This window comes from Erinaceus europaeus, chromosome 12, assembly GCF_950295315.1.
Source record: "Erinaceus europaeus chromosome 12, mEriEur2.1, whole genome shotgun sequence".
NCBI lineage: Eukaryota > Metazoa > Chordata > Mammalia > Eulipotyphla > Erinaceidae > Erinaceus > Erinaceus europaeus.
Genome location: NC_080173.1, coordinates 42629059 through 42773237, shown reverse-complemented (window position 1 = coordinate 42773237; position 144179 = coordinate 42629059). Strand labels below are relative to the sequence as shown.

General features: G+C 43.6%; 2 protein-coding genes and 1 pseudogene across 3 annotated transcripts in view; 1 reads left to right on the top strand and 2 right to left on the bottom strand.

Moving 5' to 3' along the window:
* Nucleotides 1–27627: 27627 nt before the first annotated feature.
* Nucleotides 27628–89762, top strand: WNT3 (Wnt family member 3). The gene is made up of 5 exons (XM_007529654.3): nt 27628–28249; nt 76491–76732; nt 80392–80657; nt 82099–82585; nt 87768–89762. The coding sequence occupies exons 1-4, from the start codon at nt 27813–27815 to the stop codon at nt 82576–82578; spliced, it is 1425 nt and encodes a 474-aa protein (XP_007529716.2). The 5' UTR covers nt 27628–27812; the 3' UTR covers nt 82579–82585; nt 87768–89762.
* On the bottom strand, nt 82838–83477 carry LOC103119407 (NADH dehydrogenase [ubiquinone] flavoprotein 3, mitochondrial-like; annotated as a pseudogene).
* Nucleotides 89763–95501: 5739 nt separating the features above from the next.
* NSF (N-ethylmaleimide sensitive factor, vesicle fusing ATPase) overlaps nt 95502–144179 on the bottom strand; it is a 210663-nt gene continuing 161985 nt past the window's right edge. Inside the window, exons 16-21 of one of the 2 annotated variants that reach the window (XM_007529655.3) lie at nt 137978–138044; nt 135189–135268; nt 104516–104650; nt 101657–101770; nt 97413–97468; nt 95502–96931 (exon numbers count right to left, since the gene is read on the bottom strand). In XM_007529655.3, the coding sequence (XP_007529717.2) occupies nt 96898–96931; nt 97413–97468; nt 101657–101770; nt 104516–104650; nt 135189–135268; nt 137978–138044 (486 nt within the window). In that variant the 3' untranslated portion in view covers nt 95502–96897. The remainder of the gene's footprint in view (nt 96932–97412; nt 97469–101656; nt 101771–104515; nt 104651–135188; nt 135269–137977; nt 138045–144179) is intronic. The other variant, XM_060203295.1, reaches the window with a different exon arrangement.

Genomic DNA, 144179 nt, shown 5'->3' with positions numbered 1-144179 from the left:
GGGATGCAGAAGGTGGAAGGTCTGGCTTCTGTAATTGCTTCCCCGCTGAACATGGGCGTTGACAGTTCAATCCATACTCCCAGCCTGCCTCTCTCTTTCCCTAGTAGGGCAGGGCTCTGGGGAAGCAGAGATCCAGGACACATTGGTGGGGTTGTCTGTCCAGGGAATTCTGGTTGGCATCATGCTATCATCTGGAACCTGGTGGTTGAAAAGAGAATTAATATACAAAGCCAAACAAACTGTTGACCAATCATGGACCTAAAGGCTGGAATAGTGCAGATAAAGAGTTGAGAGGTCTTCCATTTTGTAGATAGCTAGTAGGCATGTTTTAGTTAAATTCCAAAGGGCCTGTGGCTATACAAGTGGTTTGTTTGTTTGTTTGTTTGTTTGTTTTTGCCTGAGCCTGAAATCTGATATGCAGGTGGGTCCTAATTATTGTCTGGGGAGGTGATGGCCTGGCTGGCAGAAGGACCAGAAAGCTGGATCAGAAAAGAGAGTAGCTCCCAAATATGGGAAAGGTGTATAAATACTGTTGACTGTAAACCCCATCGATTTGATGTGATCTGGGACTCATATTCAGCTTAGGAGCCTATGTGACCTCTGCATCCCTGTAGATCTGAGCTCACATTCTGTGGTCATGAGTAGGAACGTTCCAAGCTGCCCCAATATCAGGACCCATCTTCCTCATGTGTAGCATAGAGTATATTGTCCATCCTCCCTTAGGAGGATGGAACATTCTCTACATTGTTGATCCAAGTTGAGGGCAAGGTCCTATGGGGGCCCACAAAGGGGTCTATTGTGTTATTCCTGATAGGAATGACTGGTAACAATGGAGAGAGGGATTTATTCAAGGTCTAGCCCCATCATGTCTGTTTGGGAATCTCAGAACTCCCTGAATAGGGCCCCAGTTGATGGGGTGGCCTGATAGTGATTAAAGAGTCATCATTAAAGTATGCAAGTCTCTTGCCCTTATTCAGCTTTTGCAGTCCTTGCTTTGATGAGGTTAGCTTTGACGTGAGTGAGAGAACTGTAATAGGAAGTAGGTGAGGAGGGTATCTAATTCTAAGTAGACACTATTTCATTATGAACTTTATACTGACTCACTACAGACTATTGTGTATTTTTTATTTCAGGTATATATTTTGCCCTAATTTATGGATGCATGTGAACATATGCTCTATTTTACAGGACCTGGTCTATATCTAAGTTTTGGGTTTTTGTTAGGAAGTGAACCTCCTGGAATGGAATTTGAGAATACTATGAAAGGAAAAGTCTCAGAGAAGGGCAATTCTAAAGAGTGAGCCTATAGCATATTTCTTTTCAACCTGTGCAGATTGACACCTAAGGACAACTTAATTTAGTTCTTTCTTCAGGCAGTCTTTGGATGTCTCCTTTAACCTAACTGTATTACCATATGTCTCCAATAGGGGTCACTGGCTACTCTAAGATAGGATGTCTGTTATTGAGTAGAGAGAATCTTGGGTCCTTGGTTTAACTTTGTCCTTGACTCTGCCTATTACCAATGTTTCTTTCTTTTTTTTTTTAATATAATATAATATAATATAATATAATATAATATAATATAATATAATATAATATAATATAATATAATATAATATAATATAATATAATAATAATATAATATTATATTATATTATATAAAAAATTTTAATGAGAGAGACAGACAGAAAGACTAGAGTACTTCTCAGCTGTGGCTTATGGTGGGTGCTGGGGATTGAACCTGGGACCTTGGAGCCGCCACAGGCATAAAAGTCTTTTTGCATAACTGTTATATGTCTCCTAAGTCTACCAGTCTTTCATGATCCATAAAGTGGGTATAATACATTTCCTGCATGTCTTCCTCACAGAAAGAGTGATTAGTAATGAGAGGATGAATATGGACAACTTCCAGCATAATTTCTTGTTTTTCCTTGCAGCTTCTGTTCAGATTATTTCAATAAAACCAATAAGCAATTCCACAGCTGCCTCTTAGAGTGTCTCTGACTATGGCAGGTACCACATAGATTTCAGAAAGTATTAATATTTCTACCTTTGTGTAAAAGCACTTTGAATAAAATTTTAAAGTCAGTGGGTAAGGGTGGGGGGCAGTTCTGGTAGGCATTGAAAGCAGCTTCGCCTCTCCTGGAAAAGATACTGGGGCAGAAGGTTGTGTAGTGAGTAAAGTCTTTGGCTTTCTTCCTTTCACCAGAGCACTGTTCAGCTCTAGTTTATAGTGGTATTGAAGATTAAGCCTTTGACTTTCAAGCAAGTTTTAATCTTTAGCATCAAATGTGCCAGAGTGGTGCTTTAATTCTCTCTCGGCCTCTAAGTAAGTAAATAAAATAAATAAATAAATCTTTAAAATAAAAAAGTAAAGGAAAGATCCTGGTGTGGGACATGAACTTCGGTTTCATCTGGAAGTCTACAATTCAATAACTCATCTCTGCTTTACACCTCCCAGTTTGCGCCTGAGGAAACCCAGCACAGTGGAGTCAAGTCATCTGCCCTCAAACCTGGATTCTAGGGTCCTCCAGGCAGCAACTCCCAGAACATGGGGTGGGAAGGGGAAGTTTGAGAAAGCAAGTCACCAGAATGGGATGAGAGGGACCGAGAAGGGAGAACCTTTAGAGAATTTTATATATACATAAAATGGAAACATTGACAAGACCATAGGATAAGAGGGGTACATTTCCATTGCCCACCCCCAAACTCCATATCCAATCTCCTCCTTTGATAGATACTCCTGACAGCCTAGTCTGGCAGATGAAGCCAAGGACGGCTGCTTAGGCCTGTCTTCTACAGGAGCGCCCCCTGCTGGTCACAAGTGCCTGTGTCTGCGGTGGCCGCAGGTGGAAGCGTATGCTCAGCGGTTGAGAGGTCCTGAGGGCTTCCCGCCCTCACTACCTTCACTACCACTCCCAGAGCGGGAACAGCCCAGTGGGGCTGCCCTAGCCCTTTTACTTTGCACAGAGTAGGCGGGAATCTCAGAGAAGGAAGTGACTTGCTCAAGGGCTCTCAGCAAACTTCCATCTTGGCTCTCCTCCAACCTTCCCCACCCCATTCCAGAGAGAAGGGCCTTCTTCACCGCCCCATCCCCCCCTCCATCTGTCCAACCTCTATTCCTCCCCTCTCCTCTCCTCTCCTCTCCTCTCCTCTCCTCTCCTCTCCTCTCCTCTCCTCTCCTCTCCCCTCCCCTCCCCTCCCCTCCCCTCCTCTCCTCTCCTCTCCTCTCCTCTCTCTCTTCTTTTCTCCTCTCCCCTCCCCTCTCCTCTCCTCTCCTCTCCTCTCTCTCTTCTTTTCTCCTCTCCCCTCCCCCCTCCCCTCCCCTTCCCTCTCCTCCCCCTCCCATCCCCTTCCCTTTCCCCTCCCCCTCCCATCCCCTTCCCTTTCCCCTCCCCTTCCTTCCCCTTCCCTTCCCCCTCCCCTCCCTTCCCCTTCCCTTCCCTCTCCCTTCCCCTCCCTTTCCCTCCCCTCCCCTCTCCTCCCCTCTCCTCTCCTCTCCTCTCTTCTCCTCTCCTCTCCCCTCCCCTCCCTCCTCTCCTCTCCTCTCCTCTCCTTCCCTCCCCTCTCCTTCCCTCCCCTCTCCTCCCCTCCCCTCTCCTCTCCTCTTTCTTCTCTTCTCCTCTCCCCTCCCCTCCCCTTCCCTCTCCTCCCCCTCCCATCCCCTTCCCTCTCCTTTCCCCTCCTCTCCCCTCCCTTTCCCTCCCCTTTCCCCTCTCCTCTCCTCTCCTCTCCTCTCCCCTCCCCTCCCCTCCCTTCTCTCCTGTCCTCTCCTCTCTCTTCTCTTCTCCCCTCCCCTCCCCCCTCCCCTCCCCTGCTTTTCTCTCCTCTCCTCTCCAGCTCTTAACCACCCCCCACACCTATCTCCTCCAGAGCTGCAGAGTTCTTCCTTCTCAGTCTTTCTGCTTCTAGAGACCTCCAGCTCAAATGGCTTTTAGTGTCAGGACACAACTTTGTCAGGCTTTTGGAACAATCTCTCTTTTGCCTTTCATTTACTCAGCTACTTCTCACCCAAAAGTGTTAGAGGACTGAACTCTCCCTTAGTGACAATTAATATTGAATGAAGTTTTCCCCACTACAAAGTGCATGCCTGTACTGGCTTTGGGGCTTGCTTTCCTATCAGGTAGCCTTGAGCAAGACACTTAAAAACCTCTCAGAAACCTCATCTCCTGGACTGCAGAATTGGATTAAAGCTACAATGTAGGCTGGTTGTAAGGAAATGAGACTATGTGTAAAAAGATATGCCTGGAAAGTAGTAGATACTAATAGGAAGAATCTTAGACTGAGCACTTCAAATGAAGAGTTATTCTACAAGTTTAAATTTTTATTTAAAAGATATTTATTATTAACATGAGGTGGGAGAGAAAGCATCACTCTGGCACATAGACACCAGAACTGAACTGAAGACTTCATGATTAAAAGCTCAACAACAATGTATCTACTGTACCACCTCACAGGATGCCTGAATTTACATACTTACTTACTTACTTACTTACTGCCACCAGAGTTATCACTGGGGCTCCATGACTGTATGATGAATTCACCACTCCTGGCAGACTTGTTTTCCTTTTATTTTAGGGCTGAGAGAAATTGAAAGGGAAGGGAAGATTGGGGAGAAAGAGAGACACCTGTAGCATTACATCACTTCTAGTGAAGCTTCCCCTCCTGCAAATGGGGACCGGGGGCTTGAACCAATATCCTTATGCATGGTAGCTTGTGAGCTCAACTGCCTGGCCCCTGTTTAGTTATTTATTAACATGAAAGAGCAAGAGAGGAAACAGAGAAAGGGAGAGAGAGAGAGAGGAATCAATCTGGTGATGCTATGTCAGGGACTTACACTTGAGAGTTTAATGCCTGATGCTGAGGAATTATTCTGATGCAGTCTCCGCCCCCAGGTTTTACCACGCCCCGCAGTGCCCCCTTCAACCAATCCTGCCCCCACACGTCACCCCTGGTTATTGCCCAATAAAAACCCCCTCACTCCCCCCCCCCTCTCTGGGCCCTCGGCTCTCTTGCTCTCTCACTGGGCTCCTTCGGGTCACACACTCTCTCTCTCAGCGTGGTGAGGTAGTGGGAACAGCCATTGTCAGCTGACTCCACGTGGCCTGAGCCACCCCCCATCCTATAATAAAGATTTGCGTACCCCACTTGTTCTGGACCTCCTCTCTCTCTCTTCTCCGCAGTGCAGCCTGACACCTGGCCACACCAACAACATCTGGCGCCCATCATGTTCTGCACCCACGCCCTGCTGGGTGGCCCAGCCTAAGGTCCCTAAAAGCCGCCCAGACACAGGTAAGTGGCATCCGCCCACCTCTGGCCCCACGTTTCCCTCCACCATGGGAATTTTTTCGTTTTATGAGGAGATGTCCCAGACATTATCTCCTTCTCTCCTGGGACAGATTCACGCTCTCAGAGACGCTTTAATTTTCGCTACACCGTGGGTTCTCATAGCTATAATTGTGACTTACAAGATATGTACCACGTGGTCTGCCTTGAGGATAAGCAACCTTGAGCCTGAGATACAAGAGTTAAAGACTTAGACGCCTTAAGTGATCAGCAGCTAGACCCAAAGCTTCCGTTCCCACCGACATGCACACATGTTCAGAGGCTCCTCCTTTGACCCCGCCCCCAGCTGATCCTCCCCGCCCAGTTCCGGTTTCCGGTTCTCTAAACCCGCCTTCTGTTGACCCCGTAGTTCCGGTTTCTGCTTCCAGTCAGGGCAATCCCACCTCCAGTTAGAGCTACCATGCCTCCAGACAGGGCAACCCCGCTTTCAGTTAGGGAGCCAGAAGCCACGTACGGTGTGTCCCAGATGCCGTAAAGGGTTTCACTGGAAGAGAGATTGTTGGGCCAAATTTCATAAAGATGGCACACCCCTGAATGGTACAAATTCGGGGCCTGAGATTTTGTAGACCACTCCTGTTTTAGAACGCGGTCACCCTTCTATGATAGTAAAGATTGGCAATATTCCTTTTAAATTTTTGATTGACACAGGGGCAGAAAAGAAGATTTTAAGGCAAGAAGAGGTTCCCCAAGATTGGGAACTTCTCCCTGGACCCAGTATACATGGAGTAGGAGGGGTGATCCCATCATTTTGCACACGAGATTCGCTCATGTGGGAAGACCCGGAAGGCTCTACCGGACACTTCCGCCCTTTGGTAGCTGATATCAGCACCAACCTACTGGGCAGGGATCTTCTGGAATGTCTTGATGTTAGGATATCCACAGATGCCTCTGCAGAGCGTAACACTCGCTCCTGCGAGACCAGATCTAATCAGCACCCCCAATACTAAATGCCACTGTTCATGGCCAAACACCCCACTTAAGCTAGCTTTCTAATGAGCCTGTCTGGGTGGAACAGTGGCCTTTACCTAGGGATAAGCTAGAAATTTTAAAAGATCTTGTCCGAGAGCAGTTGTCCTTGGGACACATTCGTCATTCTCGAAGCCCATGGAATACTCCTGTCTTTGTGATTAAAAAGCACTCGGGAAAATGGCGCCTCCTTCAAGATCTCCATGCGGTAAATAAAACCATGCAGGTCTGGGGCTCCCCCAAAGGGGTTTGCCTCTTGCTTCTGCAATTCCCACAGGAATTCCAATCATAGCTATTGATATATAAGATTGCTTTTTCTCTATTCCCTTGCATCCGCAAGGTTGTAAACATTTTGCCTTCTCTGTTCCATCTATTAATAACGCCAGCCCTGCTGATAGATTTGAATGGGTGGTGCTACCCCAGGGTATGGCCAATAGTCTTACAATTTATCAGGAGGCTGTTAAATCTGCCCTTGTCCCATATATTCATAAGGGCCTTAAAGTTTTTCATTATACAGATGATATTTTAATATGGGGAAAATCAGATACAGATCTCTATGCCTTATGTGATTTTCTCATTCCTGCATTAAAGAAAAGTGGCCTTAATGTAGCTCCTGAGAAGATACAACTAATTCCTCCAATATCTTTCTTAGGTTCAGAGATTTCTCTAATGCAAATTCGTCCCTTAAAACCTAATGTCACCTTTCCTTCTAACCTTACTCTTGCTTCCTTACAAAGTTTTCTAGGAAATTTAAATTGGCTTAGGCAGTATCTCTATCTGCCTACAAGCTGCCTCCAACCACTGTTTGACCTGTTGAAAGGAAACAAACAGCCCTCCTCAAAACGTAAGTTAACTCCCAAGGCCTCCTTGGCACTGGAAAGGGTTAACCAGGCCCTCCAGGACATGCACCTTGTTTGATTCTCCCCCTCCTCTCCGGTAAACCTTCTAATCTTCAACTCCACCCCCACAGTAGTAGGAGCATTGTGGCAAGACCATGGGGTTCTCGAGTGGCTTCACATGCCAGTAGGAGAAGCTCCAAGACTCCTCACTGAGATAGATGCGTTAGCATTCATTGTTCGCCAAGGGAGAAATAGGTCTGTGCAGGTCTTAGGGAAAGAACCGGATTTAATTATTCTGCCCTTTTCTCTCACAGATACAGAGTGGCTCATACACCATCATTCCCACTTTGCCATAAGCTTCGTGGGGTTTCCAGGACAAATAGATAACCATTTTCCTTCTAGTAAATTGGTAGCTTCTTTACCTCTTCTGCCTCTACTAGCACCTAAACTTTTCTCTCGGGATCCCATTCCCTCTGCTCCTACTATCTTTACTGATGGCAGAAAAAGGGGAGCTGCTGCCCTTATATATTACCCAGACAATCTCCTAAACCTCTCTTTTCTGAGCTTCCTGAGAATTCCCCTCAGTACAAAGAACTTTATGCTGTTTTCCTTGCATTAAAAGCTGTACCAGAATCCTTCAACCTTTTTTCTGATAGTGTGTATACTGTTAACTTACTCCCATGGCTTGCTCGTTCTTATGTGAAAATTGATGACAACCCACTTTCCCCTCTCTTGATTCAAATCGCCTCTATGTTCTGTTCTCGAACCCAACCACTGTATATTCAACACCTTCATTCCCACAGCCCTCTTCCTGGTTCCCTGTCCGAAGGGAACGCTGCAGTTGACCGCCTTGCCTCCACAGGAACTTTCCCAGTCTCGGTCTCTGATCCTGCTAATTTTCATTCTCTAACCCATGTTAATCTTAAAGGCCTTCGAGCTCGATTTCCTGATGTTCCTGTACCACAGTTAAAACATATCCTTGCTACATGCTCTTCTTGTGCAAGTCTCATAAAGACACCTGCTATCCAGACCCTTGGGGTTAACCCCCGAGGTTAAAAGCTAATGCTACTTGGCAAATTGATGTCACCCACATATCAAACTTTGGCAAACAAAAATATGTGTTTGTCTCAATTGATACCTTTTCTAAATTTATGTGGGCTACAGCTCAGACAAGAGAAAGCGCTAAAAAGCTTGTAAGCCATATGCTCTCCTGTTTTGCTGTGATGGGCTTACCTCTTCAACTGAAAACTGACCGTGGACCGGTGTTTACCAGCAAACAATTTAAAGATTTTTGTTCCCTCTGGAACATTACTCATAACATAGACATTCCCTATAATCCACGGGGACAAGGCATTGTCGAGAGGGCCCATCGAACCCTTAAGGCTCAATTAAATAAAGTTAAAGGAGGAACATATCCCCCCAATATCCAGCTAGCAAAAGCCTTAACTACATTAAATCTCTTTAATATTTACAATAATTCAGGGAGTTGGGCGGTAGCGTAGCAGGTTAAGTGCTGGTGGTGCAAAACACAAGGACCGGTGTAAGGATCCCAGCTCAAGCCCCCGGCTCCCCACCTGCAGGGGGAGTCTCTTCACAGGCGGTGAAGCAGGTCTGCAGGTGTCTTTCTCTCCCTCTCTGTCTTCCCCCTTTCTCTCCATTTCTCTCTGTCCTAGCCAACAACGACAACATCAATAACTACAACAATAAAACAACAAGGACAACAAAAGGGGATAAATAAATAAAATAAAATAAAATAATATCAACATTATTTTAAAAATTTACAATAATTCAGACCTATCTCCTATTATTCTTCACTGGCAAACACCATCTACCCTCCCATCCATTAAGGTCAAATGGAGAGACCCACTCGATAAAATTTGGAAAGGGCCTGACCCCCTATTGACCATGGGAAGGGGTTTCGCATGCATTTTCCCTCAAAATTTCTCTAAACCTGTCTGGGTTCCTGCCCACCATGTCTGACAATACCCGGAGGATGGCGCTGTTATCCCTGAAGAACAAAAAATACTACAAGAGGACCAGATGCAGGATACATCCCAGGACCCATAATACGACATGGCTGAACCTACAAAATCTGGCTCACAGAGACCTCTCTCCTACCCTTTCCCTGAATGTCTTATGTTATAACTGGCCAGTTGTGTTTTGTGAGTGAGTGTGTTGAATGACAAAAATTTTTTTTTGCATAACCCATCTGCTCGGAGTACTCTAAAAGGTAATTGGCTTTATATAAAAATGCTGGACGCAGCCAAAGTTTCTGGAGACATCCAGAAACATTCCAAAATTTTTGTTTTTCTCCCTCTTTTGATTTTTATATATATAGTTTTGGTATACATATAAGTGTTTAGTCTCAAACTGTGTGACTAATGACAGATATAAAATTGTTTTGGTTTTTTTTTGCTTCTTTCATTATCACTTTGGGGGTTTTTATCATTATTATTTGGGGGGCAGAAATAAAGGACTGCAGTCTTATAAAAGACTCCAGTTTCTTTTTTTTTTTTTTTGGTTTGTAAATATTTTCCTACTAATTTCTCTTTTTTTTAATTTAAGAAAGGATTAATTAACAAAACCATAGGGCAGGAGGGGTACAACTCCACACAATTCCCACCACCCAATAAAATTGTTTTAAAATGATATGTTTTTATAACAAAGGTGCTTTTTCCTCCAGTGTGTTATAAATAAATGTTTATGGGTATGTCTCAAGTTTGGTAACAGTAACTTAACGGTCAAAAGTGTAACCCTACAGCTACATTATTACCAGACAAGGTAAAATTTAATTTGCTAAGGTAACTAACTATTTAAGGTAAAAGTCTAAATGTTTAACGTGACTATACACTCCCAAAACTAAAATATATAAATTTTATATACAGGACACCTTTGGAGGGCCCCCAAAAGTGCCCTGTAAACTATCTTGTGGAAATTAATCCACAACAGATCTGGCATCAAGCTGGCACTGTAAACGTTAAAATCATTGTCATGAAAATGCGTTAACTCTCTAAGCAATTTGAGTCTGTTTAAAATACATATTTTAACTAAAATTGGTCTCAAAATCCTGCTGTAGAGACTGCTACAGGAGGTCACATTAGATGACCTTTAAATAAAATCATAAAGATATTTAAAACAATTATAATCATCAAGGTATAAACTATAATAAACCTCTAACTTGTTACAAGTTCAAATTAACCATGAGAAGCAGATTGTTTGTGTTTCTTTCACAGGAATCCCGGAAAAACCATCTGAACCCCTGCACACCCTGATGTCACCCACTAGATGGCACGACTACAGTGGCACACCTCCCGAAACCCTAGATGTCACTTAACGTGATCTGAAGAACCTGATACACAGACTCCAAGGACAGAACTTTCTCAATGCCTGCTTGCCGTTCCTGCTTCTGACTTGCCTGTCACGTGTTGACGGTTCCAGCTGGCTATCTACAGAAAAGCAGAATTCCAGCAGCTGACTTCCCTCATGCAGCGTCTCATCCCCTGCCAATTCATCCCCTAGCCACCTACTATGGACTGAGACTTGTATCGGACTTGCTGGCATACCCTATAGACATTTTACACAAGTTTGAAGCAGCTTATTTCCCTTCCCTTTTTTTATAGACTGATCCTGAGTAATTCATAGACTTTACAGACTATTGCCTTGAGGACTATACAATGCCAAATAGCCCCTCTGTTTGGTGAGTCATGCCCTCCCACCTCCCCCTCATTATGTACCCTTGCCCCTTCCCCCCCCAAGCAGGGAACGTTCCTTTACACACCAACCCTCCCCTTCACACCACACTAGATTTTACTACTCCCCTACTTGTCTCTATATCATTTAGGTTTATGCCCAAAAGGTTTCTGCTCCATGATAGTCTTTTACAGACTTTGAACCATCTTATGCTATGACTAGATATAAAGATAGAAAAAGATGTAGAGATGTTGTGAAGAGATGGTTGAGCAGGCTGCGCTTAAACCTATGAGATGAGTCCCTCCAGGTAAGTCTCTCTCTCTAAAGAGGGGTTGAGCACAGGGGGACACATAAATCTCACAAGGTTGGCAGCCATTTAAGCCTTCCCTCCTCCACAGAAGTCCTACATCTTCCCACCTGAGCACGGCACCCTTTAATAACATTTAAGCCTGCTCCATTCCATTTTTCTTTACTGTGTCCATTATAAGGGGAAAGGAGGAGATGATGCTGAGGAATTATTCTGATGCAGTCTCCGCCCCCAGGTTTTACCATGCCCCACAGTGCCTCCTTCAACCAATCCTGCCCCCACATGTCACCCCTGGTTATTGCCCAATAAAAGCCCCCTCACTCCCCCCCCCCCCGGGCCCTCGGCTCTCTCGCGCTCTCTCTCTCGCTAGGCTCCTTCGGGTTGCGCGCTCTCTCTCTCTCTGTGGTGAGGTAGTGGGGACGGCCATTGTCAGCTGACTCCACATGGCCTGAGCCCCCCCCATCCTATAATAAAGATTTGTGTACCCCACTTGTTCCAGACCTCCTCTCTCTCTCTTCTCCGCAGTGCAGCCCGACACCTGGCCACAACAACAACAAATGCCTTATCCACCACACCACCTCTCAGGTCACTACAAACTGAAATTCTTACCTCTCTATTTCTTTATTCATATGTCTGACATTTCATTTACTATGGGGGGGGCAGTCACAGAGCAATACATCTGTGTATTAGGAAGACATCTGAGGTAATGCCTCCTAAGAAGGCATTACTCACATGGTTCTGAGCAGCTCTGCTCACCTCCAGCCTGGCCTTACTGAGGCTAATGGCTTTCTCTCCTGTGAGCTTCATTTTATCAATGAATTGCCCCAGTAGATTAAGCTTTAATCAAATGTCAGACTCTGTGCAAACTCACTTCATTGTTTTACTCACTCTCTCACATTTCTTTAGAATCTTTTATCATGCCCAGCCACCCGAACTGTTTTTAGTCACTGACATTTGCAGTACCACACACTTTTATTCTTCTCATCAATGCAACAAAAGCACAGATATCCAGAAGGTGCAATTATTCTTTGCTCTTAAAAGTCACACAGAGGGAGTCAGGCGGTAGCACAGCAGGTTAAGTGCAGGTGGTGCAAAGCACAAGGACTAGTGTAAGGATCCAGGGTTCGAGCCCCCGGCTCCCCAACTGCAGGGGGGTCACTTCACAGGCAGTAAAGCAGGTCTACAGGTGTCTATCTTTCTCTTCCCCTCTCTGTCTTCCCCTCCTCCATTTCTCTCTGTCCTATCCAACAATGATGACAACAATAACAACAATAATAACTACAACAACAAAACAACAAGGGCAACTAAAGGAAATAAATAAATAAATATTTTTTTAAAAAAAGATTTGTATTTTTAAAAAAAAGTCACACAGAAAGGCATCAAATTTCCTCAACTTTCCTTTCAGTATGCTTCTGTAAGCCAGACTCAGAATGAAATGCTAATAGACCAGTGTATATACTTCTAAGAACCTCAAGTGTCCCATTCCTCTCTGGGCCCCCTATAAGGACTTAATATCTGGTGAATTTATTTATTTTTGTATATTTTACTAGTAATTTAATAGTGATTTACAAAACTTTAAGACAATAGGGATATAGCTCCACACCACTCCTACCACCACAGTTTTGTGCTCCCACACCCCAAGGATAATCATAATAGTCCTCCAGAGATATTAGATATGAGTTGACTGTTTTTTTTTTCTTCTAGGTTCCTGTGTTTCAATTCTCTCTCTCTCTCTCTCTTTCTTTTTTTTTTTTTCCTCCAGGGTCAATGTTGGGGCGTGGTGCCACTGCTCCTGGAGGCCAATTTTTTTTCATTTTATTAGATAGGACAGAGAGAAATTGAGAGGGTTGGGGAAGTTATAGGGGGAAAGAAAAAGATAGACACCTGCAGACCAGTTTCACTGCTCCTGAAGTGACCCTACTGCAGGTGGGAAACTGGGAGCGCAAACCAGGATCCTTGGGCTGGTCTTTGTGTTTCATACTATGCACACTTAACCCGGTGCCCCAATTCCCAGCCACCTGTTTCAATTCTTTTTATTCCACATATGAGTGAGACCATCCAGTAGTTGTCTGTCATACTTTCACTTACTTCGCTAAGCATAGTAACCTCCAGTTCTATCTAGTTGATCTCAAAGGACAGAATATTATCAGTTCTAGTTATACAGAGTAGTATTACATTGAATATATGTACCATAACTTCTTTATCCAGTAATCTCAAGGGGCATTTAGGTTGCTTAAATATTTTGGATATTAGGAATCATGTATCTATGATCAAAGAAGTGCATAAGTCCCATAAAATTAATTTTTTTCAAGTCTTTGGGATAAATGTATAAGAATGGTATTGATTGATCATAAATGTATTTTCTTTTTTCTTTTTTTTAAGATTTTTTAAAAATTTCTTTATTGGAAAATTAATGTTTTACATTCAACAGTAAATACAATAGTTTGTACATGCATAACATTGCCCAGTTTTCCATATAACAATACAACCCCCATTAGGTCTTCTGTCATACTTCCAGGATCTGTATTCTCCCCACCCACCCACCCCAGAGTCTTTTACTTTGGTGCAATATGCCAATTCCAGTTCAGGATCTATTTGTGTTTTCTCTTCTGATCTTCTTTTTCAACTTCTGCCTGAGAATGATATCATCCCATATTCATCCTTCTGTTTCTGACTTATTTCACTTAACATGAATTTTTCAAGGTCCATCCAAGGTTGGCTGAAAAGAGTGAAGTCACCATTTTTTTATAGCTGAGTAATATATATATATATATATTATTATATATAATATATAATATATTATATATAATAATATGTTATTATATAATATTATATGTATAATATTATATATTATATATTATATTATATATGTATATATCACAACTGGCTCAGCCACTCATCTGTTTTTGCACACCTTGGTTGCTTCCAGGTTTTGGCTATTACAAATTGTGCTGCGAAGAACATATGTGTACACAGATCTTTTTGGATGGGTGTGTTGGGTTCCTTAGGATATATTCCCAGGAGAGGAATTGCAGGATCATAGGGTAGGTCCATTTCTAGCCTTCTGAGAGTTTTCCAGACTATTCTCCACAGAGGCTGGACCAACTGACATTCCCACCAGCAGTGTAGGAGGGTTCCCTTGACCCGACAACCTCTCCAGCATTTGCTGCTGTTACCTTTTCTGATGTATGACATTCTCACAGGAGTGAACTGGTATCTCAGTGTTGTCTTGATTTGCATTTCTCTAACAATCAGAGACTTGGAGCATTTTTGCATGTGTTTCTCAGCCTTTTGGATGTCTTCTGTGGTGAATATTCTGTCCATGTCCTCCCCCCATTTTTTCGATGAGGTTATTTGTTGTGTTGTTGTTGAGATTTGCAAGTTCTTTATATGTTCTGGTTATTGCCTCTTGTCTGATGTATGGCATGTAAAGATCTTCTCCCATTCTGTGATGGGTCTCTTGGTCTGGGTAGTAGTTTCTTTTGCCATGCAGAAACTTTTTAATTTGATGTAGTTCCATAGGTTTATGCTTGCCTTAGTCTTCTTTGTAACTGAATTCGTTTCATTGAAGATGTCTTTAAAATTTATGCGCAAAAGAGTTCTGCCAATATTTTCCTCTAAGTATCTGATGGTTTGTGGTCTAACATCCAAGTCCTTGATCCACTTGGAATTTACTTTTGTATTTGGTGAAATATAGTGGTTCAGTTTCATTCTTCTGTATGTTTCAACCCATTTTTTCCAACACCATTTGTTGAAGAGACTCTGCTTTCCCCATTTAATAGTCTGGGCACCTTGGTCAAAGATTAGATGTCCATAGGTGTGGGGCTTACTTCTGGGCTCTCAATTCTATTCCACTGGTCAGTGTGTCTATTCATGTTCCAGTACCAAGAAGTTTTGATGACAATGGCCCTATAAAACAGTTTGAAATCTGGGAGTGTGATGCCTCCAGTTCTGTTCTTTTTTCTCAAGACTGTTTTGGCAATTCTAGGTCTTTTCTGGTTCCAGATAAACATTTGTAGCATTTGTTCTATTCCCCTAAAAAATGTGCTTGGGATCTTGATGGGGATAGCATTAAATTTGTAGATGGCTCTGGGTAGTATACTCATTTTGATGATGTTAATTCTTCCAACCCATGGACATGGAATATCTTTCTACTTCTTTGTGTCTTTTTCAATTTCTTTGAGTAGTGACTCATAATTTTCAGTATACAAGTCTTTCACTTCTTTGGCTAGGTGTACTCCTAGATATTTTATTGTTTTTGTTGCTACAGTAAAAGGAATTGATTTCTGGATTTCTATTTCTTCTAACTTAGTGTTTACATAGAGGAATGCCACTGACTTTTTAATGTTATTTTATAGCCTGACACCTTACTGTATTGCCTGATGATCCAAAAGCTTATTTCTGGGTTCCTTAGATTTTTCTATGTATACTAACATGTCATTAGCAAATAGGGAGAGTTTGACTTCTTCTCTTCCAATCTGTATGCCTTTAATTCTTTGCTCCTGCCTGATTGCTATGGCAAGAACTTCCAACACTATGTTGAATAGTAATGGTGATAGTGGGCAGCCCTGTCTAGTACCTGATCTGAGGGGAAATTCTTCCAGTTTTTCACCATTGAGTATGATGTTGGCTGTAGGTTTGCTATATATAGACTCCACTATCTTCAGGAATTTTACATCTATTCCCATTTTTTAAAGTGTTTTGATCATAAAGGGATGTTGTATTTTGTCAAAGGCTTTCTCTGCGTCTATTGATATGATCATGTGATTTTTGGTCTTGCTTTTGTTGTTGTGGTGGATCACGTTGATTGATTTACGTATATTAAGAAAACCTTGCATGCCTAGGATAAACCTCACTTGTTCATGATGAACAATCTTATTAATATACCGCTGTATCCGGTTGGCTAGAATTTTGTTCAATATGTTCGCATCTATGTTCCTCAGAGATATTGGTCAGTAATTTTCTTTTTTGGTTGTGTCACTGTCTGCTTTTGGTATCAGAGTGATGTTGGCTTCATAGAAGCTGGAAGGGAGTATTCCAGTATCTTCAATCTTCTGGAAGACTTTAAAAGTAGAGGTATTAGTTCTTCTTTGAAGGTTTTGTAGAATTTATTTGTAAAACCATCTGGTCCAGGTCTTTTATTTTTGGGAAGATTTGGTAACTGTTTCAATTTCATTAGCTGTGATAGGCCTGTTCATGTTATCTACTTCCTCTTTACTTAGTTTTAGAAGTAGGTAGGTATCTAGGAAATCGTCCATTTCTTCCAGGTTCTCTAGCTTGGTGGCATATAGTTGTTCATAGTGTTTTTTTTTTTTTTTTTTTTTTTACCAGAGCACTGCTCAGCTCTGGTTTATGATGGTGCAGGGGATTGAACCTGGGACTTGGGAGCTTCAGGCATGAGAGTGTCTTTGTATAACCATTATGCTATTTACCCCTGACCGATCATAATGTAGTTTGCATTCCCACTAATATCTGGTGAATTTAAAGATCTGTGGTAAGTTGTTATTAACTGTCCCCATTCACTACCACCTCCAAACCACATATTATCAACAGGTCTCCTGCTGCTGTTCCTAGAAACCCCAGCAGGTGTCACTGTGACCCTGACCATGCTAACAGACCCTGGCTACAGGTGCAGCACCTTTAAAGCCTGGGGGGGGGGGGGGGGGTAAGCGGGCTGTGCTCCCAAAGGTGGGACCTCACTTCTAAGGCATTCCAAAGGAAGAATTCTCTCAGAGAGAAAATTTGTCTCCACTTCAATCTTTCCTGGGACTGCTCTAGGTATGAACTGTGGTTCCGTGAAGGCTCAAGCTCTTGGTCAAGGAGTGAGGCAGAGCATACAGAGAAGTAACGTGACCCTCCTCTCTTCCCTCTAGTCCAGAAGAGTTTCTTCAAATGTACCTGGAGAGATACAATTGCTCCCCAACACCCACACACTCTTTTCCTCAATCTATCTAACCAGCTGTCCTGAGCTCTGGGGATAAATTTTGGTAATCACTAAGGGTAACTCTGGGTCCAGAATTGCTACACTGATGAGCAGCCAGAAGGCACAAGGGGAGCTGTAAACTGGAGGAGGTGAGCATGGCCCCCAAGAGATGCCCCTGCCTCACACGAACAGAGAAGACTAGGAATCAAGCTTACCGGGTTCAGTGCTTTCTCTGGGAGAGGAACATTAGCAGGGAATTCATCAATGACTATTTTTGGAGGATGTTTCTGAGGTCAGAGGGGGCTACTAGGGATTCACACCAGTCAAGTCAGAAAATCAGGAAACAGACTAAGAAAGGGTATGAGTGTGTGGCTAGTGGGGCGTTTATTTGGGGCTGTGAGGAAATAACTGAAGCTGAATTGTAAGTGAGAAGAGAGATCTTCTTCAAGGGTTAAAATTGGGTCTTCTGGTTAGGGGAGTAGTGTAGGCAGACAACAATACTAATTTTGTGCACATGGCCTTAAGAACTGGGATGGGGGAGTCAGGTGGTAGCAGTGTGTTAAACGCAAGGACTGAGTAAGGATCCCAGTTCGAGCCCCCAGCTCCCCACCTGCAGGGGAGTCGCTTCACAAACAGTGAAGCAGGTCTGCAGGTGTCTATCTTTTTTTTTTTTAATTTCTTTATTGGGGAATCAATGTTTTACATTCAACAGGAAACACAATAGTTTGTACATGCATGACATTTCTCAGTTTTCCATATAACAATACAACCCCACTAGGTCCTCTGTCATCCTTCCTGGACCTGTATTCTCCCCCCACCCACCGACCCACCCCAGAGTCTTTTACTTTGGTGCAATATGCCAATTCCAGTTCAGGTTCTATTTGTGTTTTCTCTTCTGATCTTCTTTTTCAACTTCTGCCTGAGAGTGAGATCATCCCATACTGATCCCTCTGTTTCTGACTTATTTCACTTAACATGAATTTTTCAAGGTCCATCCAAGATTGGCTAAAAACGGTGAAGTCACCATTTTTTATAGCTGAGTAGTATTCCATTGTATATATAGACCACAACTTGCTCAGCCACTCATCTGTTGTTGGACACCTGGGTTGCTTCCAGGTTTTGGCTATTACAAATTGTGCTGCTAAGAACATATGTGTACACAGATCTTTTTGGATGGGTCTGTTGGGTTCCTTAGGATATATCCCCAGGAGAGGAATTGCAGGATCATAGGGTAGGTCCATTTCTAGCCTTCTGAGAGTTCTCCAAACTATTCTCCACAGAGGCTGGACCAACTGACATTCCCACCAGCAGTGTAGGAGGGTTCCTTTGACCCCACGACCTCTCCAGCATTTGCTGCTGTTACCTTTTCTGATGTATGACATTCTCACAGGAGTGAAGTGATATCTCAGTGTTGTCTTGATTTGCATTTCTCTGACAATCAAAGACTTGGAGCATTTTTTCATGTGTTTCTCGGCCTTTTGGATGTCTTCTGTGGTGAATATTCTGTCCATGTCCTCTCCCCATTTTTGGATGGGGTTATTTGTTGTGTTGTTGTTGAGATTTGCAAGTTCTTTATATGTTCTGGTTATTAGCCTCTTGTCTGATGTATGGCATGTAAAGATCTTCTCCCATTCTGTGAGGGGTCTCTTGGTTTGGATAGTAGTTTCTTTTGCCATGCAGAAACTTTTTAATTTGATGTAGTTCCATAGGTTTATTCTTGCCTTAGTCTTCTTTCAGCCTCATTTATTCTATTCTCTCTCCCCTCTACTGTTTTCTAGAGTTCGTCTATTTTGTTACCCTGTTCTGATACTGTTTTAGCTTGTTCAGTTGGTTGTGTTCTTAGCTCAGCTATTTCAGCTTTCAGCTCTCTAATAATTTGTTGTTTCTGCATTTCTGATGATAATTCTTTCAAAATTTTTACTCACTCCTCTGATTATTTCCTTAGCTAGTTTTTGGATGTTGACCTCATTATTTTGTGCTTTAACCTTTGGGGGGCTTTTAGCTGGACTCTTGTCCTGGTTCATATCTCCAATATTTCTTCTTGTTGGTTTAATCATTTTATATAGTATGTTATGACATCCCTGTCTCAGTACTTTTCAAGTTACTGATGACTCTTGCCTGGATTGACTTGTGTCTATGTAAGGTAATTAAAGGGTTCACAGTTGTGGAAATTGACAGTTGTTTCCATATTATTTTAATCCCTGAGTTGGAGCTCAGTGACTTAAAAGCCTCTTCTGTTCTTTTTCTTCCCTATAGGCATGGGAGCCTGAGGGCTTTTAAACTATTAAGTAGGTTTCTTATTTTAAAAAAATATTTGTTTATTTATTTATTCCCTTTTGTTCCCCTTGTTGTATAAATAGGTTTCTTAGCTTAATCACTGATTCTGGACCAAGAGGTAAAGCAGGGTGGGGCAGAGATAATCCAGTGGTTATGCAAAGAGACTCTCACAGCCCCACCACTAGGCCACCACCAAGGTATACATCTCCTGAGTTTCCTGGTTAGTTCTCTGTCCCCTGGTATCAGCACAGGGCCTCCCTGCCACTGCTCCAGATTCTGAGGGCAGTAGCAGTGGAGACTCATAGTTGCATTGGGTGAGTCTCAGGGGAGTCCTCTCCTCCCTTCAGCCATCTTTTTGTTGATGGAAAAGACTGGAGGTGGTGTCTCAACTGGTAAACTGCTGGATTGTTACCAGTCACTTAATCTCTTCCTAGGCTCCTGTCTGTCCAGGAGCCACAAGTGTTTGCCCTCCCTGGTGATTTGGTGGGCTCCTGAAGTTGTTTTAGTCCTGTGTTGTTTCGGTCCCAGGTGGTCTCCTTTGGTATTCCTAGTTGACCTGGGAGAAGAGAGGAGAGGAGAGAAACAGATCTGCTGCTGCTCCATAGCCCCGCCTCCAGAAGTCCTAGACTAAAAAAAACATCTGCAGGTGTCTATCTTTCTCTCCCCTTCTCTGTCTTCCTCTCCTCTCTCCATTTCTCTCTGTCCTATCTAACAATGACAACATCAATAACAACAACAATAATAACTATAAAAAACAACAAGGGCAACAAAAGGGAAAATTAATTAATTAATTAATTAAAATAAAAAGAACTGGGCTGAGGCCAGGCGGTAGCATACCTAGTTAAGTGCACTATAGTGTACTAGAACCTGGGTTCAAGCCTCTGAGTGGTTAAATGCACTATAGTGTGCAAGAACCTTGTTTCAAGCCTCTTGTTGCCACCTGCAGGGAGAAAGCTTCACATGTGTTGAGGTAGGGCTGCAGGTGTCTTTCTCTTTCCCGCTCTCCCTCTCTTTTCAACTTCTCTCTCCCTCTAGCCAATAAATAAATAAAGGAGTCAGGTGGTAGTGCAGTGGGTTAAGCGCACATGGCGCAAAGCACAAGGATTGGCATAAGGATCCGGTTCGAGCCCCCAGCTCCCTACCTTCAGGGGTGTCGCTTCACAGGCGGTGAAGCAGGTCTGCAGGTGTCTCTCTTTCTCTCCCCTTCTCTGTCTTCCCCTCCTCTCTTCATTTCTCTCTGTCCTATCCAACAACAATGACATCAATAATAACAACAAGGGCAACAAAAGGGAATAAATAAATAAATAAATAAATACTGGGCTGAGGAAGCCCAGGACGTATCAAAGTGGATAAAATATTGGCCTCTTAAGCAGGAGGGCCAGAGTTCAATCCTCAATATTGCATGTGCTAGAATGATGCTCTGGCTCTCTCTCTTCCTCCTCATTTTTCTTTTATAAATAAATCATATTTACTTACCAATAAGATTAATAATTAAAGACTGCCACTGTTTGCTTATACAGTGGTGCAGGGAACTGAACCTGAGACTTTGAAGACTCTGGCATGAGAATCTCTTTGCATAACCATTAAGCTATCTCCCTTACCCCTGCTTCCTTGGCTTTTCTTAGGCCAAATTTCAATGAGAAGTCAGAGAGGTGCCCCCCCACACACACACAAAAAGGATCCAACATCTATTGAGGAACCCAACCAAAACTATGGGCTAGGTAAAATTCCAACCCCATGCCAGTCCCTCCCTACTCAGTAAGACTCATCATCCACCCTTACTCTGCCACCATACTTGAGCAGTCAGCACCTACCTACCCACCTCCTGCCACTGTCCAGGATTCCTCTATCCTTTTGGTCATCACCTACTGGAGGCTTGGCCCTTCTGGAAGCAAGTCTTGACACCTGGGGACTGGCCTAGAATGGAGACCAGAAAGATCTGAATTTTTTACATAGTCTTTATGTTACATAGCCCTGGCTTCTTGTGGAAATATGCAACCACCAAGCAGGTATCAAGGATACTGTCCCTAAGTGCCACAGTATAATCAAGGGGTCTGCTTCTACCATAGGGCTTGTGAAAAGGACCTGGGCAGGGTACAGGTTGGGGGGGCTTGCCAGCTCCCCATCTTCACCTCCTGGGACACCCCCATCTGCCAGCACTCCCCCTTTCCACAGCCAATGGCATATTTTTAGTGGGCAAGCATGTTGGATCAGCCCATTCTCCCATGCCCACAGGCTCCTGTCAGCTTTTTGGATCCCAGGCTGAAAAGGCTAGGTATTTTGGTAGCCTGGGCCACCACAATCCCCCAGGTCTTTTCCACTGTTTGGTGGCCAGACCTCCTTCATCCATAACCTCCAAAAGCTGAGCGGGGGTAGGGCTGGGGGCAAAAGGGGCTCTCTCAGGGCAGCGGCAGGGGGTGGGGGCCAGGGGCTCCCCTAACTGCAGAGGCTAGCCTTACACACCCAACAACACATGTCCCCCTTTATGGCCGGGGCTTTCTCTGGTGCTTAAAGGCAACTGTGAAAAGAGCAGGGCTGATTCTGGCTGCCTAGCGGTCTCCTGGCAACAGGCCTGGCAGGAGGTCTTTCTTTCTCCCCCCCACCACACACACACCCACACCTCCCTTCTCTCCTCCACTGTACCCCTCCTCCTTCACCCTCTGGGTCTTGTGTTGTGTATCACTAAAACTCCCCTCCCAGCCACTTCAGCAGCCAGCAAGCAGACCCTTCAGAGGCCAGTTCCCTCAGGGCAGCTCAGACAGTGGGCCCGGGGGTGGGGGCTTTACGGGGTCAAGCCCCCAGAGAGAGACCTTTGTGTTGGGGAACCAAGGTTTAAACTCAGTTTGGAAACCTTCCACATATGCACAAGGGGAGTCACTAGCCTGCCTCTTCACAGGCCAGGCAGCCTCTGTCCTCAGTCCCCTCCCTCCCAGGTCTCATTCTCTCTCCTATTAGAGACAATAATGCCACTGGGAATGGTCACTAGAGCCCCTTGTCTTGACTTAGAAGCTGACCTCCAGCCAGGAGTCAGCTCTGTAGGTGTAGGGGTCTCCCCTAAAAAGGACAGGCATAGAGGGTGTGGGTCACAGAGACCACTGGCTGGACATCAAGTGTCTGTCTATAAGCATTAGACCAGGATGCTTAATTAGACCACTTGGATCTAGAGGGACACTGATACCCAGAGAGGATATGTCCAAAGTCAAGCTGGATCCCTAGTTCTCTATGTCTGTGACTATACCCCCACCTGGGGTAAGCAGGTTAAGCGCATGTGACTCAAAGTACAGGGACCAACGTAAGGATCCCGGTTGGAGCCCCTGGCTCCCCACCTGCAGGGGAGTCGCTTCACAGGTGGTGAAGCAGGTCTGCAGGTGTCTATCTTTCTCTCCCCCTCTCTGTCCTCCCCATCTCTCTCGATTTCTTTCTGTCCTATCCAACAACAACAACAGCAATAATAACAACAATGATAATAAACAACAAGGGCAACAAAAGGGAAAAATAAAAATAAATAAATAAGAAAACATTTATTTTAATAATCTGATGAATAATGGTCTCACTAGAAATGGGTGAAGCCACAATGAGGAGTGTGTGTGTATATATGCATCAACATTCAAACTCAGGGTGTCATATGTGCAAAGCATGTGCTATACCACTGAGCCATATCCCCAACTCCCCCAAACCTGGATCATTGTTGATGATCAGTGCTCAGTCCAGTGCAGATGTTGGATGAATGAATCACACCCCCTTATGCATAGAACAACTATAGTATTTGGAATCAAGGTGGGGTGGAGGTGGAGTTAAGAGAGCAATGTAACAGACACATTCAATATGTAATATATGAGATAGAAGATTGAGGTTTATGCAAAAAAAAACAAACAAAAAAGGAGCAAAAGGCCTATAGTGATAGGCACAGGGAGGCCAAGCGGTGGCACACATGGCTAAGTGCACACACATTACAATGTTCAAAGCCCCTGATTCCTACCTGCAGGGTGAAAGCTTCATAAGTGGTGAGGTAGGGTTGCAGGTGTCTAGCTCTCTCCCTCTCTATCTCCTCCTCCTCTCTCAGTCTCTATCCAATAATAAATAAATTCTTAAATATGTGATAAGCCAACACAACAATTGCCACCTCAACATGCTTCACTTCAGACTGTGTCCAAAGACTTCACGTGTGGAATGACAACCCTTCAGCTTAATTACTTGGGTGAGACCTTTCCTTTCATAGTATACTCTAATTCCATCCTCAACAAAGTCTTATGGAGGAAGCTGCTGGGAAGAGGAATGGCTTGGATGAGGGTGATTGGGGCAGAAGTCACCCAGGAGAACAGCTTCTTCCTCCACCCCTAAGAGGAGAAGAAAGAAACTCAATAGTTATGATCCCTCTCTGTGGTCTTGTTTGTTGTCAGCACCCTTCTCATTTAACGCTGACAATTCCCCCTTTAAAGTGGAGGCCCAGCAGAAGGGGGGATAGCAGGGGACAGCTGCCTGGTACTTCTGAGCCTCCTCTATTGTGTCAGAAGATGGAGATAACACTTTATCTTCTGCTGGACCTCCACTTTAAAGGACTTTGACCCCACCCCCATCCCGCGCCCATCACATTCCAAAATGTCGGACCGGGTGGGGGCGGCGGTGGCACTTGAAAGTGACTAGGACAGGAGGAATCGCTGCGACAGGGAAAACACTTTGCGTTCCCACAGGTGGCTCTTGTGATCTTGGGGTGTGGGTAGGTCAGGTCAGTTGGGACTCAGAGTGACATCACCCTGCTCTTTGCAGCCTCTCACATTTTCACACAAGACTGAGGAGGTCAAGGCCTTGCAGACCTCGCAGCCTCAGATCCTCGCCTGAGGGCTGCTCAGTAACTCGAGCCCAGCACCTCACATCACCTTGGCCGGCGGCGACCAGCATGAGACCCGCCCTTTCCCCTCAGGGAGCCACTTGGGTGGGGAGGAGTGGGGAACGCACCTTATCCTCAGTTTAGCTAGAGGATTGCGAAATAGATTAAAGAGCATTCAGTCACCGGAGTGCCTACTTAACCCGGATCCCTACAGATCCGGCTGCTCACCCACTGGGGGTCGGGGTCAGAGCTACTGGTGCGAGGCAGGGCCGCCCTCCTCGCCTGCGGAGTTCCTGCATTATTATCAGCACCGCCGCCAGGTGGCGCGCCGGGGTCGGGCTGACACCAGCATGAATGCCTTTGTGTGCTCCATGCGCACCTGAATGCTCACCGCACAAAGGCTTCTGGCTCTCCAGGTCGCTACCTCTAATAATCTCTGCCTCCACTGTCTTCTCCAGTCAACCTGTTTCCCGGTTGCCTTCTGGTTGTTGAACCTTCCAACGGCCTATAAAGATCACGGTTAGAATCATTCTGGGGCTTCTCTAGGGCTTGGTAGAAAGTTGAAAGCCCTGTCTCGGGTCAGAGACGGTGGAATCCCTTGCTTGCTGGTCTCTGGAACTATAGCAGTCAGCACCCTCCCGATCCCGCCCGAGCTCTCGGCGCTCGCAGGTTTGGAGCAGGAAAGAAAGGGTGGCGCAGCCTCCACCGGAGATTCCCCATTTCTCCTCGCGACAGACAGGCAGCCCCCTGCGGACCGGCGGGCGGGGCCTGGCGCGGTATTCTTTGTCTTGGCAGGGCCTCGGCAGGGCCTCGGCAGGGGGCGCGGTCTAGCGGCGCTGAATACCCCGGCGCCCCCAGGGGAGCGCACATCCAAAAGCGGCGCGGGGCAGCTAGAGAAGTGGGGATGGGTGGGCCTGGAGCGAGCGGGTCGGAGGTCCCTGACACACACACGCAACACTGAGTGCTCCCCACGTGCCGCCCCCCCCCAAGTCCCCAGGCCCTTGATGTCTGCCTCGCTCTCCTACCAGGGACTCCACCCCCCCCACTCAGGGCGCAGGCCTGTGGGGTCCACCCGCTGGGAGGCCTCATCACCTGCCCACGCGGACCTTAGCATGATTTTAACCCTTTCTCCACCGACTGTAACCAGCCCAAAGTCGAGATGCCGGTTAAAGAGAAGGTGTTTGCCTTTGTGACATGTGGCTCGGCGCCCTCCTCTCCGCCCCCTCCCCCGCCAAAGCCGGGACCAGGCCTGTGTACCCACCGGCAGCACTGGGCGGGCTGGAGGAAGGAAATTAAGCCTGTGTTGAAGGAAGGACACCTGGCAGGGGAGGGGAAAGGGCCCAGGAATCCCCTCCTCTGGGGAGCTTTCAAGCGGAGGGAAATCCCCAATGCCAGCTTCCATCCTCCGGGGGGCCAGGCCTTGCCACTAGCAAGTTCCCACACTGCCTCTCCCACCGAGTCCTTCTTTATGTCTTCCTGCTAGCATGGCCGGCAAAATCCTCCCACCCACTAATTCCCTGGCCTCTCTTCATTTCCATCCCAAGAACAGTCCCCGAATTTCTTGGCATTTCCAGGCTTGCCTTCACTACCCAATCCATTGCTTAGGGTCATCTCAGTCAACTCCTACCCCACCACAAGCTAGGGGAGTCATGTACCACCTTCCCAGAGCTAGCACCTTCACAAGTAACCCCAAGAAGCCATCTAGCCCAGACACTATCTCCCAGCCATACTGAATCCACAGTTGTGTCTTGGTGGCCAGGAAGGTGATTATTAGAGCTTTGGAGCCTCTGCATCCTCCCAACTGTCATGAAAATTCGAGCTCCAGCTGGCCACTCTGATCAGAAAAGTAGCAGGGCATCCGTTGGGTAAGAGAGACTGCAAGTAGTATCTAGTAGGTATGTGTATTATTGGAGTCCGGCTCCTGAGACTGTGAGTCAGGGACAACAGGATAGTTCACTGCAACCCCTATCCAGGTGAATTAGAAACAAGGCACCTCAGCATAAAGCCCACCAAGAGGGTAGCTTTAAGGATTCCCCACATCTGCAGCCTCTACCTCATTTGTGTTTCCTGGGCAGGTTCATTCTTTTTCATTTCTTTGCTCCTTTCCCCCCTTTCAGCCTTTCCCCTCCCCATTCTCCTCTGTCACTCTTCCGTTCCTCTTCTCTCTAGATCTCCCCTTCCCTTCCTTTTCTACTTTAAATCTCTCAGTTTTCTTCCCTTCCCTCCTCCTTTTCATCTCTACCCCCTACCCTCCAACACCCCTCCAGTTGAGCAGCAGGCTAAGAACATGGCAGGAGCAGCGACAAGCCCAGGCGGATCCCCCGACCCTTGGTGCCCCTGGGGCTGGTTCCCCTAGCTCCCTATGCATGCCCGCAGCAGCTGTGTGCTGAGAAGGCTCTCATAATGGGTGGGCATCAGGTTTGAGCCTTGGGCACTGACATCCGGCATCAAAAGCTGTGCCCCTCCCCTTTATGGAAGGTCAACCATTCCAGGCCTCCACAGGACTGGGGGCTGATGCCCCCACCCCAGCCTCCCACCCCCCACAACACATACACACTCTTGGGCCCACCCCACTGCTCAGCCTGGCTTTGCTTTCTTTGCCCCTGGCCCAGGGCTGCCCCAGGACCCAGAAGGGGGTTTGGGAGGGGAAGCCAAGTCACCCAAGTGATTGGCAGCAACACCCCCCCCCCCAACACGCACAGACACACACACAATATGGCCTCAATCTCAGTACCACCAGGGCTGAGCCTTAATTCCATGACTCTGGAGAGGGAAAGAAAAGAGAGTGCTTGAGGCCCTGGAAGGACTTTTTCTATCATGTAGAGCAGAGTATGGGGTGCGGGGGGGGGGGGGGCGCACACATTTTTGCATCTACACAGGGAAAGGACGTGTTTTCACTCAACCTCAAGTTGGAGACCAGGGCCTCAGGCAGGAGAGTTGGGCAGAAAGGGGGCCCTGAGGACAGAGAGTACTCAGAGAACCCCACTGTTCCCTGCTGGGACTGCTGCTTTTCACTGGCCCCAGACATTCGAGATCCGCCTGTGACCACTGGTCAAGCTTCTAACCCCAACTCCAGGCCCCACCTGAACTCCTCCCTGAGGAGAAAGTGACCGGCTTCCGCGGAGGAAATGCAACTGGCCGCTGGTGTCAGTAGCGGGAAATGCAAAGGCAGCAGGAGGTCCCGATACCGATCTGATCCCTGACAAAAGACTCAAATGACACTCGGCTCGGGACCACGGGCGCCGCCCGCGGCCAGCCCCTCGAGCCTCCACGGGCCCCTAGGCGCGCCTCTTGGAAACTGGGGAAGCCAGCTGGGGAGACAAGGTCCAACCGCAGGCCGGTTCGGGGAGCTTGGGGGCTAGGGGCTGGAAGGAGCTGTATTCCCCCAACGCTCCCTCGAAACCATCGGATCCTGTTCTGCCCGAGGGAGACTTCTGGAGACGCGACTGTGCTTCTCACTCTCCATCTCTCACGGTTCCTGTCTCAGGGGGGTCACCGAGCCGGGAGAGAAAGGAAGTTACCCATCCACGGCCAAGCCAAGTGGCCTCCACTTGAACGCCCGGCTAAACCCCAGCTCCCTGAACCTGGCTGGCTGGAGCCGCGGCGGTCCCAGACCAGCAGGGGGTTTTGTATGTCATGCCCCCACCCCCAAGTTCCCAGTGTGTCCGGAACGCGGGCTTTGCCCAAGTTTGCTGGGTTATGCCCTTCCCGGAGCCCGACCCGTGGGCCCGGCGGGAGGGGTACATGATTGACAGGCTGAACTACAGACTCATCTCTTACCTTAGGCCGCGGGCGCTGATTGGCTGCTCGCTGACATCCTCAAACCCGGCTGCTCTGCGCTGGGCTCGGAAGGGGGGCGACTGCGGGTGGAGGTGCGCTTCTGACAAGCCCGAAAGTCATTTCCAATCTCAAGTGGACTTTGTTCCAACTATTGGGGCCATCGCTCCCCCTCTTCATGATCACGGGCAAACTTCCTCCTCCGCACTGCTTCTAATGGAGCCCCACCTGCTCGGTCTGCTCCTCGGCCTCCTGGTCGCTGGCACCCGGGTCCTCGCCGGCTACCCAATTTGGTGGTAAGATTCGCCTCTTGTCTTCGCGGCCCGATTTCTCCGACGAGTCGGGGGGAAGTGGGGGTGGAGGGCGCCGGCTAGAGTATGTGTGTGTGTGTGGGGGGGGTGCGAGCTGCAGCAGAGCTGGGGGTCCTTTCTCCCTGCCTCCCCCCAAATCCCATCCTTCCACCCTCCTGGATTTTCTGCTGGTGTCGCCTTCAGAATCCAACTCCTGGCTTCTCTGATAATCACCATTTTCCCTGCTACTCGCTGCAGCGCTGGAGCACTTTCCCGTCTCAGAAGGTCTCTCATTCTTAGCTCTTAAGCCTCCTCCCGTCCCAATTTGCACCCCCCTCTAGGCCCTCCATTTGCTTGCATTTGGGTTTTCTGGAAATCCAGCTGTCCCTAGGGCCCACCCGGCCACTCCTCTTCTCCATTTTGGGGTCTTCATGGGCAAAATCATCTTGCGCCTTCACTGCCACCCCCATCTCCACTGGGTGCCTCCATCAAGAGATTTCTCTTGCCATAACCCCCACCCTCCTTTTGCCTTCACATTTCAGACCCCAGTGGCTTCAGGGATCTTCACGGTAGGGGAGTGTGTGGATGGGGGATTTCATCAGATTTCCCCCACTCTGCTCTAGATTAACACTGATGCTGAGAAGTGAATATGGTATTTGCTGATCCAAGATGCCATTGAATTCAGGTTTTATTCATTTCTTATGTGTCCATCCTGGCAAAAGGGGGGCTGCTTGAAAAGGTAGTTGTTTAGGAGGGGGTGGGTTTGTTCTTTGACCAAAATCCCAATTTTCTGTGTCAAATTCGTTCCTTTTGGAAAACCGAAAAACGAGGAGAAAGAGAGAGGGAAAGGAGAATTCTGTTCCTGAGAAAAGCGGATACAAAAGACATTTTTAGTAAATAAGGCTGGGGAGCCAGGCACTGCTTTGGGGGGGGGTGTAGGTAGATGTGGAGGAGACTAACCAAGGCATAAACATTCCTTTGGGAGCCCCAGTTCTGAGAAGTCCCTTGTTTTCTAAGCGGCCCCATCGGCCTTCCCCCCCAACCCCCACAGGTCTCCAGGCCAGAGGGGAAAGACACACTGAAACCAGTTCTCTAAATTACACCCCGCCTCTCCTCAGTCTTCAGCCCTTACATTCCGGAAAACTTTAATTAAAGAATCTTCCCCTCCTGGATATTGGGGAACCTCAGCCTGGGGGGTGGGTGGGTGAGTGGGAGGTGAGGAGGAAAAATTTGGAACCTGAGAGTGAGAAAAGGGGGCTATGTCCCGTGTGTGGTGGGGAGAGGAATGCCACCACCACCACCATGGTAAAGGTGCCACCTGCATGTTCCCTGGCCTTGCCACCCCCTCCTGGGCTGTGTATATGGGAAGCAGAGCCAGCGAAATTCAGGGGCCACACCCCAAGTCTGCTTCCAGTTGTTTGGGGGTAGTTGTGTTTGTGTACAGACATGAGGGCCTGTGAAAGAGGGTCTGGCGAAAGGTCTCTTCAGATGGTGCTAAAAGCTGGTCCCAGGACAGACATCCAAGGGGGAGGTTTTCTTCTCCCCAGCACATCCTCTTCATGCTTTCAGGCTGGCCTGGGGCCTCCAGTACATAAAGAAGTGATAGTGGGAATTCTGGGCTGCTAGCTCTGTGGGTTGGGAGGAGGGTGAGCCCCCCCCCCCCCCCCCCCCGGCCTTTCCTTCCCCTCATCCCATCCCTGTGTCTTGTGCCAAGACTATGCTGTTTTCTGCTTTCCTGGGGATCCTGTAGGGGAGTATAGGAAGAAAAGGAGTGAAGCCCCATAGGCTTTGGGGTGCCAGGAAGAGACCAGTTTCTCCTGCCCCAGGAAAGGAGGTGAAGTGACTCCTCGACTTCAGGAGAAGGAGGTGGTGGTGGCCTCTGGTGTGGATTGGGGAACATCTAGCTAGGGACCACCCATGATAAAAAGATGAAAAAACCTGGAAAGCCAGGATATTAGCCTGAACTTATTACTGAATGCGTGGCTTGTCTAGGGGCTTGGGGTGACTTGGATGTTGCTTTGTCTGAGCAAAGAAGTGTGTGTGGGTATACACAGTCTCTAGGTCTTGAACTGGGTAACTGAGTATGAGCTACTGTAAGATATTCTCACTCTGGGGGGAGGATCAGCCTTTGACAGGATGTACAGGGCCTCCATATGCAAGTGGCTAGTTCCATGAGGTGTGGGTTTGTGTGCCTGAGTGTGTGCAAGGCAGAGAAAGTCTAGAACACCTATGCTTATTAAAGGTCGGCACCTGTGTCACTGTGCACAGCTGCATTTGTGACCAGGCATGCAAAGGCTGCATGTGTGTGTGCACGTGCATATGCCTGCGTGCCTATATGGCAGTGCAAGAGGGAAGCACTACAGATGTCTTTGTGCATGGAGAACAGAGCTTATGACTTGACCTGGCTGTGCATGTAAGTGTGCACGTAAGGGCTGTGTCTGGGAACATCTGCAGCCCTGTCCTCAAGTGCAAGTGACCAGGTATGGGTCAATGACTTTGACTAGATTTGCAGATGTAAATATTTATCACTACAAATGGCATCCAGGCCTTGGCAGCTTGGTGGGTCTCCATGGTCATGGAGAAACATTCCAGCAATGGTTTAATCAGGTAGCTGTAAGCTATGACCTGGCAGCCCAGGCTGGGCAGCAGGGGCCACACATGAGCTTTCCTCTTCGCAAACTCAACTTGTCTGCCTAAGGACTCTGGTCAGCTGCCCTCCCTCCTGGGTTGTTTGTCTTTGGTCTTGGAGCTGGGGTGGAGTGTGAATCACCTTCTCTAGAGTGGGGCCAGGGCCAGGTCAGGCTAGGACAGGGACAGTAGTGTGCAAAGGCTATAGATTCTTTTCTGCCCTCTGCCTCTGGGGCAGCCAGATTCTAGTTCTCTCAGCACCTGAGCCCCTCCTCAACCCACTCATGTGTTCACAGTCCCCCTGAAGGGGCTGACAGGGGGCAGCTGCCCACACCTTTTTGAGGAAGACTCTTAGCGCCAATGGCCTACAGTACTCAGACCCAAACCATGAGAAAAGCAGATCAGAAGGTAGAGCTCCTAGAGTGAGAGAGATAGAAATAGGGAGGGAGAGAGAGAGAGAGAGAGAGAGAGAGAGAGAGAGAGAGAGAGATGCTGGGGAGGGTGCTCATAGCCAGGTGGTAGCAGAGATGGGAGAGGAAGCAGTGACAGTAGCTCTAATTTCTAGAATTCTTCTTGTCAGACCCAGTTAACTGCCTGGTGGAGGAACTTGTCTTTCTTCTCCTTCTTGCAGAAAAAAAAATCTATCTTGGGGCCAGTCTGGTGCCGACTGCATTCCAGAGACAAAGGCTCTGCTGCAAGAGGCCTATGCTGGGGGTCAGAGATATACCCTGCCCTGTGTCCCCAACCCACGTCTGTGTGAACAGCCATCTAGGCCTGTTTTCTCACCTGCACTCAGGGCTCTACAGCTGGCTCTGCCTTCCAGCCAGACTGCAAGTGTCAGAAATCAAGGGCAGAGAGCACTGAGAATTCCCATGCCTCATCCATTCCTAACAGACTAGGACCCATTCCTCCACTCACATGCCTGTCTGAAGCCCTGCCTCAGTTTCCTCATCTGTCAGATGTCCGACTGCCTCCTCCAGCCCACTCCTGCCTCCACCCACCTTTCAGAGGCTTGTGAACATGTTCAGTCAAACCCTGTGGGGGTCAGTGGGCTGGGCCCAGGGAGGCACCTGGAGACTGCGGAGGAGGAAGGCCCCAGGCCAGGTGTTAACACTTGTAACAGGCAGGAATTACAGCTGGCTGGGGCTGGGGCAGCAAAGAGCTGAGCTGGCTGGAGGCTGTTGATCCCACAGACAGACAGACAGACAGACAGATGGGCAGATACCAGATCGGATGGCCAGGTTTTAACCAGGCTTGAGCCGGGTGGTCTTCCTTCCAAAGTAGAGCTTTCCCTGGAGGGATATGATGAGGAAGTTAACCCAGGTTTCTTGGAAGGGAATTAAGCACCTTCTGGGCCCAACCCACCCCTGCTGTGGGAAGATTCTAGAGTGTAGGGCTTGCTTTGGTCCAAAAGTAGCAGAATTGGTGGCCGATTAGTCTGTACTCTGATGGGACTACATTGTGCTTTAAAAAAATAATCAAGACAAGTTGAATATAGTACTAATTCTAGAAATGGAGAGCTGAATTATGTTCTTAAGAAAGTCTGATTTAATACGTGAAGGCAAGATATGGGGGAGAGACAAGGAAAGTTCTTGCAGAATCTTGGAACAGTTTTTATAATTTATTTTTATTTATTTATTTTGTACTAGTTTTTTAAAAAATTATTCCCTTTTTGTTGCCCTTGTTGTTTTATTGTTGTAGTTATTATTGTTGTTGTTATTGATGTCATCATTGTTGGATAGGACAGAGAGAAATGGAGAGAGGAGGGGAAGACAGAGAGGGGGAGAGAAAGTTATAAGACACCTGCAGACCTGCTTCACCACTTGTGAAGCAACTCCTCTTCAGGTGGGGAGCCGGGGGCTCAAGCCGGGATCCTTGCGCTTTGCGTCATCTGTGCTTAACCCGTTGTGCTATGGCCCGACTTCCCCCATTTTTTTAATTACCTTTATTTATTTATTGGATTGAGACAGCCAGATATTGAGAGGGGAGGGGGAGATTGGGAAAGAGAGAGAGAGACACCTGCAGCCCTGCTTCACCATTCACAAAGCTTTCCCCCTGCAGGTGGGGACCATGTACTAGTTTTTTTAATAGTGGGGATGAGTGGTTTATAGTCAACAATAAAATACAGTAACAAAAAATAAAATACAGTAGTTTGTACATGTATAACATTTCTCAGTTTTCCACATAACAATTCACCCTTTTATTTTTATTCACTATCTGATAGTACAGAGAAAAATTGAGAAGCTAGAAGGAGATAAAAAGAAAGAGACACGGCTACAGCATTGCTTCACCACCTGTGTCCTTGAGCATGGCAACATGAGTGCTCAACCAGGTATGCTACCACCTGGCTCCCTTCAGAACATTTTTCCAATAGCTCATGGACCTGGAACTTACTCCCACCCCAGGGATCCTAAGGTCTGGGACCCCTGTCCAGGAGGAAATGGAAGAGGCAGGGCTGTACTGTGATGCCAAGCCCTTCAGTAGGCATTAGCTCCTCCTCCCTGCAATCTTTCCAGAGGCACACCCATCCAGACCCCACCAGCACCCACACTCTCTGGCATGTGGGTGTGTGCTTAATTATTGTGGAAGGTAGAGAAACTGAGGCAGACAGAGGCTTTCGGTGGAAATCCCCCAAGAGTAGACTCAGCCAAGCAAGCAGCTCCCACCTCGCTTCCTCCAGAACTTGGGCTAATGAGCCCACACAACACATGAGCAGATGGAGTGACTGTGAGCACAGGAGTGGAGTGGGAGCCTGGACGTTGAGGGTTTCTCAAAGTTTTGATTAGCTCTCTCCTTGGTTTGTGTCGTATCCAATAACAACAACATCAATAACAACAACAATAATAACTACAACAATAAAAACAAGGGCAACAAAAAGGAAATAAATAAATAAATAAATATTTTAAAAAAGGTATTTACTTTTGTGTTTCGTGAAATATAGTGGTTTAGTTTCATTCTCAGGGAGAAATGACCTCATTGAACCTTCTGGAAAGCAGGAAAACAGAAAATTTTGGCCTCAGAATGTGGTGAGCTTATATGTTGAGAAAGACCTATCTTCTAGACTTTTCCACTCACCCTGCAATGAGTCACAGAATCATTCGAAAGCCACCAAGCTTTCTCCACCCTTGTCCCTAGCTGGGGGAGGCATGCCTAAACCCCCCCTCTTTTAATGATGAGAACCATGCTGGCATAGTGACTATACATTATTTTGTGGGAAGGAAGCAGAACTGACCAGGTCTGAGTTCTAAGCTCACCTCTTTTTTTTTTTTTTGTTAAGAGGGAAATCTTTTAAAATTTTATTTATTTATTTATCCCCTTTTGTTGCCCTTGTTGTTGTCATTGATGGATAAGACAGAGAAATGGAGAGAGGAGGGGAAGACAGAGAGGGGGAGAGAAAGATAGACACCGCCTGTGAAGTGATTCCCCTGCAGGTGGGGAGCCGGGGGCTCGAATTGGGATCCTTATGCTGGTCCTTGTGCTTTGCATCAGCTGCGCTTAACCCGCTGTGCTACTGCCCGACTCCCTCTAAGTTCACCTCTACCTGGCTACATGATCCCAGTTGAGTCCCTTTCTTTCTCTGTGCCTCAAGACCCTGCCTCACTCCAGGCTTCATTTCTCCATACTGAGGACTACCCCCTCCTCCTCCTCTATCTCTCTCTCTTTTTTAAACAGCCACTGTGATTGATTTTGGATAGAGACTGTCATAAACCAAGAGGGAAGAGAGATAGAAAGGGATCTAGAGACACCAGCGACAGTGCTTCATTGCTTATGAAGCTTCCACCCTGCAGATGGGGACCAGGGGGCTTGAACCTAGATCCTTGTGTATGGTAATGTGTGTGCTCAATCATATGTGCCACCACCCATCCCTGAGGACTCTCATCTGCTGCTAGGAGTCCACAAGGCTGCAATGGGGACCCATCTCTTTGCTGAGAAGCAGACCCTGTGCTACATCCCCAAACCTCACTTCCCCCCAACATTCATATTTCCTTGGCACCAGGCTGTTCCTACCTGCATCTTTGAGCCTCAGTTTCCCCACCTGAAATAATGAAGACAAGTGACTACTTCTCTTCATTATTGTGAAGATGTAATATGTGAATACACATAGAGCTTCTAGACTAATGCTTGACAACCAAGACACGTTATATAAATGTTAGTTGTTTTCATGGCCTGTCTGAAAGCTGTTTTGACTCCTTTAAGTCCTTTAAGTCCCATTTTGCCTCTTCCAAGAAGCCCTCCCAAAATGGTCCTGCTAGGTTCTGTTTCTTCTTTTTCCCCAGAGCCAGCTTAACTTATTATATTGAACACTAGAGCCTACATCTTTATTCTTAACTTGAGAGAGCAAGGGAAGATTAAGCTCACCTTCTCTCTGCCTATTCAGAATGGGGGAGGGCAGGCAGAGAGGGCACTAGTCTTCCCTAACTTCCACCCACCCCATGGTTTACTAACTCTGGCAGCCATTGCCATTTCCAGTGGGACCTAGGAGGGGTGGAGGGAAACTGACTCTTGAGGTGTGGAGGGGGTGGCATTGGGTTGCCTGGAGCAGCCCAAGCAGAAATTGCTCCTCCAGGAGCTGAGAGATGATTCAGAAGGTGATTTATAGACGGAAGCAGAAAGCTTGGCTCCTGGCAGAGGCCTGCTGCTTAATTACATTCTTTTGGGGGGTAGAGGTATTAGTGAGGCTGCAATGGTGGAGAGACCCTTCCCTTTGCCCCTCCTGGTCTATTCATGTAGCTGTCGTGACTCCAAGCACCCCTATAACCCTTTTTCTTCCATTGGATGTAAATTCCCAGTTCTCCATGAGAGACTAAGCCAGGGAAGCAGAAAAAGCTTCTAGGTTGGAGGAGGTGGAGACAAAAGAGGCAAGACTTTCATCTCTTGAGCCTCCTACAGAGGCTGAAAATCATCTGGTGATCTCTGGGCAAATGACTAGCTCACCCTCGGGGGCAAGAATCTTCCTGAGGCTGCCAACCCTACATGTTCCCTCAGGTGCCCCTCTCCTACTATTGCTTCAGGGGTCCTTCCTTCAGGTAGATGCCTGTTCTGTTGATGGCTTCTCATTGGGGTGCTAGCTTCTGAGCGAGGCTATAGCCTAGTTCTTTGGTGTCAGGCAATCTGTGGTCTGTGAACTTAGTGGCTGCTGCACCTGGATGAGCTATTGGGTTGGACCAGCCTTAGATGTATGTGTGTGTGTGTGTGATGGTGTTGGGGGTGAGGTGGGGAGGAAGAGAGAGACACTTTCATCTCTTTCTGTTAGACTCATGACTCAGGGAGTCACAATTTAACTGTGGAGGCTAAAACCACCTCCATGCTGTTGACAAGCAGCCCTGGCTCTGTCCAGTTGGCAACTATGGTGACATCTGAACCTCCTCTGTCAGCCCTGACCCATGTGCCACCAGCCTGACCTCTCTCTACTGCTTCCTAGTCCCCAAAAAGCTTCTATTGCATTGTACTCAATGTCCCAAACTCCACCTCCAATCCCAAAACTCTAACACTTAAGGCCAAAAAAAAGGGGGGGGGGGGGCTTGGTCCACATTGTCTATTTATCTGTTTGCAGCTCCAATGTGTACAGCTGGGAGGAGTTGGCAGGGGTCAGGATGGGGACACTAGACAGTGCTCTGGTTCCCCCTGAGGCAGGCCTTCCCAAAATGGCCTCATTATGTATGTGGAGTGAATTCCAGAAATGTCAGGCACACCCATACATCTCAGGCAAGATGGAGAGGTTGGAGAAGTATGCTCAGAGGCAAGAGGGAGCAGTGTAGGCAGGCACAGGGCTATGTGGGGGAGCTAGGGACATTAGGCCTTACTCTGTCTCCTGTTGCAGCTCAGCACCAACAAGTCTCTCTGCTGTAAGGGGCGGATGGTAGCGCAACTGGTCCTGGACCTGGTCCCCACCTATATGTGGGGAGTGGGGGCTTCACAAGTGGTGGAACTGGCTGCAGAGATCTTTCTGTATCTTTATTTGTTGGATAGAGAAAGAGAGAAATTGAGAGGGAAGGGGGGAAATAGGGTGAGAGAACACAAAGTCTTTCTGCTGTTCTAGGCCTCAGCAAATCAGGGTGTCATATGAGCCACTGGCCTGGGACTTTTCCAGCTCTTAAATCTCACTCCTGAATTTGGAAAACCTGATAATTCTGACTACAAGGTAGAGGAGTTCCTGAGAGCTGGCAATGAGACTGGGGATGAGTCTGTACCCTCTGAGGGACTTCAGTTTTTTGTTTTTGTTTTTAATTTATTTTAAAAAGGAGACATTAGCAAAATCGTAGGATAGGAGGGGTACAACTCCACAGAATTCCCACCACCAGATCTCCATATCCCATCCCCTCCCCCTGATAGCTTTCCCATTCTTATATCCCTCTGGGAGTATGGACCCAAGGTCATTGTGGGTTGCAGAGGTAGAAGGTCTGGCTTTTGTAATTGCTTCCCCGCTGAACATGGGTGTTGACTGGTTGATCCATACCCCCAGCCTGCCTCTCTCTTTTCCTAGTAGGGTAGGGCTTCAGTTTTTTTTTTTTTTTTGTAGGTAAGAACACCTGCAAAATGGGTGATGCTAATAACCCAACACTTGCCCTGCCCACCTGTTAAGATTTTGAGAAGGAATAGCTTTTAGCAAAGCCCTTTGAGAAGCAGTAAGTTCTTTCCAAAGAAGTTAGCCACTATTGCAGCTGGGGAATGAGGGCAATTGGTAGAGAACCAGACTTGCCTGCCTGCGAATTCTGGTTTGATCCCCAGAAATGAATGTATCAGAGTAGTGCTCTGATTTTACTCTCTTCTCCTTCTCCCCCCACCCCCCATGAAATAAACAAATAATTTGAAAATAGTAAGAACCTGTGGATGGGGATAAGTATGGGCCCATTTGGGTCCTCTGAGCCTGTCAATTTGAGGAGCAGTGGAATAAGGAGTGGGCTGGTTTGAGCTCTCAGCTCTTTCCTGTGCATGCCCTGAGGCTCAGTGTGGAGTGCCCAGCTCATAGCTTATATAGTACCTGGCTGAGGCCCTGGCCTAATGCAGAGACATCCTCCTGAACTGGGCTCAGTCAAACACTGACACATGAGGGAGTCAGGTGGTAGCACAGCGGGTTAAGTGCACATGGCACAAGCGCAAGGACCAGCTAAGGATCCCACTTCAAGTCCCCGGCTCCCCACCTGCAGGGGAGTTGCTTCACTGGTGGTGAAGCAGGTCTGCAGGTGTCTGTCTTTCTCTCCCCTTCTGGCTTCCCCTCCTCTCTCCATTTGTCTCTGTCCTATCCAACAACATCAATAATAACTACAACAACAATAAAAAACAAGGGCAACAAAAGGGAAAATAAATAAATATAAAACAAAAAATATATATTAAATAAAATGAGACACACAGAATAGGATTTCTCTTCAGCTGCATGGTGGGAGCTGGTGGGTAGAAGTGAGGAAGGGAAACGGCAGGAGCTGGGAAAAGCTCTCCTTCAAGAAATCCTAACCACCTAGCCGGGGGCCTAGCAAATTGGAAGACAGACAGACCACCCACTCAAGATAGGTTGTGACTCAAGAAAGGGAAGACTGAGTTTGAGTATGTAAGATGGTGGGTAGGGTGGTAAGCTAGGTCTGAAGGAGGGCTGGTTCTATGAAACCTGCCCCTGGGCACAGAGCCCCACTTATCTACCAGAGCCAGCTGGGCCAGTGAGGAAAACCAATCTCTCCCTGCAGGGACCATTATGAATGCAAATAGGCATTACTAGCAGTAAGTAGGAACCCCTGTCCATCCCCCCCACACACACCTTAATTCTCCAGTCTGCATTTCTAAGGGTGTCACCCTCCTGCTATAAAACCTCCTCCTGTGGCTCCCTATTCTGGCACCCTCTTTATTTGTTTTTTTTTTAATTTCTTTATTGGAGGATTAATGTTTTACAGTTGACAGTAAATACAATAGTTTGTACATGCATAACATGTCTCAGTTTTCCACATAACAATACAATCTCTACTAGGTCCTCTCTCATCCTTTTCCAGGACCTGTACTCTCTCTCCCTACACACACCCCAGAGTCTTTTACTTTGGTGCAACACACCAGTTTCAGTCCAGGGTCTGCTTAATGGTTTCTGATTTTGCTTTTCAACTTCTGCCTGAGAGTGAGATCATCCCATATTCATCCGTCTGTTTCTGACTTATTTCACTTAACATGATTTCTTCAAGCTCCATCCAAGATGGGCTGAAAATGGTGAAAACACTATTTCTAATAAGTGAGTAATACTCTGTGGTGTATATAGACCACAACTTGCTCAGCCACTCATCTGTTGTTGGACACCTAGGCTGCTTCCGGGTTTTGGCTATTACAAATTGTGCTGCTATGAATATAGGTATACACAGATCTTTATGGATGGGTGTGTTGGGTTCCTTAGGATATATACCCAGGAGAGGAATTGCAGGGTCATAGGTAAGTCCACTTCTAGCCTTCTGAGAGCTCTCCGGACTGCTCTCCACAGAGGTTGCACCAATTTATATTCCCACCAGAGTGCAGGAGGGTTGCTTTGTCCCTATAATCTCTCCAGCATTTGTTGCTGCTACCTTTTCAGGTGTATGACATTCTCACAGGACTGAAGTGTTATCTCACTGTTGTCTTTATTTGCATTTCTATGACAATCAATGACTAGGAAATTTTTTTCATATGTTTTTCGACCTTTTGGATCTCTTCTGTGGTGAACATTCTGTCCAAGTCCTCTCCCCATTTTTGGATAAGGTCATGTGTTTTCTTGTTGAGTTTGGCAAGCTCTTTATATATTTTAGTTATTAAACTTTTGTCTGATGTATGGCATGTAAAGATTTTCTCCCATTCTGTGAGGGATCCCTTTGTTTGGGTATTGGTTTCTTTTGCTGTGCAGAAGCTTTTTAATTTAATGTGGTCCCATAGGTTTATATTTGCCTTGGTCTTCTTTATAACTGGATTCATTTAATTGAAGATGTCTTTAAAATTTATGCTGAAAAGTGTTCTACCAATATTTTACTCTAAGTACCTGATAGTTTCTGGTCTAACATCCAGGTCTTTGATCCACTAGGAATTTACTTTTGGGGAGTTGGGCAGTAGCGCAGTGGGTTAAGCGCATGTGGCACAAAGCACAAGGACCAGAATTAGGATTCTGATTCGAGCCCCCGGCAGGGTAGTCCCTTCACAGTTGTGGGGATCTTGGGGGGTGTGAGGTAGGTCTGCAGGTGTCTGTCTTCCTCTCCCTGTCTCTCTGTCTTCCCCTCCTCTCTCCATTTCTCTCTGTCGTATCTAACAACGAAAACATCAGTAACAACAACAATAATAACTACAACAATTAAAACAAGGGCAACAAAAAGGAAATAAATAAATATTAAAAAAAGAATTTACCTTTGTGTTTTGTGAAATATAGTGGTTTAGTTTCATTCTTCTGCATATTTCAACCCAATTTTCCAACACCACTTGTTGAAAAGACTCTGCTTTCCCCATTTAATAGTCTGGGCACCTTTGTCGAAGATTATATGTCCATAGGTGTGGGGGCTTACTTCTGGGCTCTCAATTCTATTCCACTGGTCAGTGTGTCTATTTATGTTCCAGTACCAAGCAGTTTTGATGACAATGGCCCTATAATACAGTTTGAAATCTGGGAGTGTGATGCCTCTAGTTCTGTTCTTTCTTCTCAAGATTGTTTGGCAATTCTATATAAACATTTGTAGCATTTGGTTCCAGATAAACATTTGTAGCATTTGTTCTAGTCTCCTAAAAAATGTGGTTGGGATTTTTTTTTTATTTGTTATTGGATAGAGACAGAGATTGAGAGAGAAGGGGGAGATAGAGAGGAAGAGAGACAGACGCCTGCAGACCTGCTTCACTGCCTGTGAAGCAACTCCCCTGCAGGTGGGGAGCCAGGGGCTTGAAGTGGGATCCTAACCCTTTCTTGTGCTTTGCGCCACGTGCACTTAACCCCCTGTGCTACCACCCAACTCCCATGGTTGGGATCTTGATGGGGATAGCATTAAATTTGTAGATGGCTCTGGGTAATATATTCATTTTGATGATGTTAATTCTTCCAACCCATGAACATGGAATATCTTTCTACTTCTTTGTGTCTTTCAATTTCCTTGAGTAGTGACTCATAATTTTCAGTATACAAGCTTTCACTTCTTTGGTTAGGTTTATTCCTAGATATTTTATTGTTTTTGTTGCTATAGTAAAAGGAATTGATTTCTGGATTTCAACTTCTTCTAATGTAGTGTTTACATAGAGGAATACCACTGACTTTTGAATGTTAATTTTGTAGCCTGACACCTTACTGTATTGCCTGATGATATCCAGAAGCTTCTTGCTGGATTCCTTAGGTTTTTCTATGTATACTATCATGTCATCTGCATATAGGAGAGTTTGACTTCTTCTTTTCCAATCTGTATGCCTTTAATTCCTTGCCCCCGTCTGATTGCTATGGCAAGAACTTCCAACACTATGTTGAATAGTAATGGTGATAGTGGGCAGCGCTATCTAGTACCTGATCTGAGTGGAAATGCTTCCGGTTTTTCACCATTGTGTATGATGTTGGCTGTAGGTTTGCTATCTATGGACTCTACTATCTTCAGGAATTTTACATCTATTCCCATTTTATGTAGCATTTTGATCATAAGGGGATGTTGGAGTTTGTCAAAGCGTTTCTCTGCATCTATTGTATGACCATGTGGTTTCTGGTATTGCATTTATTGATGTGGTGGATCACATTGATTGATTTATGTAAATTAAGCCAACCTTGCATGCCTGGGATAAACCCCACTTGGTCATGATGAACAATCCTTTTAATATACTGCTGTATCCAGTTGGCTAGAATTTTGTTCAATATATTAGCATCTATATTCATCAGAGATATTGGTCTGTAATTTTCTTTTTTGGTTGTGTCCCTGTCTGCTTTTGGTATCAGAGTGATGTTGGCTTCATAGAAGCTAGAAAGGAATATTCCTGTGTCTTCAATCTTCTGGAAGACTTTTAAAAGTAGAGGAATTAACTCTTCCTTGAAGGTTCTGTAGAATTCATTTGTAAAACCATGTGGTACAGGACTTCTATTCTTGGGAAGGTTTTTGATAACTGTTTCAATTTCATTAGCTGTGATGGACCTGTTCATATTATTTAGTTCCTATTTCCTTAATTTTGGAAGTTCATAGGTATCTAGGAAATCGTCCATCTCTTCCAGGTTCTTTAGCTTGGTGGCATATAGTTCTTCATAGATGCCTCACATGATATGTTGAATTTCTGTGGTGTGTGTTGTGATATCTCCTCTTTCATTTACTATCTGATATATTTGGGTCTTCTCCCTTTTTTGTTTTGTGAGCCTGGCTAAAGATTTGTCGATTTTGTTCACTCTTTCAAAGAACCAACATTTACTTTCATTGATCTTTTGTGTGGCTTTCATATTTTCTTTTCTCTCTCTCTCTCTCTTTAATCTCTACTCATTTATTGGATAGAAACAGCCATAAATTGAGAGAGAAGGGAGTGATAAGAAGGGAGAGAAACAGAAAGAGACACCTGCAGCCCTGTTCTACCACTTGCAAAGCTTTCCTCTTGCAGTTGTGGACTGGGGGCTTAAACCTGGGTCCTTGTGCACTGTAACATGTACTCTAAACCAGGTGTGCCACTACCCGGCCCCAGTTTTCTTATTTTCAATGGTATTTATTTCTGCCCTAACTTTAGTTATTTCTATCCTTCTGGTTGCTTTGGATTTCCTTTGTTCTTCTTCTAAGTCTTTAAGGTGTGCAATCAAGTTGTTTATTTGAACTTTTTCTTGTTTCCAAATGTGTGCTTGTATGGCTATGAACTTCCCTCTCAGAAATGCCTTAGCTGTGTCCCAAATATTTTGATAGCTTTTGTCTTCATTTTCATTGAACTCCTGAAACATTTTGATTTCTTTCTTTATTTCCTCTTTGACCTATTAGTTTCTTTTTAAATCTTTATTTATTGAACAGAGATTGCCAGAGATAGAGAGAGGTGGGGGATAGAGCAAGGGACAGAGACAGAAAGACATCAGCAGACCTGCTTCACCACTCGTGAAGCTCTCCCCCTGCAGGTGGGGACCAGGAGGGCTCGAACCTGGGTCCTTGAACACTGTAATATGTGCACTTAACCAGGTGCGCCACCACCTGGCCCTCCAGTAGTTGTTAAGTAGTGTACTGTTGAGCTTCCACATTTTGGGACTATTATTAATCTTTTGTTTACTGTTAAGTGTTAGTTTCATTCCACTGTTGTCTGAGAAGATGCTTGGGATGATTTCAATGCTCTTGAATTTGCTGATGTTGTCTTTGTGGCCTAACATATGGTCTATCCTTGAGAATGACCCATGTGGACTTGAGTAGAATGTGTATTCCAGTTTCTTGGGGTGAATGACTCTGAAAATGTCCAATAGTTATAGTTTATCTATCTCCTCATTAAGCTCCCTCACTTCTTTTTTCTTTTCTTGCTTTCTAATATTTTATTTATTTTTTTTTAGTGAAAGAGGGCTACAGAGAGAAAGATACACAGAGAGATACACAGAGAGAGAAAGATACCAGAGCACTGCTCAGCTCTAGCTTATGGTGGTGCGGGGGACTGAACCTGGGACTTTGGAGCCTCAGGCTTAAAAGTCTTTTGCATAACCATTATGGTGTCTCCCCAGCCTGCTCTCTCATTTCTTTATTGATTTTCTGCCTGTATGATCTGTCTTGTTGGGTGAGAGAGTTGGGTGTTGAAGACCCCTACTATTACTGTGTTGCTGTTAATATACTGCTGTATATTTTTCAGTTGATGTTTGATGTACTTAGATGGCCTCTCATTGGGTGCATAGATGTTAATAATTGTTAAGTCCTCTTGATTGACTTATCCTCTGAGCATTAAGTAATCTCCATCCCTATCTTTTTAAATTTATTTATTTTAAGATTTATTGTGTCAGATATGAGAAAAGCTGTTCCTGCCCTTTTTTGTCGGCCATTGGCTTGTATACTTTTCTATCCTTTCATTTTGAGTCTGTGTTTGTCTTGTTGAGTTAGGTGGGTTTCCTGTAGACAACATATTGTTGGGCTGTGTTTCTGACCCATCTTCTTACTCTGTGACTTTTAATAAGTGAATTCAGGCCATTAGCATTTATTAATATCATAGATTGAAAATATTTTAGTGCCATTATTGTAGATTTTTAGAGTGTTCTGATACATGACATGTTTATGGTGATATGACTGTTTATAGAACTTTCAGAACTTCTTTCAGGGCAGGCTTGATGATAGTTGATTCTTTCAACTTTTGCTTTTCTGAGAAGGTTTTTATGCCTCCATCTAGTCTGCATGACAGTCTAGTGGGATACAGTAGTCTTGGTTGAAAGCCTTTCTCATTGGGCACTTGATAGATATCTTGCTGTTCTCTTCTGGCCTGTAGTGTTTGTGTGAAGAAGTATGCTGCTTATCTTATGGGTTTTCCTCTGTAGATGACTCTTTGTTTTTCTCTTGCAGCCTTCATGATCCTTTCTTTATACTTATTCCTTTTCATTCTAAATATGATGTGTCTTTAAGTCTGGGTTAATTCTATTTGGGACCCTCTGGGCTTCTTGAATCTTTATGTCTTTGATGTTGTCTAGACTAGAGAAGTTCTTGGCTATTATATCCTGTAATATATAATACATATATTATTTCTTTTGAAGCCATCCCATAGGTCTCTGTTGTTTTTTTTTTAGTATCTCTTAATCTCTTTTGGAGATCTCTTACCTCTTTTTTAGTTTTCTTTAATTCATCCTTGATCTTACTTATTCTGCTTTCAGCCTCATTTATTCTATTCTCTCTCCCCTCTACTGTTTTCTGGAGTTCATCTATTTTATCACCCTGTTTTAGCTTGTTCAGCTAGCTTTGCTGTTAACTCAGCTATTTTAGCTTTCAGCCCTCTAATAACCTTGAGATAATTAGTGTTTTCTTCCAGAGTCTCAATTGTTGTTTCTGCATTTATGATGACAATTCTTTCAAACTCTTTATTTATTCCTGTGAATAACTAGAGTTTGGATGTTGACCTCATTATTCTGTGCTTCAACCTTTGGGAGCTTTTATCTGGACTTTTGTCCTGGTTAATTTCTCCAATATTTCTTCTATATAGTATATTATGAGGTCCCTCTCTCAGTACTTTTCAAATTACTGAACACTCTTGCCCATATTGACTTAACGTCTAAGTAAGGTACATAAAGAGTTCACATTTGTGTAAATTAAGTTATTTCAATGTTATTTCAATCCCTGGGTTGGATCACAGTTAAAACCTCTTTTATTCTTTTTCTTCCCTGCAGGATATGGGACCCCTGAGGGCTGTTAAAGTATTAGTAGTCTTCTTAGCTTAATCACTGTCTTCTGACCAAGAGATAAATCAGAGTAAGGGAGAAATAATACAGTGGTTATGCAAAGAGACTCTCACACCCCAAGGATCCAATGCACCAGGCTCAATTCAGCTTCTCTGCCAAGCTGGGCAGCATTACTGGCCCTGTGAGTATAACCAAGTCCCATTTATAGTCTGTAGGTTCTGAGGCAATTTTTCACCATGTTCTTAACAGGAGAACAATGTGGAAAGGCTCCTACTACACAGGCCTACCACTAGGGCACTGAGGTGTAGATCTCCTATGTTTCCTGGTCAGTTCTCTGTCCCCCATGTCAGCACATGGCCTCCCCCCTGCTGCTCCAGCCTCTGAGGGCAGTAGCAATGGAGACTCATAGTTGTATTTGCTGATTCTTAGAGGAGTCGTCTCCTCTCTTCAGCAGTCTTTTTATTGGTGCCTCAACTGGTAAACTACCAGACTTTTACTAGCCACTCAGTCTTTCCTTCGGCTCCTCTCTGTCCAGGAGCCACATGTGTTTGCACTCACCAGTGATTTGGTGGGTTCCCGAAGTCCTTCTAGTCCTGTCCCAGATAATCTCCTTTGGTTATTCCTAGTTGACCCTGGGTAGGACAGAAACACCAGCACCGGGATTCGGGCGGTAGTGCAGTGGGTTAAGCGCACGTGGCACAAAGTGCAAGGACAGGCGTTAGGATCCCGGTTCAAGCCCCCAGGTCCCCACCTGCAGGGGAGTCACTTCACAAGTGGTGAAGCAGGTCTGCAGGTGTCTGTCTTCCCCTCCTTTCTCCATTTCTCTCTGTCCTATCCAACAACAATGACATCAATAACAACAACAATAATAACAACAATAAAACAAGGGCAACAAAAATAAATAAATAAATATTTTTAAATATTTAAAAAAAAAGAAACACCAGCACCCTTCTTATGATTTGAACTCTACCTACTTGGTTCTATTCATCACATCCTGTAATTCTCTGAATTCTTCTGGGCCTGTTCACTGGAATATTTAACCTCTTTTCTCCCCTCCCCACATTCAACTGCTGAAATTAAAATTCTAGTTTGGTTCTAGGACTCAAATCCCTCTTCCTTCTACAAGTCCTCTTATATTCCTGGAACGTTGTTCCACAAGTGAGGAATCATTACTTATAAATTCTTCTTGACCAATGGACATGCATGCCCTGATATTTTCCTCTAACTTCTACCATGGCAAGGGAATGAGGGGGTGTCCTTTACTGTACTACAAGTGCCACCTCCAGAGGGAGCCTGCATTTAGTCACCCAATGGCCTCGTCCCCAGGGCAGGGCATGGAATAGGGTCAGAGACACCTATATGTTGTAACTCTCTCTGGAGAAAAGTTGTTTCTAAAGTATCAGTTGCAAGTGTGAATTTTGACATGAGCAGAATGAAGGAGTAGATATTTTTCTATGTGTAACTAATGAGTGTTTATCTGCAAACAAGTAGGTGTTTTCCTACCCTGAGGGTCAGAGCACATTAGTTTTTCTGACCATTATTCTGCCTACTTTCCACACTGCTCTGCTCAGCTCAAGCACTACCTGATTCAGGCCACTTGGCTCACAGCCTTAAGCTGGGGGAAGTGGGTTGGGCTGGGTAGCTCAGGTGGATGGGACTCTGCTCTGAGGAGAAGCTCCCAGTCTTAATTCCCCAGGAACTCCACCCAAGTTCATTTTGCAAATGTTTCCTGTCTGTTTACTGTTCCCTCCCATCTGTTCAGTTAACCCACACACTGACTTGGGTGTTGAGGTTTTCAGTTCCCAAAGCCCATTTGACAGGACCTGCTTTTCCACCAGGAATAGGTCCACAGTGTCACTTAATACATATCAGGATTCAGAAGAGATTTAAAAAAATATTTATTTATTTATTTCCTTTTGTTGCCCTTGTTGTTTTTATTGTTGTAGCTATTATCATTGTTGTTATTGATGTCATTGTTGTTGGATAGGACAGAGAGAAATAGAGGAGGGGAAGACAGAGGCGGGGAAAGACAGACACCTGCAGACCTGCTTCACTACTTGTGAAGTGACTCCCCTATGGGTGGAGACCTGGGGGCTGAACAGGGATCCTTACACTGGTCCTTGCACTTTGCACCACCTGTGCTTAACCGCTGCATTATCACCCGACTCCCCAGAATTTTTGTTTTACAAGTGAGAAGTCAGGTCTCAGCCTCTACTCTGAATTCATGTCCTATTGGGCCCCAAATTTTCTATATCTACTTCCCACTTAGGATTTCTTACTTGGGGCAAGACTTACTTATTTATATATTTTTAAGTTTTAAAAAATATTTATTTATTTATTTATTTATTTTGGATAGCGACACAGAAAAATTGAGAGGGAAGGAGAATATTAAGAGTCAGACACCTGCAGCACTGTTTCACCACTTGTGAAGCTTCCCTCTTGCAGGTGGGCTTGGGGGGGGGTGGCTTGAACCTTGAAAGTTGTAATGAGTGCACTCAACCAGCTATGCCACCACCTCGTCCCACTTATTTATTTTTTACCTTGTTCTCCAAAAAATGGTTTGGAGACAAGATTACAACTTGAAAGCTGTTGTTTTGGGCTGAGTGATAGTATTTCAGAAACTGGGGGTGGGGGAGGGGTTTCCTTGGGGTGTGTATGCTAGCCACTAGCAACTTTTTTTTTTTGCTAAACTAGCAACCTTTATCCTGGAGCTGGGGGTGAGGGACTGGTGACCATGGGAGTGTTTTGTTTCCAGGACCTTCCTTTAGGGCATGGTCTAGACAAGTTATTATTATTATTTTTTTGGCTCCAGTGTTATTGCTAGAGCTCATTGCCAATACTAAAAATCCACTGCTTCTGGTGGCCTTTTTTTTTCTTTCTCATTTTCTTGGATAGGACAGAGAGAAATTGATAAGGGAGGGGGAGATAGAGAGGGAGAAAGATAGACACCTGCAGACCTGCTTTACTGCTTGTAAAGTGTCCCCCCTGTGCGTGGGGAGCCAGGGTCTTGAACCCGGATCCTTGTGTGGGTCCTTACACTCAGTACTATGTCTGCTTAACTGGTTGTGCCACTGCCTAGCCACCCTAAACAAGTTACTTCTCTGGGCTTTCTCACCTGTGAAACAGGAAGTAAGTAGAGAAAGTGACCTTTCCTTTTACTTTCAGCTACCATTATAATCATTTTTTTTTTTTTTGCTGCTTTGCAAGCATTAACACACACAGAAACAATTAGACAAATCTTTCTTGTCAAAGCTAATTCTCATGTTATTATCTCTGATCTAGTTCTCCTCCTCCTCCTTCTCCTTTTTTGCTGATATTTACAACTCAATATTCAGCTTTATTTCTCCCTGAGAACTAGCATGACTTCTCTTTTCAGATACAAATGTTCCTTATAAAGGTGCTAGTTGTTAGGGAACCCAGAGTTAAACCTGAAGCTCCATCCTTGTACATGTATTGATCTTGAGTTAGAGTAGTTGTCTACCCCTTCACCTGAATCCTGCTTTTCTATTTTCACTTTGTTATGGAATCATGTGCTTTAAATATAAGCTCCTCCAGGTCAGGCACTGTCTTCTGCACTGCTATATTCATTTTTTTTAAATTCTTTTTTGTTTGTTATTGGATAGAGACAGAGAGAAATTGAGAGGTGAAGGAGAGGAAGAAAGAGAAAAAGACAGGGTGGCAACTTCTTGTGTGTTCTGTCACCTGTAGGATAGCAACAGTGTGGGCTGGCATCCATGGGAGGAAGGTGGGAGGAACCAGTATACAGTTCCAGGGAAAGCCTAGTCCTTAGAAATGAGAGAGAGTCTGGAGAAGATGAAGCACTCACTTCAGGTCCAGAATGCTGCTGGGGAAAAGAAAAGATAGGAATTTCCCTGAAGCTAAGGCTTTTGCTCATTTGCAAGGAAAAGCTGATGATATGGAAAAAAACCTATTAGGATTATTTTAACCCAGAACTCTTCAGTCAGGGCCAACAAACTCTCTGACATAGCAAGATTTTTTTTTTTAAGTATTTATTTAATTACATACATACAGGCAGGCAGGCAGGTGATATAGAGCTCAGGTGTTATAGAGCTCAGAGGTGATATAGACCTTGGGCCTCAGGTTTGCAAAGCATGTATTCTACCCACTGAGCCACCTCCCTGATTGCAAGACTTATTTCTTCTTCTTTTTCTATACTTAAATTTGTTTATTATTGGATAGAGACAAGGAGAAATTAAGAGGGATGGGAAGGAGAGAGGGAAAGAGACAGAAAGACACCCACAGCCCTGCTTCACCACTCATGAAGTTTCCTTCTACAGGTGAGGAAGTTTCAACCTGGATCCTTGTGCACTATTATGTGTGCACTTAACCAGGTCTGCCACCACCTGCCCCTCCCTTATTTTTGTTTCTAATTCATTTATGTATACCCTGCCTCCCTTCAGGGAGGATTTGAAGTGGCTAGCAGCAAGTGTTACTACAAAGAGAACAAACTGAGCAGCTATTGCATGCCTGATAGGCACAAAAAATAAATACAGGGGGCCAGGTGGTAGGGCACCTATTTAAGCTCACACAGTATAGTGCACAAGGTTTAAACCCCCAGCCCCACCTGCAGGGGGAAAGCTTTACAAGAGGTGAAGTCTCACCAACTGGGTTATCCCCTACCCTAGCAGCTTTTGAGAGGACTTTTATCTTTATGGGACACTAAGTAGGAAAGGAGAGTAAAGGGAGACAGGACCTAAGTAAGGTCACACACGATGAAAACTAGTGTCCCTCACTCATTTCCATCTGTCTCACAGTTTATGATTAACACTTACCTTGTTCCTTTTTTCTTTTGTTTGTTGTGATTTAATTTAAATTTTTTTGTTTCTTTTTTTTTTAATTTGTTATTGGATAGAGACAGAGAGAAATTGAGAGAGAAGGGGGAAATAGAGAGGAAGAGAGACAGAGAGACGCCTGCAGACCTGCTTCACTGCCTGTGAAGCAACTCCACTGCAGGATCTCAAGCCAGGATCCTAACTGGTCCTTGGCTTTGCACCACATGTGCTTAACCCACTGCGCTACCGCCCAACTCCCCTTTATTTTAATTTTTAAATAATTTTATTTACTTAGGATAAATACAGAGAGAAGTTGAGATGAGAGGGGGAGACACACACGCAGAGAGAGATCTGCAGCACTATTTAATATCTCATGAAGATTCCCCATTGAAGTCTGAACCATAATGCGTGTATAATGTGTGCACTCAACCAGATATGCCACTACCTGCCCCCTTATTTGCTGAGATTTTAGATATTTATTTTAGTTACTTGAGGGAGAAGGAGGAAGAAGAGGAGAAGAAGAAGAAAAAAGAAGGAGAAGAATGGGAGGAAGAAGAGGAGGAGGAGGCGGAAGAGCACTGCTCTGCTCTGGTATATGATGGCGCTGGGGATTGAATTAGGGACCTCAGAAAAGCAAATCTGGTGTGCTACCACTACATTATCTCCCCAGCCCACCACTTACTGTTTACACTTTCCCCTTCTTTTCTGATAGAGACAGAGAACTAGAGAGCAAAAGAAAAAGACACTTGCAGCACTGTTCCAACACTTGTGAAGCCCTGCAGGTGGAAACTGGACGCCTGACCCTGGGTATTCATTCACACGTAACAATGTGTGTGCACTTTACTGAGTGCAACACTGCCCAGTCCACTGAACTTTCTCTTAAACTGGGGCCTTGTTTTACCTTTTTTTAAAAAAAACTATTCTTACCTATTTTACCTATTCTTATTTATTATACCTATTCTTACTCTTATTTCCTGAGTCTCAAAGAGTCTTCTTTTATGTTTGGTTGGTTCTTTTCCTTTCCCTTTCTCCTTCCTTCCTTCCTACGTTCTTTCATTCATTCTTTTTTTCCTTCTTCCTTTCTTTTTAAGATTTACTTACATATTTATATGAGGGGGGGAGGAGAGAGAGGCATTACTCCGGCATAAGGTTGAGGAGAACTGAACCTAGAGCCTCACACATACAAGTCCTGTACTCTACTCACTGGACCACTACCCCAGCTATTTTCAGTGCCCCAACCCAAAGTGCATTTAATAGCGTGCCTGCGTGTAGTTGTTGTCCACTCCTTGGCCTTTCCCATAAAGTCTGGCACTACTGAGCCCCTTCCTAACTCCACCTTAACTCAGCTCTCACCCCAGCACTTCCTTTCTCCTGTATACATGAGAATGTGGGCTTTGGGGGACAGTCTGTTTCCTCTGGAAAATGAGGACTACTGTCAAGAGTGAAGGCTACAATACATATGAGACTTAGTAGAGGTCTTGCCACACTTCGCTATCATTGAACTCTGGTTTGTGTTGTCCTTCCACTAGCTCACACCTTCAGGCCTTTGCTTGCCCCTGCCTTCCTTTGGAATGACTATTATGAATAGTTCAATCTTCAAAGCCAGTTCAGATGCCATCTCCTCTGTGCAACCTCCCCTCTATAGCTGGTCTCAGCCCCATCTGGACAAAACTAGGCACCATTGACCAGACTGAGAGACCCTTTCTGGTGGGGCCAAGTCTACATCATCTTTGTACCCACATCATCAAGAGTAACATGGGACACTGTTGAGAACCTGCTAGCCACAGATTCAATCTTTCCAGAGCTTCTCCTGACCTCTATAAGGCCCTTCCCTGGAGGACTTGCCAACACCTGTCACCAGTTATCTCTTTATGTGCCCAACTAGAAGACTGGCCCTTTGAGTACAGGATGGTGCTCTGTGTCTTTGTATCTCTGGAGAGCCTCATCTTAAATGTTGCAGCACAGCAGGAAATTCCATTGGTTGGCCAGTGAGCTAGACTCCTTCCCAAACAAAGTCAAGTCCAGCAGGCTCAGCTTCTACTCTCCCACTCCAGGTTTCTAGCCTCTGTGTTGGCAGGTGGTCTGGTGTCCAGGAAAAGGGCCTAATAATAGCTCTGGAACATTAGGTAGTTTCTGAAAGGTCTCTAAAGCTCAATTTGTATATCTGTAAAACTGTTATAGAAAGTCTAATCTCAAGGCAGTTGTGAGGGTGAAACAACACACAGAAATTGAACTGAAGGTAAATAAAGATACAACTAATTAAAGGGGATCTGAAGGTCATTTCAATGTGTGTGTGTATATGTAGGCAGTAATAACAGATGATAACCTGAGCCTCCAGACCCCTCCATAAAGAACCAGAGCATGATCAAGGTCACTGCATCTGCCTATGGGCCCCTCCCAGTCCTGCATTCCTTCAGACTTGATCACATCCCTGGATTTTGCACATTTGTTCCATTATTTAAAATAACTGTTTTCTCAGGTAAGAGAACCCAAGTAATGTATATTTTTTAGTTTACTTATTTGTAAGCATTTACAAAGTTATAGTGCATGTAGCCTTCTGTCATTTGTTTTCTTTTTTAAAGGTATTTATATATTTATTATTGGATAGAGACAGAGAGAGATTGAGAGGGGGAAGGGGGAGATAGAGAGGGAAAGAGACAGATGCACCTGTACCAGAGTGATGTCTGGTTCTTTCTCTCTCTTCTATCTTTTTCATTAGTAAATAAAAAGAAAGATAGGGGGCCCGACGGTAGCGCGGTGGGTTAAGCGCACCTGGCACAAAGCTCAAGGACCAGCGTAAGGATCCCGGTTAGGAGCTCCAGTGGCGCAATAGGTCAGTGCGCCATACTTATTCAAGATCCCAGTTAGAGCACCCGGCTCCCCACCTGTTGGGCATTACGCCAGCTCCCCCCTGCTCCATTGCTTAACGCTGTGGAGCAGGGGGGAGCTGGCGTAATGCCCAACATCCACCTACAGGGGGTCGCTTCACAAGTCGTGAAGCAGGTCTGCAGGTGTCTATCTTTCTCTCCCCCTCTCTGTCTCTCCCTCCTCTCTCGATTTCTTTCTGTCCTATCCAACAGCAATGACAACAATAATAATAACAATAAACAACAAGGGCAACAAAAGGGGAAAGAAATGACCTACAGGAGCAGTGGATTTGTAGTGCAGGCACTGAGCCCGTGCAATAACCCTGGAAGCAGAAGAAGAAAAAAAAAAAAAGAGGGGCCAGGTGGTGGCGCACCTAGTTAAGCACTCACATTACAGTGCACAAGGACCCAGGTTCAACCCCCTAGTCCCCACCCACAGGGGGAAAGTTTCATGAGTGGTGATAAAGGACTGTAGGATCTCTCTGTCTCTTTCCCTCTTTAGCTCCCCCTTTCCCCTTTCAATTTCTCTCTGTCTCATGAGTTATTAACCACTCTCTGCCCAAATAAATATATCCCACAGCATCTGATGCCCCCAGTGTGTACCTTCAGGAACAACCCTATTACTTCATTTACAGTTCTGAGTGTCCCGTGACCTCGTTGCCCATCTTTTGTGGGTCCCTTCTCCTGTCACTGGGGCTCTCTGGTCTGCTCCTGAGCCAGGATTCCTCAAGGAGCCTCAGCTAGAACTAGTCTGCTTTTGCCCCTCATTGAATTCATGTCCTACTTACAAAACAAATTGGCTATTACATTTCTGTTTGTCTATTTATTTTGAAGGGGTGCTGGTAGAGCATCTCACTTGGATGGATGGTTTGCTGCTTTGCCATATGTGTGTCCCAGGTTCAAGCCCAGCCCCTTTCACCCCCACCCCCACCACCAGTATTAAAGGAAGTTTCACCCTCTGCCTCTTTGTCTCTATCTAAAAATAAATAAATAAAGTAACCCAGGAGGCAATGAAATGACTAGAGCCATGACAGACTTACAAGCTTGAAATCCTGGATTAAATCTCCAGATATAGCATCTGCCATAGTGATGCTCTGGTGCTCTCTTTCTCTTTTTCTTCCTCTCTTGTGTTAATAAACACATATTTTAGGGGCCAGCTGGTGGCACATCTGGTTGAATACACATATTACAGTGTGTAAAGAACTGAGTGCAAGCTCCTGGTCTCCACTTGCTGAATGGGGGGTGGGGATGGGGGAAAGCTTCACAAGTGGTGAAGCAGTGTTACAGGTCTCTCTCCTATCTATCTATCTATCTATCTATCTATCTATATAGATCATCTATTTGTCTGTCTCCTTCCTTCTCAACTTCTCTCTATCCAAAATAAAAACATAAACTTTTATTTCTTTTAATTTTAAATTATTGTTGTGTATGTGTATATGATTCTTTTCTGTCCAGCAAAATCCCCCTAGAAGAAATTTCTACTTTTTAAAATATATGTTATTTATTTATTTATTTATTTATTTATTTTACCAGAGCACTGATCCTCTTTGGCTTATGGTACTGAGGGAGATTGAACCTAGAACTTTTGGAACCAAAGGCATGAAAGTCTTTTTGCATAAGCATTATGCTATCTCCCCCACCTTTCCTTTCTACTTTTTTTTTTTTTGCCTCCAGGGTTATCACTTCAGCTGGGTGCCTGCACTATGAACCCACTGCTCCTGGAGGCCATTTATTCCATTTTTGTTGCCCTTGTTATTGCTGTTGTTGTTGGATAGGACAGACAGAATTCGAGAGAGGTGGGAAAGACAGAGAAGAATAGAGAAAGATAGACACCTGCAGACTGCTTCATGGCTTGTGAAGCGACTCCCCTGCAGGTGGGGAGCCAGGGGCTTGAACCGGGATCATTACACCAGTCCTGGTGCTTCACACCATGTGCACTTATTGACCCGATGCCCTGCCACTCAACTGCACCCCCTTTCTACTTTTATAATGAATGTGACTACATTCCACAGGGCTGCAAAACATAAAGATTTCCCATGACATGACAATCTTTCTTTTAAAAACGCTTATTTATGGGTGAGGGAGATAGCATAATGCCTTCATGCCTGTGTCTCCAAAGTCCTAGGTTCAATCCTCCATGCCACCATAAACCAGAGCTGAGCAGTGCTCTGGGGGAAAAAAAAATCTTTATGAAAGAAAGAGGAGAGAGAGAGAGAGAGAGAGAGAGAGAGAGAGCCAGGAACCAGAATATCATTCTGGCACATTTGGTGCCTGGGATTGAACTTGGAATCTCAGTCTTGAGAGTCCAACACTTTATCCATTATAACACCTCCCAGGCCAGGACACCAATAATCTTGTGAGGACATATGTGCTTAGTAGGGGGTGGGTAGGAGGAGACTGGCAGGATGCTGTTTATAGTGTGTGAAGGTGAGGTGATGGGAAGTAAGGAGTACAGGAGAGGAGGTGAGTGGATGGGAGAGTTATACAACCTGCTAGTAGAAAGGAAATGATTCCAGTGAAAGATGAGTGGGGAACCGGAAGATCTAGACCAGAAAACAGTGGACATGAATGAAGCAAAGTGAGGAGCCCCAGTAGGAGAAAGCCCTTGGTACACGGAACCTCTAGAGTGTTAGTTTGCATCCTGTACCCCTGTAGGGAGATTTTCCCCTCACTCATATTCAGTTTGCTGCTGGGTGAAGGAAACTAAGTGAAGACTAGGAAGAAGGGAGGGGAGAGAACAGAAGGATGGTAGGTTGGGGCCAAGTGCATTAGGGTGCAGGAGGAAATTATTTCTTTGGAAACTTTTTTTTTTTGCCTCTAGGATTATAGCTGGGGCTTGGTGCTGCACTACAAATCCCCTGCTCCTGTGGCCAATTATATATATATATATATATATATATATATATGAGAAGAATTGAGAGGGGATGGAAAGATAGAGAGGGAGAGAGAAAGATAGACACCAGACCTGCTTCACCATTTGTGAAGCGACCCCTCCACCCCACGACAAGTGGAGAGCTGGTGTCCTTGCGCAGGTCCTTGTTCTTTGTATTATGTGCGCTTAACCTGGTGTGCAACTGCCCCACCCCGGAAACATACTTTCTATCTGATCTTTTCCCAGCATATGTCAATGCTTTTTTTTTTTTTTTGTCAATGCTCATTTTGTAATGCATATAAAATACGAGCAAGGTGGTGGCTGGCATGTGATTTAGACCTAAGTGTATGTAAATGGAGGGGCATGCCCAAACATTTTTCACTGAGGTGCTGCTGGATCAGAACGTTTTGCTTCAGTGGTTGTAAAGAGGGAGAGGTGCTGAGAGGCTGGTGGGGTGGGGGAGGGACAAAACTGCCCATAGTTAGGTCCATAGATGGACTGGGGTTGGAAGCCAGAGGAGGTGGGGCCATAGGGGTCGCCTCAGCCTTTTTATGATCTGAACAAGCTTTGAGCCTTGGCAGGGACCTAGAGCCGCATCTCTCTCCCTCTCTTTCTCTCTCCCCCCTCTCTCCTCTTTATAAAACAGATTTTTCTTCTTCCTTTCTATTTTTGTTATTATTTATTAATGAGAAAGATAGGAGGAGAGAGAGAGAAAGAGCCAGACATCACTCTGGTACAGGTGCTGCTGGGGGTTGAATTCAGGATTTCATGTTTGAGAGTCCAGTGCTTTATCCACTGCAGCTCCTCTCGGACCACAGAACCCTGCTTCTCCATCTTGCTTCCTGTTGATATGGAAGTTGTCACAGAGGAATCGGATTCTTGGAGAACAATTATATCAGTTTCTTTGGGAGTGGGACAGATGCATTAATAGTTTTAGGGCCCCCGCCCCAACTTTCCACAATCGCCATTGGGACATTTAGCTAGGCTCTGCCTGGGTCCGTAGTGGTCCCAGGATTACAACTTCTAGTAGACGCTGAGTAAATATTTGAAAAAAGCGGGCGCCCGCAGCCACCGGCCCATTGGGAAGAAAGGATAGGGTTGCCTGTAATAACACCGCAGAAGACCAGACTCCTAGGACAGATGGATTTGTTGGGCACGGAGGCATCTTGCTGAGGCTGTTTCCTCCGCGGATAGGCAATGGGAGGGGAGGGAGGGGCAGCCGCTGCCTTCAGTGAGACTTCACCTTCAATGAGACTCTCTAAATGAGCGGGGGGAGGGGGAGTGAGGAGGGTGGGTGTCCAGGTGCCTGGCGGGAACCAGGCCGAGCTCCTGGGAATGCGGTGGAAACCCGACTAGAGAGGCAGGAGCGGGGCATGGTCCCCAGAATCTCCCGGCGGCCCAGCGGTAGCTTGAGTGCTGCCCCCAGCGCACCTGTGGTCGGAGTTCTTGGCCGCCGCCAGAGTTGGGGCAGGGCAGGCAGTAGCGCAAGCTTCAGGCCCGTTGCTTCCATGAGTCCTCACGGGTTGCTTGAAGTTGTTGTTCCTTCAAAGTCTGATTCTTGCAACTGTTGATCAGAAGACACACCACAAGAAGCGCATACCCCAACCCATCCTGGTTGAACTGTTTAGCATTTTGCCCTTGTTGTTACACCCACACTTCTCCCCACCCCACGGCTTGTCTTATTTTTTGCTGAACCATTCTGAAGTAAGCTGCAGTCATCTTGACTTTCTGCCCCTGAATTCCAAAATATAAGAATCACCTACCACTAGCTCACTTAAAATCGTTAACAATCCCAAAGGATTTAGACTTCCCCAATTAGACTCAAAATGCCCATAGAGCTAGGAATTTTCAAATTGACTTCCCATTATTTGATTGTACTGTGTCCTAAGCTTATTTTAATTTAAGACATCTCTCCTCACAAGAGACATATAGTAATAATAGTTATTATTTTATTAAACAATTTGTTTACTTAAAAGAAAAGAATGAACCAGGGTATTCTGGCTTATGTGATGCTGGGGCTCAAACTCAGGACCTCATGCTTATCAGTTCTTGCTTTAGCCATTGTGCCACATTCTGGACCACACACTTTAAAGTTTTTAATTATTTATTTATTTGTTACCAGAGCACTGCTCAGCACCAGGGATTGAACCTGGGACCACAAAGCCTCAAGCATGAAAACTTGTCATGCTACCAATGGTGCTACCTCTTCCATGGATCTTTTGGATGGTTCAAACCTGTCTTGTGGACTATCCATTCCCAGTGTGTCTGCTGCTTCCCAGTGCACCTTTGGGCTCATTGCTCTTTCCTTGCTTCCCTGACAGCTGAAAGTTACTTCTGTAAACTGGGTGAGCTCCAGGTGAAACATCTTTGTCCAGAGAACTTCCTACGGGGCTATTGGGTACTGAGCATTGCCTCATTCTTCAGGGCTCTGTCACAGTCTGGGGAGATCTTTAGTGATTCAGTTTCTGGACTCCACCCAGAAAGTCTGATTCAGCAAGGCTGACTTTGGAGTTCAGGTGTCTGGATTTAAAAAAAAAAAAAAATCATTCCAAGTGATCTATGCATAGTAACCCATGTTGTCCCTGACCCTAGCAGGTAGCTCTCCCACTGTAGTTCTGTGAGGGGCAGGTGCAAGGAGGTGGGTGTTCCTTGTGAGGAACAAAGTCTCACTGTAGTCTCACTTTGAGGTAGGGTGAGTGAGGTTTGCTCCCAGAGTAACTGGGGAGTTCTTTCAAAGCCAGGCATGTTCTCAGAGTCTAGCACAGGGCCTGGTCAGGTGGAAATGTTAGTGCAGGCACACCGGGAAGTTTTTTTATTTTGTGGCTAAATATTGATTTACAAAATTATAAGCTAACAGGGGTATAATTCTGCACCATTCCTGCCACCAGAGTTCTGTATCCCCACTGCCTCCACTGGAAGTTATAGTAGTTCTCCCAAAGTTGCAGATATGGGTTGACTATTTTTTTCCTTTCCAAGTCAGACCTACACCTATTACTACTTCTGAATATCCTTCCTCTTTTCCTTTTCTCTCTCTCTCTGGGTCCTGATGGAATTGGAATTCAAAGCCCTCTGGTCATCTTTCCCTATTATTTCTCCCCCTCTGGGAGGATGGATCAAAATTCTTTTGGGAATGAAGCAGGTGGGGGTTCTGGTTTCTATAACTGTTTACTCACTGGACATGGGTGATGACAGGTTGATCCATACCCCCAGCCTATTTCTATCTTTACCTAGTGGGCTCTGGAGAGGTGAGGCTCTAGGACACATTGGTGAGGTCATCTGCCCAGGGGAGTCAGAATGGAATCATGATAGCTTCTGCAACTTGGTGGCTGAGGCTGTGGTGTTTCTGCAGATGTCTCAGGTATAGTTGGTGACTTTTGTTAAGTTTGATAGTTGTAGATATTTGTTGTTTGGGGGAAGAGTCTGATTCAGTCAATGTTACTCCATGGCTACACCTCCTCCCAGAACCTCAGAGGTGGCTTTTCTATGGGTCCGCCATGAAAAAAAAACTCTAGCCAATGCAAGAGGCCTTGCCTTCATGTGCCCTGAGGATTCTTCCTAACAGTTGACCAAAAGGATTTCCAGGTTGTGGGACCAGTAGTGCGAGAGAAGGCCTACAAGGCCAGAAGGACCATCACCTGCCCTCTGTTTGCCTCAGTGCATCTGACCTGATTAAGGGCAGGAGGCAAGGACAGTGGCCCCCAGGCTTTCTCAGATGGAGCCATTACTGGGGCAAGAGGAGCAGGGGTACTGGGTCCATTGAAGAACCAGGCCCTCTGCTCTGTATGCAAAGTATGAGTGAAGTATTTCTTCTTCTGAAAATACCATCACCACCACCCCAGTTTGAGCACAGAAACAGAATATGAGGGGCTAAGTGGTGGCAAAGCTGGTTAAACGCACACATTACAGTGCACAAGGAAACAGGTTCAAGTCCTTGGTCCCCACCTGCAGGGGGAAAACTTTGTGAGTGGTGAAGCAGGGATGCAGGTATCTCTCTGTGTCTTTCCCTCTCTATCTTCCCCTCCCCTCTCAATTTCTCTCTGTCTCTATCCAATAATAAATAAATAAAAAAATTTTAAAAGAAGAAAAATAATATTAAAAAGAGAGCGTCAGTGGACATTTTCACTCAATGAGTTTTTTTAAGTATTGTTTATTCCCTTTTGTTGCCCTTGTTGTCTTTTTATTGTTATAGTTATTGATGTCATCATTGTTAGAGAGAAATGGAGAGAGGAGGGGAAGATAGAGAAGGGGAGAGAAAGATAGACACCTGCAGATCTGCTTCACTGCCTGTGAATCGACTCCCCTGTCAGGGCTCAAACCGGGATCCTTACACTGGTCTTTGTGCTTTGTGCCATGTGCTCTTAACCTGCTGCACTACTGCTAGACTCCTTCACTCAATGAGTTTAAGGTCACCTCTAGGAAATGCCTCAAGGGAGCAGTGTAGACGAGACACATTAAGATGGGATTTTTCAATTAGACCTTGATGGATGAATAGGAGTCCCAAGTGAACAAGAGAGTTGGGAAATTCTTTTTTATTTTTTAATTTTTTATATTTATTTATTTATTTTCCCTTTTGTTGCCCTTGTTTTTTTTTTTTTTGTATTGTTGTAGTTATTATTGTTGTTGTTACTGATGTTGTCATTGTCAGATAGGACAGAGAGAAATGGAGAGAGGAGTGGAAGACAGAGAAGGGGAGAGAAAGAGAGACACTTGCAAACCTGTTTCATTCCCCTGCAGGTGGGGAGCTGGGGGCTCAAACCGGGATCCTTAAGCCGGTCCTTGCGCTTTGCGCCATATGCGCTTAACCTGCTTGCACTACTGGAAATTCTTGTGTTTCACCAGACTTGACTTAAAGAATAAAGCTATGTGGGACCCAGTAAACTCCTGGCCTGGGAACCAGCAGACTTGACTTCTAGGAAAAATTACTCCAACCTGTAAGCCCCTTCTCTCCCTGTCCTTAAAACTGAGAGCAACCCTGCCTTACATAGCTCAAGGCCCAAAGGAGGTGAGAGGGGAGATGTGCTGGAGGGCTAACATGAGTTAAGGATATGCTAGTGGGTTAGGAAAGTTTCCAGGTGTGACCTTATTGGGGTAGGAGGCACAGTATTCTGGGAGTAAACAATGCTCAAGCTAACCCCACTGCAAGGCCCAGCTCATGCTTCTTTAAGTTCATCTCCCCCTCAGTGCTCCCACTCCTAGGATTTCCACCCCAAATGGGAACTCTGGCTCTTTGCCAGTAGCCCCTGTCTCCCCGTGAGAATGCCTCCTGTTTTGGAGGGGGGGCCTCTCAGAAGGATGGGGAACCTATCTTAAACACACTAGAAATGTGATTCATGTGGACCAAGTGAGGCCTTAGCCCTGGGATTGAAGGAAATGTATGGAATAAGAAAGATAGAGTTCTGGCATGGGATTGGGGCATGGTGGGGGGCACTTAGCACTGCAAGACCTGTTTGTGTTTCATGTGTTTCCTCCCACCAGTGGAGGGACCTTGGGCAAATTATCTTGTTTCTTTGAGCTTCCATTTCTCCTAAATAACTGGAAAAGAGGATACTTCAGGTACCACCAACTCTGCTGTTCTCTGGTCTAACACTGCACTAACATACCTGGCATGTGGGCTATTTATGCAGACAGCTAGAGCCTTCCCAGGGTGCCTGAGACCCCCACACACAGACTTCTCTGTCCAGCAGGAGTTTCCTCAGAGGCAGGCCTTCAGTCACTATCTGTCTTGGACCCAGAGATGCCCACTCCCACTACCCCCCTCCACCCCAAGGTCTCTAGATTTCTTAGCATCTCTGAAGGTGGAAAAATCGAACCCACTCAACTGGAACTTTAAGAGAATCACTCAAAGCTGACAGGTAGGTGTGGGGTGACTCCAAGTTTAATGTCTTTAGACCTCAGTTGTCTTGGCTGTAAGAGAAAGCATGGATGCCCTTTGTATGGCTGAAGGAAGAGTCTGGACCCTAGCTTCCAGCTTTGAAGTATGAGCTCTGAGCTTCTCACATGGGCTTCTCAGAAAAAACTGCTCCAACCTGGAATTCATCAGCACAAGTGCATCTAGGATCTCTGTTCCCTCTGTGGTCACCTGTCAGCATATGTCCATCTGTACTTCCAGGAGCCCTCAGGAAACCCTCTGGGGGCCTGAGGAGGAGAGACTCCTTTTCACTTCTCTGCTGGACACCTCCTTGAGCTCAGACCCTCTGTTCCTCACTCTCTATCTCCACCCCCAGAATCTTTCTGAAGATACCTGCAGCTCTGGGTGTCCTGTGGGTGCTGGTGGGCCCTGAGGGAGTCCCAGGCTGGAGCTGCAGCAAGAACTCCTCCCTGCTTTCTCCTCACCATGCCCCCAACCTTCTCTCAGACCTCTTCTTCTCTCTCTTCTCAGTTTTCACCCTGCTTTCCTCCCCTCCATCCTCCTCTGTTTATCTCGCTTAACCCTACCCCACCCCCAATTTGGCTGAAGGGGACAAGCCCTTTCTTCCATGCCACTCCCCTTCTCCACTCTGATCAACTCCACTTTCTGATGAATCTAAGGAGAAGGGGAGCCCCTTCATGCTCAACAAAAAAACAGGTTTCAACATTTTACAGGTTTCAACATTTTTCAGGCTGCCTTGTCACATCTTATCAGATCAGCCAGGAGCCGCAGGCCAGGCGCTCTGGGAACTGCTCAGCAGAACAGAAGCTGTAACATTCCAGCCCAGCACTGCCCCGCCCTCCTCTCCTCTGCTCTCCTCTCCTCTCCTCTCCTCTCCTCTCCTCTCCTCTCCTCTCCTCTCCTCTCCTCTCCTCTCCTCTCCTCTCCTCTCCCTCCCCTCTTTTCCCTAAAGAAACATTCCAGGACTCCTAGGTGCAACCCCTACACCTCCACCCCCCACAGGTCTTTGAGGACCTGTTGGCTTCCAGTGTCTGTCCACACTCCTTTCTTCCTTCTACAGCTGTCCCAGGGCCATGGCCCCTCTGGGTACCTAGGTGACCCACTTCTCTCCTCCAAGGACCCCACCTGGCCCTTTTAGGGATCCTCTTAAAAACTTTTTTTTTTTGGTGGGGGGAGCAAAGGGCAGTCATCAAAGTCATTCACAGAATGTAGAAGCCACTAGGACCAGTGAATTGTGTTGGGGAGATTAGTGAAAAGCTTAAGGGGGAGTGGGAGATCCTAACAGGAAGACCCCACAGCCAGTCTTCAAGGCCTGCTGCTCTCTGAGAAGGAAGGACTTTCCCCTTTGATTTCATTGTTCTCAGTGCCTGGATTTTTCCACCCCCTGCCAAACAGTGTAAACCACTGGCCTGCAACACCTCCTCCCTTACAGTGTTCCCCTGTAATCAGCTCCCTATTCTGGTCACACTGCTGATGATCAATTTTGGTCCGAGAAGAGCTAACCAAAGTCACAAGGCTCAATTTCAGCTAACCAAGGGGAGAGGCCCAGGACCCACGTCCCAAATGCTCCTGGGTGGGAGCAGAGGGTCAGGCCTGGCTGCCTCCAGGTACAGAGCTTAGGCTTCTGCGAGTTGTCCTGCTGTGTACAAACCTGTAGCAGCCAGGGAGGAGGAGGAGGCAGAGGCAGAGAGGACAGAAGAAGGGGAGGGCCTGACTTAATGCCTCCAGGTCTCTCTGATGAGCCTCCCATGGGCAACTCACAGGAACTTGAGTAACAAGAATGCCACTGTTGGTTGAGCCAGGCTTGGCTGCCAGCTCCATGTCCTTTTTTTTTGAGGGGCGGTGGGAGTATCTCTCTCTCCTTCTTCACCTGCAGTTCTAGTCCCCCCTGATGTGAGGTCTCTGTTCCTTAAGGCTGGGATGGCTGGATATGTCCTAGGTCTTTTTTTTTTTTTTTTTTACCAATGCACTGATCAGCTCTGGCTTATGGTTATTCAGGAATTGAACTTGGGACCTGAAGCCTCAGGCATGAGAATCTCTTTGCATAATCATTATGCTATTTACCCCCTGCCAGCACATTTCATTTTTCTGACTGTGCCACTGGGGGTTATCCCTGAGGTTCTGCATCTGCATGATCCTACTGCTTCCAGAGGATTCTTCTTTTCCCTCCTCCTCCTCTTTTTCTTTTCTTCTTCTTTTTTTAATTTATAAATGGAAATATTGACAAGACCATAGGATGAGAGGGGTACAATTCCACCACCAGAACTCTGTATCCCACTCCCTCCCCTGTTTCCTATTCTTTATTCTTTATCCCACTGGGACTATGGACCCAGGATCATTATGGGGTACAGAAGGTGGAAGGTCTGGCTTCTGTAATTGCTTCCCCGATGAACATGAGCCTTGGCAGATGGACCCATACTCCCAGCCTTTCCTTTCCCTAGTTGGCAGGGGTCTGGGAAGGTGGGGCTTCAGGATACATGGTGGGGTTGTCTGCCCAGGGAAGTCAGGTTGGCATCATGGTGGCTGAAAAAGAGTTAAGATATAAAGCAGAACAAACTGTTCATTAATCATGAACCTAAAGGCTAGAGTATTGCAGATGAAGATTTGGGGTCTCCTTTTTGGAAAAGCTAGTAGGTCTCTTTTAGGTATATTCCAGAGAGCCCATGACTAGTTTTTGCCTGCGCCTGACATCTAATATGTAGGTGGACCCAAGTTATTGTCTGAGGAGATGGTGTCATAGTTGGAAAAAGGACTAGAAAGCTGGATCAGTGAAGAAAGTAGCTCCCAAATATGGGGAAAGTATATAAATATTGTTAATTGTAAACCCCATCAATTTGATCTGGGGCCCATATTCAGCACAAGAGCCTATGTGTAACCTCTGCATCCCTATAGGTCTGAGCTCACATTCTGTGGTCATGGCTAGGAACATTCCAGGCTGCACTAATTTCAGGACCCACCTCTCCTGGGCAGAGTATGTTATCCAATCTCCCTTCAGAGAATGGAACAGTCCCTACCACTGTTGATCCACCTTGAGGGCAAGGTCCTATAGGGGCCCATAAAGGGGTCCATTTTGTTGTTCCTGATGGAGATGACCAGTGACAGTTGTGAGAGGGATCTGTTAGAGGTCTAGGCCCATCATGTCTGTGTGGGAATCCCAGCACTCCCTGACTAGGGTCCCATGTGACCGGAGACCTGGTAGTGACTAAAGAGTCATCATGGACGTTGGGCGGTAGTGCAGCAGGTTAAGTGCAGGTGGCACAAACCACAAGGACCAAGCATGGATCCTGGTTGGAGCCCTTGGCTTCCCACCTGCAGGGGAGTCACTTCACAGGTCTGCAAGTGTCTATCTTTCTCTCTCCCTCTCTGTCTTCCCCTCCTCTCTCCATTTCTCTCTGTCCTATCCAACAACAACAACATCAATAACAACTACAATAAAACAACATGGGCAACAAAAGGGAATAAATAAATATTAAAAAAATAAAAAGAGTCATCATTAAAGTATGTCAGTGTCTTGCCTTTATTCAGCTTTTGTAGTCTTTACTTTGTCTGACAAGGTTAGTTTTGGAGTGATTAAGGGAAGTGTAATATGAGGTAAGTGAGGAAGTCTAAGTAGGTCTAAATAGAGAATATTTGACTAGGTACTTTAAGGTGTCTTTTTACATCTTTCTAGTGGCTTGCTGCATTTATTGACTCACTGCAAACTATTCTTCACTTTTGCTTTAAGGTATATATTTTCTCTTAACTTATGGATACATGTACATATGTCCTATCTCATGGGCCCTGGTCTATATCTAGGTTTTGTTAAGAAGTGCACCACCTGAAATGGAATTAAGGAGTCCTCTGAGCCAGGAAAGGTCTCACCAGAGAAATGAAGCTGAAGGGTTGACATTCCACTCCTGACGTTTCTGGACACAGTCTGAAGTGAAACATGCCAACATGGTACTGGTTGCATTGATTAGGTTGGGATCAGCAGATGCAGTGTCAGTTGGTATGAACTGAGAGAAGCATGCAGGAAAGTGAGTCCCACTCCAGAGGTTCAAGGGCTCGGGGAAGGATCCTAGTGTCTTATGGTTTAGGAAGGCAATAGGGGAGTCGGGCGGTAGCGCAACGGGTTATAAGCACACATGGTATGAAGCCCAAGAACCAGCGTAAGGATCCCGGCTCGAGCCCCCAGCTTCCCACCTGCAGGAGAGTCACTTCACAAGCAGTGAAGCAAGTCTGCAAGTGTCTGTCTCTCCCCCTCTCTGTCTTCCCCTCTTCTCTCCATTTCTCTCTGTCCTATCCAACAATGACAACATCAATAACAATGACTACAACAATAAAACAACAAGGGCAACAAAAGGGAATTTTAAAAAGGCAATAGATAGTTATTATAGCCAAATTATTTGGCAATTGGGTTAACTTTGAAAATCCCATTTTTAGGATTTGCTGTATCATACCAGACCTAGCCATAATTTGTGTCCTTTTATGCTATTTACATATAGCTATATCTTATAAAGTAATGCCACTGGTTGCTTCTGTTCTTTCTGGTCTAAGCTTTTAGGAGATTTAATATTTCAAACAACAAATCATTATTATGAATGTATTAACAATTTGAGCCCATTGTTAAAATTCAAATCTGATTACCAATTTGAAGTTTAAAGTGCTTAGATTGAAGGAACATATACTCAGAGCTACAGTCTGTGCATCAAAAAGTTTGAGACATTTGATCCATTTTTCCCCTCTCATATTAATTAGTGATTTATATGACTACAAGTTAATAGGAATGTATATAAACACCATCCCCACCACCAAAGGTCTGTCTGTGTCATGTCCCTAACCCCCCAACTGAAGCTGAGCATCTCCCCTCAGTCAGAATCTGCTTTGAGTTTCCCTTTCTGTTCTTCTTTCTTAAGTTCTGTTTATGAGTGGGATCATCCCATACTCGTCTTTGTCTTTCTGACTTATCTCACTTAACATAATGCCTTCTAGCTCCATCCAAGATGGGTCAGAGAAGGTGGGTTCATTGTTCTTAATAGCTGTGTAGTATTCCATTGTATAAATATACCACAGCTTTCTCAGCCATTCATCAATTGTTGGGCACCTAGTTTGCTTCCAGGTTTTAGCTATTACTAATGTGCTGCTATGAACATATGTTGGGAGTTATGGAGAATCCCTAGGAGAGAAATTACTGGGTCATATGTGAGGTCTATTTCTAGCCTTTGAGGGTTCTCCAGACTGCTCTCCACAGAGGCTGGACCAATTTACATTTCCCACCAGCAGTGTAGGAGGATTCCTTTGTCCCTACACACTCTCCAGCATTTGTTGCTGCTGTCATTTTTGATGTATGACATTCTCACAGGGGTGAGGTGGTATCTCAGTGTTGTCTTTATATGCAGTTCTCTGACAATCAGTGACCTGGAGCAAATTTTCATGTTTGTTAGCCTTTTGGATCTCTTCTGTAGTGAATATTCTGTTCATATCCTCTGCCATCTTTTTGGATGGGATCAGTTGACTTTTTTGTTCCTAAGCTTGCTGAGCCCTTTGTATATTTTGGTTATTAGTCTCTTGCCTCATGTATGGCATGTGAAGATCTCCCATTCTGTAAGGGGTCTCTTTGTTTGGGTGATGGTTTCTTTTGCTTTGCAGAAGCTTTTCAATTTGATGTGGTCCCATCAATTTTTTTTTTTTTAGTCTTCCTTGCAATTGGGTTTGTATCTTCAAAGATGTCTTTGTATTCCACTAATGTTTTCCCCTAAGAATTTGATAGTTTCTGGTCTAATATCCAGGTCCTTGATCCATTTGGAGTTGACTTTTGTTTCTGGTGAGATAAAGTGGTTGATTCATTGTTCTGCATGTTTTAACCCAGTTTTTCCAGCACCTTTTGTTGAAGAGAGTCTCCTTCCCCCTTTTATCAAAAATTAGATGTCCATAGGTGTGGGGGTTTAGTTCTGGGCTTTCAATTCTGTTCCACTGGTTTGTGTACCTATTATTGTTCCAATAACAGGCTGTTTTAATTATGATGGCCTTATAATATAGTTTGAGATCTGGGAGTGTGATGCCTCCATTTCTGTTTCTTTTCCTTAATATTGTTTTGACAATTCTAGGTGTTTCTCTGGTTCCAGATAAATGATTGTAATTTTTGTTCTATTCTCTTAAAGAAACTTGGGAGAACTTTGATGGGTATTACATTAAATTTGTATATGGTTCTGGGTAGAATATTCATTTTGATGATATTAATTCTTCTAATACATGAGCATGGGATATCTTTCCATTTCTTTATATCATTTTCTATTTCTTTGAATAGCAACTCCTAATTTTCAGTATATAAGTCTTTTACTTCTTTGGTCAGGCTTATTCCTAGTTATTTGATTGATTTTGCTGTGACAGTGAATGAGAATGAATTCTGGATATCCTCTTCTTTAGATTTAGTGTTTGCACAAAGACATGCCACTGATATTTTTTTTTTTTTAGTATTTATTTTCCCCTTTGTTGCCCTTGTTGTTTCTCATCGTTGTTTCTCATTGTTGTTGTAGTTATTGATGTCATCGTTGTTGGATAGGACAGAGAGAAATGGAGAGAGGAGGGGAAGACAGAGAGGGGGAGAGAAAGACAGACACCTGGAAACCTGCTTCACCGCCTGTAAAGGGACTCCCCTACAGGCAGGGAGCCGGGGGCTAGAACCGGGGTCCTTTAACTTGTCTTTGAGTTTTGCACCACATGCGCTTAACCCGCTGTGCTACCGCCCAACTCCCACTACTAATTTTTGTACATTGATTTTGTAGCTTGACACTTTGCTACATTGCCTAATAACTTCTAGTAGTTTTCTGTTGTATTCTTTAGGTTTTTCTATGTATACTATGATGTCATCTGCAAATAGTGAGAGCTTGACTTCTTCCCTTCCAATCTGTATGCCTTTTATTCCTTTCTCTTGCCTGATTGCTATCGTGAGAACTTCCAATACTATGTTGAAGAGTAATGGTGATACTGGACAGCCCTGTCTAGTCCCCGATATGAGGGGGAATGCTTTCAGCTTCTGTTCGTTGAGTATGATGTTGGCTGTAGGTTTGCTGTATATAGACTCCACTATCTTGAGGAATTTTCCATCTATTCACATTTTTTGTAGCTTTTTGTTCATGAAACAATGTTGGATTTTGTCAAATACTTTCTCTGCATCTATTGAGATAATCATGTGGTTTTTGGTTTTGCTTTTATTGATGTGGTGAATGACATTGGTTGACTTATGTATGTTGAACCAGCCTTGCATTCCTGGAATAAACTCCACTTGGCTGTGATAAATAATATATATATATATATATATATATTTAATATTTATTTATTTTTCCTTTCGTTGCCCTTGTTGTTTTATTGTTGTAGTTATTGATGTCATTGTTGGATAGGACAGAGAGAAATGGAGAGAGGAGGGGAAGACAGAGAGGGGTAGAAAAAGATAGACACCTGCAGATGTGCTTCACCACCTGTGAAGTGACTCCCCTGCAGATGGGGAGCCAGGGGCTCAAACCAGGATCCATATGGTTTGCACCACCTACATTTAACCCACTGCACTACCACCCAACCCCCGAACAATAGTTTTGATATACTGCTGTATCTGGCTGGCTAGTATCTTGTTCAATATTTTAGCATCTATGTTCATCAGAGACATTGGTCTGTAGTTTTCCTTTTTTTTTTTTTTTTTTTGTTGTGTCCCTATCTGCTTTTGGTATCAGGATGATGCTGACTTCACAGAAGGTGGAAAGGCGTGTTCCTGTTCTTTGATCTTTTGGAAAAGCTTTAAAAGTATAGGTACTTTTTGTTTCCTGGGGAATGTTATGCATGTACAAACTATTATATTTAATGTTGAATGTAAAACATTAATTCCCCAAAAAAGAAAATAAAAAATAATAAAAAAACTGTTTCCTGAAAGTTTTATAGAATTTATTTTTTTTTAAAAAAAAGATTTTATTTATTTGTGAGAAAGACAGGAGGAGAGAGAAAGAACCAGACATCACTCTGGCACATGTACTGCCGGGGATCGATCTCGGGACCTCAGGCTTGAGAGTCCAAAGCTTTATCACTGTGCTACCTCCCGGACCACTAGAATTCGTTTTTAAAGCCATCTGGTCCTGGACTTTTGTTATTGGGAAGATTCTTAATAACTGTTTCCATTTCTTTGTGATTGGTTCATTTAGATTCTGTAGTTCTTCCTGGTTTAGTTTTGGAAGGGTATGTGTTTCTGGGAATTCCTCCATTTCTTCCAGATTCTCTAGCTTGGTGGTATATAGTTGCTCACATGATTTTTTGGATTTTTGTGGTGTCTGTTGTTGTATCTCCTCTACTGCTTACCATTCTATTTATTTGGTGTACAAGCCTAGATGTACAAGCATGTGCCTGAGTCCCTACTGTCATTTTTTTGGGTTACATATCTTGGAGTGGAATTTCTGGGTTATAAGGCAATTGTACATTTAGTTTTTTGAGAAGGGGAGTCACTTTAACAATAATTTATGCATAGGAGAGAGCAAGGAGGTTAGGTATAATTCCATTTGTGGGAAAAATGGATATTAAGAATATTAATATTAATATTAAGAATATTAATATCCATTTAATATTAATATTAAATGGATATTAAGAAACACCGGAAACTAGGTAACTCCAGAGATCTCTCCAATATCTAAAATCTCTATGGTCAGGGAGTTCTGAGGTAGCAGATCCAAATTTGGGTGTCTGGGAGGTTACCTGACTGGGTTTGGGATTTCAACATAAATGGCTTATTGCTGAGTGGGTGGCAGAATCTGTGGGCCAATATATGGACATAGTGCCAGTATATGGACAGGGAGATAGCTCACTCAGTAGAGCATGCAGGACCTGCTTCGAGCTCCTGGCTCCACCTGAGAGCACCACACAAGGTGCCACAGGGATGTTCTGTGTGTAGTGGAGCAGTGCTATAGTATCTCTCCTTCATGTCTCTGTCCTTCTGTCTCTTTTTAACTGAACAGAGAGAAAAGCCTCCAGTAGGAACAGCAGAATTGTGCAGGTGTGACACCCTGGCAGGAAAATAAATATGTAAATAAAAAATAAAAATGTCAGTGCCACCAGAGAAGACACATGGGGCACTTGTTGGTGTCTCCATGTAGACTCCAAGATCAACTGGCACTGAAGCTGATCTGAACTTTTTGGCTCAATGTTTTTTTCCCTGCCCTGTGTTCACTGGCAGCCTGCAGCCAACTGGAGATAGGTAACAGAGAAGGAGATTTGGATGGGGGAAGGAGTCTGGTGAAGCACCCACTTAGGCTGGGCCTGCTGAGAAGAGGTTTTCACCCTGGGAAGTTGGTGTCTACAGCTCTAGCAGCCCCAAGCTAGCTCTGCACCTGCCATCCATTGCCAGCTCCCTGCCCATCTCAGCCCAGCTGGGAGGTGGGTGGTTGGGGTGCAAGATGAGCTGTCCTGGAGTGGGGGAGTTGGCAGGGTCTGGGGGAGTGCATGGCCAGGAGCTGGGTATAAATAGCCCCTGCTCAGCTAGTAAGACCTGGCAGTGCCCTCTGCCCTCCCCCTCACCAGCTGCCAGTGCCAGGCAAGTTCCTACCTCCCCTAGGAGACTGGCTGTTGTCTCTGGTACTGAACATAGGAGTTTCCTCAGCAGAACTGAGGAGCCTTGTTCTGTGTGTAAGCAGAGCCTCTGGAAGCCTGGAGGATCTGAGAGTGGGGCTTCAAGGCTGCAAGATGTGTGTGTGTTTGTGTGTGTGGGGGGGGTCATCAAATTAATCTTTGGGAGGAATCATTCCTTTTACTCCTTCCCTTGAATCAGTAAGTTTCTTTCTTTCTTTTTAAAAATATTTTTATATTTATTTATTTTCTCTCTTGTTGCCTTTTTATTGTTGTTGTAGTTATTATTGCTGTTGTTATTGATGTTATCATTGTTGGATAGGACAGAGAGAAATGGAGAGAGGAAGGGGAGATACCGAGGGGGAGTAAAGACAGACACCTGCAGACCTGCTTCACCACTTGTGAAGTGACTCCCCTGCAGGTGGGGAGCCGGGGGTTGGAACCGGGATCCTTAAGCCAGTCTTTGCACTTTGTGCCATGTGCACTTAACCTGCTGTGCTACTGCCCGACTCCTGAATCAGTAAGTTTCTATCATTTTCTCTGCCCTTTGCTAGATCAGATGTGGTTTGGTGTGTGCATATGTTTGTGTGTGTGTGTAGGGGGAGATGTGAGAGAAGATGATCTGGGAGTCAGGGAGGACTTAGCCTGTATCCTTGGAAGCTTACACTAGTACAGGCAGATGGAACTGGAAACAACTAGGTTTAGCCTTTTGCAATCATGTTGGAACAGGGTAGTGGAATAAGTGAAGGCAGAGGTTACTTCTGGCTGAGACCTCAAGAACGTCTTTTGAAATTATTAGATAGAGACAGACACACCATAGCTTCATTCTCATACATGTGAAGCAGGATTGAACTCCAGACCTCATGCTCATAGGTTTCATGCTTTAGCTACTGTGCCACAGGGAAATCTTTTGAATAGGGGCAACACAGAAGCCTGGTGCTGAAGCCAAGAGGGAACATGTACCAGTGAAGGCACAGCAGTTGGAGGACCAGGAAGTGCAGAAATGGCTGGGGAGTTCAGCCCACACTCTGGTAGGAAGAACCAAGAGGATGAGGCTCACTGTGTTACCTGCCCCAGAGGGACAAGCATGTGCCCTGGAACTGTGAGTGATGATGGAATTTTAGACATGGACTGGGTATGGGTAGGAAGCTAGGGGGCTGGGTGTACATGAGGGAAGTTATTTTGCAGAAATTAGCCCCAGCCCCTAGATCTCAACCCCACCACGGAGGCTTGTTCATTATTGTTAGCATGTAGAGAACCAAATCCAAGTCATTATATGCAGCATCCTAGAAATGTCCTTATACCTCTCCCTTTGAAAGGTATCTTTAAGTCACCTTGGTCAGGACAGAGCCCCAGGGGAAGGGGTCAGCTTTGCTCTGATCCAAGTCATCCTGCCAGAACTGGATGGGAAGGGGTGCTAAGAACCCCAATATGTCCTGTCAGATCAGAGGTGAGAGGTGGATGACAGAGTAAGGGACAGTACCTAATAGCGTGGTGATCATGACGACCACTTGTTGAGGGCTTTACACATCCTGGGAGCTTGAGATCAAGCATTCCTTTCAGTCCATCAGCTTATCGATGAAGGAGTTGAGTCACAGGGAGCTCATGCCAATTGCTTGAGATATGCAACCAGGAAATGGCAGAGCTGGGCTTGAGTGGAGGTGCACAGTTAGTTGAACATGGGGAAGAGGAAAGAAACAAGGATGGGTGCAAAGAGGGAAAAGAGCAGGGAATTATTCCCAGAGTATAACACTCCACTCTTGCAGTCAGACAGGTATGTTTGAGTTCTGGCTCCACCACTGTCTTCTGTGCCTCAGTTTCCTCATATGTAAAAACACAGACAGGGCCCACCTCACAGAGCTACTGTGAATATTCAATGAGTCATTACCATTGATACTGTTGTGGCTGCAGAGAACAAGAGAAAATCCATTTGTGGTCAGAAAAGAGATTCTGATTACATGCTAGGAAGGACATAGGGTCTTAGGGGAATTCCCTCAGGGGAATGGAGGGGATCCAGCATATCCCAACTAGGAGATGTCTGGGGAGCAATTCTGGTTCCATTTTCATCTCTGGACAAAGGTAGGCTGGAGTTTTGGGGACTAGGCTTGGCTCATAAGCAGACCAATAAATGGGAGCGACATGAGACAGGTGGCCTGGTGCCCAGGTGGCCTGAGACAATCTGCCTAGATTACAGTGCAGTGGGAGTATAGACAGGTATAGACAGAAGAACCTGCTGACAGAACTAGGAAGGACCCTAGCCAAAACTCAGGGATACTTGGGCTGTGCTGTTTGTGGCAGTCAGCACAAGGGACTCACCACCATGCCCCTTTAGCCAGACCTCATGGTTCTGTACTCAGGACAAACCCTGGTAGTGCCACTGGGTGACAGGACCCTCATCTCCTATCCTTACCCAATTCTCTTTAGCTACCTTCACATAGGGATTCAGGCCACAGATGGCAGTGGGAAGAGCAGGAAAGCCCTGGGTTCCTTCTCACGGAGTACTTTGTTCCTAAGTCACTCTTAGGAAAGGTGCTATGATGAGTCACCTGCACCAACTGATGCCTCAGTTTCCTTCTTCAGTGATAGTCAAACTGCTGGGCAGCTGGGTATGCTGATTCAGAGCACCTGAAGGGACAGCCTGAGCCTGGAGGGAGGCAACACAAAGCCCTGCAGACTAGGGCAGGATGCTTAGCTCCTTGGCTTCGGTCTCTTCAGTGAAATGGGACAGTGACAATGAAAAACAAACAAAACTCTCCAAAATTGCTGTGAGGGCTATGTAAGGTAGGAGAAGGCGCTGAAAGACAGCCCAACATATCAGGGTAACCACACCCATGCCTTTAATCATGTGCTGGGGTGATTCTGAAAGTCCTGTTGGCAACAGGGAAACAGGGCAGAATGACCAAGGGCCCTCAGGTGCTGTGTGTGCCACCGGGGGCTTAGGCCTGACTTGCTGGAGCCCTCTGAGGATGGGCTTAGGGTTGGGCCTCCAGGGTGTATATGGCAGACCTGCAGCCACTACTGCTCCACTCCCTGGGCCTAGGCAGGCATCACCCAGCAGATGGGTGGCACCATGGTTTGCCCCCTGGGCGCTGAAACCAGATGTTCCAGTTCCAAGGAGCAGCTCCTTAGTAGCTGGATACTAGTAGCTAGGCTAGTTGTTGAGCCTGTGAGGCTAAAACATCTGTAAAATGGAGTTGCTTTAATGTCCCTCCTATGTCACTGGGTTGTTATAAGGACTAAATGAGACACCCCCAAGGACAAGGCTCAGCTCAGTGCCTGGCAGGGAAGAACTTAATAATTCTTTCGGGGCCAGGTGGTGGTGCACCTGGTTAAGTACACACATTATAGTGCACAAGAATCCGGGTCCAAGCCCCTGGTCCCCACTTTTGCCTAGGCAAAGGGCAGTAATTGCCAAGGTCAGGAGGGGTCCATCCCCTCCTCACCAGCACTGACCAGGCTCTGGTGTATAATGGCCTTGAGACCCACCCCACCCCACCCCCACAAAGTAATGGCAGAAGCCTCAGGCAGAGGGTTTAAAAAACCTTGGAGCAGATCAGGGGGATGCACACCACCGCTCTCTGAACTTGACCTAGCGGTGACCCAGACTCCCTGTTCTGTGCATCATGCAGAGTACCTTGGGCTGGTTTCCAGGTACAATTGTCAGAGAAGTGGACCTCATCTTTGCCATTTATTTATTGGAGGGGGAGGTGTTGGGGAACCAGACCTGGGAGTTTGGTTGGTTGGTAACATTTATGAGACCTTTTCAGATCTCAAATACCAGGACCTTTTAATGAATAGGGACAACCCAAGGCCTGGCTCACAACCAAGAAAGGGCTAATTATTTAAAAAAAAATTTTTTTGACACCTGCAGACCTGCTTCACCACTTGTGAAGTGACTCCCCTGCAGGTGGGGAGCCAGGGGCTCGAACATGGATCCTTACACCATTCCTTGTGCTTTGCACCACGTGTGCTTAACCACTGTGCTACTGCCTGACTCCCTGTTTCTGCAGTTCCTGTGCCCCACTAAGGACACAGAGTGTCAGGTGGAGTCAGGAGGAGTATGAGCTCAGGTCATCTTCCTCCAGACTCTAAGTATTAAACTCAGGTTCAAACAAAGCCAAGTTCCAATCTCTGGGGTGAGAAAAGGTTGTTCTCCAGAAACTTGCAGGGTGTGGTGAAGATGGTTATGGGGCTGACAAGATTGTTCACTTGGATTTTGAACTTACTTTGTCATGGGCAAGACCCAGATTCAAGCCATCTTCAAGGAAGCTTCAGTGCTGTAGTGTCTTTCTAGTTGAAAAACTTGGCCTGGAGGGGGCTGGGTGGTAGCACACTCAGATGATGGCACATGTTACAATGCACAAGGACCTGGGCTCAAGCCTGGCAGGTATCTCCACCTGCAGGGGGAATGTGGTGGTCTGAAGGTGTCTTTCTGTCTCCCTCCCTATCTTCTCCTTCCACTTTAGTTTCTGTCTCTATCCAATAAGTGAGTTTTTAAAAAAAGTTGCAGTAATAACAGTAAATATAACAAGGGCAACAAAAATGGGAAAAAAGGCCTCCAGGAGCAGTGGATTTGTAGTGCAGGCCCTGAGCTACAACGATACCCTGGAGGCAAGAAAAAAAAAGTTAAAAAAAAGTTGGCCTGGAGTGATGAAATTAAGTAACTAAATAAAATATAAAGATGGTCATGGAGGTCCTGGTGGAAAAACATGCAAGCTCCCTGCTATGGCTGAGTTTCCCTGCTTTTTCTTTTTTAATTTTTTTTTTTAAGAGAGAGGCAAAAATTGATAGGGAAGGGAAAGAGAGAGGGAGAGAGACACCTGCAGTACTGCTCATGAAACTTACCCTCTGCAGATGCAGACAAAGAGCTTGAACCCGGGTACTTGCACATTGTAACGTGTATACTCTACCAGTTGTGCCGTTGCCCAGCCCCCTTCTCTGCTTTTTCAGAAATGGTGTTGTCAAACCAACTCCTGACAGTCTCTGAGACCCCGGAAGCCTAGCATTCTAGGACAGTACCTTCCGTGCTCACCAGCAAAACTGGTCCAGAGCCTAGGAGGAACTGATCTGGACCTCCGGCTCTACCTTGCCAGTCCAGGATTCATCCCATGAGGTTGATTAGCATATAAGTGCCCCCACAGGGACTTTATGCTGGTACCCAAGCTCCTGTAATGGGATGGAGATTTGTCAGGGGGCTGATTTTGCCAGCCTGATTTTGCCAACTCTGTCCTTTGAGCAATAGGATATTCCAGAAGTGTTAAGTTTCTCAGATCTGCCATTCAGGCTCAAGAGTGCTCCATGCTTAGCCTCCTCTTAGAGGGCTCACAGGGAGAAATGATGCCTGCAATGCCATTGCCATCTCTCTGCCCACAGGTCCCTGGCCCTGGGCCAGCAGTACACATCTCTGGGTTCCCAGCCCCTACTCTGCGGCTCCATCCCAGGGCTGGTCCCCAAGCAACTTCGCTTCTGCCGCAATTACATTGAGATCATGCCCAGTGTGGCTGAAGGAGTGAAGTTGGGCATCCAGGAGTGCCAGCATCAGTTCCGGGGCCGCCGCTGGAACTGCACTACCATAGATGACAGCCTGGCTATCTTTGGACCTGTCCTCGACAAAGGTACTGTGTCCAGGCGGGAGAGACCTCAACTCTGAGCCCAGGATACCCAGGGGAGGGTGATCTGCTGGAGAGTGGGCTGGATCCCTTCTTTGGGTAGGGTCTGGGCTATCATGGCAGTTGCCCACCTTTGACAGTGTTAGTGGTACATGATGCAACCTTGAGGTGTTCCTGGACCCTGTAGTCCTAGACTGCTTAGAGGGCTACCACCTTCTTTCCATCCCACCTTCCTTCTCTCCAGACATGGGGACATCGTGCCATTTCCCCCATGCTGTGTAAAGTGTTATGCGAAACCAGTCTGGGGGTGAGGAGGGGACACTGACACCTAAGTCCCTGGAAATTTCTGGAATGAAGGAAGCTGATTCTGATGGCTTTTCATTCCTTCCAAGTGCTATTGTGTGAATCTTCTGTTGGTCCCCATGACCCTGTAAGCCAGATGGACCCATGGGCTGTGGTGGGACCAGATAGCTCACTGGCCTTTGGGAGGACTTTCCAGCCATCTGGCAGTCTGAGAGTCTCAGTTTTTTTTTCTTTTTTCTTTTTCTTCTTTATCCTCCTCCCTTCCTTTCTTCCTTCCTTCCTTCCTTCCTTCCTCCCTCCCTTTTTTAATTTCACCAAAGCACTGCTAAACTCTGGCTTCTGGTGGTGCTGGGTGTTGAACCTGGAACTTTTGGTGTCTCAGGCATGAAGGTTTTTCTGCAAATGCTACGCGATATATCTACTCCCCAGTTTCACACCCTTCACTCATCACCCTGGACATGAAGACATGGGGAAAGAGATAAAGGGACTAACTGCTCCAAAGAAGTGGGCTTGAGAGCTCATTACTCCTGGCAAAAGGTGGCAACTTTGTGGAACTAAGGTGTCTAGGAATTTAATGAGCCCAGTGGACTCCCTAGTGACTCCACTTCTTTTCTCTTTAAACCGAATCCTCCAGACCACCACCAGGACTTTGCCACCCACATCGATGAGCCTATCCCTCCATCTTTTTAAAAGCGCTTCAACTTACAACCAGAAGAAAAGGGGCCTTGGAGCCCTTTGGACGTGGTGGTGGTGGTGGTGGTGGTGGCGGCGGTGGCGGCGGCGGCAGGGTAGGTGTGGGATGCGGAAGCTGTCCCCCCCACCCCAGCGGTAGTCATCGCCCCCCCTTTACCTTAGGAGGCCTGTTTTAGTGCGACCTATGGGCTGTAGTCCTGGGACTGAAGGGTAATTAGCGAATCAATGGGTGATGTTTCTGTTTACACTTCTATTACCAAAGCTAATTATTCCTTGTTTACATAAAAGTTTGGCCTATAATTGGGGCCAAGCGGCGGCGGTTTGCATTTCAAACCTGATCCTGCCGGCCTGTCAGTCTCCCCGCCTTCCGGTGCCCCACCTCGGGCCAGGTAGCGCTTAATCCCACAGCCCGGCGTCTAGACGCGCGCCGAGAGCGTGACTCGCCTCCCGCGCGCTCTGTCCCTCGGGCCCGCGGCCGGTGGGGCCGGGCCTCGGAGTTAGTGCTGCCGGCGCCTAGCCGCCTTGAAGGCTCCAGGACAGGCCCATGTCCCTCAATCGCAAAGGGGCAGTCTTCCGCCCTGGGTGGGGGGCGGGGGGCGGCAAAATGTCAGAGACCTTGGGAACGTGAAGAGAACCAGGCAGTCTCTGGAGAGGCCGGGCCCGCACACGCGCCGCGGGGGCCAGAGCTCGGGCTCGAAACCTGCCGTAGGCCCCACATGCGCTCGCCGCCTCTGGAGCGGCCTTGCACCGCGCCCCGCAGGCCCAGGGCGCTGGGTCAGGGTCCCCCAGGGCAGGGAGGCAGGGAGGGGTCTGTGCTGGGTGCGCACCCTCCGCGAAGGCGGGGTCCCCTGGGCGGGGGGCGGCGCGCACCTGTCCCTCGGGCTTGCGGCAGGGGACCAGAGGTCGCCGACCGGAAGGCCCTAGGCCGCCACGGCGGGGCGGGGCGGGGCGGGGCGGGGCGGGGGCGGCGCTCTGCGCCGAGGCTTCCCCCGGCTGCCCGCTGCGGCTTAGGCGGCTTGAAAGGGGCCGGAGCGCCGCCCCCCACCGCGCGGCCCGGCCTTGCGCCCGCTGCGGCCGCCGCGCCATTCACACGCCCTCTGCCATTCGGCGCGGCGCGGCGCGGCGCGGGGGCGGGGGGCGCCGCTTCAATGGGGATTTCGCGGGCCGGCGCCGGGGCTGGGGGCGCGGCCCGGCCGCGGGAGCCGCCGGTTGCTACGCGGTGGCGGCCGGCCCGGCGGCCCGGGCCCGACGGCAGCATTATGCGGGTAATACGGTGTGACACCGCGCGAACAAAGGCGGATTGAGCAGCCCAGCGGGCCCCGCCGGACGGGGACCAGCACAGCGGGGCTGTCAGCGCAGCTCCCAGGCTAATCCCCGCCCCGCCCCCGCGTCCCCGGGGCTGGGAACCGAGCGCGGCCCGGGCCGGAAGCTCAGCGCTGGCCCTGGCGCCCCCAGCCGGCCCCCTGGCGCAGTGGGGCGGGGTGGGGGGCCCTGGGGACCAGGACAACGGGGCTCCGGGGCCCGTACCCGCGCTCTGACCTTGCTGCGCCACCTCCCGGGCGCTGGTGGCCGGCTCGGCACGCCCTGCGCTGGCTGCGAGGGGCCCCTCTGCATCTGGAGAGGAGCCACAACCCAGCAAAATGGGGAGAGGGCCTGGCTTCCAGATGAGCCAGAGACGTGCAGCAGCGGGGCCCTGGGTCCATCACCTCCCTGCGCCAGTGTCCTCTCTTGTAAGGAGATGGCTGGGCTGCAGGTCTCTGAGACAATACTGTATCTGTAAAACTTTCTGTCCTATAGGAGGGCTAAAACGATTAAATGGGATGAAGCAGAATCTGGTGTAGAACATACTCACCACTCAGGGTGACTACCATAATGAGAGACACTCCTGAGAATCTCCTCTTCCTTGCATGGACCTGGAACAGAACCAGGGGAAATGCCCTACTTCCCAGCTCCCCTTGGGCAAACTGCCTGCTTTCCCAGGAGAGCTTTATCCTTTCAGATCCAAAGCCTTGGTCTTGTTTGGGTGAAGGACAGAATGAGAAAGGGGAGACTAAGATTGGGTCACTGCCCTCCTGGTCAGAATTCTGGTGACAATGGAAAGTCAAACCCATTTTACAAGAGGGCAACTGAGGCTCAGAAAATACTAAGACTATCCTGAGCACACCCAGATGAGGAATGGAGGACTTGGGTAGATTTAGACTGTAGGCTCCCAGAGCTCCCTCCACGCCGGCCTCATGCGTTGTCCAAGTGGCGGGGCTCAGGTCTGAGTCCTCCAGTGCTGAAGTCTCTGGAGTTTGGAAATGCGAATGGCAGGGGTCCTGGCACAGGGCAGAGCAGGGCTGCCTTATTTCTTCAACAATCTGCCTAAACTAGTCAACCCTTGTTTCCAGCAGACTCCACTCTGCCCTCTACCAGCTGCCCAGGTCTTGGGTTTACCAGTTAGCCACAGTGTATTTCACTTTACCTACTCATAAAGTGGGGTTACCCACCAGGGGCTGGACTGGCTGCAGAGGGTCAGAAGGGGACCGCTGTTTCCTTTCATTCCTCAGACTAGCAATCCACCCAGTTCTTTCCAGCCCCCAGCTATCCCTGACGGGGGAGGGAGGTCCGGGGAACAGGGCAGGGTGGAGGCCTCTTCTGAACTGCGTCTCTCCACTCCCCCTCTGCAGCCACCCGGGAGTCGGCCTTCGTGCATGCCATTGCCTCTGCTGGCGTGGCCTTCGCTGTCACGCGTTCCTGTGCTGAGGGCACCTCCACCATCTGTGGCTGTGACTCCCATCATAAGGGGCCACCTGGCGAAGGCTGGAAGTGGGGTGGCTGCAGTGAGGACGCTGACTTCGGGGTGCTTGTGTCTCGGGAATTTGCAGATGCACGGGAGAACAGGCCCGATGCGCGCTCAGCCATGAACAAGCACAACAACGAAGCTGGCCGCACGGTGAGCTGCCATGGATGTCGCCCCCACTAGGCCTGCTCCTTCTAGGGGCCCCTGTGCCCAGGACTCCCTTACTCCCTCTTTCCTCTTTACCACATAGTCATGTCTTCTGCCTACAGCCCTGGTGCTCCTCCCCCCATGCTCCGCTAGGGAAGAGTCAGTTCTGGAAGTATAACTCTCCTAGGTCCCCCAGCATCTGGCTCCGTATGCAGGGCTATGAAATTGGATAGTCCTGGCTTTGAATTTATTTATTTACTTATTTATTTACAAAAAGGAAACATTGACTAAACCATAGGATAAGAGGGGTACAACTTCGTGCAATTCCCACCACCAGAACTCTGTATTCCATCCCCTCCCTGATAGCTTTCCTATTCTTTCTCTCTCTGGGAGTATGGACCCAAGGTCACTATGGGGTGCAGAAGGTGGAAGGTCTGGCTTCTGTAACTGCTTCCCTGCTGAACATGGGCATTGACTGGTCGATCCATACTCCCAGCCTGTCTCTCTCTTTCCCTAGTGGGGAAAGGGCTCTGGGGAAGCGGAGCTCCAGGACACATTGGTGGGGTTGTCTGTCCAGGGAGGTCTGGTCAGCATGCTAGCATCTGGAACCTAGTGGTTGCAAAGAGAGTTAATATACAAAGCCAAAGAAACTGTTGACCAATCATGGACCTAAGGGCTAGAGTATTGCAGATGAAGAGTTGGGGGGGTCCTCTATTTTGTAGATAGCTAGCAGGCATATTTTAGTTAAATTCCAAAGGGTTTGTGGCTGTACTGGGTTTTTTTTTTGTTGTTGTTGTTTTTGTTTTTTTCCCTTTTTCTCTTTGCCCCTGAGCCTGAAATCTGATATGCCAGTGGATCCAAGTTATTGTCTAGGGAGAAGATGTCATGGCTGGAGAAAGGGCCAGAAAGCTGGATCAGAAAAGAGAGTAGCTCCCTAATATGGGAAAAGGGTATAAATATTGTTGACTGTAAACCCCATCAATTTGATGTGATCTGGGGCCCATAATTAGCTTAGGAGCCTGTGTGACCTCTGCATCCCTGTAGATCTGAGTTCACATTCTGTGGTCATGAATAGGAACATTCCAAGCTGCCCCAATTTCAGGACCCATCTTCCTCAGGTAGCATAGAGCTGGCTTTGAATTTAATGCCCACCTCTTGCTGTGGTGGTTTGGCCTCCTTAATCCGTCAGCCTTAGTTTCCCTGTCTGTTTAATGGGAAAACAACCCCTATCTCTTAGGGGCTTGGTGGAATGGATGTGATTCCTGCCAATGCATCGACATATACAGGGAGGCAAATGGTGTTCACCACCATTCATTAGGTCTGTGCCTCAGTCCCCAGTGCATTCTCTGATGACACAGTAGGACAAGAGAGAAGGCTTCACAGAGGAGAGTTGGGAGGGGTAGGGAGTGGTGGCTCTTAGAAGTCACCCTGCACCTGTCTTCCCCAGACCATTCTGGACCACATGCACCTCAAGTGCAAGTGCCATGGGCTGTCGGGCAGCTGTGAGGTGAAGACCTGCTGGTGGGCCCAGCCTGATTTCCGCGCCATTGGAGACTTCCTCAAGGACAAGTATGACAGTGCCTCAGAGATGGTGGTGGAGAAGCACCGTGAGTCCCGGGGCTGGGTGGAGACACTCCGAGCCAAGTACTCGCTCTTCAAGCCACCCACTGAGAGGGACCTGGTCTACTATGAAAACTCCCCCAACTTTTGCGAGCCCAACCCTGAAACAGGCTCCTTCGGCACCAGGGACCGGACTTGCAATGTCACCTCTCATGGCATTGATGGTTGTGACCTGCTCTGCTGTGGCCGTGGCCACAACACAAGGACGGAGAAGCGAAAGGAGAAATGCCACTGCATCTTCCATTGGTGCTGCTATGTGAGCTGCCAGGAGTGCATCCGCATCTATGACGTGCACACCTGCAAGTAGGAGCCAGGTATGGTGCAGTGGCTGGGGGCCTGAATGCAAGTATCCCCATTCCTCTTCTTGCTGACACTTGTTCCTTGTTTCTGTGCTATTCAACACACATATGCTGCCCCAGCCAAAACCAGGAAGCCAAGATTTCAGTCCAAGCTGTGTTGGAATGTTTCTTAAGTGGCATCTCAGGAGATCACACAAAACAGGTGATGATCAAATGCATGTACACCACGCCACAAGCAACTCCTTCCTTCCTTTCTCTCTCTCTCTTTCTTTCTTTCTTTCTTTCTTTCTTTCTTTCTTTCTTTCTTTCTTTCTTTCTTTCTCTCTTTCCTTATTTGTTCCAGAGCACTGCTCATCTCTGGCTTATGATAGTGCTGGGGATTGAACCTGGGACCTCTTTTTTTTGCCTGAAGAGGATGGGCTTATTTGACAGCTCAGCGGGCTTAGTGGTGCAGGGATGGGTGGCCGAGGAGGGCTGAGGCATCCTGAACTTGGTGAGGTTTACATCCAGGAAGGTGTAGGCCGTGTAGTCATGGTGCTGCAGGTTCTTGTATAGCGTGTCGTCGAATGGTTCCGCGGGCCAGGCGGCGGGCATTTTTGGTGGACTTTGCTTCTTGGGAACTGCTGGCTGCCCCTTCTCGGCCTTTTTCGACTCTGCAGAAAGAGCAGCTGTGGAAGTAAGTCCTCAGAACACCTGCACTTCTAGGAACAAAGTCTTCAGCGTGCCAGTGTGCCCTTGTCACAGCAGCAGCAGGGCTGCCATGACGGCTGGGTGGGGGGCAGGACCGGAGAGTCTTTTTGGATACTGTTATACTATCTCCCTTGCCCTGATTCAGACATTTTGGGGGCATTACTAACATCTTTGGGTACTGGGACCTATGCTTGATTTCACCATTGGGACCACCTTTTCCTTCAGTTAGAGAAAGGAAGAAACAAAGGAGGAACTTCTCCCCAGTGCCACTGTAGCACTTTTCCTTTGGTGCCAGGGACTTAAAGCTGGGCTATGCTCAGAGCAAGGCAGGCACTCTACCTGGTGAGCTATTTATTTATTTATTTATTTATTGCTGGGGCTTGGTGCTTGTACTACGAATCCACTGCTTCTGGAGTGGATTCCACTGGGCGTTTTTTCCATTTTGTCGCTCTTGTTGTTATTGTTGTTGGAGAAGACAGAAATTGAGAGAGATGGGGAAGACAGAGAGAGGGAGAGAAAGACAACTGCAGACCTGTTCACCACTTGAGAAGCGACACCCCCTGCAGGTGGGGAGCCGGGCACTTGAACCGGAATCCTTGTGCCAGTCCTTGTGCTTTGTGCCATGTGCGCTACTTAACCACTGCGCTACCACCTGCCCCCCATGAGCTACTTCTTTCAGTGACTCCCCCCCTCTTTGTATGCGTTAATAGGCTTTAACCCAGGGCAGGTAGGAGGCTGGGTAGTGGCACACCTGGTTGAGCTCACATATTATAATGTAGAAGGTTCAAGCTCCTAGTCCCCTACCTGAAGGCAGAAGCTTCACAAGCAGTGAAATAGTGCTGTAGGTTTGTCTCCACCCTTTCTATCTCTCCCTCCCCTTTTGATTTCTCTCTGTCTCTATCTTAAGTAAACATAGAGGGTGGAGGGTAGATAAATGGTTATGAAAACAGACTCTCAAGCCTGAGGCTCTAAAGTCCCAGGTTCAATCCACCACACCACCATAAGCCACAGCTAAACAGTGCTCTGGTAAAAAGAAGGAGAAGGAGGAGGAGGAAGAGAAGGAGAAGGAGAAGGAGAAGAAAAAAATATATATGATAAATATAGTTAAAAAAAAACAAAACAGGCCAGGTCAGAGTTTTTCTTTTTCTTTTTTTCTTTTTTCCCATTACCAGAGCACTGCTCATCTCTGGCTTATGGTGGTACAGGGGACTGAACCTGGGACTTCGGAGCCTCAGGCATGAGAGTCTGCTTGTATAACCATTGTGCTATCTACCCTCCGCCTGGTCAAAGGTTTTCTTTTTACATATCTACTGGCTAGCATAACTAAGCACCCAGAGCCAGAAGAGGGGCACTACTGGTTTAGAAGCCAGGATATCTGACCTTGTCCTCAACTTTTCCCGACTTTCAGTTCTGGGCTTCTCCATTTTCTTACTGTCAGATGAGGAGGTTAAAGTACTTGACACAGAAGGCTGAAAAGTCTCTTCTTCCCCTGGGGCAGAGTCATTTTGCATCCACCTTGAACTCAGAGGGCAAGTTTTTGCACAAACATAAATCCTGCCGACCTTAAGGAGGTGGGTGGGGGGAAGCGGTGGATAAGCCCATATCCTGACAGATCTGAAGCTTGGGTGGAGTGGGGTGCACTCTCATCCAGTTTATGGATGATGATGGGGAGGAGGAGGGATTCAAGTTCAGAGTGGTGGTGGTGAGTAATCAAGGCATCAAAGACTGGTGGATTATGTTCCCAAGCTTCCCAGAGGTGGCCTGCGTGGGAGATACTGTGGCTAGCCCTTGCACCCATAGGTCCCCAGGAAAGGTGTAGACTGAGGTTGGGTGGTCCTAAGTCTGAAAGGTAGAAGGTCTCTGATGTGAGTATACTGTCTCCTTTTTTTCTGCCCTGAGAAGAGGCCTGTATAGGGAGACATGAGTTCAGCTGCTACCATCACTTATGACCCTGTATTCTTGTGGGACAAGCTGTCTGGGATTAGTGGAAGAACCCTTGGTTCATTGCAAAGGATTTAGCCCATCTGAATCATTGTCAGTTGGGGCAGTGTTGGGGAGAGACCCCTTGGGTAAGGCTGTTGAGACACGGCATCTGAGAAGGAATGGCTCACCATCTACACTGTGCAGGCCTGGGGCAGGGGGATGGGCCTCTGGGAGGAGCCTGATCTCATCAGGGAGAGCTTTGTTATAGGGTGACTCGGGCAGTTTAATGGGAAGCCCCTTGGCATAGTACAAGTGATGTCTTGGCAGGGACCAAGTCCAAAAAGATAGTAGCCACTGTCTTTCACAGAAGCCAGTAGAACAAACATAAAGGCGGTTCCCATGACCCTATTCACCAGCCATCACACTTGGAAGTCCAGTTTCCTGGCCTGTCAGGGATGCCATCATGGGAGCCTAGCAAAATCCTTGAGGCTCAATATCCTACTAGCAAAGAGTGTGATAAATGTCATCAGAGAGCTGTGACAGGAGGGAGGTCAACTCACAATGAAGCAGTATCATCACTTGGGCAGTTTCTTTTTCTGCTTTTCAAAAATGCTGGAAAAGTCAGCAGAGAGAACACATAGCATCACTGTGGCATGTGGAGGTGGAAGGGCTGCTTGACAACCACACTGACCGTCGATGGCCGCTATGGCCAGAGGCCGTCAAGTGTCCCCATTCTCATGCGGCACACAGTCCTAGCCATTCTGAGAGGGTCTGTGGGGAAATCAACATTTTAGGACACTGACACTGGGTGGGGCCTGAAACAGCAACGGTCAAACCTGCCTAGATGGGCACTGAGCCCAGGTGTCTGACTACTGAAGTTCTCTATGTGGATCTTGCCAAGGTTACAGCAGTGGCAGCCCAGGTCCTATCAGACATTCTAGAGGCAGAGTGCAGAATCTGTAGACAGACTCTGACCCTCTTCTAGCACCTCCTCTCCCCAGGTGGACAACCAAGTAAGGGCTTAGGAAATCCTGTGTCTGTGACCTCCCCTAATAATTCTAATCCTAAAAAAGAATCCCTTCTCTCCACTTGCCCTCTTTTCTCCATTCTTCCAACATAAAATGGTGAGAATGGTGTTCCCTTCTCCCCAATCTTATAAAAAGTGCTACATAGACATAACTTCAAGAAGTCAGCTAGATTGTGCCCCCCCCCCCCCCCCCCCCCAGTAAAGACACAATGATGAAGCCTTCACTCTGGGACAGAGAATTCTCTTTTCATGTGGTGTCCTTTGATAAAGGCCTTATCTTGTTGAGTGATTGTGGGGAAGTAATTTTGCCTCCCTAAGCCCTAGTTTTTCCATATTTTTGAGCTGAGGATGAGAACCATGTCCCTTACAGTGTTGTCCTGTGGACAAGAGGCCACATACACCAAGATCCCTGGCACTAGGTCCAGGTCCTCTTGGGGAGGCAGCAGAGATCCCCAGGTTGAGCAGAGCTGACTTCTGAGAGCAACTGGAACCTGCTTATTTCTTCCCCTCCTTTCACCCACTCTGATGCTCTGCAAACAAGATAGGGACTTTCAGAACCAGCTGGCAGTGACCACATGGGACAGAGTTTCTGACTTTCTCTTGTGAAACCTGCTTTGACAGTGCAAGCAAGAGAAGGGAAGGAGCCACAGAGTAGGACAGCTGCCCTCCACACAGTGGGGAGACTTCCAGCCAAAATGGCCTAACCTGAGAATACGAGTCCATCTGGTATAGTGGGAAAATTTTGCCCCTTCCTGTAGTTTTGTCCCGTCTTCCAAGTTAAGCACTGATTTCTCACCTTGGAAGAACCAGACTTATTCCTAGTCACTCAGGAGCTGTGACCTGGATGACCTCAAGTCCTGGCTCTTTCACTAACTTATTGTGAGATGGTGGGCATGTATGTCACTTTCATATTGCCAAGCCCCAGTGTCTGTCTGTCAGACAGTCTCACCCTGGTCCTGTCAGCACCCTGAGGGTGTTGAAGGTTGATTGAGAATGCCCTGGAGGGTGCTTTGGCCTCAACTTCTTCATGAGCTGTAAATATCCTAAACACTAACATGCACACATTGGTACTCCCATGAGAAGAAATTACTCACAATTAATTAGACAGATGATTCTCCTGTTTGGACAGCTTGTTACCTGGTGTGTGTGATACAAAAGCCCCAGTGCATGGGTCTAAGTTGGGAACTAGGCTTTTGCTTCAAGTAAAACTTCTCCCAAACTCTTCCATTAGGGCAGTTCCTACTATTGGGTTTCCTGTGGTCCAAGCTTCTTGCTAGAAGGTGGGGGAGGAGCTGAATTCACCTTTAAACACCAAAGCCTGAATGTTGCTGTAAATCATATGTCCTTCCTAAGTGCCAGATGCTGGTGTATGGGGCAGGGGCGGGGGGTTGTCGGGACATGGCATGAAAGCCAGGCCCCTCAATAGGGAGCATATTCCTTCCAAGTACAAGAGATGTTTTGGTCTCCTGTCAGCCAACTTGGATCTCTGTACTCCAGTGGATGGTCTCCTGGGAAAGGAGTTACGTTACTAATTCTTTCTCTTTCATTTTTCCAAAGGGCACTGGGAACAAGTAAAACGTGTACACGGATGGGCAGATTCACTGAAATCCGATGGAAAGCAGGATGTACAGCTGGGCTCAGACCTCAGCCTCAGAGAGCTGGGAATCTGATGTTGCCAGATGCATGTGCGGTAAATGACCTGGACCCAACCTGCCCACCTGCTGCCCGGGAGGACTCTCTCCCTCTCTTATCTTAAGTTTCTCACTTTGAATGGTGTGTGGTTTTTTTTAAGGAAGGTGCTTTCTTTCTTAGTTCTCTAAGGTCTGATAGGAACAGACCCAAGGCTTATCTTTGCACATGTTAAAGAAAATAAAAAATGGAGAAAACAAAACAAGCAAACGAAAGACCTCCAACAGAGCAGGCTGGGTGAATGTGAGCTATTGGCCTGGTAGGCAAGACTGTCTCCAAACTTCTTAGGGTGACATTCCAAGATGTCTGTGAGGGAGTTAGGAAGTAGGACAAGTCCTTGCAGTCCCCCTTTTCTCTGTCTGTTCACATTCAAATTGGATAGACTTTCACATTCTGATAAAAGCCATAGGTTTAGCTAGGGTCAAGTGGTAGGGACGCCGGAGGCCATTGTTATGTAGGAGTTTGGGTTTTGAAGAACTAGGAATTCTAGGTGACCCAACCAAACTGTTTGAAGAAGAGCTATGCGTTCTTCTGTCTCATTTTCTCTGTAGCCTTGTTCTGTGCAAGAGGTTCATCTGAACTGCAGTTGGATCTCAAAATCTTTTTCTACCATTCTGCAGTTTCCACCATTAACACAGTATTTTTTTTTTTTGTAGTGGATGTTGTAAATAGGTTATGTATTGGGATGCGTGTATGTTGGGGATGTGGGAGCCTTCTCCAGTCCATATGTCTCCTTAAAAAGTGGTATCTTTAGAAGGGGCCATTGGGTACCCTCACCCACCACCCCTGCCTGCTCCCTAGTCCTGCCCTTTTAGTAATCCAAAAGCAGTTAGTACAGCAACAGAACAGCAATCTATTCCTGAAATTCCCATTTTGTGACTGATAGGTTGGAAGGATAAAAATGATTTCATTTCCTTTCCAATAAGAACAGTTCCCCTTTTCTTTCTTTTCCCATGTGAGTATAAACAGAAATGCAAACTTTTGACAGATCTCCCAGCTTCACATATATGCTGTGATAGCATTAATCCATGCAGGATTATGGATTATTAATCCATGGATCCAAGAGGGTAGGGGGTATGCAGTGTCTCAGACCAGAGTTCTTGCTTCACACTGGGCCCCTAGAGTGTCCTAATGGATATTGCCAAGATGGAGGCAAGGGGACCTACTATTACTGATCAACCCAGCAGCTTTGTCTTAAGGAGACATGGAAAGAAGAACCACAGCCAGGGGCATAGAATAGTCAGAGATTTCTCTTCCTTTTCTCCCTTCTCTCTTCAGTCTACCTAATGCTGATCTAAAATCCCAGGTCTTTTTGCTTGCTTAAGCAGGCTTGCCAAAACAATGATCTATAGGCCATGCCTGCACTCTTGAACCTACCAGCAATGAGCCCTGCTAATGATACACATGCCATGTCCTCTCTTGAGTTGGAACTACCCCTCCCCATCTCTCCATAGACTGAAAATTTTCTATCATGCCAATGGGACAATGCTTGCTTTATGTGAGGGTTATTTCAACAGAATGAATACAAATTTTGAAAAGTCTTTTCATATCTATGTATTCTATATTAAAATGATAAAGTCATGTTTCTGGGGTGTGTTCAAGTAGCTGATAAGTAATTATTTAATAATAGTACATTGAGTGCATTGTAATTATTCTTGCAGTAGTCAGGTAATAGTATCCAACAGAATTTCCTACCAACCTGCTGTATCCAAAGTTTTGTAAAAAGTTGTAGAAGTTGTTGATCTTTTTGATTTTATATTCAAAAAGTCTTTTTATAAATATTATTTATTATACAATGTATATACCTTTGAGTTAACTAAGATTATATATTATATAAATATATATATATTTGGAGAAAATATATTTCATCATGCAGTTTCTTTCTGTTAAGTCATTAAAGAGAAGGTAAACAAAGTTCAAATGTATATATTGTACAGTGTGTGGAGTTTCTAGATGGATACACAGAAGGTTAATAATCTCAGATTCTAAATGTGGTTGCTTCACCTTTCCCTCTTAAATTAGTCTCTAAGCAAGATCACCTGAGCCATCATGGGTAGTAGGTTTAACTTGTTCTTCATCAATTTCTAACAAATAATTTTCAGTTTTAGAAGTAAATGAATTGGGCACTTTTGTGTAGATGCCAGCACTTCCAATGCACAAATTAATATCACAGACATTGAAAGAGGTAGTTTAAAGCCAGCAGGCCACAGGGTTGGTCACTGACTTCATCTTTTCCTCACCCATGTTTTTAATTCCATTTACTGGGAAAATGGGATTTTTACTATTGAAAATTGAACTTGACTGGAAATGGCTCTCCCTTATAAGGCTGGCTCCATTGTAAGGGTCTGACCTTTATAGGAAGGGTAGATTGTCTGTGAGGAAGCACTAGTGTGCCCTGGAGTTCTGGGCTTGTCTGGAGCAGGTGTCACTTGAAGTTTTAAAGTGATTTGGCAGAAATGACATACCAGTGGGCAGGGTCTAGGGCAGGGCACTTGCTCCTTGGGCTGCTGCTTCAAAAGGACTCACCTGAAGCTCACCAGTAATGCCTTCTCAACAGTGAGATGCTATAATTCAAGTTTTATGATGATGGAAAATCCTTTGGTCTTTAGACATCCCCATAAAATGTTACCTTTGGTTTATTTGGCTCAGCTAAAAATATTTTATTTTTCTTTCTCCTGGTTTACCTTTATTAGGAACCAGTCTTATTCATCTTACTTCATAGAAAAAAAAATAATAAATTGGTCTGGTTGTTCTCCTGATTGCTAACCTTAGGTTTTGGTTAACTACTAGGAATTCTTGAACTTTATTCTGCCCATTCTTCCTCAATCTTCATCTAGTCCTTGAAAAAGTTAAATCACAAAAATGGTTGTTTTTTCCATGCAAGGTGTTGGACCCAGAGCACAGGACCTCCCTTACATCTCACAGTTCTCTCACCTTTACACAAAAGTAATCCCTAGTATTATGGGGACTTTTTTCTTTTAACCTATAAGATTGCCAAATATTTAGATGGTTCCTATTCATACTTACCCAGGTAATTTGTAATTTTTCCTATGATTACTCATATTCCATGAGTAAAGATAATACAGTTTATGCTGAGCATTGGAGCACTTGGTTGAGCACACATATTAACAAGTGCAAGGACTTCAGTTCAAGCCCCTGACCCCCACCTTCAGAAGGAAGCTTCATAAGTGGTGAAGTATTTCTGCAGGTGTCTCTTTCTCCCTCTTTAATCTCCCTTTTCCCTCTGGAGTTTTCTCTGCCACTACGCAATAAAAATAAATTTAAAAAGGAAAAAAAGAGTAATTTATAGCACTAGTTTTTCCTTAAGCATAAATAGGAAAAAACATCCAAAACCAAGCGAAAGCTAAAACTAAAAACCCTTAAGAGATATGTGAAACTATTTTTCAAAACAGTGTTATCTATGGAGAAGGAAAAGTGGAGTGAATCCAAGGATCAGGAGATTAGGCACAAATAAAAAACAAAGTGAAAACAAGGAAAAAGAAAAGAAAAGCAAGGGGGAAGATGATGGCAAAGTTATAAGGTGTAACCAAGATGGCCCCCAGTATGTGGACATGTGCTTAGGTGATCCCTGCACACTAGAATGAAGTTAATTCAATAAAATGGTGGCAGCCACACTCTTTGTGTCTCCTAAATTTAACAGAACTTTCTACAAGGGGAAAAAAAATCTTGCTGTTAATCTCATACTCCCACAATAGTGAGATGAAGTCAGAAGTGTGGAAACTGCATGCTGGGAAAATTTCAAACATGAGTCCTGACAGATTTTGGCTTCACTGCCTGGGACTCTTGCCCATCACAGGCACTATCTCCTGCATTTTAATGCCATGGTGTCCACACAGTATACACCCTGTGTGGGCTCAGCTCCAGGACCCAGTTTTGGCACTGCCTGTCAGCTGATGAGAAACTTTAGATCATTTTGCAATAACTTCTGAAATATACATGCTTTTTTGAACTCTTTTTTTTTTAAAGATTTGTTTTAATATTTATTCATTTTCCCTTTTTGTTGCCCTTGTTTTTTTATTGTTGTAATTGTTATTGTTGTTGTTATTGATGTCTTCGTTGTTGGATAGGACAGAGAAATGGAGACAGGAGGGGAAGACAGAGAGGGGGAGAGAAAGAGAGACACCTGCAGACCTGCTTCACCTCTTGTTCAAGCCAGGGGCTTGAACTGGGATCCTTACACCAGTCCTTGCGCTTTACGCCACCTATGCTTAACCGCTGCACTACTGCCCGACTCCTGCTTTTTTGAACTCTTATACACACCTTTCCTAGTCACCTCTTTGAAAATGCTTATGGGTCAAGTTGCTAGGCAAGAAAATATAATAGTTTACCTTCTGTGTTTGGGCTGGGTTGGTTGGTTTAGAGCTGACTCAATGCTTCAACAAGTCTGTTTACCAGGGCCTGATTATTAGATATTCTTGAATTTACTCCACAACGTGCTGCTGAAACCTAAAGGTCACTCTTCACTGAGTGTTTAGGACATGAAGACAGCCTTAAGGCAAAACATTTTACATTTTAACCACTATTATACAGTCTTAGTGTGTGTTATGGTTTTTTTAAATGTAGTTCTGTTAAGATATACAAATTTAGAAAGGACAAAATAACATGTTTTGAACCAGGCACTGGTTCTCTTTCATTCACTTTTTAAAAATTTTTATTTATTTATTAATGAAAAAGATAGGAGAGAAAGAACCAGGCATCACTCTGGTACATGTGCTGCTGGGGATTGAACTCAGGACTTCAAGCTTGAGAGTCCAATGCTTTATCCACTGCACCACCTCCCAGACCACATCATTCATTCTTTCTTATTAGTAAGTGAATAAGTTTTTAAAAAAAATATAGCCACATAATAGTTTATCTATAGATGAAGAGGAGTAAGACAGCAGCTAGCTAAAGTTCTCTTTGTTTATCATCAGGTCATGTCATAATCTCATACACTCTTGCTCAGCATCATCTTTTAAAAGTTATATTATTTAAAATATTTATGACAGGGACTGGGTGGTAGTGCACATGTTACAATACACAAGGACTTGGGTTCAAGCTCCCTGGTCCCCCAGCAGGGGGAAAGCTTCACAATATTTAGAAAATTATGAAAAAGTAAAGGAACAAAGCACTACATCATATGCAATGTATTGCCAATGGTTGAACCTAGGACCTCACAAATGCAAGGTACACACTCTGCTGCTAAAGCACTTCCTTGGCCCCCAGCATCCTTAATGAACACTGGGATTGTTTCAAGAATTTACCTTCTCAAGGGACCAGGGTGGCGGGATGGTCTTCTTATCTAAAAGAATGTGACTAGCTCCTGGAGAAACAGCTCTGCTGTCAGAAAGGCTCTGAAGATGGACTTTTACCATAGGTTCTTGTTAACTTGAGCCAACTCTTATGGTAGGATAGCCTAAATGATGTGAAAAACAGAAACAAGAAAAAAGGACGAAGAATGCCAAAATAAATCATATGGAGAAATATCACGAAGCATGTTTGAGTTCCTCTGTTAGTACATATAAGGAAATGATCCAAACTGAGAAACAACTTTCTGGTTTATTACCACTTATGGTGTTGATACTCTTCAGGTTTTTGTTTTTTTTTAAAGGTAAATTGTATAAAGAATCTTTTTTTTTTATCTTTTTTTTTTTTTTTTTCCTCCAGGGTTATTGCTGGGCTCGGTGCCTGCACCATGAATCCACTGCTCCTGGAGGCCATTTTCCCCCCTTTTTGTTGCCCTAGTTGTTGCAGCCTCGTTGCGGTTATTATTGCCATTGTTGACGTTGCTTTGTTGTTGGATAGGACAGAGAGAAATGGAGAGAGGAGGGGAAGACAGAGAGAGAGGGGAGAGAAAGATAGACACCTGTAGACCTGCTTCACCGCCCGTGAAGCGACTCCCCTGCAGGTGGGGAGCCGGGGGCTTGAACCGGGATGCTTATGCCAGTCCCTGCGCTTTGCGCCGCGCTTAACCCACTGCACCACCGCCCGACTCCCTAGTATAAAGAATCTGTTCACTAACCTTAAAAAAATACTGTTTATCTGCCTTTCTTTTTCTTCATTCTTTTTTTTATCAAGACTACAGGATAAGAGGGATACATTTCCCCACAATGTCCACCCCCAGAGCTCCATATCCCGTCCCCTCCCTTGATACCTTTCCTCTTTATCCTCTGGGAGCATGGACCCAGGGTCATTATGGGGTGCAGAAGGTAGAAGGTCTGGCTTCTGTAATTGCTTCTCCACTGAACATAGGTGTTGGCAGGTTGATCCCATACTCCCAGCCTGTCTCTCTCTTTCCCTAGTTAGGCATGGATCTGGGGAGGCAGGGCTCCGAGACACATGGTGGGGTCCTCTGCTCCAGGAAGTAAGGTTGGTATCATATGGAATCTGGTGGCTGAAAGAGTTAAGATATAATGCAAAACAAATTGTTGACTAATCATGAATGTAAAGGCAAGAATATTGCAGATGAAAATCTGGGGTCTCCATTTTGGAAAAAGCTAGTAGATCTGTTTTAGGTATATTCCAAAGGGGCCATGACTTTACTAGTTTTTGCCTAAGCCTGACATTTGATATGCAGGTGGACCCAGGTTATTGTCTGGGGAGATGGTGTCATAGTTGGAAAAAGGACTAGAAAGCTGGATCAGTGAAGAGAGTAGCTCCCAAATATGGGGAAAGTATATAAATATTGTTAACTGTAAACCCCACCAGTTTGATTTGGGGCTCATATTCAGCACAAGAGCCTATGTAACCTCTGCATCCCTGTAGGTCTGAGATCGCATTCTGTGGTCATGGCTAGGAACATTCCAGGCTGCACTAATTTTGGGACCCATCTTCCTTGGGTATAGACAGAGTATGTTGTCCAACCTCCCTTTGGAGAATGGAACATTACTTACCTAATATGATCAATCCACATTGAGGTCTTGTGGGGACCCACAAAAGGACCCATTGTGTTGTTCCTGATTATCTGCCTTTCTTTTAAAAATAATTATACTTTCTAAAGTTCATATAATAGTAATAGGGGCCCCAAGAGATAACTCACCAGGTAGGAGACCTGCACTATCATGCATGAAAGTTGGATTTACAGGTGATGCAAAGCACAAGGACTGGCATAAGGAATCCAGTTCAAGCCCCAGCTCCCCACTTGCAGGGGGGTCGCTTCACAAGCAGTGAAGCAGGTCTGCAGGTGTCTATCTTTCTCTTCCCCTCTCTGTCTTCCCCTCCTCTCTCCATTTCTCCCTGTCCTATCCAACAATGATCAATAACAATGATAACTACAACAATAAAACAAGGGCAACAAAAGGGATTTTTTTTTTTTTAAAAGTTGGATTTCATCCCCAAAACCACATAGAAGATACCATGACAACAGAGGAAGCTTCAGTATTGTAATGTCTCTCTGTATATATCTGAATAAAAAATGGCCTGGAATGGTGAAATTGTGCATGTTTGAGGCCTCAGTTCCACTCCCCCCAAATAAATAAAGTAAATATATAAATAATCCATCTCTAAATGTCAGTCATAGCAATGCCAGGTGGACGTTTTTTCTGAGCCCCTTCTTCATATCAGTCATATGTGATGTTTTATACAAAACTTTTATCTGCAGAATGTTTTCCAGTATGTATACTCTTTATTGCATTCCTTCATTTGCATTAAACAATATAATATTTATTTTTTTCAATATAGTTTGAACAAAGACATTAACCTCACTCAACAAGAGATAAAAGTTAATACAATGTGTGTTGCTTCCAGGGAAGAGAAAAGAGGCAAGAATTAAAACAAATACTAGCTACCAAATCACAGAATATACAGTACAATCAATCCAGTTTTTAAAAAGCCACAAAATAAGCTAGGAGTGAAAACTCCAAAGCAGATATGACATACAAATTGAGCAAAAATAGATACCAAGATATATAGATAAACTGTTTGTACCACAGGGAAAAAGGACAGAGCCACACCTAAGGACAGTAAGCCTCACAGACAGCGGCCAGCAACCTTCAGAAGATTTCTGATCTCTTCAAATTTCAAGTAGAACTGGGGGAACAATGGCATGCTCCCTAAAGTCTCATTACCTAATCATATTCTTTCAGACATAAGACAAACTACCCAATTCTCCTTCCCTTTGGAAGAAGTAGGAGGTAAAGGAAATATATTCCATGTATTGGAATGGACATTAAGGGGTTGAGGGGAGCAGACTCATAGCTGATTCCCCACGACCACCCCAGAGAACGGTGTTTTACTTAAATGCTAGAAAGTGCAGGTAATCTGAAACAAAGAAAGAACAGATTCTAAGTCATTAAGTTACAGAAAAGAAAATGTGGCAGTACTAGCAAATTAAACTATGAAATTGATCCATTTTGATTGGACACTGATTAACTCTCAGAAGTCTGTCCATGACTTTATTTTAATAACTCCTTTCTAGTTAGGGATATGTAATTTCCTACACACATCTCTCTCACAAGTTTCTAACAACATCTTCCAAATGGCAGTGATGAGTATACCTCTTACCACAGAGTAAGCTAATTATATTAAGGGGATATCACAGCCAACATGGTAACCAGTTTTCTGAGAGACACTTTTAACCAAATATCCAATTGTAAAATAATCCCTTTCAACCCTTACTTCTATTCATTATTACTAATTTACACTGTCCCTTCTAATGGCCTATTTCCATATCATATATTTATCAAGCATTTGGGGTGAGAGGTGGTAGTAATGGAGCTTAAAAGTTGTAGTGCTCACAAGTACAGTATATCTCCCACAATGAAAAGCAGAGGAAGAAAGAATCAGCTTGCACAGAAAGGTAAGCACAGCATTCTAAAGTAAACTTGGACTTCCACAAAACACTTCAATAATCATAAGGAGGGCAGTTTATTGCACTAGTCATGCAGAGTGAGCACATGTTGAAGGTCAGGAACATTCACTAAGTCCAGTATCTTGAATAAGTTGAGTGAAGATCCCAGGCCATCTTCAGTTCGGTCACTTCTCTTGGTCATTATGTATTTTAAAATAGCTCAGTTTTAATGTCAAGGGGGCTACTGGAAAATAACACACATTAAAAAAAATGAGGGTTTAAGTTGTTATTTAATTTTTATTTATAATTGTTTATATTTTATTTTCATCTACAAAAAGTCATTCATTATAACTAAAATCTTCTTAATGATTTTTCTACACTTTCCCACTATGCGCCTGCTATTAGACAATTATTTCACAAAAGGAAATGGTCATAGTTCCATGTATTTAAAAGCAGGTTCTAATAATATGTACCATCCTGTTTTTTCCTGCACTGTGACAAGGAAGTTTTGTGAAGCAGGACAGGGAGAGCAACCCAACAGTATAACCACTTTCCTGGCTTGGTATCTCAGACCTACAACACAGCAAAGAGTTCTAATAAATGGAAAAAAGTTGTCCAAGAAAAGTTGAGAATTCACATTTATATGCACTGTATAACAACTCAATGACTAGTCATGATTTAGAGTGGTAAGTTTGGCTGACTGTCTAAGTGTTGGATATACTTACGCTCCTTCTTCTCGTAAGAGGGCCAAGAATTTTCTCACACGGTACTCAGCATCCATCTAGATACATCAGAAAAAATAAAGAAGACAGGTCAGTGGTGCCTTAGAATAATTATCTTACTTCATGCCGAGAAAAGTCTTGGTTTCATACTTCCAACAGTGCCCTGCTAAGTAAGAGAAATGCCTTTCCTGCTCCTTGACTGCTATTCTGGTACTCAGCAAAGTAGATTATGTCATTCAAGAGAATTGAATAGTATAGTAGAGTATAGTTTCTAGGGTAGAGAATCACTTTGTGCGAGTCTCCAAATGACCAATGTGGAGACCAACTCTAGTTGAGTGCTCCCTTAGTTGCGTTATGTGAGGATAAGGATGCTGTTGCTGACAGGCACAAGAGTGAAGCCAGGTGGTGGCCCTTCACTGGGATGTAAATAGCATCCAATGCATAGACCTTATCTAAGGGGGGGGGGGAGAGATCAAACTTAAAGTAACTGAAGTGGATTAAAATATCTTATAAATGACATTAGCTTTATATGATCAGCATATTAGCTTTTCTTAGCCTTAGCCCCCCTTGTAGTTTTTTCTTTGCTATTAATGGGGGAAAAAAAGGTTGTGCAGAAAAATGAAGAGTGAACTCCTCTGATAGGAGGATGCTGGGTAACCTGTGTATCCCCTGACTGAGAACAGTCTCATGTCTCTGAAAAGATGAAGGTCCAGGTGCTCAGTTCATGTCATTATTTATCTCTATTCATTTTCACTTACATTCACACTTACACCAATGGAACTATATTTTATACTCATTGGTCAGCCAGATATGTGCAGTGATCCAGAAAATGATCATTAAAGACCATCTTTAATTCCTTAAGATGATTTTTATTGTAAGAAAAAACATCTAACTTTTAAAAAAATGTTCTAGGGAAGGAGTCTGTTTCCCAGCAGGGAACTCCCTGCCCTCTAGCAATATTTTTCAAATTCTCAGTACAACTATGGATAAAGGTGCAATTGGATTCCCCTTTCAACTACTTAATTTTTTTTTCTTCTATGGAAGAAAAATATTGAACAGAAGTTTCAGATGTATCAAAGTTAAGAGGTCAGACTACAAAGGACTATGAAAAAGTGTGAATAGCTAACAAAAGAAACATTTTTCCTCTTCGGGAATAGAATTACATATGAATCAATTGTCAAGTTCTTTTTGAAAAAAGGGAACTGGCTGGAGCTCAGTTGTAGTCAGTACTTGCAGGTCTTTGCCCATTAAATATATTTAATATGTGTGAGCAACGACTTACTGACTTGCCTGTAGCTATGGAATTAAAAGTCAAGAGAAAGGGAGGAAAAAAGTAATCTAGATAAATGACTTTATTCCCTCAGGTGACATCCAGTCAGAGCAGATCCTCGGCACTGTGCAAGTTTTAACAGAATCATGAACAGAGAGGTAACATGACTTATATTCTGCTAAACTACATGCCTCTCTACTTTAGTTCAGTCTTCCTGAGTCAGATCTAAAGAGAATTCACTCAGCTGCACGAAATCCATTTGACATGAAGGGGTTCAAACTCAGAGGCCTATGAATTGTCAGTTGCTGAAGATTAGACCTGAGTGCCCCACTCTCACTTTCTACCCCACATACATAAGAGGCATTAACTTGATTACTGACCTGCAGGCATCAAAGGAAGAGGAAGGGGTAGGGATTGGGGAGAAAAGCCCACATAGTTTCTTCTATGCAATTATTTAAAAAAAAAAAAAAAAGAGTAGACTACCTGACTGCCTGACAGGTTTATCTTTTCCCAAGGAAAGAACCAATACATCTGTATATGTAACTTTACCAAGATTAATCTTTTTCAAAGTAGTGTTGCTGAAAGTTTAATAGATTAAACTTCAGATTTCTGAAGACCACAGTTTATTATAAAATAATTTACTAGTAATGATGAGAAAGCATTCATTTTGAGTTTCCATTTGTTCGTGGTCCATGTGCAAGGACCAGCATAGGGTCCCAATTTGAGCCCCCGGCTCCCCACCTGCAGGGGAGTCAATTCACAGGTGGTGAAGCAGGTCTGCAGGTGTGTCTATCTTTCTCTCCCCCTCTCTTTCTTCCCCTCCTCTCTCCATTTCTCTCTGTCCTATCGAACAATGATGATATCATAAACAACAACAATAACTACAACAACAAGAAAAACAAGGGCAACAAAAGGGAAAATAAAATATAAAAAAAATTAAAAAAGAAGTGCTACAGCTATCTCTCTCTTTTTAAAATGTGTTTTTATTTATTTATTGGATAGATACAGAGAGAAATTGAGAAGGATGAGATATATATGGGGGGTAGAGAGAGAGAAACCTGGAGCACTGCTTCACCGATTGTAAAGCTTTTCCCCTGCAGGTGGGGACCAGAGGCTTGAACTTGGGTCTTTGTGCATTGTAACATATGTACTCAACCAGATAAACCACTCTACTTGGCCTCTCTCTCCCTTTCTAGCTCCCATTTCCCTGTCAATTTTGCTCTCTATCCAATAAATGAAGAAAAAAATTAAAAAGAACATTTTAGAAACTATTTATTTATTCCCATTTTTGCTGCCCTTGTTTTTTATTGTTGTAATCATTATTGTTGTTATTGATGTCATTGTTGTTGGATAGGACAGAGAGAAATGGAGAGAGGAGGGGAAGACAGAGAAGGGGAGAGAAAAAGAGACACCTGCAGACCTGCTTCACCGCTTGTGAAGCAACCCCCTTATAGGTGGGGAGCCGGGGGCTCAAACTGGGATCCTTATGCCTGGTCCTTGCGCTTTGTGCCATCTGCGCTTAACCCACTGCGCTACCACCCGACTCCCAGAACTGCATTAAAAAAAAATTACTTATTTATTCCCTTTTGTTGCCCTTGTTGTTTTATTGTTGTAGTTATTATTATTGTTGTTGTTGGATAGGACAGAGAGAAATGGAGAGAGGAGGGGAGACAGAGAGGGGGAGAGAAAGATAGACACCTGCAGACCTGCTTCACCACCTGTGAAGCGACTCTCATGCAGGTGGGGAGCCGGGGCTCGAACCAGGATTCTTATGCCGGTCCTTGCGTTTTGCGCCACTTGCGCTTAACCTACTGCGCTACTGCTGGACTCTCAGAACTGCATTTTTAAAAATAGTTCTCACTATGTCTTAGAGACCATTTGGCCACTTTTTTTTGGGGGGGTGCAAATTCATGTTACAATTCACTACTTTTCCCATAAGAGCAAGTGGCTAAACATTTAGTAAGATTCAAGCTCACATTACAATGCACTAGGGCCTAGGTTTAAGCACCCAGCTCCTACCTGCTGGGAGGAAGCTTTATGAGTAGTGAAGCAGTGCTGCAGATATCTCTCTTCCTTTCTCCTTATCTCCCCCTTCCCTCTCAATTTTTTTCTGTCCCTATACAATAAATAAATAAATAAATAATTGGGTGTTGGAAAAGTCATGATGCATTTTTCTGTGCAAAAATGCATCATGACTTTACAAACAACCCAATATTTAAAAAAAATCAAGTTATTGAAGTTGTCATGAGGACAACTTTCAACAGGGGAGAGCATGGGGGAGTTACAAGTGCAGTGGGACCTAAAGCTCATGGTCTAGGAAGCAATGAAATTTTAATATCAGAGCAGTTTCAGATTAAAAAACATAAGTTATTTTTGGAAATTTATTTACTTATTTATTTTTAAAGATTTTATTTATTCATAGGAAAGATAAGAGGAGAGAGAGAAAGAACCAGACATCACATCGCTTCTCGGCCTTTTGGCTAAGATCAAGTGTAAAACCAGGCATCACTCTGGTACATATGCTGCCAGGGATTGAACTCAGGGCTTCATTCTTGAGAGTTAATGCTTTATCCACTCACTGTGCCACCTCCAAGACCACTAAATTTATTTTTACATTATTATTATTATTGTACTTATTTTTTAACCAGAGCACTACTCAGCTCTGGCTTATGGTGGTATGGGGAATTAAATCTGGGATCTTTGAGCTTCAGGCATGATTTCACATAAGCACTAAGCTATCTTCCTCACCTCAAGTCATTTTATTTAAAGATGGTGGGGAAAACGTGTTCTGAAACAAAAGAAAATAAAAAAGAGAAAAAGCAAAGTATTAAAGTACCAATAAGTTATGGTTGCAGGATAATATCAACTTGAGTTTGAAGGTAACATAAAAGAAAGTATCATTTAAATTCATTAAAACCTTAGGAAAAAAATGAAGCCTAAAACCTTAGGAAAAAAATGAAAAAAATGAAGAAATTACCTGGAGGGACATCTCAATCAACATAAGTAGCTTCTTGATTCCTATCCAGACCTTTTTCCCTTTGACTTGCTGGGCGATTGTGGCCCGTTCCTTATCCTTGAAGTTGCCCAAAAGCTATGAAAACAATAAAAGCAATGAAAGAAATTTTATAGTAAGCACAACAACATCAGTTAATTCTCATGCATATTTAAAAATCTACATACAGTCAACAACATTTATATACCTTTCCCATATTTGGGAGCTATTCTCTTCCCTGATCCAGCTTTCTGGACCTTTTTCCAGCCATGACATCATCTCCCTATACAATAACTTGGGTCCACCTGCATATCAGATTTCAGGCTCAGGGGAAAAAAAAAACAACACTAATATAGTCATGGGCCCTTTGGAATATAACTAAAATAGGACTGCTGACTATCTACAAAATTGAGGGCCCCCCAACTCTTCAACTGCACTATTCCAGTTCATGAGTAGTTGACAATTCGTTTGGCTTTATATGTTAATTCTTCTTTCAGCCACCAGGTTCCAGTTGCTACCGTGATGCCAGCTGGACTTGCCTGGGCAGACGACCCCACCAATGTGTCCTGAAGCCCTGCTTCCCCAGAGCCCTTCCTCCACTAGAGAAAGAGACAGACAGATTGAGAGTATGGATCGACCTGCCAATGCCCATGTTCAGTGGGGAAGCAATTACAGAAGCCAGACCTTCCACCTTCTGTGTCCCATAATGTCCCTTGGTCCATGCTCCCAGAGGAATAAAGAGTGGGAAGGCTGTCAGGCGAGGAGATGGGATGCAGAATTCTGGTGGTGGGAATTGTGTGGAGTTGTACCCCTCTTATCCTATGGTTTTTGTCAGTGTTTCTTTTTTTATAAACAGAAAATAAAAGTAAATATAAATAAAAACTGTATATCTATAAAAAATAAAAATCTACACTGACCTTTCTCAAGTTACTAGGTATAATTATGAAGGTAAATAACAGTGTCCTCAGCTCTATTTTCCTGTTGTCCTCCATTAAAATTTATTTATTTATTTATTTATTTATTGCCACCAGGGTTATCACTGGGGCTTGGTGTCAGCAGCACTACAGATATACCAGTGGTCATTTTTTCCTAAGTTTTTCTTTTTTAAAATTAGGTAGAACAGAGAGAACTGGAGAGGGGAGGGGAGATAGGGAAAGAGAAAGATAAGACACTGCATACCTGCTTCACTACTAATGAAGAGTCCCTGCTTCAGGTTGTAAGTAGGGGCTTGAACCCCGGCCCTTGCTGTTGGTAATATGTATGCCCCCACCCTGCCCCCTCCATTATAATTTAGAGATATATTTTCTGAGTTATAAAAGAAGAACAAATCCACAGTAAATACCAGTTAAAAATTTTAACATTCCTTTCTAGGAAGAATCTGTATGTGTATCTGTCAGCTAAATTTAATTCTCTTATCCAACCCTGGTACAAAAGTTCAAACAGGCAGTCTGAAAACATCTGTTATATCGTTTTCCCTTCTTTCCTTGCTTTCTTCCTTCTTTCTCTCTCCCTCTCCCTCTCTTCTCCAAAGACCTGTTTATCTATTAGTGAGAGAGCAAGAGAAAACCAGAGCATCACTCTAGCACATGAGATGGCGGGAATGGACATCGGGACCTCGTGCTTATTATCCACTGTGCTACTTCCATGGTCACTCAGATAATTTCTTTTTTAATTTTTTTAAAGGAACTTATTTATTTATTAATGAGAAAGATAGGAGGAGAGAGAAAGAACCAGACATCACTCTGGTACATGTGCTGCCGGGGATTGAACTAGGGCCTCATGCTTGAGAATCCAATGCTTTATCTACTGTGCCACCTCCTGGACCACAGTCACTCAGATAATTTTTAAATTGTTGGGAGTATGCCCCAAGTATGTGTATCTTGAAGATTTTAAAAAGACTTCCTGACTCTGGTGAACAATATTTTCCAGCAGACCACAAGATATTTGTGCACATTGATATAAATCCAAAGATTAATGCAAAGAGAATGTTAAAAGAAATACTAGCAGCTTGAGAGGTGGTACAGTGGTAAAGCTTTGTGTTTACAAACATGAGGTCCTGAGTTCAATCCCTGGCAACACATATACCAGAGTGTTATTTTAGCCTATTTCTATAACCCACAAAATAAATAAGGTAAATATTTAGAAAAAAATTACTTTGCCACTCTCAAAAAATGTAGGATGGAACTTAAAAAAAATTTTTTTTAAATATTTATTTATTTTCCCTTTTGTTGCCTTTGTTGTTTTATTGTTGTAGTTACTGAAGTCATCATTGTTGGATAGGACAGAGAGAAATGGAGAGAAGAGGGGAAGACAGAGAGGGGAAGAGAAAGATAGACACCTGCAGACCTGCTTTACCGCCTGTGAAGCGACTCCCCTGCAAGTGGGGAGCTTGGGGCTGGAACTGGGATTCTTACACCTGTCCTTGCGTGCCACGTGCGCTTAATCCGCTGCGCTAACGCTCAACTCCCGGATGGCACTTTCATAGTATAAGCTTATAATTATTGTTCCAATTGATTAAATACAAATTAATGTATTGAGAGCTACTAAGAATGACTATTTTTCTATATTGACTACTTTCCTATTTCTTTTCCATGGAATTTATATACCCTGTTATGCTGGGGATACAGTGAGTCATTTGTGGCAGTTTGTAGAAAATTAATCACTTATATCATCTCTTCTTGCGAATGACTGACAGTATATCCCAGGCCTCATATTCCAGATTAACACAGAAACTAAATACTAGGTGCAATGTCAAAGAAACTAAATACTAGGTGCTTCTTAGCATTATTTTTAACCTCAACTTCTCTCTTACAGCCACTGTGCAATTCACTGATTCATTTTTACCTCCAAAGCCTCCAGCAACTGCTCTCCTGTGGCAATGTTGGGCACGTGGATAGTGGTACTGAAAGCATCGAGCATTTCCATCTCCTGAAGGACATCTTTACGGCTAGTGGTCCCAATGATGAGAAGCTTGCGACCCTGATTGTAGGGAGAAAATGTGTTGAATATGCTTGCAACAGGACAAACTAGAGTAAACTTGAAAAATACCCATTCATTAATTGCAAGTGCAGTTAAGTAAATGCAATGCAAATGATCAGGCAAAAGGGGAAAAAAAGAAAAAAACCAGTACACTTCTCATAACAATATTTTAGAAAATGTTACCAACAACATGAACAAAAAGAGCAATATTTCAAAACACGTTTCAGACAGAAGCAGCAGGATTTTTATTTGTTTGTTTTCCCCTCACCCCTATCAATAAAACAAATGGACTAACTAGTCAGGGAGATATCAAATCAAATAGATAGGGAGTCGGGTGGTAGCACAGCCGGTTAAGTGCACGTGGCGCAAAGTGCAAGGACCGGCGTAAGGATCCCCGTTTGAGCCCTCAGCTCCCCACCGGCAGAGGAGTCGCTTCACAAGTGATGAAGCAGGTCTGCAGGTGTCTATCTTTCTCTTCCCCTTTCTGTCTTCCCCTCCTCTCTCCATTTCTCTCTGTCCTATCCAACAATAACAACAATGAGAAACAACAAGGGCAACAAAGGGGAAAATAAATATTAAAAAAAAAAAAGAAATTCTTTTAAAAAATCAAATATAGGGAGTCGGGCTGTAGCGCAGCGGGTTAAGCGCAGGTGGCACTAAGCACAAGGACCCGCATAAGGATCCTGGTTCAAGCCCTGGCTCCCCACCTGCAGGGGTGTCGCTTCACAAGCGATGAAACAGGTCTGCAGATCGCCCGGGGCGGCCGATCCGATGGACCAGCGCTGAGACCAAAGTGACCCCGGCACGGCTACAGGGAGGCGGAGCCGGGGCGCCCGGCCAGGCCAGAGGGACACCCACAGGGGGACCCACCCCGGGACCCCCACCCCGGGCGGGCCGGGCAGCCAGCAAAGCCAACAGTCAGGAGTCGCCACCAGAGCCCAGAGCCCGGCAGAGGATGGAACTCGCCCTGCAAGGTTGCCCCTGGCCGGGCTGGGCCCTCCAATGTGACCTGGCTCAGGGGGACCCCAGATGTGGCCGGCCGAGGGGGACCCCGAACTCGGGCCGGGCTGGGAGGGGACCCTGAATGTGGCCCTCCCCCTCTCTGTCTTCCCCCTCCCCTCTCCATTTCTCTCTGTCCTATCCAACAACAATGACAACAATAATAACTACAACAATAAAACAACAAGGACAACAAAAGGGAATAAATAAAAATAAATATAAAAAAAGAAAAAAAATCAAATATATACATAATTTGCAACATGCCATAGACAACATGTTATATACATAGTGGGAATTGAGGGAAAGAAAGAAATGAAGACCCTATTACCCACTTAGCAAGGTTGTATTAAACTTTTAAGGGTAATAATAGCTTATATTTACACTAAATTTAATCATGGAAGGCATGGTGGTAAGTGTTTTTCATCAGATTCTGAACTTTTACTTTACTAAAAAATAAACTTAACCCACCTGCAGTGGGGAAGCTTTATGAGCAGTGAAGCAGTGCAGCAGGTGTCTCTCTTCCTCCCTATTTCCCTTCCCCTTTCATTTTCTCTCTGTCTTATCAAAATAAAGTGAAATAATTTTAAAATAACAAAAAATTATATATTTACAAAAGACAGAAAGAACTGGAACATCATTCTGGCACACGGGATTCAAGGAAGATAAATCTCAGGCCTTCATGCTTTCAAGTTCAGTGCCTTACCACATTACTTCACAGGCCCCAAGTCTTATTTCTAATCCAAATAAATAAATAAATTTTTACTTTTAATAAAATTTATTTATTTATTTAACTAGAGCACTGCTCAGCGTTCACTTACAGTGATGCTGGGGGTTGAATCTGGGACCTTTGGTGCCTCAAGTTAAAATTTTAACCCAAAAAATTTAATTAAAAATAATGATGGTTTAAGCCATCATTATTATTATTGATACCCTCTCTCCAGAGGCAGTAATCTTCAATTTTCTTAGCTTTTTGTCTGTCTGTCTATCTAGCTATCTATCTGTCCATCCATCCATCCATCCATCCATCCATCCATCATCTCTAGGATTTCACTGCTCCAGGTTGACTTTTTCAGGAAGAAAGACAGAAACAGAAACAGAAACAGAGAGAGAAAGAGAGAAAGAGAAGGAGGGGGAGAAAGACATCACAGCACTGAAGGTATGATGAGGACTGGACTCAAACCTAGGTTTGTACAAGGCAAAGCAGGCACTTTCCAGGTGAGACATCTCGATTGTCCTTTATTATTATTATTATTTTAAAGACTTAATCATTTTTATAAGAGATAGCAGAGAACCTCTGAAGCATATGGGAGTGCTGGAGATAAAATCTGGGGCCTCAGGCACATAAGTTTCAGCTTCTCTTCTTGTATTTACTCATCTTTACTGATAAAGTTATACACCTACTTTTAGATTTTTATTTTCAGCTTTAAATATCAGTTACTGGGGGCGGGGCGGTAGCACAGCAGGTTCAGCACAGGTGGCACAAAGCACAAGGACCTGCTTAAGGATCCTAGGCCCAGCCCCCAGCTTCCCACCTGTGGGGAGAGGGGTTGCTTCACAATCGGAGAAGCAGGTCTGCGAGTGTCTATCTTTGTCTCCCCCATCTCTCTCCATTTCTCTCTGTCCCACCCAACAACAATGACAGCAATAACAACAATAATAACAACAATGAAACAATGATAAACAACAAGGGCAACAAAAGGGGGGGGACCTCCAGGAGCCATGGATTTGTATGTAGTGCAGGTATTGAGCCCCAGCAATAACCCTGGAGGTAAGGAAGGAAGGAAGGAAGGAAGGAAGGAAGGAAGGAAGGAAGGAAGGAAGGAAGGAAGGGAGGGAGGGAGGGGGAAGGAAAGAAGGAAGAAAGAAAAAGGTCCGGGAGGTGGTGTAGTAGATGAAGCATTGGATTCTCATGCTTGAGGTCCTGAGTTCGGTCCCCGGCAACACATGTACCAGAGTAATGTCTGGTTCTTTCTCTCTCTCTCCTCCTGTCTTTCTCATGAATAAAGAAATAAAATCTTAAATAAACAAGTATCAGTTACTAACTTAGTAGGAAAGATGTAGATTTAATAATAATTTTCCACTTGTCCTCCCCCATTTCTGTCCCATTTCTTACTCTTCCTTGGTTAAATCTATATTCTGTATGCATTATGATTATATAAATGATTTATAGTGAAGTTATGTAGTTGATCATTAAATTTCCATTCTCGGGCAACATTTTGCTTTTATTAGGGTTTATAATTGTCATTTTCCCCCCTCTGATTAATTTACTAGGTACTCATTATAGGTTCATTCCTAAACAAATACAGCCATGAAAACTTTTTAATAAACTCAAACATATCAGAGACTTTTAAACCCCTTCTCCCCCCAGTCTCCTTCCACATTCTTTTCCAGTCATCTGTTTTTAGTGCTCAGTCTGAATAAGCCTACTAACTGTAATTCTAGAACATTTTTTTCCCTTTAGATTCCCCGTGTCTCAGCATTTCTTTTTATATTTTTTATTTGTTATTTATTTATAAAATAAAAAATATCGACAATACCATAGGATAAAAGGGGTACAACTTCACACAATTTCTACCACCAGATTTCTGTATCCCATCCCCTCCCTTGAAAACTTTCCTATTCTTTATCCTTCTGGAAGCATGGACCCAGGTCAATATGGGGTGCAGAAGGTGGAAGGTTTGACTTCTGTAATTGCTTCTCCACTGCACCTGGGCGCTGGCAGGTCAATCCACACTCCCAGCCTGTCCTTATCATTCCCTAAAGAGGCAGGGCTCTGGGGAGGTGGCGGTACAGGGTACACTGATGATTTCCTCTGTTTGGGGAAATCAGGTTGGTGTCATGGTAGCACCTGGTGATTGAAAAAGCACTAAGACATAAAGCAGAACAAATTGTTTAATAGTTAGGAACCTAAAGACAAGAATATAGCAGATGAGACTTGGGGTCTCCATTCTGGAAAAAGCTAGTAGGTCTATTTTAGGTATATTCTTTTTATAATTTATTTCCTTTTTTCTGTGTTGTATACACATTAAAAGATTCCTGAGAAAGGCTATATGAGAGGTATACATTTAAGGACAGCGAGTGTGGAAATATTTTTTCTTCTACTCTATACTTGATATTTTGGCTACGTATAGATAGAGAAAAGGGTTGGAAGTAATTCTTCCTTTAGAACTCTGAAGGAATTGCTTTTATGTTGCTGGCTAGAAGACTGATGCTATTCTGACTTTCCAGTTCTTTGTTTCTAACTTAAATTTTTTTTTTAATAATTTATTTATCCATGAGAAAGATAGAAGAGAGAAAGAACCAGACATCACTCTGGTAAATGTGCTGCTGGAGACTGAACTTGGGACCACATGGTTGAGAATCCAATGTTTTATCCACTGTGCCACCTCCCAGACCACTGTTTCTAACTTTTTAAAAAATAAATAATTTCAATAATTTTTCTTTATCCTCACTCTATAATTTAGAAATATCTCAAGATAAATATTTCTTTACTGGTTTTCCAAATAGTAGATGGGGCTTTTCTAAACTGAAAATGCTAATCACGTAGTACTAGTAAATATTAGTAAATATCTTGGGTTATTTATTTCAGATTTTCTATTTGTTTCCTAGCTTTGTTCCTTGTCTCTACCCACACTCCTTGAGATCTTACTTAGCTGGATATAGGTCTACTAAGATGAATCTTCAACTTTTCTTTGCTGCTCCCCTCCAACCCCCTCTAGTACTTACTGGGTTAGCATAAGTTTTATCTTCTAAACTTTATATTAAGTTTTTCTATGATTTTTTAAAGTACTCTTTTACTACACCATGTTATATTTCATATAGTACTTTATTTTAGAACTCCATGATTTTTTATTTTCTGTCAGGGTTTCTGTATCTGCAAGCTTGCCAGACTTTCTCTCTTTCTCCCTGAATATAGATAAAGGGTGAAAGACAGAGAGGGAGAAAGATACATACAGAGAAACAGAGGTCCCACAGTATTGCTTCACTGATCATGAAGCTATCCTTTTCCTTTTGCCTGTTGCACCCATGTAGTGGTTGGGCTTTGAGCCCGCATGTGGCAAAATGTATGCTCTGCCGGGTGAGCTATTTCCTGGTCCCTGTATAATATATATATATATATATATATATATATATATATATATATATATATATATATATATATATATATAATGTTTCTTCTGTTCTCTGCATTGTCTCACTTTCCTTTAAGTTCCTCGTTCTCTTTTTCCCTGCTCATTGGAGGCTTACCTCAGGTGTCTGGTGATTGCTGAATGCCTAGAAGCTCTGAGTTTGGCTTGGTTGATTATTGGGGAACTTTCAAAGATCAGTGTATCTACATTATTCCCAGAAAAGACTTTTCCAATTTCCTTTCTAAGACTACAAAGTTTAACTTCCAGATTACCGGGAGTTGGTGGGGGAATGGGTTTATGTATCTACTCACTCAATATGGAGACTCTATTTACTTTTATATTTATGGAGACTCTCTCTCTCTCCCTCTCTCTCTCTCTATTTACTTTTTTGTAGTGTGGCACCTCTTTATTATTGCTTTTTTACTGATAAAACTATTGAGTCTAACATAACTTGTTTAAGGAATGGAAACCAGGCCAAGAATTCAAAATTCTATATATCTTTTTGTTGTTGTTGTTGCCCTTGTTGTTGTATTTATTATTATTGTTTCACTGCTGCTGCTTTTGGATAAGACACAGAGAAATTGAGAGAGGAGGGGAAGACAAAGAGTGAGAGAGAAGATAGATACCTGCCCTTATATCTAACTGGAAGATGAAAGAGAAATGAATTTTAAACTAACGTCACTGGACTCATGATATACATTCATTTCACAGAGAAGCTTTTTAAATGATTTTCTTTTCTAAAAATATTTTTATTTTACTTATTATTGGATAGAGACAGAGAAATTGAAAGCGGAAGGGAAGATAAAGAGAGAGAGACAGAAGGCAGAGAGATACCTGCATCCCTGATTACCACTCATGAAGCTTTCCATCTGCAGGCTTGAACCCCCCTGCAGGTGGGGAGCTGGGGGCTCGAACTGGGATCTTTATGCCGGTTCTTGAGCTTAGCGCCATGTGTGCATAACCCGCTGTGCTTACTGTCCAGTCCCCTATCTTTTTTTCTTTTTAAAGATTTATTTATAAGAAGGAGTGTGGGAGAGAAAACCAGAGCATCACTCTGGTGCAAGCAGTGCTAGGGATGGAACTCAGAAACTCTTGCTTGAGAGTCTGACACCTTATCTACTGTGTCCCCTAACCCAGGTTGCATATTATCTTTCTTTATGATGAAACACATTAAACATATCTAACTGGAAGATGAAAGAGGAATGAATTTTAAACTAACGTCACTGGACTCATCACAGAGAAATCTTTTTTTAAATTATTTTCTTTTCTAAAAATATTTTTATTTTATTTATTATTGGATAGAGACAGAAATTGAAAGCGGAAGGGAAGATAAAGAGAGAGACAGAGACAGACAGGCAGAGAGATACCTGCAGCCCTGATTACCACTCATGAAGCTTTCCACCTGCAGGCTTGAACCTAGGTCCTTGTGCACTTTAATGAAAGCGCTTAACCAGGTGCACCACTCTCTGTCCCCCGCCCCCCCCGAAAACCCTTTAATCACTAAATTTATTCACTAATCTGGGAAACTCAGGACATTAAAATAGATGTGAAAAAATAATGTATTAAGTGGAAATTAAAGTATATAGAAATAAGTTGAGGGAGTCGGGCAGTAGTGCAATGGGGTAAGCGCACGTGGCACAAAGTGCAAGGACTGGCATAAGGATCCCCACCTGCAGGGGAGTCGCTTCACAGACAGTGAAGCAGGTCTGCAGGTGTTTATCTTTTTCTCCCCCTCTCCATCTTCCCCTTATCTCTCCATTTCTCTCTGTCCTATTCAACGATGACAGCAATAAAAACAACAATAATAACTACAACAAGGATAAAAAATAACCAGGGCAACAAAAGGGGAAAAAATAGCCTCCAAAAAAAAAAAAAAAAGCCTCTAGGAGCTGTGAATTCATTGTGCAGGCACTGAGCCCCAGCAATAACCTTGGAGGCCAAAAAAGAAAGGAAGAAAAAAAGAAAGAAAGAAAGAAGTAGAAAAGTAAAAATGTTTAAGAAGGTTATAACTGCATGACAACACAATTCAATTTAGGTCTCTGTGAATATACTACTACTGTTGCATACAACTACTGTCAACAAGGCATGCTTACTCAAATCTTGTTCATTTTTTTCCCTTGTCTATTACTATGTCAAGAATGGATAATGTACCCACATAAACAAAGGCATATCAAAGAAAATAAAGGTTGAAATCTTCTGGTGCAGCTAGTGACTGGCACATCTCATGCTTGAGAATTCAACACCTTATCTACTGTATCCCCTACCACAGGTTGCATATTATCTTTCTTTATGATGAAACACATTAAAAATATCTACTTGGAATTTTGGTCCATACTCCTAGAGGGGGAGAAAAGTTAGGGAAGATGACCAGAGGGCTCTGAACTCTAATTCCATCAGGACCTGGAGAGAGAAGAGGAAAAAACGAAGAACATTCAGAATTAGTAACAAGTCTAGGCATGACTCAGAAAGGAAGAGAAAACAGGACTATAGAAAAAAAAAAAGGGCACATATATAAAAAAAAATAATAGTCTACCCATGTCTGTGGCCTTGAGAGACCTACTACAATTTCAATGTAGGGAATGGGGACACAAAACTTTGGTGGTGGGAATGGTGAATAATTTTACCCCTGTTGTCTCATAATTTTGTAAATCACTAATAAAAACATTAAAAACCAACTACTTAGAATATGGAAGAGGAATGAATTTTAAACTAATGTCATTGGACTCATGATACACATTAATTCCAGAGAAGCCTTTAATCAGTAAATTTATCCACTGATCTGAGAAAGACTATAATATAGAGCTGTATCTATGAAATAGAAAGACTAAAGATTAATCATTAAGCTCATTCAAGAAATAAACTAGCTAGAAATTAAACATATAACCAGGAGATCTTTACCAAGTTGCTAGGCAAATATGGATATCTCCTATACATAGAGATACAAAAGAGATAACTGCAACATAGTAAAGAAAGACTGTGCATGGTATGTCACGGGAGAGGGAAGATAACATGTGGCAGAGCAAGCTTCTTTTTCTGGAGGAGAACTGAGTCTTAAGGAGTGACTAGGCTGATTAGGAAGATGAAGAGGACAGATATTCCAAGTCAAGAGGAGCAGAAAATTTAAGTCCAAAACAAAAACTAGGGTGTCAGGATAATTATGAAGGAGCATACACACACACACACACACACACACACACACACACACACACACACTTTTACAATAAGAGAACAATTGTGCTTCTACCCTCAAAGAAATTTCACCACTAAATTCTAATGGTAAAATTAGGTTCATATCCCTGAAAGCTAAGAAATGCCAAAGGCTATACAGGCTGGGACAAACCTATTTATTATAATTAAAGGTAACTCTTACTTTTATTCTTTTTTCCCTTAGGTTTTTTTTTATATTTCATAGCTCATAATTCAAATTCCATCATCTGGTTCCTCTCTCTGAATAACAATGTTGCTCCCAGGATAATGGCTTTGAAGAAGAACATTCTAACTCATTTCAGAAGTTTGCATTATGATTTTCTTAGTGAAATGTTTTCTTATGTTAACAGTGACTATGCTTTTCAGAGTGTTGAAAGACTGGGAAATGTAGAGTAACTTATAATGGAAACACTAATTTCTGTTTTGCTTTCCTGCTTGTTTAACAAGACTGCAAACAAGGTAGAGAGGTCATGACCTAGGCAAGCTCAGGCCTTGACTTGTAAAGCATCATCTTTAAGAAAACACTGAAAAACATTACCAAATAATTAAACTGCGTTGGGTCATTTTGTATATTAATTAGTGGTAATATTCATGAAGGACCTACACTATGAGACAAACAGCTTTCAATGAAAGCAATAAATCACAGTGGAGAACACTTTGGATGAAAAGCTGCCAGCAATGTTAAATAGGAAAGCCCTCCTTAAAAGTAGAGCTCAATGCACAAGGGAAATACAACTTGTTAATGTGCGACTACTAGTCTTAAGTTTACAGCGCCTCTCAGTGGAAAGGAAGAAAGTAAGAGATAAAAGTGTGTGTGTGTGTGTGTGTGTGTGTGTGTGTGTGTGTATGTATGTGTGTGTTGGGGGGGGGGGTGGTGGATGTTCCCAGCATACTCTTTCTGATATTTGCTATTCTTGATGAAGCAAATACCTAAATAAAATGACTATTTGACAATCGGATTATGGTAAGCATTGTTTCAAGGTTAAATAAGTATTAGTTAGCTAATTCTCAGTACCATAAGAAGCAACTCAGGTGAAAACATTACCATGAAAAAGGCAGGGCTCAGTTAGGTGTAGATCCTTCAAAAAAAAAAAAAAAACAAACAAACACTTCTTTACATGATGAAGAATGAGCAAAGTACTAAGAAGTATCTAAGCCTTTTGCCACACAAAGAACTAACCAGATAATCCACACTCTTTCAAAGTTTCTGTCCATTGATTGGCCCTAATAAACAGATTTGTAACAAAAGTTCATGTGGAAGAAAGCTTTCTTCCTCCTTAAATAAAAATGCCACCAGCATAATACTGCAGTGAGATGGAAGGGCTGATTTTAACCTGTCAACAAAAGTAAAGTCAGTTATGTTATGCAGTAAAGAAAGGCCATTCTTTCCATATCATTCAATGCTGAGCAAGTGTAATACATCCTTGGTAAGAAGAATTAACTGTGAACAATAGGAAATTCTGAAATGGATTAAGAAGTGAGTTTAAAAGTGCAACTGAAAAAAAAATACTGCTGTGGTGAGGGTGTTAAACTTTGTTTTCAGATTGTTAGGATTTGAGGTTTTTGTAAATGAGAGCACAAAATTTCAAACTACTGAGATTTTATAAACCTAGTAAACAAAAGATAAAATAGGTTATCCAATCAGACCATTAACAAGAATGCACTCTGTTCAGGTACTTAGGAATTATGAGATTTGGTCTGTATCTTCAGAGTGATTACAATTTAGCTGGGAAGATCAAATAAATATTTAGGGACCACTGTCAAGCACATCAGAAAATAAAAAATAACAATGGCTGAAGGAACACAGTGAATGTATGGTGACAATGGTGCTGGAGTGGGGTCATTTAGGAAGAATCATGTGGGATCGAAGAGACTGATGAAGAGGAGGACCAGGAAAAGGGATGTGTGTCTAATGCCTCAGAATCCCATGTGGGTGGTGAGGCAGCTGAGCCAGAGCACTAAGGGTTGATAACTAAGGGATGAAGTCTTTTTAGAGCAATGGGGAGTGGGGACTTGAAATGTTAAACTAAGGAAGGAAATAGAGTATAAAAAGCAACAGGAAATTAAAGGCTTCTAAGAAGGAATATTTGTGAAGGAGAAAGATGATTCTGGCAGCTATGTGAAGATGGACTAGATGGCACACTGAGGATGTGCCGGTTTAGGAATAAGCACTCCCTCCTATGTAGGCTCCTCTCACTTAAATACCTCACACATAAAATGTCCTTGTCAATTCAGGCCCAGGACTAGTAGTAAGCAAGCGAGGAAAGGCAAGTACCCTGATGAATAGTAACCAGCACCTTGGTGCAATAGATGATGATGCAGGGTAGATTAACTTCTTAACACCTATCTCCTAAGCCATAACATGGGACTAAAAATGTTAGCATAGAGCATAAGGTGAAAGAATGCTTGGGGAAGAGGGTCTTTGCCATCACTGTCAAGGAAGACAAGAAGGAAAGTGAGTGAGTGCTTGAATGCATGGTCCAGAGGGACCTGAAAATTTGTCTTCTTCCTGGGATGTTAGGAATCTTTAACAAACCCCTAATGAGGTCATTTGGGCAAGTGAGATGTCTGAGAATTTCTTTGTTCCCAACAACTCATGGCCTGGTGGGGAATGATGCAGAGAGAACACATTTTTCCACAGGGCCAAGATTCATTCTGTTTGGGGAAGATGAGAGCTCCAATCTTCAGCAAGGCCTAGAAAAGACTTGAAGGTAAAGATCAAACACCTCCTTGGAAGGAGTCCTGGCAGCAGGTTGAGAGTAAGAGGCCTCAGTAAGAGGCAGTGACTTCTGAGGGAGAAATCAGTTCACAGGAGATGGGTGAGAAGAAGCTTTCCTGATGAGAGGTGCTTCAGTGCATCACTTATCCTTGCAGTCTGGAAATAGGAGTCATTTCTTTTTACTTAGTTGGTATTATTCAACAGAGACCTTTAAAAATTCTGTTCTACCTACTGATCAAACAATTGGTTGACCATGACCTTCGCTAACAGATAGAAATACTTGTAAAGCTTTGTCACTGCATTTATTTGCAAATTTTGAATCCCTGGGGGGCAGGAGGCATGTTTTATTCATCTATGTCCTTGCAGTTCCTGGCACTGCAAACCTCCCACACAGAGGATCCCTCTCCCTAGGATGCTTCTCCCTGGTAGATGCACACATTTTTTTCCACAAAGTTTACAGCTTCTGCCCACCCCACCCCATTCCCCCACACAGTTAAAATTGCAGTCTCCTCTTTTACCACCTCCCTCATTTCCTACCTTTAACAGACATACTATAGGGATGACCTTTGCATATGCTGTAAGCTTTATCAACTTAATGTCTGTATTTCTGATTTCTTCCATGAGGACAGGGCTTTTCTTGGGTATGTCATTGTATCCAGGACCAGTATGGTGTTTTGTACATAGCTAGAAGTTAATAATTTGTGTTATATCTCACTGTATGCTGGTGGGAATGTAAATTGGTCCAACCCCTGTGGAAAGCAGTCTGGAGAACTCTCAGAAGGCTAGAAGTGGACCTACCCTATGACCCTGTAATTCCTCTCCTGGGGATATATCCTAAGGAACCAAAGACACTCATCCAAAAAGATTTGTGTATACCTATGTCCATAGCAGCACAATTTGTAATAGCCAAAACCTGGAAGCAACCCAGGTGTCCAACAACAGAAGAGTGGCTGAGTAAGTTGTGGCATATATATGCAATGGAATACTAATCAGCTATTAAAAATGTTGATTTCACCTTCTTCACCTCATTTTGGATGGAGCTTGAAGGAATCATGCATGGTAAGTGAGGTAAGTCAGAGAGAGAAGGATGAATATGGGATGATCTCACTTATAGACAGAAGTTGAAAAATACTACCATGATGCCAACCTGCCTTCCCTGGGCAGACGACCTCATCAGTGTATCTTGGAACCCCACCTTCCTGGAGCCCTACCCCACCAGGGAATGCTAGACCTCTGACCTTCTGCACCCCATAGAGATCTTTGGTCCATACTCCCAGAGGGATAAATACAAAGAAGCTTACGGTGGAGGGGATGGGATATGGCATGCTGGTGATGGGAGTTGTGTGGATTGTGCCCTTCTTATCCCACAATCTTGTCTATCAGTATTAAATCATTAATAAAAAAAAAAGAGAGAGAGAAGCTTAAAAAACAAACAAACAACAACAACAACAACAAAAAACAACAACCACAAAGCCAAACTTGGAGTGGACTTGGTGCATTGCAACAAAGTAAAAAGATGCTGGGGTGGGAGGGAAAGTTCAGGTCGTGGAACATGATAGCAGAGGAGGACCTAGAGGGGGTTAGATTTAAAAACATATATATATATTTATTTATTTTGGGAGTCGGGTGGTAGTGCAGCGGGTTAAGCGAAGGTGGTGCAAAGCACAAAGACTGGCTTAAGGATCCCGGTTCGAGCCCCTGGCTCTTCATCTGCAGGGGTGTCGCTTCACAGGCGGTGAAGCAGGTCTGCAGGTGTCTCTCTTTCTCTCCCCTTCTCTGTCTTCCTTTCCTCTCTCCATTTCTCTCTGTCCTATCCAACAATGACGACATCAATAACAGCAACATGACAACAACAACAAAAAAACCCAGCAAGGGCAACAAAAGGGAATAAATAAAAAAAAATTTTATTTATTTCCTTTTGTTGCACTTGTTTTTTATTGTTGTTGTTGTGTTGATGATGATGTCATTGTTGTTGCATAGGACAGAGAGAAATGGAGAGAGGAGGGGAAGACAGAGAGGGGGAGAGAAAGAGAGACACCTGCAGACCTGCTTCACTGCCTGTGAAGCGACGCCCCTGCAGGTGGGGAGCTGGGGGTTTGAACCGGGATCCTTATGCCAGGAGGGGCTTAGATTTTTATGTGGAAAACTGAGAAATATTACACATGTACAAACAACTGTGTTTTACTGTTGACTGCAAACCATTAATCACCCCCTCCCCCACCACGAATAAGGAAAAAAGAGTATCTCAGTGTAGGTTTCAAAGGTAGCTAAACACTCCTGACTTGTCACATCCTCTTTTCTGGCTCTAGCAAATGCACATTCCACTAACTGTACAACAGGGAAAGGACTCTAACATTACAGAGAGTCTATATTTCTAAGTGTCAAGTGTTGAATTCTGTAACAAGTTTTATTCTTATTTAATTTTTATTAGTTATTTAATAAGAGCTTACAAGGCAGCTCGGGAGGTGATGCAGTGTACTCAGAAGCTTTGAAGTCCGAGTTTGATTACAGTGGTATAGTTCCACACTGCACCCAGCACTAAAGTTCTGTGCTTCCCACCAATGATAACCACCATAGTCTTCACAAAGTCTTAAAGACAGTATAAAAAGTCTTAAGAACTGGGTTAAGTGCACATAGTGTGAAGAGCAAGGACTGGAACAAAGATTCCAGTCGAGCCCCCGGCTCCCTACCTGCAGGGGGGCGTTGCTTCATAAGCAGTGAAACAGGCCTGCAGGTGTCTTTCTCTCCCCCTCCTCTCTCAATTTCTTTTTTTTTTTAAATATTTATTTTATTTATTTATTCCCTTTTGTTGCCCTTGTTGTCTTATTGTTGTAGTTATTATTGTTGTTGTCGTTGTTGGATAGGACAGAGAGAAATGGAGAGAGGAGGGGAAGACAGAGAGGAGGAGAGAAAGATAGACACCTGCAGACCTGCTTCACCGCCTGTGAAGCGACTCCCCTGCAGGTGGGGAGCTGGGGTTCGAACCGGGATCCTTATGCCGGTCCTTGTGCTTTGCGCCACCTGCGCTTAACCCACTGCGCTACAGCCCGACTCCCCCCTCTCTCAATTTCTTTCTGTCCCATCCAACAACAGCAACAGTGGCAACAATGATAGCAACAACAATGGAAAAAAGATGGCCACCAGGAGCAATGGATTCAGAGTGCAGGCACCCAGCCCCATTAATAATCCTGGTGGCAAAAAAAAAAAAGAGGAAGTTTTAAAGGAAACAATTGGTAGAATGGATGGCATGTTTCATTTGCAATATAAATAGATGCCAAAAAAGCTTGTTGATTAGATATGGACTTCTCTAACAGAAAGTAGTAGACAAGGTTAGTAGTCATTACTTTAAGTTGGTAAGATAACAGGAATAAGTACTTCTTACAATTTTTGGATTCTCTAAAGCATGAGAAAAAAGCTGGACAATGAAAAGGAAAGGAATGGAGCCTCTCTGCATATCCAGCCTACATTTCTGATTTCTCATGCTCAAATGTTTGCACCCTTTTTTTTGTGGGGGGGGGAGAGTTAAGTGTTTGAATACCAAAGGAAGGATGTTTCAAATAAATCATGCTACAACTAGGTAGAAGACATTTAAACTCTCCATTAGATTTTACCCTGAAGCAAATTCTTAGCGTGCTGTCTTTGTAAGCATCCACATGATACTGCAAACAGTACAGAAAACCATAAGGGGGAGTTGGGCGGTAGTGCAGCGGGTTAAGTGCATGTGGCACATTATAGGTGCCTAAAAGAACAGACTTGTAGATGTTCCCTGTTTTAGAGAAATTTAAGAGGACCCCTGTTTAAATAGTAAATCCAAACTCTGCAACCCTGTACAGATTTCTGCCTATTTCACTCAGTGTGCAGCTTGGTATGCCTTAAATTGAACCCTGTGCTTTAACCAGGCCAGGTGCTTTCCTTCTCACTTATTATCTTCTGTGATTTTTTAAAAGATTTTTTTATTCCCTTTTGTTACCCATGTTGTTTTATTGTTGTTGTTACTGATGTCATCATTGTTGGATAGGACAGAGAGAAATGGAGAGAGGAGGGGAAGACAGAGAGGGGGAGAGAAAGACAGACACCTGCAGACCTGCTTCACTGCTTGTGAAGCGACTCCCCTGTAGGTGGGGAGCCGGGGGCTTGAACTGAGATCCTTTTGCCCGTCTTTGTGCTTCACGCCACGTGCGCTTAACCCACTGCACTACCACCCGGCTCCCTCTTCTGTGATTTTTATATGTAGCACTCCTCTTTATTAAAACGCTTTCTAGCTGTTTCTAGCAGTTTTTTCCCTCTCTTTTTAAAAAGAATTTATTTATTTATTCATTCATTCATGAGAAAGATGGGAGAGTGTTGTATGCTTTACATTGGGTAGTTCTCCCCCCACCAAGAGAATTGGATCAGTCCAGTTAGTTTCGCGGGCCTGCTTGGCCCTGCCCCAAGGAACCCCAAGAGTGCCAGAGTTCCAGAGTTGGAGAGTTGCAGAGTAAGAGAGAGTGCTTGCGCCGCCGCAAAGAGACAGCAGAGTTCTGTTTGGTGATTAGTTTGGTTTAGTTTATAAATCGTTGTTCCTGAATAAAGAATTACGGCTGCCCTGCCCAGCCGTTGTCTCCGCGTCTCTGTTACCCGCCCGTGAAGCTAGCCCGGCCAGCTAGAGCCTACGAATTTTAACAACAGGAGAGAAAGAAAGAACCAGACATCACTCTGGTACATGTGCTGCCGGGGATTGAACTAGGGACTTCATGGTTGAGAATCTAATGCTTTATCCACTGTGCCACCTCCTAAACCACCAGTTTTTTCTTAGATTCAAGACATTTCAAAGCTTGTCTTCTTTCCACACCTGCCCTAATCTTACCCTATATAGCCCAGTTTACTCTTTTGGGCCCCTTTTATTTTTAATTAATTAACTAATTAATTAATTTTTACCATAGCACTGCTCCACTCTGGTTTATAGTAGTCTCTGGTTTATAGTAGTGTTGGGGATTGAATTTGGGACTTTGGTGCCTTAGGCATGAAGTTTTTTTTGCACAGCCATTATGCTATCTCCCTAGCCCTTAGACTCCTTTTAGAAACTAGATTCACTGTGCCCAGTAACACCTCATTTACCTGGAGATCAATTTGCTAAATAGTTTCAACTATTGAGAACACAGTTAATAACCAAGAAATAAGCAAAAATCTAGTTTCATGGACTGAAAAATAACGTTAGGTTCAACGGACTTTATTCACAAGAAGGGCTGACATTCACTAAACATAGTGAAATTTTGAGGGGTTCACAAAAATATCCTATTTTTTTCTAAATTCAGAAGGAATATGACTAGCATAATAGTTCACTGTCCCAGCTTAGGCAAAGCAGCTCACTGTCCCAGGCTCAAGCCCAGCCCCTACCACATGGAAGGAAGTTCCAGCATTGTGGTTCCTTTCTCTGTCTCTCTGCCTCAGTGCTTTTTTTTTTTTTTTTTTTTTTTTTTTTAACATTTTTCCCCCTTTATTGGGGGATTAATGTTTTACAGTCACCAGTAAATACATGTATTTACTGTTTGTAATAACATTTCTTAGTTTTCCACATAACAATACAACTCCCACTCGGTCTGCCTCACTGCTTTTAAATCAGTCTAGAGCAGTGAAGCCCTAGAGACAGCATAAACAAATAAAAGATTAATATATCAATAAAAATTCAAAATAAATAAAATCAGAAAGAAAAAAACATAACTTTTAAGTTAAGAAAAATGTTTTAAACAACAAGCTGAAAAATAAACTTTAAAAATGTTTTTTGGGGTGGAGGGAGGCTGGGTGGTGGAACAACCAGTTAAGCAAGGACCAAGGTTTGAACCCCTTTCCCCACCTGCAGGGGGGATGCTTCATGAGCAGTGGAGCAGGTCTACATTGTCTATCTTTCTCTCTTCTCTTCTCAATTTTTCTGTGTTCCTACCCAATAAAGTAGAAAGAAAAAACGGAGGAAGAAAGAAAGAAAGAAAGAAGGAAAGAAAGAAGAGGAAAGGAAAGAAAAAATGGCCCCTGGGAGTGGTGGATTTATAGTGGCAGCACTGAGCCCCAATGACAACCCTGGTGGCAATAAAAAAACAAAACAAAAAAAAATGTTTTTACAAATGACAGACCCACAGAAGCCATGCTGTCTGTGATTGTGCTTCCAGAAAAGGTCCTCCAGTTCCTATCATAGCCTCCTGTCTCTTATTTTCCAAACAACTGAAGCCTTTTCAGTTGCTTTTCCAGTTCATAGCTGACCAGAAGTAGCAAAGTCTGAGCAGTGGGGGAATAATCAGAGGTAGGCAGACTGACACAACTACTTGGATTGTCCAAGTAATAGTTGATCAAAGAATAATAACAGAAACAAAGAAACAAAAAAGCTTACACCATGCAAACAAAATATAGGACACACTGGACCTACTTAATGAATATCAGAGCAGAGTCCTATAAAATTCAGCAGCTCTGAGTGTCACTCCAACTAGCTCAGCTTGCATTCCTGAAGATCCAGCTTAGGTTCCCAGAGCCAGAGGTATGGCTGGTGCTGACTGCTTTTTTTCTTTTCTCTTGTGAAGCTTTCTCCCTCATGTAAAATAATATTTACTTATTTTTTTAAAATGTGCTGGGGCTGCACATCTGCTCAACTCTACTGCAGACTCAGAGAGAGAGAGAGAGAGAGAGAGAGAGAGAGAGAGAGAGAAAGAGAGAGGAGAAATACCATAGTGCCTGATATGCATGGTACTCCCATGTGGTGCTGGGGTCCTCAAACATGGTAATGTGCATGCTCTAATGATTAAATTACCTCTTGTACCCTAAAATAAATCTTTGAAAAGGACATTATGGGGATATGTGATTGTGGTTTATTATGATGATTTGTATTTTCCTTTATATTTTATTTTATTTTAAAGAGAAAAACCAAAGTACTGCTCAGCTCTGGCTTATAGTGGTACTAAGAATTGGTAATCTCAGGGCCTTAGGTAGGAGTTTTCTGCATAAACATTATGCTATTTCTCCCACTCATTTAGCATAATGTTTACTATACTTTGCTTCAGACACCAAAGATAACTGCAACAATTTTTCCCTTTTAAAAAAGGTTAATGGGGCTGGGTGATGGTGCACCTGGTTGAGCGTACATGTTACAATGCTCTAGGATCTGGTTTGAGCCCCCAGTCCCCATCTGTAGGGGGAAAGCTATGAAAGTGGTGAATCAGTGTTGTAGGTTTTTCTCTCCCTTTCTATCACACTCTTCTCTCTTGATTTCTGGCTGTCTCTATCCAATAAATAAATAAAGATAAAAAAAAAGGCTAACATAGTATTGAGGAGAGAGCATAATGGTTATGCAAAAGTTTTTCATGCCTGAGGCTCTAAGGTCCCAAATTCAATCCTCAGTGCCACCATAATCCAGAGCTGAACAGTATTCTGGTCCCTCTCTCTCCCATCAAAAATAAGTAAATAGTGTTTTGTTTTTTTTTAAGTATTTTATTTACTTTATTTTTGAGAGTGATGTAGAGAGAGAAAGACACAGACAAGAGAGCTCTGGCTTATTGTGGTGCGGGGAGGATTGAACCTGGGACTTTGGAGTCTTAGGCATGAGAGTCTCTTTGCATAACCACTATGCTGTCTACCTCCACCTTTTTTTTTTTTTCAAGGCTAAAGTAGGGGGCCAGGAGGTGGTGGTGCACCTGGATGAGTACACACGCTAATGCAGAAGGACTTGCATTGAAGCTCCCTGTCCCCACTTGCAGAGGGAAAGCTTCATGAGTGGTGAAACAGCAAGTGTCTGTCTCTTTCCCTCTACCTGTCCCATCCCTCTTGATTTCTGTCTCTATCCAGTAAATAAACAAAATATAAAATAAATAAAATTTAGAAGGTTAACACATAACAATAACTATTTAAAGAGGTTAAGCTTCAGTCACTTGGGGAAAAAAAAAGGAAGGCTATAATTTCCTATGAATTTCCACTCTCCCCCAGTGAAACTGTATATACCATATGACACTTAAGATAAGCAGCTGTACACAAAACATATGCTTACATTTCCAAGTGTCAGCTGGTATATAAATAATGAAAATGTGCTAGTTCTGGCACAGGAACACCCTCAGTACCTCTCCCTACTGTTGTTGAGCTGGGCTCTTTTAGCAGGGCAAGATGGTTCTGGCAGATCTTCCTTCTTATTTTTCAAAGACCAAGACCAAGAAAGAATGACTGTGAAATGTTTGCAGATTTTCTCAAGTAAAATGGACTGTACTTCCCTTTATATTCCACTAGAGCCCATATCGTGTATAAAGCCTAACTAAATATACCTTGCTTACATATCTGTCTCCCTTGTTTGTATGTGACAGAGATGGCATTTCCCTCTGTGTAAGTCAGTAAAGAATAGCCCTTGTGCGTGGATGAATTAGATAAAGGTAGTTGCCTGAGTGCATGAAGCCACCTTATCCCGCAAGAGCCCAAACACCATCACTGACATGAGGGAACAGACATCTCTTCCCTCCTTCCTTAGGGTGGGGTTTGCCAGATAAAGCCCTGAGTATAAGTCTGTCCAAAACACTACAAGGATTATTTTAATGGTTTTTATGAAATTCAAATTTAACTGGGCATCCCATTGTGTGTGAGTGTTTGTGTGTGTGTGTATGTTTGGGGAATGAACCCAGGGTCTTTCACATGTGTGATGTCAATGAGTGGTTTTCTGGACCAATTTCTCATTCATTATTTTTCTGAGGGGGTTAAGTAGGAGAGGCAGACAGAGACAGAAGAAACACCACAGCACCACTCTACCATCCATGGGGCTTCCCTGTGCCATCCCATGGTCCTCCCATGTGACTCTGGGGCTTGAGCCCAGGATTTCAAGTACAGACCATGTGTTCTACTGGCTGAGTGGTGTGCTGTGGACTCCTTCCAGTTCATAGATAAAAGTTATTATCTATCTACTAAATATGACAACTCTCTTCAAAGCAGTCAGTCCTATACTTGGGTGGATGGCTTAACAAGCATGGCGTGGGGCTGCATGTTCATCTCCACTTGCCATTTGACCTCATGCATGAACTATACAACTGAACTGATGCTCCTGGATTCTAAGCTCTTTAAGGGCAAGCATTCTATAATGTGAAATAAATACTTATTAAATACATACCCAAATAAAAGTATATGGCAATATAGCAAACTTTCTGGATAGAAAAGACACTTTCCATCTCCCTTCCATAAAACTTTTACAACTTAGTCACACTGGCATTCAACTATCAGCATTGAGACTCGAAGCACAGCACCAAGCTAAATGCCAGGCAGGTTGCCACGGACTATAGGAAGAGTCACCAGGCTGCTTTCACATTTTTATGTTCAAGACAACAGAGCATCTTAGAGACCAGACCTTAAATAAAATCCACTTAAAAATAATAAAACAATAAAGTTACACCATATATTATAGAGAGAGGTTTAAATAAAAAGGTAGATTTGGGGGAGTCAGGCAGTAGCGCAGCGGGTTAAGTGCAGGTGGCACAAAGCCCAAGGACTTGTGTAAGGATCCCGGTTCGAACCCCGGCTCCCCACCTGCAGGGGAGTCGCTTCACAGTCGGTGAAGCAGGTCTGCAGGTGTCTATCTTTCTCTCCCCTCTCTGTCTTCCCCTCGTTTCTCCACTTCTCTCTGTCCTATCCAACAACGACATCAATAATAACTACAACAATAAAACAACAAGGGCAACAAAACGGAATAAATATTTTAAAAAATCTTAAAAAAAGGGTAGATTTGTCTAAGTCTGTTAGACAAGCAGCAAATTAACTGCAAAGAATTGGGATTAAAGAATTGCTGCTGTTGATACTGCTAAGTTAAAACAACTGTATGTACATTAGGGTTTTATTTTTTCTACAGGTTAATAAATTCTTATTGTAGAAAATTTATAAACTCCAAAACACATGCAGAGTAAAATGAATAATTCTACTGTCTAAGACAGAATCATCTTTAAAATGGAAGAAGTAGCTGCATTTAATTCTACTGTCTAAGACAGAATCATCTTTAAAATGGAAGAAGTAGCTGCATTTAATTCTACTGTCTAAGACAGAATCATCTTTAAAATGGAAGAAGTAGCTGCATTTCCCTTTGCTGCTGCTTCTGCTGCTGCTTCTCCTTCTCCTTTTCCTTCTTTTTGCCTCCAGGGTTATTGCTGGGGCTCAGTGCCATCACTAGAATCCACTGTCCTAGAGGCTATTTTCCCCATTTTGTTGCCCTTGTGGTTCCCTTTACTTCTTTACTCTTTAAAACATTTCCTTTTTCTGTGTGTTTTTAGGTAAATGCCATTTCATAAAATGATAGATGTATAAAAATACTGGGAGAGGGAGTCAGGCGGTAGTGCAACAGGTTAAGCGCACGTGGCGCAAAGCGTTAATGGACCAGCATAAAGATCCCGGTTTGAGACCCCAGCTCCTCACCTGCAGGGGAGTCGCTTCACAGGCAGTGAAGCAGGTCTGCAGGTGTCTATCTTTCTCTTCCCCTCTCTGTCTTCCTCTCCTCTCTCCATTTCTCTCTGTCCTATCCAACAATGACGACATCAATAACAACAATAATAACTACAACAATAAAACAACAAGGGCAACAAAAGGGAATAAATAAATAAAATAAAATATTAAAAAAAAGAATTAAAAAAAAAGAATAACTGAGGATGAAATTAAAGGTGATATGACAGTCATCCAAGTATTTTTTGACTAAGGACTAGTTAATACAGACAATGGGTGGCCACAGAGATTTCTATCTTATCGCTACCACTTATTTCTATTATTCCTCTTATTCCAGAAACTAGCTCCTTTCTTCAGCTGCTCCAGGGCTGGCTGAGGCGGGATCTGTAGAAACAAGATGACTAAGAGCATTGGAAAAAGGAAGTTGCTTTGCTCTTTCTTGCAAACTTTTCTAGGGCTGGTTTCTTCAACAGCAGCTACCAAGAACTGGGCTCTTTTGATACAAGTTGGTTATGATGCAAAAATCAAGGCCTGGTTTCAACTATATCCTAGAAATAACTATCAGAAATAGTGAGAAAAAAAAAAGGGAAATATTGATGGGTTGTTTTGGGTACTTTGAAAGATTTCTCTCTTTGGGTTCTTAATAGTTTTTATGATGACTATGTAATTTATTGGGTGTAACAGGAAGGTAGGAGAGAAGCTGGCATAGCATCTAAAAGCTATGACCTCTGAGACATTAGGAAAAAAGGAGAACTCTAATTTCTGTGTCATATGAAGAATCCATATTCTGTTCCACTATGAGCTAGGAGAAAAGGGAAACTCCAATCACCAGTAAGTGGCTGCAGGATAAAGGAAGTAGGCAGGTCAGTCTAGGGTAGTACCTTTGGGAATCTCACAATGGTCAGAAGCTCCTTATCCTTTAGAATACTGAAAGTCCTGTCTCTTCTTTCCTTCTTCCTTTCATAATAGAGATATTCAGTCTCAAACTAGAGTATTTGTCTTAGGATTCAGGGACGTTCTAAATTTTAGTGGATAGGAGTAGGGTTTCTCTATTTTTTAAAAATTTATTTATTTCTTTTTGTCCTTGTTATTTTTTTATTGTTGTAGTTATTATTGTTGTTCTTGATGTCGTCGTTGTATAGGACAGAGAGAAATGGAGAAAGGAGGGGAAAACAGAGAGGGGGAGAGACAGATAGACACCTGCAGACTTGCTTCACCGCTTGTGAAGCAACTCCCCTGTAATTGGGGAGCTGGGGGCTCGAAGCAACATCCTTGTGCCAGTCCTTGTGCTTTGCACCACCTGCACTTATCCCACTGTGCTACTGCCCGACTCCCTGGGTTTCTCTATTTTTCTGGTATTGCAAATGAGGGAAGTTGTCCCTGTACATTTCAATTATAATTATCTTTTGCAGAGAAATGTGTTAACATATATAAAGCAGATTGCTTTACCTACATATTAGCAACATTTCCTAGAAAGGGAAACAGATGCACACTCATATGTATGCAATGTTATACTCTTTAGTTTTTCTCTTACAAGCTAAAATGACCTATAAACTATTAAAAAGGCACCTTTCCTTTAAAAGAAAAATTGAAAAACATATTTCTAGTTCTCTACAGTGGTTTTAAATACTAGTTTTTCTACGAACTTTGAAAAAAGTAACAGAGCAGAAGAAATAGACTCTCAGATGTCAACCTTTAGGCCCCAAGCAATGAAAATACTCAAATCACACAGATATTCATTCCTTCTTAGAATGTGTTATAGACTTTATAAACCTATTCCTTAAAAATGGCATTATCGGGGGTCAGGCGGTGGCGCAAAGCGCAGGGACCGGTGTAAGGATCCCGGTTGGAGCCCCCGGCTCCCCACCTGCAGTGGAGTCACTTCACGGGCGGTGAAGCAGGTATGCAGTTGTCTATCTTTCTCTCCCCCTCTCTCTGTCTTCCCCTCCTCTCTCCATTTCTCTCTGTCCTATCCAACAACAAAGCAACGTCAACAATGGCAATAATAACCGCAACGAGGCTGCAACAACTAGGGCAACAAAAAGGGGGAAAATGGCCTCCAGGAGCGGTGGATTCATGGTGCAGGCACCGAGCCCAGCAATAACCCTGGAGGGAAAAAAAAAGGCATTATCAGGGGACAATGGCAGGCTTTTGCTTTTCAGTAAATCCATATTTTTGCAGTAAGAGATTACTACTTTTACTGCTATTGCTCACATGTTTACAGAGAACCTCACTGTGCTATAAAGCCAGTATAAACTGGCTAGCCCTTAACAGAGTAGGTAAGGCAGGAGAAATTATCTCCATTTTATAGACAAAGAAAGAGACACAAAGATATTAAGGGACTAGTCAAGGCTGTAAATCCAGAAGATGTTTGAACTAAGACTCAGACTCAGGTTTCTTAACTCCAAGTCCAATGAAATTATAGTCATCACTTTTCTTTGCTGGGGGTATGGGGGTTAATTACAATATAGTTGTTGATATATGGGTATAATTTCTCATCTCCTTGTGACAGATGTCAGCAAAACACTTTCCTGATACTAATGTCATGTCTTAGTAATAATTTAAGACAGAGATAGAAGAAGACCTTCTGGCTGTGGAGAATATTTTTGTCCCAGCAGCATTAGCTGATGATTAACATTTAGTTATTGGGCTGGATGGAGGTGCATTTGGTTGAGTGCACATCTTACCATGCAAAGGGCCTGGTTCAAGACCCCAGTCTCCACCTGCAGTGAGGAAGCTTCACAAATGGTAAAGCAGTATTACAGGTGTCTCTATTTCCTTCTCTATCTCACCATCCCTTTTTAATTTCTCTCTGTCTTATCAAATAAACTTAATAAGAAGCAAGTATTAAAAACATTTAGTTATTTAATTCTGAGCTATCTGAAAATGATGTATACCTATATTCTTACCTTATAATTTTATTCATTAGTAAGTATTATAGATATGCACTGCCAAATAACAAAACACAAGCCCTATTTTTTAAATAAAGGTTTTTAATATTTATTTATTTATTTATTTTCTCTTTTGTTGTCCTTGTTTTTCATTGGTGTTGCAGTTATTGTTGTTGTTATTGATATCATCGTTAGGACAGTGAGCAATGGAGAGAGGAGGGTAAGACAGAGAAAGGAGGAGAGAAAGATAGACACCTGCAGACCTGCTTCACTGCCTGTGAAGCAATTCCCCTGCAGGTGGGGAGCCGGGGGCTCGAACCGGGATCCTTATGCCAGTTCTTGCGTTTTGCACCCTGTGCACTTATCCCGCTGCGCTACTGCCTGACTCCCCAAGCCCTATTTTGAAAGCATGATTTTCCAGGGGGTTGAGCAGCACTGCACTGGGTTAAGTGCACATGCTACCATGTGCAAAGATATGGGTTCAAGCTCCTCATCTCCACCTGTGGGAAGCAGGTCTGCAAGTCCCTATTCCCTCTCTTCCTTTTGGTAGTCCTTCCCCTCTCAATTTCTCTCTGTTCTATGAAACAAAATAGAAAGAAAAAAAGTTTGAAGAAATGGCCACTGGGAGCAATGGATCTGTATCCTGGAACTAAGCTCCAAAGATAACCCTGGTTGCAATAAGAAAATAAATTAAAAAAAGAAAAAAGAAAAAAAAAAAGAAAGCATACTCTTCCAGCAAATATTTGTGACAAATTAGTGTAAATGGAATCAATAAAATTTCACTATTTCCTAATGAATTTGAAATTATTCATATATATATATATATATATATATATATATATGTATACACACACACACACATATCCAGTTTACATAGAACATCCTGAGAAATCTACTATGCCAAGCAAAGTATACTCATATAGAACTTTATAACCATCTAATATCACACTGGCTTAATAAATGGCCAAATTGACACTAAGCTGTCAATTACCACACAGGCCTTTCTTTCTTTCTTTCTTCCCCCCAACAGAGTCTAATTCAAAAGTCACCATATCTGTGATTACAATTAATGTGTCTGGAAAAGTGACTAAACCTCTTTCCTTAAGTGGTTATATATCTTATTGAGTCATTTTGTAGGCATTAGCTAAAGTTAATTTTGAAGAGATAGATGGAGAGATACTCATGTCTAGGCCTGCACCATTTGGAGTCTCTACTATTATCTGCTTATTTTGCTAAAGCAACCTAAAGCTTAAAGAGTGACTTAATATTACCAAGACTTCCTAATAACATCTGAAGTAAAGCTGTAGTAAGATGTCTTCTCTGGTGGAAAGGACCTGGAAGGGAGGGTTAGAGTGTTATGCAGAAAACCAAGAAATGTTACACAAGTACCAACTACTGTATTTTACTGTCAACTATAAACCAGTAATCTCCCAATCAAGGGGAAAAAATAATCTTCTTGAGAAAGTGTTAATGTGAAACAAATTTTATGAAAAAACAAAGATGTGCTTCCTAGGAGTCTAGCAACAAGTTTCCTACTGTTGCCTACATTACACCCTTAGGTGCCAGAGATGTGAGGAAATTATTTTTTAACAACTTTTAAAATCTTAAACTAAATGAAATCAATTTTATTTATGTTAATATCAACTTAATGGTATTGTGAACTTCAAGTTTTTGTACACGTTTATAGTTTCTCAAAAGTTTTTGAAGTAGGATGTTGTACATGGGTTACAGATGGACAAAGAAATCAAATCTCACTAGTTCCTGGGAGGCATGGAATACACTAGAAGTACTGCACCTCTGGCCAGCTGTGAATGCTTTATCCACTCACTCAGGTACATGACCAGATATTAGTGTTTTCTATGTGCTTCGAGACTAAAACGTTTGTGGAAAACTGAACTGAAAAAGGGTGGTTTTCAACAAATTACAAGAAAGCAATTCAGGGACATACAGAGGAGGTCTATGAATTTGATTACCTGAAATGTTATGTAAACCTAGTATTAAAGCAGTAAGGTTAATGGGCTTAATTAACTATTCTTAAACTTGATGGAATCTAAGGCAACTGATTTTTGTGTCTCTCTCTCAAAGAAGCGCAGCACTAGAAGAGGTCTTTGACTGACCTGGTGAGATAGCATCAGTCAATGCACATCAGACTTTTATGCCTGCTGCTTAAAGGTCCTAGGTTCAATCCTTGGCAACATCACAAGTCAGAACTGAGTAGTGTTCTTGCATCCCACTCCAGCCTCTCTCTCATTAAAATAAATAAATACATCTTTAAAAGAGATTTAAGAGGAAAATAATAAAGCTGCTTGGGATGGGAAGACAGTATACTGGTCTTACAAAAGACTTACATGCCTGAGCCTCTGAAGTCCCAGGTTCAATTCCCAGCATGATGTGTATGCCAGAGCTGAACAGTGCTCTGGTCTCTTTCGTTGTATCTTTCTATCTCACTTTCATAAGACAAAACAAAACAAAATAAAACAAACCACACACACACAATTAAAAAAACAATATAGAGTTGTTGGTGCTGCAGGTTATGGGAAAATTTACCTGATCTTAACTGCTTTGCTATTTTCTTCCTTGACATTAAAATGAAGGTTTTTACCCTTCTGATCTTGAAACAAACAAACAAACAAACAAAAAACCACACATTCCCCTCAACTTCCATAAATCTGCAAAACTTGAAAAGAGCCCCAATGTCATCCAATAAAAGAGAGGGCTTTGGGAATCTCACTGGAAGGAGGGGTTTCTTCAAGCCTCTCACTGCTAAGCTGGACATTTCGTAACACTGGACAAATTGTACATCCAGCTCAGGGAGGGTGAACTGCAGTGGTCTTTTACCCTCCAAGCCAATTGTTAGCTTTTCACAGGAATCAGCAGGGAAGCATATGTGAAACCTCTGTGGTGATGGTGAGCACCCCCATGTCTTGTGTGACTCTGCATGTAGATGAAGCAGGCTGGGAGTTTTCTGAGCTGCTGCTGCTGAGTTCTCAGAGCAGCCCTTTTCTCAGGCGTGGCTCCCTGCTGGGACAGCCCTTTTCATTTTCTCTATCCCCCCTCGATCTCTTCTCCTGCAGAACACAGGGAAACTTGATTGAAATAAAGACCTAGGCAACATGTTTTATTTTCTCCTGTTCAATCCATTTTAGAAAAGCTTTTAATTGGTTTTAAAAAGATGCTAAACAAAATGTGATGATGTTTTTTCAGTCTTCATGAACTGCAGATACCACATTTTATACTTTCAAAGGGCTAATAAATCAATCATGAAATTTACTCTCCAGACAAATTTAAAGTACATTCACTGAATACCAGGTTCATTAAAAATCTTAGAAAAATTGAAAATCCAAAGAAAATTATCCTAGTAACTGGAATCTGACTTGAATTTTTAGTCTTACACTGAAAATCCAAGACCAACACAACCACAAAGAGAAAAAAGGAAGGCTTGTGAGCCAGTTTTAATAAGCCAATTTACAGTGAGGGAGGGGTTGTAGGGCAAGGGGAGAAGTAGAAAATAGAGTATCTGGATATGTAAAAACATAGTGCCCCTGAAGGGATTCTATTATTTGAACATGTGCACACATGCACAAACAATTTTTCTGTGTGAAAGCTGGAATTACAACAAATACAAAATTAAGGATTCTGTGACTGATATGATTACTGTATTATATACATGAATGGTTCTATCTAAAGGACAAATGTCTACAAATTTTGTTTTCTTAAAAGTGGTAATGCAGGTTTCCTACCATTCTACACATCTCTATAACATTCAGCTTCATATACTTAAAAATTTTTTTTTCTGAATAATATTCCATTTTATGTGTATACCATGTTTTATTTTATCTCATGGACATTTGGGCTATTTCTACTTTCTGGCTATTATGAATACTGCTGCTTTTAACATTCATGTGTAAGTTCTTATTTTCTCAACTTGACAGATCATCTAGGCAGAGAATTAGTAAAGAAATGAGGGAAATTAATGAAGAGATAAATACACTAGAACTACTGGACATTTTCAGAGTCATTCACCCTGAGAAACTAGAATCCACATTCTCTTCTACATGGGTCATTCTCAAGGATAGACCATATATTAGGCCCAAAAGACAATGTAAACAAATTCAAGAGCATTGAAATCATCCAAAGCACCTTCTCAGACCACAGTGGAATCAAATTAACAATAACAAACAAAAAATTAGTGAAAGTCTCCAAATATGGAAACTCAAGAGTACACTACTTAACAACCACTGGGTCAAAGAGGAAATTAAGGATGAAATCAAAATGTTTTGAGAATAAAAATGAAGACACAAGCTATCAAAATATTTGGGACATAGCTAAGGCAGTATTGTGAGGGACGTGCATAGCCATACAAGCACACATTAGGAAACAAGAGAAAGCTCAAGTATACCTGACTATACATCTTAAAGATTCAGAAGAATAAAACAAAGGAACCCTAAAGCAACCAGAAGGACTGAAATAACTAAATTTAGGACAGAAATAATAACATTGAAAACAAGAGAACCATACAAAAGATCAGTAGAGCTAAATGTTGGTTCTTTCAAAATTGACAAATGATTAGCAAGACACATTTTAAAAAGAGGGTGTGGGGGGAGGAGAAGACTCAGATAAGTAAGATTGTAAATGAAAGAGGAGATATCACAACAGACACCACCAAAATCCAAAGTATCATGCAAGGCTTCCATGAACAACTATATGAAATGGACGAGTTCCTAAATATATATAAACTTCCAAAGCTAACAAAGAGAAGGTAGAAAATATGAACAGAGTAATCACAGCCAAAGTATATTGAAACAGTTGTCAAGAACCTTCCCAACAATAAAATTCTGGACCAGATGGTTTTACAATTGAATTCTACAAAAACCTTTAAGGAAAAGTTAATACCTCTCCTTTGAAAGCTCTTTCAAAAGACTGAAGACACAGGAATACTACTTTCCATGTAGCTAATATCACCGTGATACCCAAAGCAGAAAGGAACAAAGAAGATTAAATCAAAAATCAGCCAATGGGATTACATAAAATTAAAAAGCTTCTGCACAGCAAAATAAACCACCATCCAAACAAACAGACCCCTACAGAATGGAATAAGATCTTTACATGTTATACATCAGACAAGAGGCTAATTAACTAAAATACATAAAGAATTTGCCAAACTCAACAATAAGAAAACAAATGACCCAATCCAAAAATGAAGAGAGGATATGTACAGAATATTCGCCAAAGAAGAGATCTAAAAGGACAACAAAGATATGAAAAAAATGCTGACTGGTGGTCAGAGAAATGCAAATAAAAACAATGAGATACCACTTCACTCCTGTGAGAATGTCATACATCAGAAAAGGTAACAGCAGCAAATGCTGGAGAGGTTGTGCAGACAAAGGAGCCCTCCTGCACTGCTGGTTGGAATGTAAATTGGTCCAACCCCTGTGAAGAGCAGTCTGGAGAACTCTCAGAAGGCAGAAGTGGACCTACCCTATGATCCTGCAATTCCTCTCCTGGAGATATATCCTAAGGAACCAAAGACACTCATTCTAAAAGATTTGTGTATACCTGTGTTCATAGTAGCACAATTTGTAATAGCCAAAACCTGGAAGCAACCCAGGTGTCCAACAACAGAAGAGTGGCTGAGTAAGTTGTGGCATATATATGCAATGGAATACTAATTAGCTATTAAAAATGTCAGTTTCACTTTCTGCACTTCATCTTGGATGGGGCTTGCAGGAATCCTGGTAAGTGAGATAAGCCAGAAAGAGAAGGATGAATATGGGATAATCTCACTCAGACAGAAGTTGAAAAATAAGAACAGAAGGGAAAACACTAAGCAGAACTTAAAGACTACAGTTAGGAGAAGGGTTCAGGTCCTGGAACATGATGGCAGAGGAGGACTTAAGGGCGGTTGAATTATTATGTGGAAAACTGAGAAATGTTACAGATGTACAAACTACTGTATTTTACTGTTGGCTATAAACCATTAGTCCCTCCAATAAGGAAACAAAAAGAAAAAAATAAAGAAAAAGACAGAAAGCCAGGCCAGATAATCTTTCCAAATCCTGCAACAATAGGTTTTTACATGCTTGTGATAAACTGTTTACTCAGAGAGCTCACCATTATATGTAAATCACTGTAAAAAAAAACTGTGAAAATGTCCCTTACTATATTATTTTTACCTGAGGAGGTGCTTTTTTCAGCAACACAAGAAGAGCCTGTAACACCAGGTTAGAAAATCGAGGTCCAATGGGAACATAGTCTGGAAAAGAAGCATTGCCATAGTTAGAGAGTTGGTACACATGCACATATTTAAACACGCATACTTTACTGTGGTAGGAGTAGACACAGTGCTAAATCAATCATACAACTAACAATAAGAAAAAATAAGAAAAAATATCTTGGGCTGGGGAGTCAGTGTAGTAGTAGTAGGCTTTCATGCCTGAAGTTCAGAGGTCTCAGGTTCAGTGCCTGCCATCACTATAAGCTATAGTTAAGCAGTGCTCTGGTCTTACTATCTATCACTCTCTGTCTCTCATTAAAATAAACAGATATTTGAATAAAAAGTATCTGGCAGCAACTTCAATGTTAAACATACAAGAATTTTCTACAAAACTGCTTAAAGCTTCTAAATAGCAATTTTGCACTCATGTAAATATCTTGTCTAGTATTTAAAATTGTTTATTTATTTCCCCCTTTTTTGTTGCCCTTGTTGTTTTTCATTGTTGTTATAGTTATTATTGTTGTTTTGCTGTCATCATTGTTGAATAGCAGAGAAATGGAGAGAGAAAGGGAAGACAGAGAGGGGGAGAGAAAGATAGACACCTGCAGACCTGCTTCACCGCCTGTGAAGCGACTCCCCTATAGGTGGGAAGCCGGGGGCTCGATCCGGGATCCTTAGGCCAGTCTTTGTGCTTCACACCATGTGCGCTTAACCCACTGCGTTACTGCTTGACTCCCCAAAATTATTTATTTTTTTAAGGGGACTAAAAACCTCAGTTGTATTTTCCAAACATTTGCAAGAAATTACTACAAAATAAAGCATACCAAGAAATAGTAGGCACATAAGTAAAAACATTACAAGAGAAAATAAGTTGGCAGATGAAAAGTAATAATAATGTCAGACATTTCAATATAACTGAAATGATAGTATAGTCACTAGAAATGGTCTCCAGATAGTGAAAAACAAAGAACTCTCTAAAAGAAGTATCACATGTTAAAGCTCTACTAATCCCTTAAGATTCAGCACAAATGCCAACTTCTTAGCTTTCTCTGTATATTGCACAGGCTCCCTTGACCTGTGCTTAAAACTACCATTAAACATCAGTTCTCTGGAGACAAGAGATCCTTCTCTTTACTGAATATCCAGAATACATGGTATATTCTACTTTACATCATTTTCTTCCAATATAGGTAATGATAATCTTACTTATCTTTCTGAAATCCAAATAATTCTAACATAGTAGTTAGAGTAAGAACTCTCATTGAATTATTGCTTAATAAATAATAAGTACAGATAACAGCTATTCATACAAGTGGCATATACTTAGAGGACATACATTCCTAACATAGTAGTGCTGCTATAACCACAAATCTCAAGTGTGTTTAGACAATGGAGTTTACACAGAGCTATGTGTCTAGATACTTTTAAAGAAACAAAACATTCTTAAATAAAAAATAAATTAAAAAAAAAAGAAACAAAACAAATCAACAAAAATAGCAACGATCAATTAGGCTGAAATGTGTTATAAAGAAAAAGTTGACCAAAAAACCCTAGGTCTTTAGATGCAACTATCAGCTTAAGAAGACCTCAAAGATACACCTGCTTTGAGTTACAATAAACACAGCTTTAGGAAACAGAAAAACAAATAACAAAGTCTGTTGTGTTAAATTACTGCACTTCTCCCCACTTACCTTTTATTATCCTTTTTAAATGTTTTAAAATTTATTTTACTTGATAGGACAGAGAGAAATTGAGAGGGAAAGGGGGAAAGAGAGAGAGGGAGAATAAGACACCTGCAACACTGCTTCATCATTTGTGAAACTTCCTCCTGTAGGTGGGGAGCAGGGTCTTGAACCCAGTAATGTGTACATTCGACTGGGTACACCACTGCCTGGCCCCTATTATTCCATTTTCATCTTCACAATTACTCTGTAAGCCTAGTAAGGAAGGGGATAGTTTCTTTCATTTTAAAACATTTATTCTTTAGACATTGAGAGCTTGTTTGGTGGTTCTAGCAGGGGAGCACAGCTACTTATATATGTTCTACCGAGAAGACAGACCCATCTTCCTTTTTGACCATGGAGCAGTGAGGGAGGAAGGGGACACCTGCCTAGCCAGCCAGGTCAGCTGGATCAACTCTGGTGATCAATGGGTAGCCAGATCACCTTCACATCCTATTTATTTATTTGGAAGAGAAAGAATGAGAGAGAAAAACCAGAGCATTTCTCTGACATGCATTCCCAGGGATCAAAGAACCTAAGACTTTATGTTTGTAAATCCTATGTTCTACCCCATGAGCCATTCTCCAGTCACTCAGTCTGTTTGGCAAGAGCAGAGGATGAGTTGTGAAGAGCTATCAACTTTTACTTTAACTGTTAAACTGTAGATCTCATGCCAATCCTAAACCTGTTTTCATTAGTCCCATCAAAGCTCACAACCTGAACTCCTGAGTTATATGTAGCTCTGAGGCACTGAAGAGCACATGTATCCTTCAGCAAAAATCACTATCATTTATTATGAGCCGGGAACCCTTTGGAAGATACAGACTAATAAGACATGGACCTTTACAGGAAAGGAGTTCATGGTGAAGTTACAGTCATAACGACTTCAGATATAAGATATGATGATGCTTTGTTTTCTTTTAAGACAAAGAAAGGCATTATAAACACCCATTATTTTTCTCTTGTAATTTGTGAGATACTAGCTGTAATGTGCAAAGATAGTACAATAACAAAACTTATGACTCACCAAGCAGTCTTTCAATGTCATCCACAACCACACAACTGAGCTGGGATTTGTAAGCATCATCAAAGATCTGGAAGAAAGCAAAACCATTTATTACCTCACTGCTCTCCATAATTATGACAATTTCCAAGAAGATAAAATTTAGTTAATTCTTGAGCAATGCCTAAAACACCAATAGTTCAGACTATACTAAATTAGAATTTAATGGATAATAGGATTTGAGACCTAAAAGAGTTCTTGTAATTTAAAGATGAGGGAATTGAGGCCAAAAGCTATTAAATGACTTGCCCAAGACAACAAGACAAGATTATGGCTGAGTGAAGAGCAAAGTAATACTGTTTTCAGCTTCCAGAGCTAGACGTGTCACACCTGGTCACGCTAAGAAACAATTGGTCATTTACCAACTGACAAATCCCATCAAGTTGATCACAATGGTCTCTCCTATCTATATCAGGAGCATGACTTCAATGTTGTGCCTTAAGACCAAGATGGAACCACTTGGGGTGTGTAGAGTAATTTGGATGTCAATTCACTATAGGTAAGAATTATGTGTGGTCCAGGAGGTGGCACAGTCGATAAAGCACTGGGCTCACAAGCATGAGGTTCTGAGTTCAGTCCTCGGCAGCACATAGACTAGAGTGATGTCTGGTTCTTTCTCTCTCCTATCTTTCTCAGGAATGAATAAATAAATAAATTCTTAAAAAAAAAAGAATTGTGGTCCTGTTAAACAGGAAAAACAATGAGAGAACAGAATCCTGTAAATTCAAATTAGACTAAATTCAAAAGTGTGTTTACAAAATAATTAAGGTTGGGTATAAATGATCAGATAGGTAGGTCTAGTTCTATTTTTAGAATTAGACAAAAGATAATAATAGTACACTGTCTTAAGACAGTCAAGGAAATAAATTAAGTAGATAAAGAAGCTGTTATATCCTGAGAAGGATATACTAATTTCAAACTAGATGGAAGAACTAATTTGTACTAAGTTGAATATAGATGCCCCAGGTCTTGAAACCAGCCTCTTTAGACATGCTGCTCTTTATAACCTTGCATTATACTAGTGACTGGATTAAGAAATAGAATGTGTGAGAGAGGTAAAAGGGGTCGTGTGCATTTAATTTGAGCAGAGTTGCTTCTTGAAACTGGTTAAGTTGCAACTGGAATTGCTCAGCCTTTGTCTCTGTATGTTGCTAAGAAAATTGTGAGTGTTCCCTCCCCTGTGGTAGTATATTATATATGTATATTTAAACTGTTTAAAAATAAAACCTACATTAAATAACTGCTGTAGATACTTTTCTTCTAAAATGTTACCAGTAACTCACATAATAAACTAGTTATCTGTAGTGTTTGAATCACAGTAGCTGAGAGAAGTTGATGAGACTACATACTGATATTTTATGGGTTCAGACCCCAAAAATGCCTTAGCAAGGTTCCTGTAGCATGTAAGCTTTATTTTTATTTTGTGAAAGGAGAAGAACCAGTTCAAGAAAAATATTGACATGGGCTGGGAAAAGAGCATAAAGCTTGAGGCTCCGAAGTCCCAGGTTCAGTCCTCAGCACTACCATAAGCCAGAGCTGAACAATGCTCTGGTATCTCTGTCTGTCTTTCCCCCTGTATCTCTGACTCATTAAATTAAAGTAAATAAAATACTTTTTTAAAAAAGAAATGAAAACTATAGATATACTGCAAGCATCCAACCCTTGATGTTTCAGGTTTCTGTGACTCTGATCTAAGGTGTAAGACTGGCAGAATCAGCCAGAGTCCACAGCCATATCACCCTGAACACGCCTAATGTCCAAAGACTGTGCCAATCAAATGCTTATTACATCAGAGCCTTTAGTAGAATTCTGAAAATATTTTGAAGAGCACACATTATTTTTTTTTAATTTTTTATATTTATTTTCTGTTTTGGTGCCATTATTATTATTGTTGTTATAGTTATTATTGTTGTTGTTATTGATGTCGTTGTTAGATAGGACAGAGAGAAATGGAGAGAGGAAGGGAAGACATAGAGGGAGAGAGAAAGATAGACACCTGCAGACCTGCTTCACCACCTGTGAAGCAACTTCCCTACAAGTGGGGCGCCGGGGGCTATAACAGGGATCCTTACATGGGTTCTTGCACTTTGCACCACATACGCTTTACCTGCTGAGCTACTGCCTGAACCGAGCACACATTATTTTATTTTATTTTTAACATTTATTTATTTCATTTTTCCCCTTGTTTTTATTGTTGTTGTAGTTATAATTGTTGTTGATGTCGTCATTGTTGGATAGGACAGAGAGAAATGGAGAGAGGAGGAGAAGACAGGGGGGAAAGAAAGATAGACACCTGCAGACCTGCTTCACCACCTGTGAAGTGACTCCCCTGCAGGTGGGGAGCCGGAGGCTCGAACTGGGATTGTTACGCTGGTCCTTGCGCTTTGTGCCATGTGTGCTTAACCTGTTGGCTACCGCTCAACTCCCTTGCACACATTATTTTAATGACTGCTTGAACTCATGACTTTTTAAGATGCCACATTGGCTCCAATCTTTAAAAAAGCAGCAAAAACCTACTGGGGAACTGCTTTTCCACTGTCTTAATGTCAGCAACTCAAAGCCAAAAAGAACCACCATTATATATCAAGAAGCTGAAATAAATATCCTTTTTTTTTTTTTTTTTTAAGAGAAACCAGAGTGCTGCTCAGCTCTGGCATAAACAGTACTGAGATCAAATGTGGGTTTTGGGGCATGTAAGTCCTGTGCTTCACCTCTGAGCTATCTCCCTGGCCCTTATTAAAAGAGAGGTTGGGGGTGAGGGCAAGGACAGAAAAGCAAAGAGTGTTTCTCTTTCTACTCTTTAAATGCCTTACCAATTTTTCCTCTGGGAATAGTTTTTCCTTTTCCTTTTCCTTTTCCCTTTCCCTTCATTTCAATTGCCAAACCAAATCCTTTCAGTTCTGCCTCCATAATAGTTTTAGGGAGTATAGCTTAAGCATAGAGCACTTGACTACAGAATAGCTCTAGAATCCAGCTGCTAGTGAACCATGAACTGTTGTACAAAATAACACATTCTCCAAGTTTTTTCTTTCCTCTTCTTTCTCCTTCCCCTTCCATCACCAGGATTATTGCTCTGACTCAATGCTTGTACAACTCCATTGCTCCCAATTGCCTTTTTTTCCCCCTTCCTTTCTTGTAGATAAGGGGTGAGAACAGAGAGGGAGGGCGAAAGAGACATAGACACAGAGACACCACCATTCAATGAATCCCTTCCTCTCAGGCATTCACATATGATCAGCCCAGGTCTTCTTTATATACTCTTCTCCTGGATCCATGCTTTCTGCCTGGGTTCCTCAACAACATTCATACCTGGCTTCCAGGTCCAGGTCCAACAAAATCTTGATTTAGAAGATACTCAGATATGACTGACGAATGCAGGAGACAAGTCACAAGACTAAAATCCACATCTTTATGCTCACACTAAACTGGAAAGTTCTTATACAACTTTAGGCAGATTAACCCAACAAAGGACTCCAGGCATTAGAAGTAAAGGTGTTCCTTTCATAAAGAAGAAGCAAAAGTAAAATTGCACCAACTGCCTCAGAATACTTATGACTGGAGCACTGAACCTCCCACCAGCAATAGCATACTAGTTGTTCCTGTTCAAGATCAAATGATGCCAAAACAATGGTTAACCAGGTGGGCTATAACTAATAGTTGTGTCTTATAGATACTTAAAAATTAATTAAATTCTGTTTCTAACATTTAGTAACATACAAGTATGATATTCAAGCTCTTTCTTGTTGGAGAAATTATAAGTTGGGGGATCCTATAAGTTATTGTGCAAACCTGGGCACTTAAAGGGGGAAGCTAATAATAATCATGCAGGAACAATTGGTAAAAACCAGATTGCTCAAAGCTACTATGGTCATTTTGCTTTCATCAGTGAGTTTCCTATACAGCAAGTAAAATTATCAGCATGTATACATACATATAACATGTACATACAGTCTTAGAGCCAGGTGAGAAATCTGAAAGAGAAAGAAAAAAGAAGAAGAAAAAGGAGGAGGAGGAGAAGGAGGAGAAGGAGAAGAAGGAGAAGGAAAAGAAGGAGGAGGAAGAGGAGAAGGAGGACGAGGAGGAGGAGGAGGAGGGGGGGGGGTGGCGGCACCAAGGAGAAAATTCAGTGATATAACACAAAATTTGTATGCTCTAAGTTCCAGGTTTGATCCCCAGAACTGCATAAGCCAGAATTGAGCAGTGCTTTGGCCTCTTTCTCTCTGTCTTTAATTAAAATAAAAGTACATAAACATTTTTAAAAGGAAAAAGAAATTGAGAAGAAAAAAAGTGGAAAACAGTGGAATCAGTTAACATGAGAAAAACTACAAGGTCTACTCTAGATAACAGATTACCTACAGATAACATAGATTCCAGTGTCTATTTCTACTTGTGCACATGATGAGACCATCATCATTAAACTCCCTGGCTCTTACTTTCTTGTACACAAAGGTAGGTAGGTGGAACATCAGAGACAACCCAATGTCAAGAGGCTGGGCTTGAGGCATGACCATGCTGTACACACTCAGGAAGCACTGAGGAAAAGGAAGCATGGGGCTTCTGCTACAACGGCTAGGGGTGAGTCTAAACATAGTCAAGGACACCACAAGTTCTCAAGGGACAGAGAGCCCACTTCTGGAATCTTTAAAGAGATTGGGAGACACCTGTGTGTAGGGAAGGGGCAGCAGCTGCAGACTCTGTAGTCTGCATGAATAAAAATGGGAGCATACCAGCATTAGCTTCATGCTAATCCCAGTCTTTCAGAGTCACAAACCACAGCAAAGAGAACAGCAAAAAATGTTCTAAGTAGATTCTATCCTTCATTTTCTAAGAATTCTTTAGTGCTCTTAGGTAAGTGAACCCAAGTTCCAAGGTTCTTTGGGGGCTGAAAAAGTTCATCTCAATTCTGAAGTGGTTGGTGTGAAGTGACTAATTAGTAATAATCTGATGACAGTAGGAATCTGATGACTTAGAAAATGTCTAATGTAGTAAATCTGTCAGCAATCAGTTGAAATTATACTCTCTATATTTGGTGGCATATAAAAACATAAATGAGCAAATTCAAATTGGTGCTATCAGTAATAATCCTTAGTTTCTAAAATTAACCTGGGAGCAGAACAAGCAAGTATTAGCTGTCTTCTAATAAAGTGGCCCCAGGAATTGGACCTAAATTTTTGGCAGAGCACTAAAGCTTCCTGGAATGACCTTAAAATTTCTTATTTGAGGGGCTGGGTTAAGTGTACCCAGCGCAAGGACCAGTGTAAAGATTCTGGTTCGAGCCCCTGGCTCCCCACCTGCAGGGGGGTTGCTTTGCAAACAGTGAAGCAGGTCTACAGGTGTTTATCTTTCTCTCACCCCATCTGTCTTCCCCTCCTCTCCCCATTTCTCTCTGTCCTATCCAACAACAATGATAGTAATAACAAAAAACAATCAAACAACAACAAAAAAACAAAACAAAACAAAACAAAAAAAAAAAAAACAAGGGCAACAAAAAGGGAAAATAGCCTCCAGGAGCAGTGGATTCATAGTGCAAGCCCCAGTAATAACCCTGGAGACAAAAAAAAAAATTCTTATTTGTTTTCCTGCTTTTCAGGGATAATTCTTACATTTTCACAAAACAACAAGTCACAAATGATGGTAGTCTTAATATAAGATACCACAAGGTCTCAAAGTTCTACTAAAGAGCTGCAGCATCCTCCCTGTATGCCAAACAGACACAGAGTGCATTAAGTAAAACAAACACTTGCTACCCAGCCATCCAGGCACCTGTGATCACTTCCGCAGTGCCTATTCCTCAGTTAATATGTGCACAAACTTCAACAAATCAGCTACATGATATATTAGGATGTTAACCAAAAACTTCCAAATTCTGTTGCTTAGTAACAGCTGTCAAAAGATCTCATTTCCAACCCTGCTCTTTGTATGGACTAAACCATGAAAAGAGGAGGATTAGGCACCATGATTCTGTTCTATGCAGACTACAATTTGCAGTGGGATTTACAGGGGGATATTCAAAGAAGATTATTTCTTTTTTTGCAAAGCTGGTGCAAAGAAAAATTTCTTCCATTAATTTTCAGTTCTTTAAAAGCAAAACTATATTATCTTATTAGTGGGCAATAGCTATAAAAATCACTGAATGTTAAATTTATTGAAACAAATTAGTCAAATC

Excerpts from the sequence above, each read along its gene's own strand:
- WNT3 (XM_007529654.3), top strand. The coding sequence starts at position 27,813 with ATGCCCCCACCCCCAAGTTCCCAGTGTGTCCGGAACGCGGGCTTTGCC. Across the intron at positions 28,250-76,490 it reads GCCGGCTACCCAATTTGGTG|GTCCCTGGCCCTGGGCCAGC; the intron begins GTAAGATTCGCC and ends CTCTGCCCACAG. Across the intron at positions 80,658-82,098 it reads ACAACGAAGCTGGCCGCACG|ACCATTCTGGACCACATGCA; the intron begins GTGAGCTGCCAT and ends TGTCTTCCCCAG.